This window comes from Uranotaenia lowii, chromosome 1 (assembly GCF_029784155.1).
Source record: "Uranotaenia lowii strain MFRU-FL chromosome 1, ASM2978415v1, whole genome shotgun sequence".
In the NCBI taxonomy this organism is placed as follows: Eukaryota; Metazoa; Arthropoda; class Insecta; order Diptera; family Culicidae; genus Uranotaenia; species Uranotaenia lowii.
The window spans coordinates 97473868-97618046 of record NC_073691.1 but is presented as its reverse complement, the minus strand read 5'-3'; the positions used below and the strand labels follow the sequence as shown (position 1 = coordinate 97618046).

The window sequence follows — 144179 nt, the reverse complement described above, 5'->3', positions numbered from 1 at the left end:
GAGTCCAAAAAACAGCACGGATTTCCCACCCCGATGCGTTGTTGTTCGACGGTCCACCGGAAGTTTCCATTGCAAGACCAGTCTTAAGGCAGTACAATTAGGTATGATAAGTTCTAAATAGATTAAATTTGAAGTAAGTTACTCATTTTTTTCTGAGTTTCAAATTGGATTTTTCATGTCGTTGATAATTTTCTTCGACGATGCTCTCTTGATATCATATTAAAAACGATAACCTTTTACTTACGTGCTTGGACCTTGATTTTGTGTTTGAGTCCTGTTTGATTCCTTCTACAGTTTCAGCCAAACGCAAGATATCGAACCCAATTTTTTTTATTAAAACTGCAGTCTAGTAGTGAAATGATTCGTATGGCTTAAAAAACAATAAGCTATTGTCTTGTTCCGCTCTAGAATTCCAAAAAATAAATAAATTTCGAAAGCAATTCAAAAGGTAAATATGTACATCCTCACCATCGAAACTTTGCTTACAGTATTTCAAATGTTTTACCAACTTGAGAGACCTGAGGACTCAATTTCCCTTATATATAAATTTGAAATAGATAAAAAAAATTACATTAACTGTTGCCACACTGTAAACGAATATTATTTTATTTTATTTTTATTCACGGGTGGAGCTAAAGTAAGATAATTTAGTTTTCAGGTAGCATCATTGGAATGTATTTGTTGAAAGCTACTTTTTTTGTAATTAAAAAAAAATAGAAACCTATTATTGATGTGAACAAGTTAGTGAAAATAAAACCTTTAAAATATCGGTATGGGATATGATAGATTTTTAAGAACATTGAAAACTTCTCGTAAAGTGTGCTTTAATTCGTTTATTGAATTTAATAATAATTTAAATTTTCCTTACAACTGATCTAGATCTACAGCTAATACAAGCAAAGGCCTTAAATCAACATACCTGAATAACTTATATCTCTGGTCTTAACTTTTTACTGTCAAACCTTAACATGGTCAATCCATAGAGCTCATTTCTCCCTTGTATATTAACCAACTAAGTAATCAAATGGTCGTGATAGACTAAGATTAAGTTGTCTAGTACATTTTATTTTTACGAAAGTAATCATTTTTCAAATAAGGTCATGTGAGAACTTGAGTATGAAACAGTTCAGTAAAAATTTGTTTTTATGGTGCACTTGAAGCATTTTTTTAGGTTTTATTTTTGACACTTTACCAGCATTATGACATTCGTGTCAAATGTAGCTGTTCGATGCACACTGAGAAAATCGTGCACGAATAAAGTGGCGCTATCTGGTCCTGGGAAAGCGAAGCAGCCCAGTGAATTTTCATTGTTTTTACACTGGGGCATGCTGTCAGACCAAAGGCGTTAGCAGCAGTGGGCTGCGAGGAAAACGAAAAAGATTAATTTCCGCTCTTTTCATCAGGCCCACTATAAAAGGCCCTGTAGGAAAACGCGTGGTCTCTTTTTCCGACGGTGGCGGCCGAGGAGTAAACAAAAAAAAACCGACCTAGCAGAGCAGTGTGATTGGCGAAAATTTAAAAGTTGAAATATTGTGAAAGTTTATAAATGTAAAATAGCTGTAAAATTAGGAATAAAAATAGTTAATAAATAAATGTAGTGCTGTAAATAAAGGTGTGAAAGTAAATAGTAAAAATAGTGGAAATATACTTACCGGTGCTGAAAAGAAACACTTACCTGTTTACCTACCTGAAAAAAGAAAGAAGAAATCTACGAACCTGGAAAAGAAATTAAAAGGAGAGAAACCCAACGGCGAGAATTCAAGGTACTTCCGTTCATGGTCCTTCGAACCGGATGCCCGTCGAACTCCGAGCGTCCGGAACTAATCTACATCCTGGAAGGTACCCTATTCATCTCGACGTTGGTGGAGTGAGCTGCAATCAAATTTTCATAATACAAGGCATTGAAATTGCCTCGAGAAGGTAATTAATATTCCAACCACCTCTATTTTGCTACGTTTTGTGCTCCGCTGGGAATTTATCTTGCAGATTAATACACGTGCATGATGGCTACGGAACGGCGTATCAAGTCGCTTAAAATGCGACTTCGAAGCATAGAGACGTCGTTCAATTTAATCAAGGTCTTCGTGGAAAACTTCGACGAAGAAACGCAGTCGAATGAAGTTCCTGTTCGGCTGGAGAACCTGGCCGTGTTGTGGGCGGACTTCGGCAAAACGCAAGCCGAACTTGAAGCCGCTGATGTCGACGACAATGCGGTGATGGAACATCAGCTGAAGCAGCGGGCCCAGTTCGAGACGGACTACTACCGCGTGAAGGGTTTTTTGCTGTCCGTTAATAAAAGTACATCGCCCAGCTCCCACTCTTGTCACTCCAGTGCGCATTTCCCTACTTCTTCGCAAATTCGGCTCCCAGATGTAAAACTTCCTGTTTTTAATGGCGCTCTCGAAAATTGGTTGAATTTTCATGACTTATTTATTTCGTTGGTGCATTCGTCGACTGAATTGTCTAATATTCAGAAATTTTATTATTTGCGTTCGTCATTAGCGGGGGATGCGTTAAAGCTGGTACAAACGATTGCGATTAGCGCCAATAATTACCCAGTTGCGTGGAACTTGCTGATAGATCACTTCCAAAATCCTGCACGTTTGAAACAAGCCTATGTCGACTCCCTTTTTGAGTTTGCTCCGTTGAAAAAGGAATCTGCAAGTGATCTTCATTCTCTGGTGGAACGATTCGAAGCTAATGTCCGCATCTTGAAGCAGCTGGGTGAGAGAACCGAGTTTTGGGACGTGTTGCTGATTCGTATGCTCAGTATTCGTCTTGACCCCACTACACGAAGGGATTGGGAAGAATTTTCGTCAACTCATGAGGCAGCTACCTTCCCAGATCTGGTCAGCTTTCTTCAGCGGAGGGTCACCGTTTTACAGAGTGTGAGCAACGTTCACCTGGACACTTCCTCGTCTTCGGCACCCAAAAAACCGGTTCATCGATCAGCAATCATCAGCAATGGAGCCACTCAATTCTCACCTCGCCAATGTTTCGCCTGCTCTGAACACCATCCACTTTATCTATGCCAGACGTTCGCCAAGATGACCATCGAAGATAAAGACAAACTAGTGCGCCGTCAACAACTCTGTCGGAACTGCCTACGGAAGGGACATCAATCGAGAAGTTGTCAATCGAAAAACTGCTGTCGAAAATGCCGAGGGCGCCACCATAGTCAACTCTGCAGCACAAGTACCAGCCAGGGTGAATCCAGCAAGCCGAGACCCGAGGGGAATACGTCGAGGGATTCTAACCCTACCAGCCAAGAAGTGTCATCATTGTCTGCAGCAGTCGGGAAACTTCCCAAGAAGGGTCACCCTAACAAGGTGCTTCTAGCAACGGCCGTGATCAAACTGACGGATGATTACGGCAATACTCACTTCGCCAGAGCGCTCCTCGACTCGGGAAGCGAATGCAACTTCATCACCGAGTCATTTGCGCAAAAACTCAAAGTTCGTCGCACCAAAGTTCACCTGTCAATCTCCGGAATTGGTCAGTCATCCACTCAATCTCGCTCCAAGCTTCGCACCACCATTCACTCTCGAGTTACCGGATTTTCGACCATCGTAGAGCTCCTCGTACTGCCAAAACTCACTCTAAGTTTGCCATCTGCCACTTTAGACATTTCTAGTTGGAAACTTCCGAAAGAAATTCAGCTCGCAGATCCAAACTTTTACCAAAGCAACCCTATCGACATCGTCCTTGGTGCAGAAATATTCTTCGATCTTTTCAAACCGCCTGGCAGAATTCCACTTGGAGATTCACTGCCTGTTCTTGTGAATTCTGTTCTGGGATGGGTTGTTTCTGGGAAAGTTACCAACTCTACTGCTACCAGCTCCGTTATCGCCAATCTTGCAACCGTCGCAGATATTTATCGCCTCATGCAACGATTCTGGATCATCGAAGAGGCAGATTCAGCTCCCTGTATGTCGGTGGAAGAAGCAGCCTGCGAGAAGCACTTTTCGCAGAACGTTCAACGCACCCCAGAAGGTCGATACATCGTTCGATTGCCGTTCAAGGAACCTGTTTCCAGCGTAGGCGACAATCGCAGCATAGCACAACGTCGATTCCGGATGGTCGAGTCTCGTTTGCAACGAGACACCAATCTACAGGCTCAGTATCACGACTTCATGGCCGAATACGTCACCTTAGGGCACATGCAGCGAGTAGACACTTCTACTCCACCTACCCAGCAGTATTACCTTCCTCATCATGCGGTGATTCGTGAAGATAGCTCGACTACCAAGGTGCGAGTCGTCTTCGATGCTTCGTGCAAGTCAGGATCTGGCAAATCGCTCAACGACGTGCTCATGGTCGGGGCAGTCATCCAAGACGACCTTCGTTCAATCATCCTGAGAACCAGAATCAATCCCGTTTTGCTTATCGCTGACATCCAAAAAATGTACCGTCAAATCCTGGTCGACGAACGAGACACTCCTCTCCAGCGGATTCTTTGGCGAAGTTCGCCGAACGAGCCTGTCAGCACGTTTGAACTGAAAACAGTAACCTACGGCACAGCTAGTGCACCATTCCTGGCCACCAGAACCCTACAACAACTGGCAGACGACGAAAAAGCGGATTTCCCTTTGGGCGCGGCGATTCTAAAGAGAGATGTGTACGTAGACGACCTGGTTACCAGCGGAAGGACTCCTGAAGAACTGGCGGAAGTGCGGAATCAACTTGACCAATTGTGCCGACGAGGAGGTTTTGAATTCCGGAAGTTTGCGTCGAACATCGAATCCGTTCTTGATGGCATTCCTTCCGAACGACGTGCGCTTCAATCATCAGTCGAGCTCGCAGCTGATCAGACCATCAAAACCTTGGGGTTGCACTGGGAACCAGCTTCGGATCACTTCCGGTTCCAAATTCGGTTACCTGAACACTCTCGAGACGTGGTTCTCTCCAAAAGGTTGGCCCTCTCACAAATCGCTCAGCTATTTGACCCGTTGGGATTGGTAGGCCCTGTCATCGTTACTGCGAAAATGTTTATGCAGACTCTGTGGAGTCTGAACTCCGACGACGGCAAGCCATGGGGATGGGATCAACCACTACCACCATCTCTGACCACGTATTGGCAAAATTACTATGCGCAATTACCTGTCCTCGATCAGCTTCGAATTCCAAGATGCGTCGTGCTTCCCGAGTTTGAATCCATCCAGCTACACCTGTTTTCTGACGCTTCAGAAAACGCCTACGGGGCCTGTGCCTACTTTCGTTCAAAGGACTCATCAGGTTGTATTTCCGTCGGCCTTCTCACGGCCAAATCCAAAGTCGCTCCTTTGAAAAAACGCAGCATTCCCAGGCTTGAACTTTGTGGGGCTCTCGAGGCAGCCCAATTGTACCAAAAAATCTCCTCAACCTTCGGAAGGAAGTTCGAAACCTTCTTCTGGGTCGACTCAACCACGGTACTCGCCTGGCTGAAGGCGACTCCCTCAGTTTGGACAACTTTCGTGGCCAATCGGGTTTCAAAAATCCAGCTTGCAACAGTCGGCGCTTCCTGGAATCACGTAGCTGGTCAAGAAAACCCTGCTGACCATCTGTCTCGAGGAATTGACGCCAAAACGCTGATCTCCTGCAAACTGTGGTGGAATGGACCAAATTGGCTTCGATCCGACGATTTTTTGCAGCTGACGTCGCCATCAAGCACCTCCTACGAGACCCATCTAGAGTTCCGCACATCTAAACCGGTCGGCCTAACAGCCTCAGCAGACAGTTCCTTCATCGATACCTTTGTTGGCCGATTCTCCAAGTATCAAACCATGTTGCGCGTCACAGCATTCTGCCTCAGGTTGTCACGCAAGTCTCGAAGCGCAGAAGCCAGAAAAAGATCGTTCCTCTCAGCGACGGAAATTCGCGATGCCGAAAATGCCCTCATACGACTTGTGCAAGCTCAAGAATTCTCCGAGCACGTAGCAGCTCTTCAAGCATCGAAGCCAGCTCCAATCAGGTCCCAACTACGATGGTTTACTCCGTTCCTAGATGCAGATCGCCTGATGCGTGTTGGAGGACGAATCGACAAATCAGCTCTAAATTACGACGCCAAGCACCAAATTCTTCTTCCGTACAATCATCGATTCTCCGCCCTGCTGGTGGAGTGCTTACACGAAAGGCATTTGCACGCAGCACCTCAATTGCTGCTTGGAATCCTTCGATTGCGGTACTGGATCACAGGGGCCAGAAAGCTGGCCAAAACGATTGTTCATCGCTGCATAATTTGCGTCCGAGCTCGCCCTAAATTGGTTGAACAATTCATGGCAGAGCTACCAAAGGAACGCGTAATTGCCGCCCGACCCTTTTCGGTTTCCGGTGTCGATTATTGGGGCCCGATCCTGCTCAAACCTCCTCATCGTCGATCAGCCCCAATCAAGGCATTTGTAGCGGTGTTCGTCTGCTTCACCACGAAGGCTGTCCATATCGAACTTGTTTTCGACTTGACGACAGCCAAATTCATCCAGGCTCTTCGTCGCTTCGTGTCTCGCCGAGGGCCACCATCAGACATCTACAGCGACAACGGGAGAAACTTTCTTGGTGCCAGCAATGAATTGCGCAAACTTCTGCGCTCGTCCGACCACGCACAAGGAGTTGCTTCCGAATGCTCCGATTCCAACATCAGGTGGCATTTTAATCCGCCACGCGCATCTCATTTCGGCGGATTATGGGAATCCGCAATAAATTCCGCCCAAAAACATTTCCTTCGAGTCGTCCGTGATCGTCCGTTGGCCTACGACGATATGGACACATTATTGTGTCAGATTGAGTGCTGCCTCAATTCTCGCCCGCTTACTCCACTGAGCGACGATCCGACTGATTTCGAGCCGCTTACTCCAGGGCATTTTTTGGTGGGTACGTCCTTGAAATCCGTCCCAGATGAAAACTACAACGACATCCCATCGAATTATCTTCGGAAGTGGCAGCAAACCCAAAAGCTGCTGCAGGATATCTGGCGTCGATGGCATCTGGAATATTTGTCATCATTAGTACAAAGATCAAAGTGGTTCAACTCACCTGTGACACTAAAGGAGAACCAGCTCGTCCTTCTCAAAGAGGATGGGATTCCACCAATTCGCTGGCCAACAGCCAGAATTTCAAAATTGCATCCAGGGACTGATGGCATCACAAGAGTTGTTACTTTGCAGACCCCGAAAGGCTCTTGTACCCGTCCGGTGGCGAAAGTTTGTCTTTTGCCCATTGCATCATCGGCGGAGGAAATTAAAAAACCGCTCGCCGCTGACCAATAAGCAGCAGACAAAATTTGCTGCACTTCGACACCTGCAATCATCCACCGTTCCTGCTCAAATCATCATATCAACACTGTCACTTCACATCGGCGCTGAATTTGTTTCCTGTTGCCGATTGCATCACCACCGGAGGATCAAAAAACACTACCGGCGTTGACCAATCAGCGACAGAAGCAAATTGTCATCACACGGCCAAACGACACAAAACAATTCCGGCGGGTTCACTTTTCTTGAAGCATTCAAGGCACTGTTAATTTTGGATCAGGTGAGTTCCTGTCCAATGCTTTCTAGTCACTCGAAGGGGTCTACCTGGTCTATTTTCCAGAGCGCTTTCCAACCTGCGGTAAACAAACAAACATATCATGCAGCCACGTCCCGGTCGAATGTCCCGAATCCTTCGTTCATTACTTTCAAGGCCTTATTCTGCTTGGATCAGGTGAGTCCCTGTCCAAGGCTCCTAATTTTGTTTGAAAGTGCTACCGGGTCTTATGTTTACAGGCACTTTCCGATCCTTCGAGAAAACAAACAGCAGCCAAGCTCCTAACAGGTTCCGACGAAATGGTGCAGGTCAACCGTTTTGAGAATTTTCAAGGCCCAATTTCACCTGGGCCAGGTGAGTCTCTGTCCAAAAGACCTATTTTCCCTAGGAAGTTCTACCGGGTCTTATAATTCCAGGCAAAACGGATCAAAACACGACACCAACCGACGAAAAGAACACTTTGCGACCGACGAGACGAAATTTTCGAGGAGCCGGCTCAAAGGTAAACAACTTTCACACGCTACGAAGGAAAAGATCATCGGTGCCCGAGTTTTTAACCAATTGGATGCTGTCAGAAATGGGTATTTCTGAAGGGGCCAGTATGTTCGATGCACACTGAGAAAATCGTGCACGAATAAAGTGGCGCTATCTGGTCCTGGGAAAGCGAAGCAGCCCAGTGAATTTTCATTGTTTTTACACTGGGGCATGCTGTCAGACCAAAGGCGTTAGCAGCAGTGGGCTGCGAGGAAAACGAAAAAGATTAATTTCCGCTCTTTTCATCAGGCCCACTATAAAAGGCCCTGTAGGAAAACGCGTGGTCTCTTTTTCCGACGGTGGCGGCCGAGGAGTAAACAAAAAAAAACCGACCTAGCAGAGCAGTGTGATTGGCGAAAATTTAAAAGTTGAAATATTGTGAAAGTTTATAAATGTAAAATAGCTGTAAAATTAGGAATAAAAATAGTTAATAAATAAATGTAGTGCTGTAAATAAAGGTGTGAAAGTAAATAGTAAAAATAGTGGAAATATACTTACCGGTGCTGAAAAGAAACACTTACCTGTTTACCTACCTGAAAAAAGAAAGAAGAAATCTACGAACCTGGAAAAGAAATTAAAAGGAGAGAAACCCAACGGCGAGAATTCAAGGTACTTCCGTTCAGTAGCATTTTTGAAGTTTGAATTTATATATATCGATAATAAAAAAAAAAGTATCATCTGAGGAATCCTTCTGTTATTTGAACATCGGACATACTTCAAGAAAAAAAATTATATTTCCAACGCATTTTTTTAAAAAAAGGATTTTCTTTTAATGCTCCATTTTCAGAAAATTGTGCACATAATTACCTGTTAGAAACCATTGAGTGAGTGAGGTAGCAATACACTAACGACGATTTGTTTTCGTTTTAATCGGGTCAAGTGCAAAACTGAGCGAGTGAAGCGAACAAATGAATATTAGAAACATATGTACCACGAGCCCTTTTATTATCTTCGTCTTCATAGACAATTGATTTAAATCATACATGCAATTTAAGTTTTTTTCATGTATGTATGTCAGAATATAAAAATTAAATGCAATTAATAATTGTTTCCAAGCTCAGTTTTTCATTAAGGTGGTATTAATGTCGAGAATAAACCTATCATATCAAATTTATCGTGGCATTAGTCACTAGTCACCGATCCACTGTTTGTTGAAATGTTGAAATTGAAATGCTAAAAAGGTATTTTAAACGTAGCGTGAATATTATTGTTTTTAATTTCTTCAAACGATTTTCCCAATTTATTAAATGAAGTTTATTTTTTATTTAATCAGGTTTTCTGACACAGAATAAGTGCCCATATTGAAGGTAAGCTACACACTTAATCTTTTCTCCTGTGGTCGGAACGATTTTTTCCTGTATTTTCAACAGCTGAAATTACAGGACAAATCTCGGGACAGAAAAAATGCTCAGGAAAACAACTGTCAAATTGACCTGTAGCTTCGCATCCGTGTTTTCCTGTAATTTGCAGGACTGTTTAAATTTTCCTGTGAGTTCGAAAAGACTTTCTCCCGAGATTTTCAATGAATTTAGGTTTCCTTTCCCCCATTTTTTATTTTTAAAATTAATCCTAATGCACTTTTAGAAAAAAATCGAACACAATTGCTTGACAATAATATTGAGATTTATTTTCAAATGTTTAAACACATATTTTTCCTTTTTTAAGTTTTATTTACCTATGTGGACACATATTCATAACCGCAACACAACACACCTGTAAATAAAACAAACTTATTAATCTATTTATCAAAACGCCGGATAGCACTTATGCTTACCAAAGCGCCGTGCGAGCCTGGCATGTTATGCATTGCGTTCCGGGGTGATGGCCTAAGATCTCACACGGGGGGAAGCATCTTGCGTCCGAATCAGCCTAATTCTCCAAAACTGATTTTATGAACTTCGCTGGAACATGCACGTTTTTCACAACTACAGTTTGTAATTTCGGCCGAATGATCTGCGCGAGTATCAACCACCAAGCAATCACAAAACACAGTAAATGAATTAGAAAATGGCGAGTTGAAGTGTTTCGCTGTAAAAAACGATGACCGAAAAAAAAACACGAATGTGAAAACACAACTGTCATTTCCGCAACGTCCCGTGACAGAGGGGATTTCTTTCCTGTATTCGATCGACTTCCTGAACACTCGAAGGAGAGTCCCTTCGAATTTCAGGATCAAGAGACTGTCACGAGATTTGGTTGGCTATTTCCCCGTGGCCCAAGAAAACTCTTGTTTTTTGACAGTTCAAGTGTCATTTTGAGCTGTTTTCCTGTAATTCAGTTAAGCTTGGTCCCGAGCGGAATAATTGCAATCTTAGTGTGTACGATGGGGTCCTCTTTAAGATATTCATTAGCTGCTGATGCGGAGCGGAAGTCGTCGAGCTCAAATTTAGCCGGTAAGTTACGATTGTTTTTACTAATTTGCTCTTTTCGAGAAGTCGAACTAATATTTGTTAACCTTTTTGTTTCCAACATAGGTATGACGGAATATTCTTCAGTAGGCCTGCCTCTGATGCAGTACTCGATGGATTTCTCACTCCTTGTGGACAAATGCTGTTGGAATTTTCCTCTGTACGTTTCTTTATGCCACCATCCATCTTCTGAATTTCGGAAAACAAAATCGACTACATGCAGGATGCGAATATCAACGCTAATTTCTAGAAACGCGTCGTACCAATTTATAGTTTGCAATGGATTAGACTTCAGGTGAGAATTGAGTTTGTATAAATTGAGATTAAATATTCACAAATCACCTTGCCTTTTTAGTAACGAAAATTGCTGTTGAGACAGCCACCATCATCGCAAATTAATTGAACGGAAGTTATCCAGCTAGACATTACGACGAAGATAGTTTGAAAGTGATGACTAAAGGTGAATAATTTAAGCTTCGAAACCGAACAAATCGTTAAATTGATCATCTTTTAAATTGATTTTTTTGTTAATATTAAAATTCTAAATTTAGCTTGGAAATTTATAGAGAAAGTACTGAGTATTCACAAAATAATTAGCAATTTTTTCTAAGATAAAAAAGTAGCAAAAATGCTAACTAAAAGTTTTTTTTTAAATGTGAACTATCAGATTGATTATAAGGGATATTTATAAACAGTGGAATTTTTTTTAATAATGAAAAATAAGAACTATAGAACCTAACAAGATCTGCTCAAACTTTTCTTAGATAGATTCGTCACCTCAAGCAGTTATGTGGTTAAATGCACTGATTTGTTTTTATCTATAGCCAAATAAAACAATAAAAATTAAAAAATGTTGTTTTTAAGAAAGAAAGAAAAACGGATTAATTTTATTATAACTTGGGTAATTCTAATGGAATTTTTATTTAAGCTTAAATTTTAGCAAACATTAGGTAGAAACTACAACCCTGTACAATGTACACGGCTATAAATTACAGTCCTGTAATTTCAAACCATGCTGTAAAAAATTGTGCACTTGAAAATTATTGGCACGTAATTTTTTTTCGACCTGTAAAATTGTAGGGAATGTCCTGCTCCTTTTTGTTACAGGATATTTGCTGTAATATTACAGAAAATAATTTTTGCTGTGTATGCTTTAAAATGTACCAGTTTTAATCATCGATAATTGATGAAGTAACAACCCAGATAACCAGAAATCGTAATCGATGATCAAGGAGAAATTGAGGAAAAATTGAGAAAGAGGAAAAGGGTGAGATGTATAAGTGCATGAGCACAGCCTACCCCTTGATGTAGTATCATAGGGTGAAACCAAGGGGCACATCTGGCACACGAAGCCCAAGGTGGTTTTAGTGGGACGAACCCACACACGGCAGCAAACACCCGGCTGTTATGGTTTGAAGTCAAATTTCCATCTTGTAAAAAAAAAAAAAAAAAAAAAAAACCAGAAATCGTAAAGCAGTGTTCATTGCAAGGCCGTGCGAACGGAGGGGGGTTTTAGGGGTTTAACCCCCCCCCCCCCCCCATGGAGATTTTTTCAATTCAAATTTTCAGAACAAAAAATGAATTTACCGGGAAATCAGTTGATCCCAAAAGGTGTTTAAAAATAATTGTTAACAAGCATGTCAGAAAATTGGTTCGACTCCGGCGGAATTTAGTCTTAAATCACTCTTTATCTCTTCTTTATTTTACGACTGTATATGACGTTCACTTATCTAATCAATTGTAGATTTCGATTTGCAATTTAGTTATCCTTTTGTATTGAAACACAAAACTTGATACACAAAATTCATTCAAAATTCATTCAAAGAATACAAATTCTAAGTATCACAAGTCGGTGACCATGTGACAGGTGTTGAACACTCACGATAGTCAACAGATTTAGTCAAATAAAAACAAAAACCTAGTATCGATGACTTTATAACACATCACTTTGATTCTTAAAAAAGGGTTAAAGTCATCTCAAATGTTATGCTGCACCCAAAATTCAGCCTCTGTGCCAATGGCGTGTAGTCAATTACATAGCATCATTGGTACAAGAAGATAACGCGATCGGTGCTGATTCGATTTGCTCCCACCGGCATTAATCTCCCAAGTTAACCGAATTGCGTATGTCTGAAAGAAACAAAATAAAAACGCTTTCACGTCCCTCCCTATCGCATCACAAGACGAAGAAGGATGGAAATAAATACCGGCCAACACCTCCACTTCCATCTGTACCGTTGAGCCGTCAACACGTACGCCGGAGCATCGTATCGTTGCTGTGTACCTGCAGGAACATTTTTACATTATTTATTTTTTCCTTACCTGTATTTCAATCAGCACTTTTCAGTGCTAAAATTATTTTCATTTTCTTTTATTCATATTTTCTCTTTTCTTTCCAGCATGGGGAAGTCATCGGCCGGGTCAAGGGCCGGAAGAAAACGGATTGCCGAACCTAATTCAGGTCCATCGCCCAAAAAAGTTGAAATTTCCAATTCATTCGATGTCCTTCATAACATCGGTGATGAGGAAATATTCATATTTAATTCTGATAAGAGTACTAAGAAACCTTCTTCTTCTTATACTCTTAAAAACGAAAAGATTCCACCAATAACGGTCACGATTCCTGACTTCAATGCCTTTCGAAAAGAAATCGTCACTTCCGTCAAGGATGTGAAGATTTCTTTTCAGATCGGTCGAAGGGGAACTGCTCGTATATTGGCGGAATCTTTTAATGATTTTCAAAAGGTTTTAAATTATTTGAATAATAAAAAACACCAATTTTTTACGTACGACACTAGAAGTGATCGTCCATTTAAAGTTGTACTTCGTGGTCTCACTGGCGATCAGACACCGGATGAGATCACAGCTGAAATAAGTTCTTTGTTAGGTTTTTCTCCAATTCAAGTAATTCAAATGAGGAAAAGAACCAACACGAATAATACCAGTAGTGTTGGTTTTGCTCCTGAACTTTATTTGATCCATTTTAAAAAGGATCAGGTTAATAATTTAAAAATTCTGGAAAAGGCTCGTCTTATGTTTCATTGTCGAGTAAAATTTGAACCTTTTCGTAAATCTACTACCAATTTTTTACAAAATATTACGCAATGTCGTCGTTGTCAAGCTTTTTGTCACGGCACTAAAAATTGTAGAATGAATGCCAGATGCATGTTTTGCGGCTCATTCGATCATGAAAAATCTAAATGCCTTTTTGGTGGTGATAAGCCAAAAACAGATTTTTTTAAGTGTGCGAATTGCGCAGGTAATCATTCCTCGAATTCTCTAGACTGTCCCATCAGGGCAAAAATTATTGCTTCTAGGAAAAATCCCAAAGTTTCCAGAAAAGTTTCTTCTCCTCCTTCCTCTTTTTCGTCTTCACACGTCGGGCCGGCAAACAACCTGCCTGCTCGCGGTCAGCCTCGGCCTACATTGGAATCACGGCTGGGTAATACCCGAAGTGATTTTAATGTTACCTGTGCTGAATCTGCGCCCCAGACTCGTTGTTTATCGTTCTCAGAGGTGGTTGAAAATGGGATTCCCTCTTCAGGTTTAACTAATAAAAATGGGAAAAAACCAAGTCTCAACGTTCATGCGAAGGCTTGGGAAAATCCCCGAAATTCAAATACTTGTTCTTCTCCTTCATTTTCTGATCCTAACAATTTTGTTGATTTGGGTGAGATTACTGAGGAAAAATTAAAATTTTTGCATCAAAATTTAATGGAAATGATGCAACTTATGTTGAAAGCAAATTCAATGTTTGAAGCTTTTCAAACTTCTTTTAATTATGCTAACAAAATTATTATGACTTTACGATTCCCTCATGGATCCAAATAGATGTTTAAATATTATGAATTGGAACGCTAGATCTTTGCTGGCTAACCAAGATGAATTCTTTTTATTTTTGAAAACTCAAAACATACATATTGCTGCCATCACTGAAACTTTTTTAAAGCCAGACAATAACTTGAAAAGCAATGCTTTCTTTAAAATTTTACGGAATGATCGACTTGAGCGACAAGGTGGGGGTGTAGCTATTGTCATCAATAGTCGTCTCAAATTTAGACTTCTTCCTTCTTTCAATACAAAAGTCTTAGAAACAATTGGAATTGAATTAGAAACTTCTATGGGGAAAATTATAATTGTTGCCGCATACTTGCCTTTTCAATGCAGCGGTGAACAGAAAAATTTTTTGAAGGGAGATTTACAAAAACTCACCAGAAATAAATCTAATTTTTTTATTATTGGTGACTTTAATGCAAAACACCGATCTTGGAATAATATTTCATCAAATTCAAATGGGAATATTTTGTTTAATGACTGCTCTGCAGGTTATTATACTGTTGAATATCCTAATGGGCATACTTGTTTTTCTTCAATTAGAAATCCCTCCACAATTGATTTGGTTCTAACGGATTTAGGCGAGCATTGTAGTCAATTAGTTACTCATGCGGACCTCGATTCAGACCACCTTCCAGTAACTTTCTCTTTATCCCAAAGTCCCATTGAAAACCCTTTAAAATCAACTTTTAATTTTCAAAAGGCTAACTGGGAGCGATATATGAATTTTATTGAACGTAATTTAGATGTAAACGTTCCACTGAATTCAATAGAAGATATTGATTTGGCTATAGAAAATTTGACAACTTCAATAGTCAATGCTAAAGCCGCTTCAATACCTAAAGTTAAACATAAGTTTAATCAACCTTTAATTGATGATGATCTTCAGTTTTTGATACGACTGAAAAACATTCGTCGACGCCAATATCAACGTACTAGGGATCCTTATTTAAAATTTATTTATTGCGACCTTCAAAAAGAGATCAAACGTCGTTTAAATTTCATTCGTAATGAAAATTTTGCTAAAGCAGTAGAGGACATAAAACCCTACTCAAAGCCATTTTGGAAATTAACTAAAATTCTGAAAAAGCCCCAGAAGCCAATTCCTACTTTGAAAGATGGGGATAAACTTCTTTTAACTAATTCAGAAAAAGCTCAAAAATTAGCCCAACAATTTGAGTCTGCTAATGATTTTAATTTAAACGTTGTTAGTCCTATTGACGCTCAAATTTCCCTAGAATTTGATGATATTCTTTCAAAGCAAAATGTGTTTGAAAGTTCTTGTGAGACAAATATTGATGAACTTAAATTGATTTTCAAAAAATTTAAAAATATGAAAGCTCCGGGGGAAGATGGGATTTTCTATATTCTTATTAAAAAGTTGCCTGAAAGCACTTTAAATTTTTTAGTTAAAATCTTCAATAAATGTTTTCACTTGGCTTATTTTCCCAATAAATGGAAAAATGCCAAAGTAACTCCAATTTTGAAACCTGGAAAAAGTGCTTCAGAGCCATCAAGCTATCGACCAATTAGTTTGCTTCCTTCTTTAAGTAAACTATTTGAGAGAGTTATTTTGAATAGAATGATGATTCACATTAATCAGAATTCTATTTTCCCTGATGAACAATTTGGTTTCCGTCATGGACATTCTACTACACATCAACTTTTGAGTGTAACTAATATGATTAACGCTAGCAAATCTGAAGGTTATTCAACTGGTGTTGCTCTTCTTGATATTGAAAAAGCTTTTGACAGTGTTTGGCACAAAGGTTTAGTAGCTAAATTAGCTCGATTTGATTTTCCTGTATATCTCACCAAAATTATTCAAAATTATTTGACTAGCCGAACCTTACAAGTAAGCTATCAAAATTCATGCTCTGAAAGGACTCCCATTAGAGCTGGGGTCCCTCAGGGCAGTATACTTGGGCCAATTTTATACAATATTTTTACTTCTGATCTTCCTGATGTACCAGAAGGAAAAGGTAGAAGATTATTTGCTGATGATACTTTGCTTTCAGCCAAAGGTCGAAATTTACGGGTGGTACGCAGTAGATTGCAACAAAATTTAAATTCCTTTTTGAATTACTTGAAAATGTGGAAAATTTCTCCTAACGCTTCCAAAACTCAACTTATTTTATTTCCCCATAAGCCAAGAGCAAATTTTTTAAAACCTAATGAAAATCATTCCATAACTTTTAATGGGGTTTCATTAGAATGGTCTGATCACGTGAAGTACTTGGGACTCACACTTGATCGGAATCTTACTTTTAAAAATCACATTGAAGATATTCAATCAAAATGTAATAAATACACTAAATCTCTTTATTCTCTCATCAACAGGAAATCCAGGTTGTGTCTGAGAAACAAGATGTTAATCTACAAACAGGTCTTTCGACCAGCGATAATGTATGCAGTTCCGATTTGGTCTAGCTGCTGCGCGACGAGGAAGAAAGCCATCCAGAGGATTCAGAACAAGGTTCTGAAAATGATTTTGCGGCTTCCACCTTGGCACAGCACCGAAGATCTTCATCGGATTGCAGGCATAGAATCGATCGAAGAGATGGCCAACAAAATCATCTCAAACTTCAGAGGCAAATCGATGCAGTCTTCCATCGCAGAGATTCGTTCTCTTTACAATTAAGTTAGTTTATAGGATTTAGGATTAAGTTTATACATCTTTTTTTTTTTTTGCTTAACAGGATATTCTCCTTTAAATCAAATTATTTATTGCTAAAGCAAATTTAAATCAAATAAACAATGTTTAAAATTAACTGTATCAAAGAGTTGAACTGATCATAATTGATCTGAACACTTTAATTTAACTTTAATAATGTAACTTAAATGTAATGATTAAAAGACTAATAAAGACATATTAAAAAAAAAAAAAAAAAAAAAAAAAAAAAAACGGCCAACACCAGGCAGCCAGCGAACCAAGCACTGTGCATGTGAATGTAGCAAAAGCAACAACAAAAACATCCTTCTAATTCAATCCCTTCTTCTTCTTCTTCTTCTTCTTCTTCTTCTTCTTCTTCTTCTTCGTTTTAATTTATTTTGGCCAGAGAATGGAACTCTATAACACCACTTTTCATTCAATCCCTTCAATCCACCGGCAAACAACCACGGCCGAGCTGTGCGTGTGTATGCAGTCAAAGCAACAACAAAAAAAAAACATTCCTTCAATTCAAATCGCCGGCAAACAACCCACTTCCCGGCAATGTTATACAAACCGTTTGGAGCACATCTCTCAGATTTCCCCTTAAATTTCCCCTTTTTTGACAGATTTAAGCTTTTTTCTTCAGATTTGAGCTTTCATCTCCTATGCTCTCAAGGCAAAAAAAGTTTAAATCTGAGGAAAAAAAGCTTAAAAACGAGATTCACCAACACTTAGTTAAAAGATGTTGGTCACACGATACATAGACAAATCCTGTATCGTTGCCGGGACCTGAAACAACCACGGCTAAGCTGTGCGTGTGTATGTAGCAAAAGCAACAAGAATATATTCCTTCAATTCACCGGCAAACAAGCACCGGCCAAGCTGCCCGGCTTTAGCAGCTGTGTATATGTAGCGTGTGTATGTAATAGCAGGCAGTAAGCAAAGCACAGTTCTCATTCAATGGGTTTCCCGTTTCCTCCACTCCCGTTCCCTTTCCCGTTTCCATCACAAGACAAATGAATACCTTGAAAGGAGGCCAAACGCCGGGAAGCCACTGTCGTGCGTTTCTTTTGTGATTGATCGGTGGCAGAATGCCTATGACAAATATCCCTCTTCCTGCATGAAGCTCAAATAGTACACTGGTTAAGATGTCGGTCTGGCAAAACCATTTGGTTAGTGATTTGAGTTCGATTCTACCTACGGGCGCTGTGGTTTATATTTTTATTTTCTTGTTTCTGGGATGAATTATCCAATAGGAACGAAATCCCATAAAATGTTTTTCTTGTTTTGCTTGAATGTAGTGATCATGCATCATTTTAGTTGGGAGCCGAGTCCTTATGCCAGTTACGGTTTTTCAAACATATCATCTTCGGCACAGTGCACATTTCAGCGCATTATCGGCACAGAGATGTGCTAAATAGGCATTGGATTTTTGCAACCTCTTCTATGGGTGTGGTAGGGTGATTTGCCAATCGTTGTCCCCTAACCCATCGTTGCACAGCATGACTTAAATTGTCAATGTTTCAACTTTTTTTTTTTTTTTTTGTTTCGATTATAGTCGTTTTACCATAATTATGGCATTCGCGACTTTATCAACGTTGCAGTTGGCGGATCGTTATTGAAAAACTCATCCGGTACAACTGTGTTCGATTTTTACTCTTGGGCTCGAACTCGCGGACATCGGCTCAGGAGACAACAGACTTGCCAACTGAGCTATATCACAAGCCCAGTGTGTTTCAACTGTTTTTCAACTTTTCCTCAAAAATAATACTGAATCGTGTAATTCAGAATGTTTTCTGATGATATGAGGCTTTTGTGATATTTTCTGCTGGTAAGTGTGTATTTTACGACAGTTTTAATTTTTACTGTTTTTTTCGCGCGATTTTTGTGCTAATTGTTAACAAAAACCTTAACATTCCTTATACGGCAAATAAGGTTTTACGCCAGAACAAAACATCTTTCGTATCAGTTTTCTATACGAAACGTTAGTTGGACAATTTTAACACCATTATTTTGAAAAAAAATTATAATCCATACTTAACCAGAAAATATGTTGGATCGTGCAACAATTGGTCCGCTCAATCTCCTCCTGCCCCATTGTTGTGCATAATTCCGCTGCAAAATTTGTTTGAAAATTTCAAATTTATTAATTCGTTTGCCTCCAATAACTTTGTTTGGTTGTTTTTACAGCTAAAAAAAGCATTAAAAGTTTTAGAAGCGATTGATTAAGTCCTGAATTATAACAACGTGTTTTTTTAATTAGTAAGGAGGCTTGTACGGAAAAATCAAAATTTTCATTCAAAATCCATCAGAGACGTACTGAAAGTTCAAAAAACATAATTTTGTATTTTTAAAATATTTCTTGGTTCTTGCAATACATTGCATGTGAACAAAAACTAAACCTAACTTGTACCCCAGAGATGATATTCGTTGTCATAAAAAAAACTCAAATTAGGTAAATATTTTTTAATTTTAGTGTTTTGACAGCTAACTTGAAAGCTGGTTAACCAGATGAAAATAAAAATCGCATTATACTGCTTTGCACAGCCAATAAGTGTGATGATTTAAAACTTTCGCAAAAACATGTCATGAAATTATTGAAAGCTTCTGAAAGCAAATCCTGCAATTTTACAATACTTTTCAATGGATTACGATTTTTTATTTCGAAATGGTTATAATTTTTTTCATGAAATACTTTGCTTCTTCTCATACTGGCAAACAATTAATCTTAAGAATGGGCAAAATCAATAACTTAAAACCAAATTCATTTCAAACTTATTTGAATTTCTTGTATATGTGAAAATTTCTTCTTGCATACAAATTGTCATACAAAATTGAACACGTTCATTGACTACATGCAACTAAAATAACTCGAATTGTCTATTGATATGACATGTTTTTTTTTAATTTTCCACTCAGAATTTTCACATTTTATGCACTCAATGTTGATTTTTAATAATTAATTCAATAATTGAAAGACACTTTATATATCCAAAAATTTATTTTTTCTACCGTAAAATCTTAAAAATAAAGTGTTGAAAATATTAAATTCGTTCAAAAAATTTATGTATGTATGAAGGTCGGGCAATTTGCATTGTCTGAAAAGTGTCAAAGTCAACTCAACTGCATTGGCTTTGAGAAACTACTTTTTTATCAGATTTATTTTGAAATCCTTTATCCCGACCACTCAACATTTTATGCAAAGAATCTAAAAGCTGTTCTGAAAAAATCTGTTTCTCTAATTTCGTGACGAAAGATTTAAAAGAATTTTATTCCATGTCAACAACGATCCCCTTGATATTGCTATTAATATTGTCAGAATATTGTACAGGAGGAAAACTACGACCCTTAATCCCAAAAAAGTAGAAGTCGAAGGTTGGAAGACCCGAAATATTACCTATCTGACGTGCAATTTTCTCAGGAATTCGAATCTGCCGTCGAGTTGCCGTAACTGGAGACATCTATGTGAAGCTTTATTTGGCCCTTATCATCCAGAAAATTAAACAGTCATAGTTTTGTGAAACTTAATTTGATCCAAAACAGTTTTTCAGCCGGAAAACTCTTGGGAAGCATTTCTATGTGATGTGATTGTTTCCTGAAAATTGATGAAATGCTACAGAGGTTACATTAATTACAAATGAACTCACTTATATGAAAAAGATATTTAAATCAATTAACTTTTCGAAAAAAAAAATCTTATACGAAATTGTATATCATGAGCATAAATCAGTCAAACGATCTGAAACTTTGGGCATGGTTGTGTCCATTTTAAAGTTTTAAATTGAGATTCATTATGTAAAAATCGATCGACTTTCAAGTGAGTTCTAAAACATTTGTTTTATAAAATCGCATCTTCTTCATAGGGATAAAAGGGGGCAAAACAGATCACGTTCTCTAATCTTTTCACTTGTTAATAGCCACTTAAAAATTAAGCATTAAATACCTTTCAGTTCATTCTATGGGATTTGAAAGACATAAAACTTTATGTTGGTAGAAAAAAGCTCAAAACTGGGTAAATTAAGTTAAATAACACTCCACTCAAATGGCTTCGGGTAAATTAAGAGGTGGATTTGAGTTTCTGAGAAAACTTCACGTGTGATAAATGCTATTCCAGACACTCAAACCGGCGACTTTGGACATTGGACGGTTTATATGGAAGACCCCCCTCCCCCTCCCCCCCCTTAGAAGGGGCCGTCTAAAAATAAGATTGCATTTGAACTAGAAGTTCTCAAAATAAGCTTTCGTAACAAATATCAGCCTATTCGACCTCATGGTAACTGATTTTTTAAATGTGCAACCATTGGAAAAAATCGGACAACATTATGCACGACACAAAATTTGCCTGTGCAACTATTGGGCACAGACAAGCTGTTTTAAATGATTTTTTAAATTTTTATGTCACTTTTTTCAAACTTTTGAACTTTTGGATCTTGTTGACCAATCCTGTATGAGTGCATCGACAAAAAAAATTTAGTGAATTTGGTTGTAATGACTAAAATACAGCATAAACACCAAAATCATGTGCTTAGCTGTGCAACGATTGGCAAATCACCCTATGAAAAATTTCTCAAGAAACAAATTTCAGCCTCAATTGTATTTTCTGTTTCTCATTCTTCTGAATCCATAACTCCATATTCAAAATAGTTTTTTATGAATTACTCAAGGCCTCAAATTTCACATTTTCCCAGATGCAAAGAATTTAAAAGCTGTTTTTGATTAATTTGGGTCCCTTGAATCCAAAAATGCAATTAGGTTTATGTCAAACAGCTTTGGTTTTTAAAATCACTTTTGAAAATTATTAAAATTATAACATTTAAGAAATTTCTTTTTTAACAAAACTTCAAAACATAAAAAAGAAAGTTTTCAAATCAGTTATCAAGTTTCCACAAGATCGCAAGTAATTTTCGTTTCGGCGGAAAAAGATTTAGCAGTCTCCTACTTGTTCACTTTACTTCATTTATACTATTTATTAAATATTTAACCACTTTTATCTTAAAACCTGGAAAAATCCGGGCATTTTATTTCTAAATTGTCGTCTAAAATCCGGACAATATCCGAGAAAATTTTGTCAAAACCTACTTGTCGAAAATCAAGAAAGCAAAAACAATTATTTTTTTTAACTTCATTAATCAGCAGATTTTGATTCGTATTTAAGGTTTTCAAAAAACCTTTCATTTGTATATTTATGTAACTTACTCAGTTTTTTTTCATAATTTTCACATAAATTTAATTAATTTAATGCAAAACTTTTTTAATTTTTTAAAAATAATTTTAATATGTTTCTTAGTGTTTTTTTAATTCTGAATTGTTGTGTTATGAAGAATAGAAAAACGTAGTTCTACCTTTTGAAACTTTTTCAGCCTGACAACTGGAAGAATTTGAATATAAAAAATGATTTTATAACTTATTTTGATCACTGGAACCCTTGAAATAATATAGATATTTTTATTTGTTCCAAATTATATTCAATCATCAAGTAGGTATATTTTTTGAATAAATTCTTTCGAATAAATGTTTTGAATAGATAAGCTCAAAATGGTTTTTTCCTTAATCATGATTTTGCAATTCAAATCGTGAATAAATATTTCTTAAAGTTCAAAATAATACAAGGAAATTTTTAAATCAAGCCTTGAGTTGAAAATGAAGAAAACGGAATGTTGATTAAGACGAATTATTATCGTTTTGCTGAATAAATTCAAATCATGATTATTTTTTTTACCGGGTCTGAAATTTATCTTTGAATTCGGATTTAGATTCTTTTGAAATCTGAGTGATTTTTTTTTTAAATTGTATTTCTATGATTCTTTTGTCCGAAGCATTAAATTCTGGTTTTAAATCAAAATTTCAAATCGCATTCGTTTTCTGTGTTTTCGGAAAAATTGAAGTTAAATTTGTAAACTTGACTTCTTAGTATTTATTTTCAAGCAAATGTCTAGTTCAGGATAAGGAACATCATTTTGAATATATTAATGATGACTTAGCTGAAAAAGGAATGATACTTAACCTTGAAAAACTGGATTCTGAATTTTGAATTTTGAAACCCCCCCCCCCCCCCCCCCCCATGAGCGGGTCCTTCGCACGGGCCTGGTTCATTGTATATTGTATAAGCATACAATAACATACAACATACATGTTGTAGCTAAACCAAATTATATTTTATCGTTTATGGTTTGTATAGTTTATTATATACGATAACATTTTGTTAATCGTATAGAAACATCAATAAAGTTGATTTGAATCGCAGTAGAATTGTGTAAAGATCAATATTTAATCCCACTGTACAATTAAACAATCTTTCATGCTTGCGATCTATGATGACATATTATTTCCATGAAAGGTCGTACAGTAATTGTGAGAAAATCTTATACTGGAATTTAAACAATCTTTTCATACATGTCATTCAAAGTCGCTTATTGAGATTAACTTAATCGGTAAATAATTGTTAATAATGCAATTCCTATGCTAAGCAATATCGTAATCATCTTATGTCAACAATTGCAAAAATTGGAAATCCTTGGCGAATTTTAATGCAAAAATGAAGGCAGTTTTAATTAAGAAAAAAAATTATAAAAATGAAAAAAAGTAGCACATACAGTCGGCGTTTGCAAAAACACAGGCGACGCTTAAAAAAATCAGGTTCCGTGATAAACGAATCCAGATACTCAGAAATCGTAAAGTAGTGTTCATGGTAGACTGTATAAGCATCCAGTTTAGATTGGAATTGTATAAACATCATGTTGTAGCTAAACCAAGTTATATTTTATCATTTATGGTTTGTATAGTTCATTATATACGATAATATTTTGTTAATCGTTTAGAAAGATCACTAAAGTTGTTTTGAATTGCAGTAGAATTGTGTAAAACTCAATATTATATCCCACTGTACAATTGAGCAATCTTTCATGCTTGCGGTCGATGACATATTATTTCCATGAAATGTCGTACAGTAATTGTAAGAACATCGTATTATGGAATTTAAACAATCTGCAGATTGTCGAATGGTTTAACAGTACAGTAAATAGCTAGCAAATATCGCACAGCGCATCGTCTATGAGATAGGTTAAAGTTGCATATCAAGAAACGGCATCTATAGGTAGATTTGGAGTCCGAAATGATGCAGTCAGTGGTATTTTATACGATCAACTGATTTTTAAACGGAACTCTCAACTGTACATGAACAAATTGGCTTGTTTGTATCAATATGAAATGGCGCCGAGGAAGTATTGAAGGACACAGATCGGAACGTTGTGAGTTCGAAACTGAGCGAAAAGGGACACTTAAAGTTGTGTATGGTTCATTTTTTTTCGCAGTAAACATTCAATTCTATTGTACGAATATTAGTAAAATCGTAATAAGGGAAAAATATAATTGCTTTGGGATACAGTAACAATAAGTTGTATTAAATGGTGAAAAAAGTTGTACAAACCTCAGGCTACCTGCTAAAGGAAATTGTAATTCATTTGTAAGACAGGCAATGGAAAGTTGTAAGTTGTCCAATCCTAAGAGTTTATGCAAAGTAAAGTTGCTATCAAATTGTTGAAAACGCAATACAAAGTTTTATATTATCAAGGTGAGCAAAATTTGGTCCGTATATTGCCTCCACTTTGGTACGTACAGGCTCATATAGAATATTCTATACAACTTTTTCAGATTGTACAAAAGTGTGTACCGTCAACTGGGGCAACATGCAACACTTTTCAACTTCAATGGCTTCTAAAATCCTAATACCCACAGATAACCATACCTCTTGTACATCAAAAGTTTTAAGGTTGATGGGACATTTAATTGACGTTGTCCGAAAAATTATTGGTTGTACCAGTTATTTTTAAAGTTACAAAACCATGTGATTTTAACCCTACTAATAAAAAGGGTTTAGTTGCAACAACCTTTGTTTTTCATGATAAATTAAATGAAAAAGTTTGAAAATATATAGCTGTTGATACATTTGTGATGCCATAACGAATGAAGCGCCAATTGCATTTTAGTTTTGTTCGAAGTAAATTTTTACATTTTTCTGTCAAAAATGTTTATATGGAAAAGTGTAAATTTTCTGCATACATTTAGGGGTAAAAAATATTACAAATTATTCTATTAGCCTAATTCGCGAAAAAAATCTTATGATGGATGAAATTTTAATGTCAACAAACGCATAATGCAAAACAATCATATTCCAGCGTATGGAAACGAGATTTATGATGTTTAGTTCTGATTGGCATTTTGTTGCATTTTGCCGTAGACAGGTAACTGAATTATAAAAATATTTATTTAAAAAAACTTGGCGATTGTTTGAAAAATATTTCTACACTAACAGTGTTGGTATAGGATAATAAAAGCAATACAGATTTGTAGGTGATATCATTAAGCCAATCCGTCAGACTGGGTAAAGTTTTTTACGGAAACGAAAAATGTAAAAAATTGTACATCTATTGCTCGACTTTTTTAATTTTTTTCTGAGAACCAAAAACGAATAAAAACCCTTTCACGAAGTTAAAAACTATGTCATCATCATTTTGTTGTCATTCAATGGTAACTTTATTACAGTATATTGAAATAAAAATTTAATGAGTGTTGTGGTATACAAATGTTGCATCTAACCCTGCTTTTACATGATGCCCCGTTTGACGGTACCGTAAACTGGGGGAACTTTGATCAGTGGGGTAACTTTGATCAACATGAATTTTTTGCAGATATTCATCATTAACTAAGTATAAAGTTATAATATCTGAAAACTGTTTACTATGTTTGAAAGCCTATGAATTGAGTTACAAATAAGATAAATTTCGTAATTATTAGGAGATTTTTAATGTTACTTAAAATATAATTTTAAAATCTTAAAATATTTGGTTTTTTGAAGGCTCACAAACAAACATCTCTCCTGACCCAATTTAAGCATTTAGGAGCAAATGGGTTGTTTAATGTGAAATTTCAACTTTTTTTCTTGGTCAAGGTTTAGTTTAAGTGTTATTTTCATGGTCATTTGATGACAATTTTTGGATGTTGAAAAAACGCGGTCATTTTCCATGAAAAAGCTCGGATAGAAAAAATGGCTAAAAACCCTATCAAATGGTTCAATTTGAAGAAAACAAGAAATTTGGAACAGTGCGAGGACTTAGGGAATTGCATGAAGGTAAAATTTCATTTTTTTTTTGAGGCCAAAACATATTGAAAAATGTTTATAATTTTTGCCCCTAAATATATGCAGCAACATTGTCCATCTTTTGAGTATACTTGTTTTTGAAAGAAAACGTTGAAAAATTCTATTGAGCCCAAACAAAAAATTACTGTTATCGATGTTTTGAGCTTTCTTTGCTAAATGGCATCAAAACAATAAATTTGAAGATGTTGAGATACGTAAAAACGTTAGTGATCAAAGTTACCCCGAAACTCGAAGTCTGGTTTTGTATCAAACATTTAATTATTACCACCAATGTCGTTTGAATTAACTGCAATCAATGATTATGTCTAATTCTCCTCACCTCAGTAAGTGTTTTAAAGCTTTTAGGTGTTACTAAAAAGCAACTCCTTCCAAAATATTCAAAAATGAATGAAAAAAATGATCAAAGTTCCCCCAGTTTACGGTACATCTCAGAAACAACTGAAATATACAGACCAAAATGTTCACTGGGAAATCAACGGTAACAGAAAAAAAAATCTAATTCTGAATATGTTTATTATGCTCATTTAATTCACTTAAGTAATAATATACCAAAGATGATGATGCATGATCTGAAAGGTTTAATTGTACAGTTTATAAAACTTTGGAAAGATTCATTACAAGTATTTCTGACATTAATGAATAAAGTGTAAAAAAAATTAATACATTTAACAAAATTTGTTCAAACCTGCAAAACATTTAGATTTATGCTTTAAAATTATTGTATAACGATACCCGGCTGTTATGTTTTGAAGTCAAATTTCCATTTTTAAAAAAACACATAAAATCGATACAATTTCGTGGTAGCTGGGCAACATGTTGGGACCACCCTAAATCCAGGTTAAGAAAATTTTGTTAGTCTTCGGACGTGAAATGAACACTAATACCACAAAATGTAACAATTTATACGAAATGTAACGAATATTTTGAAGTCTACTGAGTATAAAAGAATGCAAAATATCTCTTCGGAGTAGAAAAAGATTGTAAACTCTACGGAGTATAACCGGATGCGCTGGTCATATAAGCTCAGTAACTGGACCATTGCAGGAGCTAGTCGATAACGATAAGGCAGTTCAGAGTCGTGCTAAAAATAGCATAGGCGAGTAGAAATATCAGAAGAAACAGAAACAGGTTAAGAAAGTGTAGTGCTTCCAGTATTTTGGCTGCCAGATAACACCTAACGATGATACCAAGAAAGACATCGAAACCAGGATCAGATTTGCGTTTGCGAGCCTCCGAAACATGTGTGTGCTCAAGACAGATTTCTCTACGATCTAAAATCCGAATCTTCAACTCAAACGTCAAATCCGTATTGCTGTACGGGTGCGAAACTTGGTGCACATATGCGATGACGATGCGGAAACTGCCAGTCTTTGTGAATCGCTGCCTACGGAACATCATCCGCGCTTGGTGGCCTGGCAACTGGATCTCAAACGTGGAACTACATCGCCAGTGTGATCAAAAGACGCTAGAAATCGAGATACGGGAACGTAAGTGGAGATGGATTTGGCACACGCAGATGGGCATCGAAGAAGAGGCAGGCTCAGAAGCTCTCGGCGGCGTAGTCTAGTCGCTGAAATCCGCACAATTGACGAAAACCTTGGTTGGAAACGAGTAAAGACGCTGGCTCCGGATTCCCAGCAGTGATGATCTCAGACTTATGCGTCGGTCAATCAGCGCTGGACCCTTAGGTAGGTAGGTAATTCAATGGGAATTTTTCTCAAACTATCTCTTAAGTGAACAAAATCTGCAAAAATGAGAATTTTTCCAAGATTTTTTTTAGGTTAATTTGTTATATCTGAAGTTTTTTTTATAATTTCTGGTGCAGAAATTCTTAAATGATTTTTTCTCCATTTAAATCAAACCTAAAGGCGAAACACTGAGCAAAGAAATCTCAATGAAGAAAACTGTAGTACGGAGCTCATAAAAGGCAATTCCTGGGCGAAAAACAGAAGAAAATCTTCGCACTACCGAAATCAAATAAGCATTATGAGAATTGATTTCGGTCGTAAAAGTGGTATTTTATCGATGGCACAGATTATGGCTTATTGCCTTCCTTCTTTGGCAATTCCGAAGCTTCGCTTTCCGCTTTCGATTCCTCGCAGTCTTCACTTTCGTCAATAAAGTTGTGCCTCCCTTTTTTCTTTCTTGCACCAGATGGATTTTGGCCGGAACCGGAAGATTTGCTATGGGAAGGCGTAGGTATTTGCCAATAGAAGTTGAGAAATGTTTGTGGGAATCCTTCCAGCAGTGGGCAATGACTTATTAATGAAGTCGGATTATATTGGTTGCAGTAGAATCGATTCTAGAAACGTATCCAAAGCATTACTTTTTTTCGCACCGGATGATGATGTTTTCAACGCCTGTGTTTTTCTTTTATTCATTCCGGAATCTGTAACGTCTTGCTGCGACCAGGGCACAGGCACAAAAAAGGGGCATCAATCATGACGTTGTTTTTCGTAGCCGACATCAGAACGACAGAGAACAAAAATGCAGATCTCGGCATCTGTTTGTGTTTTTCCATTTCACTTTCGGCCTCCAATAGGTCGAGTTAAAAGATCATTAATTAAAAACAAATTGGACATACTAATTAAATTTTATCTCTTCTTCCACATTCACGCATTACAATAAGGCAACATGAAAATGAAAGTATTTCCTCATTTGTCGCCGGTAACAGACACTGGTGGTGGAAAGTGGAAATATCGGTGAAAATGCTTTTCCTCACGAGGAGACGCGACATAAGATGGTTTAACGCTCGACTGATTGCGAGATGAAGTGACACGCCGCTATCATAAATATAATTTAGCGGCAGTAGGAGCATCACACATCAGAACGACAGCCGGGGGGTGCACCGATTTTGAACATTGTTTTCTTCTATTGAACTCTTTATTTCACTTTTTTTGTTTTAATCTTTTCTAGTTTTCGTTTTTTTTCTCTTATAATATGTTTAATATTTTTTGTTTTTGTCATTTTATGTTTATTTATTTTGTTTCATGAAATTTATTAGTTTTCAGAATTATAACACCTGACTCTGTTTGAAGCAACAAATTCATTAAATTGTTGTTCTACTGTTTAACCCCTTGTCTCGAAAACATTCGTCTTCAACAACACACGGATGAAAAGTCTTGACTGCTGGCTGCTTCAGGACTCGACCGCTTAGATCAACCAATTGGAACAGAAAAAAGACAAATACCGCTAAGGCGTGAAGTGTAACGACTTAATGAGAGCATGCTGGCACATTCATAAATACATTCATGCATCTTGTGACAGCTTGTTCGAGCAATAGAGATCTTCACGTTGCAGTTTTTGAAAATATTTAATTTGATATTTTAAAAACATTTGGAAACAAAAAAATAGAATGAATTTAAATAAAAAGTTTTCATTATGTTGAAATGAGTGAATTTAGTTTCCTATTTAAATCAAAATAATATCGAAGCACCCTATTATGTTTTCAGACTGACGCGCGTCAGTGAAAAATTCAACAAAAAAAAATCACCTCAAGAAATCTGACTGAACGATGATTGGGTTTAGAACTGTCACATTCTTTGTCCGCCAATAAATAAAGTCTAATTTAATTTTTCTTCACTCTTTAGCATTAAATTAAAGAAACCCACTAATTGAGTTCAGTTTTGGAGTTAAATCGCTGTGGGTGGCCAAAAGATTTGGCGGAGCTACTTTTTCATGCTTAAAAAAATTGTAAAATAGAAAACAAAACATTGTCTTGTAAACAGGAATCATATTTAACCAACATATATGCAATTTTATTCAATTTGGATGGATTTCAACTTCTGAAAGTAACATGAATGCATAAAATGTACATAACGATCGAACTTAAAAATCGACCATATATGTACATTTTGTAGATTTGTCCCAAAAAACTGACCTGTGCAAAAATTTAGCTCAATCGGACTTGATTCAGGGGTGCCTCAAAGGGCTCAACGTTAAGATGTTTTACCCTAAAAATGATCAAAGGGGTGCCAATGAAATAGAAAAAATCGAAACTTTGATACCCAATGACCAAGAAATGTCTTTAACGTTGAGATCTGCTGTTATCTCGAAATAAATTTTTATCTTTTTGTCATTTTTATTAGTAACTAGCTGACCCGGTAAACTTCGTTTTACCTTTAAATCGTAATAAATGTTCTATTTCTTTGTTCGCAAATCGTTTTTTTGAAAATCGTACAAAATAGTACGGCTTGTGTCCCATTTAAAGTTGATTTAGTGTGGGAACTCCCCTTAAAAAAAAGTGAGATTCTTGAAACTATTATACAAACCATTTCTTCATTCCGACCGACCGTTTATACGTGATGGTGTTACAAAGAAAACGCCTCCATTTTTATATATAAGATTTTTATTCCAAATTGAATTCGTATTGCATTTTGTCTTTAGTTTTTAAATTATTTTCGGGCCCCTTATGCAAAATTTACTGGATTCCTCTAGTGAAAAAATATGTTAAAAATGCTTATAAAAAAAATTCAAATGCTAAACATGCCGTTTGTAGCGATTTGTGATCTATTTTAAAGGGTGACTCTAAAACGTTCCAAATTAACCCACCAGAATGTCGATTTTGGACAAAATAATATTTTTTTCGAGATAACAAGAAACTTTCTCACTAAACAGGACATCACTTTTCACCGATAAGGCCGATGAGTAAAGAATCAAACATAAATAAAGGTGAGAAATCTCTTCATAAGATTAAAGATTCAGATTTCAGATTTCAGATTCAGATTTCAGATTCAGATTTCAGATTCAGATTTCAGATTCAGATTTCAGATTCAGATTTCAGATTCAGATTTCAGATTCAGATTTCAGATTCAGATTTCAGATTCAGATTTCAGATTCAGATTTCAGATTTCAGATTCAGATTTCAGATTCAGATTTCAGATTCAGATTTCAGATTCAGATTTCAGATTCAGATTTCAGATTCAGATTTCAGATTCAGATTTCAGATTCAGATTTCAGATTCAGATTTCAGATTCAGATTTCAGATTCAGATTTCAGATTCAGATTTCAGATTCAGATTTCAGATTCAGATTTCAGATTCAGATTTCAGATTCAGATTTCAGATTCAGATTTCAGATTCAGATTTCAGATTCAGATTTCAGATTCAGATTTCAGATTCAGATTTCAGATTCAGATTTCAGATTCAGATTTCAGATTCAGATTTCAGATTCAGATTTCAGATTCAGATTTCAGATTCAGATTTCAGATTCAGATTTCAGATTCAGATTTCAGATTCAGATTTCAGATTCAGATTTCAGATTCAGATTTCAGATTCAGATTTCAGATTCAGATTTCAGATTCAGATTTCAGATTCAGATTTCAGATTCAGATTTCAGATTCAGATTTCAGATTCAGATTTCAGATTCAGATTTCAGATTCAGATTTCAGATTCAGATTTCAGATTCAGATTTCAGATTCAGATTTCAGATTCAGATTTCAGATTCAGATTTCAGATTCAGATTTCAGATTCAGATTTCAGATTCAGATTTCAGATTCAGATTTCAGATTCAGATTTCAGATTCAGATTTCAGATTCAGATTTCAGATTCAGATTTCAGATTCAGATTTCAGATTCAGATTTCAGATTCAGATTTCAGATTCAGATTTCAGATTCAGATTTCAGATTCAGATTTCAGATTCAGATTTCAGATTCAGATTTCAGATTCAGATTTCAGATTCAGATTTCAGATTCAGATTTCAGATTCAGATTTCAGATTCAGATTTCAGATTCAGATTTCAGATTCAGATTTCAGATTCAGATTTCAGATTCAGATTTCAGATTCAGATTTCAGATTCAGATTTCAGATTCAGATTTCAGATTCAGATTTCAGATTCAGATTTCAGATTCAGATTTCATATTCAGATTTCAGATTCAGATTTCAGATTCAGATTTCAGATTCAGATTTCAGATTCAGATTTCAGATTCAGATTTCAGATTCATATTTCAGATTCAGATTTCAGATTCAGATTTCAGATTCAGATTTCAGATTCAGATTTCAGATTCAGATTTCAGATTCAGATTTCAGATTCAGATTTCAGATTCAGATTTCAAATTCAGATTTCAGATTCAGATTTCAGATTCAGATTTCAGATTCAGATTTCAGATTCAGATTTCAGATTCAGATTTCAGATTCAGATTTCAGATTCAGATTTCAGATTCAGATTTCAGATTCAGATTTCAGATTCAGATTTCAGATTCAGATTTCAGATTTCAGATTCAGATTTCAGATTCAGATTTCAGATTCAGATTTCAGATTCAGATTTCAGATTCAGATTTCAGATTCAGATTTCAGATTCAGATTTCAGATTCAGATTTCTGATTGAGATTTATGAATCAGATTTCAGATTCAGATTTCTGACCAGAGATTATAGGGAAATTATTATTATTTCTTAGTTTTTTTGAGTGCTGTTATTCAAATGTCCGAAGTCAAATGATTATCTTTTATGTTTTTTTTTTTGTTGAAAAATCTTTCTTTTGACAAACTTTTTTAATAAAATCAAAACACATTACCATAAAACTTGAATCTTCCACAGATTACTTAGATCGCCTACTAGATCTTTAAACGTTTATCGTACGATGTCGTGGAAAGCCGAAAGTACCTACATTTTCTAGATTTCCATATATTTTCCAGACCCGTTAGTGAAAATAACATCATTCTCATACACATACGTGTGCTCACAGACATATGCTCACACACATCTGTATTCCAAGTTTCATATGGACATTTACCGAGAGCAATTTGGCCGAGATTCAAATTACGATAAATGCATAAGGATATTAAAATATAATAGGATATTCTCAGGATAAGAGCGCTGCACACTGAATATAGGACCTACATACGTATAACTCTCTATATAGCGACTGTTAGTGGGGGTTCCCAGGCAACTTCCATATGGTGTCATCCGGCAGTTTTCAGCAGCATCCAAGAGTGGATCGTTTGGCACTCGTACGGCTGATTTAGTTGTACGAGGGAACAACATTTTCTAAATAATGATACCCTTTTTGGCATTTTGGGCGGATTTTGCCGACGGGCGAAGGCTCAGCGCATATTTGGCATAGTTATTATGGCTTTTATATACGTAAACGACCGCCTGATGTCGCCAGGTTGGGACACGGTTCAGACCAGGGGCTCAGCGTGCAAATTTGAGATATTTTTATTGCTGTGTTGGGTAGCAAATTGACTTCATTTTGAAGAGCAAAATTGGGATAAAAAGATAAAGGAATTGAGAGTGTACGTGGGTGTGACAAATTCAAGCGATTTAAAATATGTCATAGAGATTAAGAAGTATGAGATGTTGGATCGAGATTTCTGGGAAGGCTCAACAAGCTTTCCTTTAATTCGGTAGCAGTGTGCAAAAAAGTTCCTTCTAGCCTACAAAATCCTACATGCATTGTTGATTCTAAATGAATGAAAACCAACCTATTCATACATGTGAAGGTATACCTATAGATGCGAGAAAAGGGCCAGCATTGAAATAATTCGGTAAGAAGATTTCCGATCTCTAACCTCATTTTGGAGAGGTCAGGAAGGTTGTGTGCCTAAATTATTAGATTGTTTTTGGAAAATGGTTCAATTTTGTGGCTATAGGGGAGATAAGAGCATAATTGCCACCTTAAGGAGGGCGCTTATTTCCCCATAGAAAACAGAGTTACACAATTGTTTCGTGTTTAAATACTAAATAATTAATTTCTTTACTGACTGAAACTTGAAAAAGTAGATAAAAACATTTAAAATGCATTTCAAATGTTTGTGCCAAAAGCTGTAGCTCTATAATTCAGTTGACTTCATCGAGTTGAATTCGCTGCTATATTCTACGCTAAAAAATAATTTTTTTGCTAAAAAATAAACGAACATCGGTAAATTAAGAATCGATTTACCGATGTTCGTTTATTTTTTACCGAAAAAAATACCGAACAGTTTAACGATTTACACATGTTAGGATTTCGGTAAAAAAAATTACCGAACTCGGTAATTTTCGTTAACTGTGTAGTTGGTTCTATTTAAATATTTCTGTAAAGATGATAAAGAGGTTTCTTTTTTGCTGAAAAACTAAAACTCTAGAGTTTGTTTTGATTAGGTCGTATGAGCCACATTGCGTGTTCCGAGAAAATTGCTGTTGAAATTTTTAATCACATTTTTAATTCTAGTATTTTGAATAACACTAAGAGCTGTCTGGAAAACTGCTATGTGAGGTGGAAAAAGTTGGAGAACATGCTCGTGTATTCGATTTGGACATTCATTTAGTTATATTAAGTAAAAATGTACTTAGGACATTTTGCATTACCTATTTGGCGCTAACTTCGTTATGTAGATGAACATTAGTTTCAATTAAAATTTGATTGAATTATTCTCAATCTTTGCAATTTCCATCGAAAAAATGGAAAACTGATATTAAATTTATAAGTATGAAGAGGTTTTACCTGAAAATTCCCGCTCAGTGATTACCAGAATCGGTGCTGCAAGGGATAGTCCATCAAGATTGTTGGTAGTCGACTTAACATTGCTGGCTTGCTGTTATTCCGATGATCGTTCCAGGAGATTGGAAACGTAGGTATTCAAATATCCGCTAATTGTTTTGGCTGCCTCTATAGAATATGAGACTGAAATTCAGCGATTGCAGCATAAATTAACATGAATTGAACTAACCTAGTAACATTTTGAAGCCCTCTATTGTACCAAGATAGTTAAAACTACCATTCATCACGATTTCCGATTGATATTTTCACTTTCGTACACTACCTGAAGAATTTTTCGGAAAAAATGCAAAACGTTATTACCGAGACCGTATTACTAGCCTAACACTCAAGATTCTGGCTTACGTTATTCGTTAGTGACGATCAAGCTCACAAAAGATGTTGACAGTATCTCTCGGAATGAAAGATCAATTTTCAGAACACAACAAATAATAAATAAGGGATATGCAAGTAGAATGATTTCTTATGTTCAATCGTGAACGCCAAAGATCTAATTTACCTTATTCAGCAATGACTGCTTTCTGCTCGAATCTTGAAGACTCAGCTCTTCGATGTGATGGCTTCGCATGCGTTACCTCCACCTCCTCGGGATACTCGATTGCTCTATCCTGCAGTTATATTCCAATTGGAAAAGCAGAGTGCATCACTCTACTCACGCATCAGCGCCGAACCAAAACAAAGTGACTTCCTACCCACACCAGCTGCGAGTTAGCAATCTTGAGTATATTTGTTGCACTTGCACTCTTACTCGGTATTGTAGCTCACGAGATGCTTGCTGACAGTGTGAAGTCAGGTTTTCCACACACACTTCTTCCACAGCTTTGCCACGAATACCTCCGTCGTGCACACTTCCCCAAGGTATCACTACACCCTATATTCCGGCTGATCGTGAGAGCTCACGCACACGAATAATGCTTTTCTTGCCACGAGCAAATGCTTTCTCAACACCACCTATCTTCCCTTTTACCTCCCGAATGCTACTCTTTCGTAGCTAAGCACTAATTGGCTTCTTTCGACAATTGAACTGGATCAACACAACCGAATCGCACATACGCGCGGCGCACTTTGTATCGCACTCGACTGGCCAGGAGACGTTACCGCGAACGAGGAATAACAGACCGCAACTGATGCTCACCCGCGAACGATCGAATCTCGGAATACTGGTGTGCGAGATAGATCGTTGATGATTTGTTTACAGCGGTACATAAAAACCCTAAACATGGATAGTGTATGAGTATTGCATAATGTTGAATGCATTACGGTTTTGGTTACCTCTTCGAGGGCTTTCGTCGTTCCTATGATTATTCCTTCCAACTGCACAGATCTGATTTTGGGTTGCGATCCAATAGGGTGATTCACAGTGCTGAAGGTGATTCTTATCTGTGATGAAATTTGCGTTCGCAGCTTAAGGAATTATGTATTGTTTGACCGGACGTGTTACCTGGTTTTGTTGCAACGAATAGATGAACCTTGGAATATGGAGATCGTTGTATTGCACAGCTCCTCGCACGCAATTCTATAATTATTTACAGTGATCTTTAGTTGCAGGATTTTGTTTGAGCATCATAATTTTACCTGATTGACAAATCAGTTGTCATGCATGCCCGCGAATATTCCAAAGTGTTGTTACTTTGCCGATTCGTTCTTAAATATGCAATTCTTTGATTAAATCAATGACATATTTGATAACACACCAACTTACGATTGATCCGTTTTACTTCAATCGGCCAGCCGTTGTTAGGTGGAGTAAACTCTTCCAATATTTCGCTATTGCTACTTTTAATAGTCGATAATCACGTTCTGCTATTTAGACTATCCTGAGCGATGATATGCGGAAGTTATTCTTCTTCATCGTAATAGTTTCCAGTTTGTCAATGTCAAATCTGTCAGATTTCAAGATTGTTTCTTGTAGTTTTGCAGCACATGTCACGTCTAATTTTCAAATTTAGACGATCTTATTTGAATTCGTTGTTTCCATTTTGCGAGTATGATAATTCAGGGTTAACCAGTAATACAACTCCCATTTATTCCGGAAAGAAATTTTTGTGATTGTAAACGCAATCACAAAAATTTCGTAAGCGCTGCAGTATCCTTATGATTAAGCTTAATTTTTATTCTGATTGATTCGGTAAAATGTCCATTTGTGGATTCCGAAAGAAATTTCAAAGATTATAATATCTGCAAGATTTCGAAATATTATGATTGTTAGTTCATACTATGTACTGTACTATGTACTGATTCGACAAAATCACCTTTGAAGGACCTCGAATTCAGTTCATGACGAGATTGCGTGGCTCAATTAAACTTCATAATTTTTCTTACTCTCACTGTAATTTTGTGACATAATCGTAAGTTTTGTTGTGCTGAGTGCGTAGCTATCATATTTCAGCTAAGCATTATTGATTTTCGTATATCGTATTCTATTTAGATATAGGCGATTTATTGTTTTAACTTGCTACCCTTATTTGATCGGTTTGATTTTCTGTGTTCTATTGGTGTGTCTGTTTAGTGAAAAACGAAACTTGTAAGCGAAGATGAAAGAATGAACTGAGTGAGTTTAGGCTGCCGGTAATGAATTTTGGTTTGAATAAAACGGTATTGATCTTCGGATATTGGCTAAGATTTCTTTTCAGAAATTATTTAATCGTCTTTGATGTCTTTCAAACGATAAATTCCCGTTTTGGACGATTTTATATCCTCAAGGAGGTAGTTATTTGTTCCCTGCTTCTGACGTACGATGCTTGGTATGAACTTCGGCCCGAGTTTCTTAGTGCGATGATCTGCTGCCGAAGATTGTTCGAACGAACGCCGCCAGACAATATCTCCCTCTTTGAACTCTCGGGTTCTCGCTCTTAAGTCGTAGCGTTTTTTGCTATCTTCATGCGCTTTACTGATGCGTGCTAGCACAAATTGTTGAATGTTGTTCGTCACTTTGATTCTTGCTTCGTGTGCTATAGTTGAGTCATCTGAAACGTTCATGGTGGCAATGGGATAAGCGTCTGTAAATAGTATATGGTCCCGACCAAAGTTGCAGAAGTGCGGACTGCAGCCTAGTGTGTCCTGCTTAGTGGTGTTGATTGCACACACGATTTGCTGGATGTGGAGATCCCAGTCTCGTTGATCAACGTCGAGCAAGGATCTGATACATGTTACGAGTGTGCGATTTGTTCTTTCCGCTGCGTTACACATCGGGGTATAAAATGCAGTACGCATGTGAATTACATTATATCTTTTAAGAAAAGATTGAAATACATGGGATAGAAACTGTGATCCTGAATCTGATACGATGATTCTAGGTGTTGAGAATCTTAAGAATACGTAACCTTCTAAGAAAGAGACCATTTGTTGCGCATTTGCCGTGCGGAAGGGCTCAACTATTACGAATTTTGTAATCCAATCTATCACCACTAAAAGTACTGTATTTCCTTTTCTGGACCTGGTCATCGGACCCACCCAATCCACGGAAATAAGTTCCCACGGAAGTTTTGCAGGTTTGGAGTTACCCAACGTTGGAGTTAAGGATGTGTTCGGGGCCTTAGAGGCCTTACAGATTTCGCACGTACGGATATGCTTCTTGATGTCTATTGACATGTTTGGCCAATAATATTCTCTTTGGATCCTGTGTAACGTTCGCTCATATCCTAAATGTGCTGCCGTTGGAATATCATGGAAACGTCGAATAATTTCTCCCCTGTCCGAACTAGGAATAACTCTTTTCCAACGATGAGTTCTGCCACCAGTCTCCTCACGAATGGAACAGTTTTTGTAAAGATTTTCGTTCAGAATTCTGAAGTCTGGGAAGTTGTCTCCATCTGCAGCCACCTTTTCCTTCAGTTCATTGTACCATGCATCTGTTGTGGCAGTTGTGACGGCGTTCACCATCTCTATCCTGCTTAAACAGTCTGGCACGACGTTTGCGCTGCCCTTTCGATAGCGGATATCAAATGAATAAGCGTTTAGTCTCAAAATCCATCTTGCCAATAAAGGAGTGGGGTTTTTCATCGTCTTTAAGTATAATAAACTTGAATGGTCGCAATAAACTGTGAAATGTGATCCTTCAAGGTATCCACGAAATTTTTCTATGGCTTTAATTACAGCAAGACATTCTCTTTGGGTCACCGAATATTTTCTTTCTGCTGGGGTTAATTTTTGTGAGTAGTAGGATATGACACATTCTCCGTTTTCTGTATCCTGTGTGAGAACTGCACCTAACGCGACGTCACTGGCGTCACAGGCTATGGAAAAAGGTTTTGCGTAATTTGGTGTTGCGAGTACTGGTGCGGAAGTAAGTTGACTTTTTAATGATTGGAATGCTTGTTCACATCCCTCAGACCATTTGAACTTGACTCTAGCTCTCGTTAATTCAGTGAGAGGCGTTGCCGTCTTGGAAAAATCTTTTATGAAGCGCCTGTACCACCCACACATTCCTATGAAGCGTTGAATTTCTTTCTTTGATGACGGAGTTGGAAATTTGCTGATTGCTTCTACCTTTGTTTCGTCTACATGCCATCCTTTTTCGTCAAGTATGTAGCCTAAATAGTTCAGACTTTTTCTGCAGAATATGGATTTCTCGGAGTTTATTGTCAGGTTTGCTCTTTCCAAACGTCTGGCTATTTCTTCGAGTAGCGTGAGGTGTTCGTTAAATGTTTCCGTAGCTAAGATAAGATCGTCAAGGTAGACGAATACCTTGGGTTCCAAGTCAATGAATAAGTAATTCATGACGCGTGATAGAGCTTGGCTAGCCGTGGATAATCCAAAAGGTACCACGCAGAACTGGTAATGTCCACGTTGTGGGATAGTGAATGCCGTTTTCTGTTTGGATGTCGATTCCAGCGGTATTTGCCAGAACGCTGATTCTAAATCTATGGAAGACAAATATTTTGAGCCACTTAAATTATTCATTATTGTGGCGATGTGGGGAATGGGGTACGCTTCCTGCACAATAACTGCATTGAGCTTTCGCGCGTCCAGGCAGAGCCTCATCGTTCCATCTTTTTTCTTCACTGCTACTGTAGCGTTGTTCCATGGACAACACATGGCCTCCTCGATTACTCCTAATTTCAGCATTCGATCCACTTCCTTATTGAGATCGTCCAGCACGAACTTGGACATTGGGTAGTATTTTTGCTTAAACGCAGGTGCGGATCCTGTATCAATCCGATGTTGATATAAGTTTGTTCTGCCTAATTGTCCTTTGTTTTGTGATGTAGGAAACTTCGATACAATGGTGTATAATTTCTCCTTTTCAATGCTCGTAAGAGATTCTATGATCGATGCATTACTACCCGTAGTGTTCACACCGCAAACTACAGCCTTGACGCCAAACGCGTTCCAAAAATCCATACCTAAGATTAAAGATGACGGCATGGATTCGATGAATAAGATGGGCATGGTGTGTGATCTCTGATTGTAAGTAATGGGAACGTAAGCGAAAAAGGAAACCGGATGTGTAGAGTTATCCACCGTTCGGATTTCTCCTTTCACTGGATGTTTTTGGAGACCGTGTGAATCAGCTATTTTGGTCAGTTCTCCTCCTATCAAGGTGCACGTTGCACCGCTATCTAATAATCCCTTGCGCTCTTGCCCTAATATTGAAATTTGAGCATAAGGACGATTATCCGCATTTGAAAGATCAATTACAATTGATTCAACCTTCTCGAAGAACGGAGCACTAGATATGTAAGGGACTGAATAGGTATTGGGAGTGCCCTCCTCCCTTATTGAGAGGCCTCCCTTTTTTCCTTTCCCGAAAACAGATTGGGAGAGTCCGGTGTTAACTGTCTCCATCTTGCCAGGCAACTTTGACAACTTCGTGTTGTGCATCCCTTTTTCCCACACGTGAAGCAGAAAAGAAATGTTTTGGAGTTTGGGCACATCAAGTATGTGTGTCCGGGGCTATCACATTGCCAGCAAACTATGGGACCAGGAAATGATTTCGTTTTCTGAGCTTCTTGACGGTTTGGATGTTCTGAAGATCTTGGATTTCGGATTGGTGCTGTAGAATGTAGATGCATTGCGTTAACGTCTTCAACACCGATGTATGGTTGTTCCATATCTCCCGACATGGGCGACTCCAGTTGCGTTAACTCTTCTTCTCTAGCGTAATCCTCTGCTGCCACTGTCTGCGTGTTATCCAAACAATCTGCCGTGACCATGTTGATTTGTTGACGGTTGATGTTTGGTCGGAAAGATGATTGAGGAAAAGGATTAGATCCCGTTTGTCTAGTGTTAGAGGTCGTTAATGGTCTGGTCCATGTTGGTCGTTGAAAATTAGCGGTTCGGTTTTTAAGAGCATATGAACGAGACACCTCGAAATCCTTGCAAACCTTCACCAGCTCACTTACCGTATTTACTTGAGAGGCTGCTGCGATGGGGACGAAGTCTATGTTCAGATGGGATTTCATAATGAACATCTTTTCCGACTCCAACATAGGAGGTTCTACAATTTCGAAAATCGCTAGAACATCTCTAGAAAATGAAGTGAATGTTTCGTTGGTACCTTGGAAGCGGAGGTAGAGGTCTTGTTTCAAAATTTCTGAGAAGTTAGGAGGAAGAAATTCCTTTTTTATTTCTATTTTGAAATGATCCCAATTTCGAAACGTGCCAAATGCTCTGGTATACCATTGTTGGGCTGGCCCTCTTAATAGGTGCTTAACCGATCGTAGTAAAGATGTTTCATCTATACCTTCTGTCCATGCGTAAACTTTTACCTCGTTAAGAAACTCTCCTAGTTTTCGGATGTCATTTTCCCCTCCGTACTCAATCTTCCACTTATGTACCGGCTGAGAAAACTTTTGAAAGTAGCGACTTTCTTCCAATGCATTGCCCTGTTGGATGTCGGAACTTATATTTGTAGGCCACGGTGCTTGTCTGAAATCTCTTGGAGCTTGTTGATTACGTTGATGGTTCGATGTACTCGCTTGTTGCTGCATTAACTGTTCCAGATTTTGCCGCCTTCCTCTTTCCTCCAAAAAGCTGTGTTGTAACTGTTCATACTGTTCTTTCAAGTGTACGAACTGCTGGATTTGAATTTGCTGTTGATGTAAAAGACTTTGTATTTGGTGTTGCCATGATTGTTCCATGCCATGATCTGCTTGTTGAAACGAACTTGGTATGTTTCGGGGTTCTGCCGGAGATGTCAAACCTTGACGTTGCTGTAGTTGCTCCTGTGCTTGTTCTCGATGACGTTGTTCCCATAGCTGTCGCTCCCATTGCTGTTCATCCTGCTGTCGCTGGGGTAATTGTTCTGGCTGAAGTTCTTGCTGATATCGTTGTTGTTCCTGCTGTATATTCTGATGAATGTTTCGCTGCTCAATTTGCTGTTGATCTCGCTATTGTTGTTCATCTCGCTGTTGCTGACCAAGAAGAATTTGATGTTGCACGTTGTCTTTAATACTGGACTGAAGGTTTGTATTTTTCAACCGCTCCATAGTTTCTATTTCTGAGGGGACGTTTTCCTGGCAAACAGGAACTGGTTGAGCACTTGTAGCAAATTTTTTGAGGAAATCTGTAATTTTGTTCAAAGCTAACTCCAATTTGGCCATTGTTTTGGTAGCGTTAGATGTGATAAGCTTGTCTTTGATCAGAGCCAATCGAAAGCGATAATGCAACAACCTTGACTTGCATTTGATCAACGTGTCTGTTGATTCCTGGCGTATCGCTGCATCAACTGCGCTCAAAATCGGAGAAATTCTTGCCTGGCATTGATATATGTTATCAACATCAGTCATCACCTGGGAGGAGGAAAACCGGGGGTTTTCCGGAAATTATTTCCTTTTCCACTGCCGCTTGTAGTGCTACGATCCTTGCATTCCTGTCTTGTACCTTGTTGTCCTTTATTCCTCTCAGGTTGAGCTCGAAGACGAGTTCTTCGTCTTCTAAATGTCTAAAATCCATATTTCAACACTTCTGCACTTTGAGAAAACACAATTGACAGACCGTTGACTCGTAAATAACAAAGCAGGTTGTTTTGTTGGCCGCCAATATTACCGAGACCGTATTACTAGCCTAACACTCAAGATTCTGGCTTACGTTATTCGTTAGTGACGATCAAGCTCACAAAAGATGTTGACAGTATCTCTCGGAATGAAAGATCAATTTTCAGAACACAACAAATAATAAATAAGGGATATGCAAGTAGAATGATTTCTTATGTTCAATCGTGAACGCCAAAGATCTGATTTACCTTATTCAGCAATGACTGCTTTCTGCTCGAATCTTGAAGACTCAGCTCTTCGATGTGATGGCTTCGCATGCGTTACCTCCACCTCCTCGGGATACTCGATTGCTCTATCCTGCAGTTATATTCCAATTGGAAAAGCAGAGTGCATCACTCTACTCACGCATCAGCGCCGAACCAAAACAAAGTGACTTCCTACCCACACCAGCTGCGAGTTAGCAATCTTGAGTATATTTGTTGCACTTGCACTCTTACTCGGTATTGTAGCTCACGAGATGCTTGCTGACAGTGTGAAGTCAGGTTTTCCACACACACTTCTTCCACAGCTTTGCCACGAATACCTCCGTCGTGCACACTTCCCCAAGGTATCACTACACCCTATATTCCGGCTGATCGTGAGAGCTCACGCACACGAATAATGCTTTTCTTGCCACGAGCAAATGCTTTCTCAACACCACCTATCTTCCCTTTTACCTCCCGAATGCTACTCTTTCGTAGCTAAGCACTAATTGGCTTCTTTCGACAATTGAACTGGATCAACACAACCGAATCGCACATACGCGCGGCGCACTTTGTATCGCACTCGACTGGCCAGGAGACGTTACCGCGAACGAGGAATAACAGACCGCAACTGATGCTCACCCGCGAACGATCGAATCTCGGAATACTGGTGTGCGAGATAGATCGTTGATGATTTGTTTACAGCGGTACATAAAAACCCTAAACATGGATAGTGTATGAGTATTGCATAATGTTGAATGCATTACGGTTTTGGTTACCTCTTCGAGGGCTTTCGTCGTTCCTATGATTATTCCTTCCAACTGCACAGATCTGATTTTGGGTTGCGATCCAATAGGGTGATTCACAGTGTTGAAGGTGATTCTTATCTGTGATGAAATTTGCGTTCGCAGCTTAAGGAATTATGTATTGTTTGACCGGACGTGTTACCTGGTTTTGTTGCAACGAATAGATGAACCTTGGAATATGGAGATCGTTGTATTGCACAGCTCCTCGCACGCAATTCTATAATTATTTACAGTGATCTTTAGTTGCAGGATTTTGTTTGAGCATCATAATTTTACCTGATTGACAAATCAGTTGTCATGCATGCCCGCGAATATTCCAAAGTGTTGTTACTTTGCCGATTCGTTCTTAAATATGCAATTCTTTGATTAAATCAATGACATATTTGATAACACACCAACTTACGATTGATCCGTTTTACTTCAATCGGCCAGCCGTTGTTAGGTGGAGTAAACTCTTCCAATATTTCGCTATTGCTACTTTTAATAGTCGATAATCACGTTCTGCTATTTAGACTATCCTGAGCGATGATATGCGGAAGTTATTCTTCTTCATCGTAATAGTTTCCAGTTTGTCAATGTCAAATCTGTCAGATTTCAAGATTGTTTCTTGTAGTTTTGCAGCACATGTCACGTCTAATTTTCAAATTTAGACGATCTTATTTGAATTCGTTGTTTCCATTTTGCGAGTATGATAATTCAGGGTTAACCAGTAATAACGTCGCTTCAACCATTACGCCGTACTGTTGTTTTGCGACTTTTTGCGTGCATGGCAATTTAGCGCGAAGCAAATAGTCGTAAAACCGAATTACACGTCTTACACGTTCGAATTACACGTTCTAAAATTTATTTATAGATCAAATGAAACCGATTTTTTTACCTAACGTAGAATAAATGTTTTTCTATTGTTTGCAATGAATAACTCAATTTTGCTTATGTTGGTTCATACGACCTAATCAAAACAAACTCTAGAACTATAGAAATTACTAAACTGTTTCTCGTGAAAATTTAATTGAAAAAATTGCATATTTCCTTATAAAAGAGGGGTACCCAGTTCGTCCAGCCCCGCGTGCTCTCCCTTATTTTGCTCATGCCAACTTGTCCAATCGGGGGTGAAAAATCGTGTTTCAATGAACCCTTGCATACCCTTGAATTTGATTGTTATAATGTTTTTTTGAATTGTAGAAACCCACGATTGGGCAATTCGCATATTGACGATCGCTGGTTGTACTAGCAATCGCTAGTGTAGAGTGTAGCTATTTAAGGACCCTACCGAAGTAGTGAATATAGAATTAACACTTGAAAGACCACCCCAGTTAAAATGACTGGTTTCATAACCCTTTCACATTTCACAACCCTGTAACTAAAACAAGATGTATTTTTTTTTTTTGCTTTCTTTTAGTTTTATTCGCAATCTTCATTCAAAACAATAATCCCTAGTGGATTTATGGTAAGCAGAAGTGTGTCATTCGTTATAAAATTATTGATTTTCGAAGCGAAGTCATGAAGATTTGTGCAAAAAGTTCTCGGATTGACCGCTGTGTGGTGATCCAAGCACTTGACTAGTCTGTTTTTTTTGCTCAGCTTTAATCAAATTTTCTGTCACAATTTGCCAAAATTTCTTCAAATTTTGTGAAAGTTATGTTAGATCAAATACATGTCATTCGAGTATTTTGAGTAATTTTACGTTATAAATATCATTTATAGAAACTAGTATGAGTTAAATAGTGATGAATTTTGTATTCATTTATTCATATTTGAAGACAGAGGATATGAAACTAAATACATAGTTTAAATGATATTTCGCCGTAGTAAATTATATACAGTGAAATAGTTCTCAACTTGCTTTAGAATACAAAATATTTTTGAGTGAGATGTTAAGAAACGAGAATATTATAAATCAGTTTAAATATCACTTGATAGATACCGATATGAACAGTACCAAAAAAATAATACTTAAAAAATTGTTTTTGAAAGGAAAGTTTGTTTGTATACTTTGTGGTGGATGATTGTGACCAGGGGTTCTTGTTCAGTCCTGAATATGATTTGCTTTCAAATCAGATGCATATGATAGGTATTTCCAATGGAAAAACTTTTTAGGAGAAACAAATCAACATATGAATTTAACAATATTGATTCGATTCGAAAATCTGCATCTGACATTTGAATCTAAAATTATTCTGAACCTTCGGAAATTTCAATGGTTTGACTGATTTTTCGGATACATTTCGAACTTCGGGAAAAATTTCGTTTTACAAAAAAATGGCTTCCATTAAACGACATCCTGTTACTATTCCGATCAGTTGTGTTTATCTACAGAGAAAAAAAAAGTTGAATATTTTTTTTAGCTTGGGAGGATAAAGTCAAAAACAAATTGGTTGAGGAAAGTTGAGAAGTTTGATACCAATATACGAATGAATGACAAATTTTTCAATTAACCCTAATCCGCTCTTGAGTGCCAAAATTACACTATTGGAAACACACGTATGAAATGAGAAAAATTCTTCGGGGACACTCAACAGATTTAAGAAATCTTTAATTTTCCACCTTTCCTTTTGTATTGATGCACCCTGAAAACTTCCTAAACAGACCTTGAGAGTCAATTTGACACTTGCTAAAAATTGTTCTTGTTTCTCGACCGATTTGTAATTTTGTAATTTTTAGTTTTAGAAATCTGGTAATGTTTTTCAGACAATATTCAGCTACAACACTTCAGTTTTCCGTTATTTAAAGTCTAAGAAAAAAAGCCAAAAACATGCTTCGGAAAAATGACTGAATATCAGTTAAGGGCTTCAAAAAAATTTCACTTAGTGTCACAACAAAGCTGAAGTTAAACTCTATATGTTGAACACAAGGATATTTTTTTGGGAATTTTTGTAAGATCATGACCACAAAACATGTAAAAAAGTGGTGTAAAAACTGCACTTTTCAATCAATGAACCATCAAAATTGCTTAGGTAGCATCAGATAAATTTTGAAACGAGGATTGGAAATTTGACGTTATTTGGAAGATTTTCACAAAACGTGATTTTCAAAATACAAAACACAGAATTTTTGAAGAATTTGTTAAAGTAGCTGTTTTTTGAACTTTTTGTCAGTTTGTGATTTCTCAAATTTTCTTCACGCAAGATTTCCGCAATAAATTGAAAACATTTCTGGAGCAGTAAGAGTTAAACAATTTGAATATATGTATTTTATCAAAAATAATTCCTAACTCCATTCAGAATCGCTTATTTCAAACCCTGTTTTATCATCGCGCTACCTATAACAAATGGCAACCATTATAATCTACATTGGATTCGATATCTGAATCCTGTTGAACTTTTGCGTCAAAACATCACAACCAGACTTCAAAAACGTTCTTCTCAAGTGACTTCTCTCTGCTAGCCCTCGCCTGTCTTCTTTTATCAACTCAGAGTTTCACACTTCTAGCGCTTTATCCGAACCACTAAGCGATGTTTTCAAAATTGCTCGTAAAACTTTCGCACAGCATCATTAAGTGAAAAGAATCCAACCACATCCGAAGGGAAGTTCGTTGGCCATGCACGTTGATCTAACCAGGATTGAGCGGGGTAACATCGGCCGGTAGCAGAAGTAGTCGTCCCTCAAGCTATAAACGAATTGGAAAGTAAATATCGCAAATTGGTCTCCACGCACACACCATTCCAAACAGTCTCGTTGTCCCGTTGCCAGAGTTGTCATGCTTTGCCGATTCCATTGGTCCACTTGCACTCACACAGTCTGACGTGATTCTAATTAATGTTCCCCTCGTTACGATTGGCCTAACTTTGGTGGGCGGTCCTTAAAGCAATTACCATTATCCCCTCCACATCCTGTTGAATACTTTTAGTCGCACTAACACCGACACGAATATGAACTCTTCTTCGTACAACACATGCTCTTAGGCCATTCTCCTCGTGTAGCACTCGCAGTTGGCTTTGATTCATACAACACAAAACAAGCTATCTACATGATGGCCGAGTAGAAGAGAGCAATTTTCCGAATGAGTGCGTTCAATGCCTGCCCCTGCACCGCTCGCTCGCTTTCTTCGTTCGATTCTTCAACAGCACCAGTTCAAAACAGGCTTCTGGCTCCGTTTAGCATTGTTAGATTGGCGGGCGGGTGTCATACGGAGCATATCATCAACGTGTGCACACACTTCTCCGCATCGAGGTTATGTAGCAGTTTGTAATTTTCTGCCTTTTTACACTTATCCTCACGTTCTGAAAAACGAACCATAGCCCAACGTCCGACCGACCGCAATGTGTCAAATTAGTGGAAAGAGAATTAATCATTCATACTGGAGGTTGTGTTTTATTGAGGCTATAATTAGGTAATTTCGATCATCGTTTATCGCAGCTTACGGACCCAGGAGCGTTTGTTGTGTCGGGACAGGACGAGAGAAAGAGCATCAGAATTGAATGCTCGAAATTGTCACTATCTCAACAAGGGCACAGTTTCAAAATTACACGTACTTTGTTACATATTTATATTTTTACAGTAAGATGCATAATTGATCCGAAAAATATGATTGAGTAAGATTTCCCTTGTCAGATACAAGTAAACAAAAGACTTGCATATGTTTGTACTTATCCAAAATCTGACATAATAAACGACTCAATAAAGATTTTGCTTACGTGCAACTGTAACTGTAAAACGTTTTGTTCGTTATATGTTGCTTACATTCTTGCTTACAAACATGCAGGTTGTTCAATGAAATATTAGTTTCCTGTAGACAATGTCCAGTCCACTTTGCATGAATACAGTCACTCACAGATTTGAAAAAAAACTGATTAAAGTACTTTGTATGTCGAAACTTCGGTAAAAAAAAACTTAAGATTTCGGCTATTCTCGTTTCGTGCCTGAAACCGTCAAATTTTCAAGATGATGGAAACAAGAACGAATCAATCGATCATGTGCGCGCTCGGCTAAAATCTCGAGTCGATAAGTGGTGATAGAGAAACAAGAGAGATCAATGGGAGGCGTGGTGTTTCTTGATTTTAAGATAGCATTTGAAACTATTGATCGGTTGATTTTAATGGATGTGCTGGTAAGAATTGGTATCGATGGTACTGTTCTTAACTGGTTTAGGAACTATTTGGAGAACAGAATGCAAAGAACAAAGTATAGATCATCTTATTCACGATATAGAGAAAATAACTTAGGTGTCCCCCAAGCAAGTGTGTTGGGTCCCTTGTTATTCATCTTGTTCATCAATGACATGAAAAAATGATTACAATACGGTCGTCTCAAATTATTTGCGGATGAATCAGTCTCCTACTGCAGCGGTAATGATTCAGAACTCGTTATACAAGAAGATAACGCTGATTTAAAAAATATTGCAATTACAAAAAAAGTAAGTTGTGTCTGAATCGTACTAAAACCGACTGGATGATTATTGGAAATCGCAAAGCTGAAGCTGGTCCAATTTGTTTATCTATGAATGTGCAATCGAAAGAGTACGCCAAGTTACTTAGGAGTGCAAATAGATGAAAAGCTGAATTTCGTAGCTCATATTGACTACAATATCAAGAGGATTGCCATGAAGTATGGAGTACTTTGTCGGATAAGCAGATATTTGACTTCTCTATTAAATTATTTACGTAAAATCTATTATTATGCCACACTTTGACTATTGCGCTACCATATTGCTTCATACATCTGATACACAATCGAAAAGACTGCAGAGAGTACAAAACAAGATAATGCGAATATTTAGTTATACGATGCAATCGATACACTCTAAGTGCTCTTATGCTTATGGTTGACAGTTAAGCAGAGGATTGCGTGCAATAGTTTAATTTTCACATACACAATGAAGAAAGGAATATTACCATCTTATTTATTGGACGGTCTGCAGTATGGAATCGATAGACACAGATACAAAACAAGAAGGCTGAATATTTTAGATTAGCAAACAAGAACAAAGAGATGACCAAACGTTCTGTTTTCTGATTTTTTTTCTGAGAGCCACATGTTCTCAGCATTTTTATACTGATAAAAATGCTTATTCGGCACAAAGCCACCTATCAACCTATTCGCGCGCGAAGTGTTCGCGGCTTATTTACACTCATACCTATACCTGTTCTATTTCCTAACCTTAATCTTAATCTTTATCTTTATTGGAGGGGAAAAAGCCCATATGAAAAAGTTTGAATCCGTCTCATATGCGCGTAATAACCCTCATCTTTTGCATCAACAGATTACAATTTAAATCTAAATGATACATCGAGTACTTAAATTTATCACACAATACACGATATATTACACAATATATTACACGACTCGCTACATTCTCTTCGTTAAAACAACCGAAATAAAAATAACCGTCATTTTCTGAGATTTCTCCAATTGAATGTTAGAGGCCTTAATGATCCGAGCAAATTAGATTTTATCAAAATATTTTTGGAGCAATTCCCTGCATCTATTGATGTCCTAGTACTTGGGGAGACTTGGCTGAAAGAAGATAGAAAATATTTAGCAGCTGTGAATGGATATCATACCTTTCTATCCTGTCGTCCTAATTCAAGTAGCGGTGGACTAGCAGTTCTTATAAAAGAATCGCTCGTAGTAACTGAGATTGAAAACTTACATGATGATGGATTCCACTATGTACATTTGCGTCTTGAAACGGGTGGCCCGCCAATTGAAGTGCATGCAGTTTACCGACCTCCTTCTCAAAATCCGCAGCTCTATTTTGAAAAACTTGATGCCGTTCTTGCCTCTTTAAAGCCTAATTCCCATTTTTTGATGCTAGGCGATGTCAACATCCCAGTAAATAAATCTAGCTGTCCCGTAGTCGAACAATATTTAGATATTCTGAGATGTTATGGGTGCCAAGTGTCCAACACATATGTAACCCGTCCAGCAAGTTGCAACATCCTTGATCACGTTGTATGCTCAGATTCGATCTTAGATCAAACCTTAAATGAAACCGTTCCAATCGATGTGAGTGACCACAGTCTGGTGTTGACCACGATCAATTTAAATAAACCTAGAGTTTATCGAAAGTTGGAAAAAGTGATTGTACAACATGAAAAGATCAACGAAGCCTTCCGAGTTGAATTTCATAACATACATGCGAACAGTCCCACAGAAAAGTTAGAGAAGCTCAGCATACTGTATAGCCATCTGAAAGACCGATATTCTAGAACAGTTTCAGCAGAGGTCAAAATCAAAGGTTACTGCCCGTGGATGTCACTTGATGTATGGAACTTGATTCGAATCAAAGAAAAGGCCACCCTGCAAACGATGAATTAAAGGATATCTTGTTACAAGTTTCAAAACAACTTAAACATGCCAAAACTGAGGCGAAGAAAAGCTATTATCATAAACTTTTTCAAAAATCATCCCAGAAAGAAACGTGGAAAAGTTTAAACAACTTAATAGGAGCACACAATGCGGAAAAGGAGAAAATCAAGATAGAGTTGAATGGAGCCGTTACGGAGGAAGGAAAAGTAGTTGCCAATGTTTTCAACCAATATTTTACTAGTATTGGAACTCAGCTTGCGGCCACTATTCCTAGAAACATTCATGCTCCTGAACAACACTATATCGATAATAGTGGCAGTATTTACCTTCGACCAACAACTGAACAAGAAGTCATCATCAAAATAAACAAACTCGATGCTTCGAAAAGCCCAGGTCCGGATGGAATTCCAGCGCATTTCGTCAAAGCAAACCATCTTATTTTGGCACCATTGATAAGCGACACTTTTAATCACTGTACTCAGATCGGAGAGTTTCCTGAATTTCTCAAAATAGCGCGGGTAATACCAATATACAAAGCGGGGAAAAAAACGGATTGTAGCAATTACCGACCGATATCCATACCACAGACAAACAGACAGGACACTTAGAAGAAAAATCGTATGATTTTTCGCAAAGGTATGGCATTGCCTTCTGGTGTCGGTATTGCCTACCAACTAGAAAGAATTTCATAAAACGATCCAGGATGCCTATGACATCGTGATGCCACAAATGTGTAAGTAAATAAACAAATATTTATTTTCGCTGGGCTTTTTGCTTCAGTTATCGAAATTCAGTTCAGAAGATCAAATACAAAGTAATAAATATCAATATTTGCAATAGTTTTGTGGAAGTCCAGAAGCTGTTGTGAAAATCGTCCATACTCAACTTAATAAACAACAATTCTACCTGGCGAAACACCCAGAGCCTCTGGATTTCGGAAGGAAACTATCTTCTAATTTCGTCAGTTTATCCTTATTAATGTATCATTTGTTGCAGGTAATTTATAAATTTACGTGGACCTCACTGATGTAAAAAAACAAACAATCAAGCGAACACCAAGAGGACTCATAGGAAATTAAACCAGCACAAGCGTTTCATCTCGTGGACTTAAACCATACGTTGTACCTCGAAAGGCTCATTTGTGTTTTACGATTCCGCCATCCCTACTGATCAGTTGCCGAAAACCAATTCCATGTTATTCACCGTTGAGTTGTTGTCTCGATACCTACATAGCATATCCTTGTGAGCTAGGATTTTTTTTAGAGAATGGAAAAAAAAAGATGTAGGACACATAATTTTTCGTTGTTTCTTTTATTATATTCCATTCCAAGTTTTCATTTTATTTCTGGAAACTTTTGCACATAGAATAAACTTAAATTGGGATTTGCGGAGGAGGGAGGGGGGTTTCTTCAGAGTCTATACAGTAAATATTTGCTTCCTCACTGAATCTTGAAACTAAAATTTTCCACTAACGGCGTGTTCGTAAACTGATTTGTTTGGGTGATGCATCGATTTGTTTGGTAGATGTCAAATCACCTTCCAATGCTTTTGCATACAGTTTGTTTAATTTACGAACGCAAGCATCGATAGAAAAAATCACTTCGATAGAACAAATCAGTTTACGAACACGCCGTAAAACAAGGATAATTTTTCGATGCATTGGTAATGTTCAAAAAGCACTATAGTTTCAATAGATACAGAGGGTTTGTTTGTTTGTTGTTGAATTGAAGGAGCTTGAGTTTATCACTACAGGATCTGGTAGTAGGAATAGATAAGTTGTAACGTTTTAAGGTTGCAAAAAGAAAGGTTCAATCAGCTAAACAAGGCTTAAAAAAAACTGTTGGCTTAAGCGCCAAACCCTTTTGAAAGATTTGCCAACACTTCGTTAAGATGCCCGGCGGCTAGCGGGAAGTCGTGGATCCGCAGCTGATTAATAACACTAGTTCAGCTTGAATTTGACACCCTTTAATTACAATTTTGGGATAGTGTTTCACAAATTCGTTACTTTGGCCAATAAAAAAAAACCCCACCGCGTGAGCGCTCACGGTAACAACCGGATCGTCAGGATTGGCTGCCGTCGGCTGAACCGGACTCGAAAAACTCCTTCAAATCAGAGCAATGCAAAAAGGCCACTGGTGTTCTGAAGAGAACCAACGGCTGATTTAAGTTTCGCACATCTCAAATTATTGGTTTCGGACTTACGTGGCCTTTTTCGTAAACCTGCTCCGGCTGGCGAGAGCGATCAAAGCTCCTATCTGGACCTCTTTCGCTTATCCAGATGGTGGCAATGAAAATTGCCGTTTCCGCGTGTAGCGGGCTAAGTGGGTGGAATGGGTTCAACACCCTGATCGCTCCCACGCTCCTCGATCCCGTGCCTCGTGCTGGACCCAGCGCCTTGGGTGGCGAACGGCCTCCGAACGTCCCACACGACGATTACCGGGAACTGCACGGCAAACAACGATGGTCGAAGTGGCAGAAGTGGTGGCACAAAATAGCAGCAGTACACTCACTTTTCGGTCTGACTAACGACCGCACGGGAGAAGGCCCAAAAACTATATGAAGCCGGCCGGCGGCGTCTCCGCCTTTTTTATAGCTTCGCACCTCTTGGAGTTTTCAGCTGACGCTCGGGTATTTTGTTGCTGACGCTCCGGGTTTTTCGCTCGGGGTGTTTTCGCTAGTGTGTTTAGTGTGTTTTGGAATGTGATTTTGGATGAGGGTGCCTAACCAAAGCGGAACTGCAGATTGGAATGCTACACTACCGTCTTTCCCAACTTAAAAAAATTAAATTGTTGGCTTCAAAGCTTAAAAGAATTTAATTTTTTTAGACTTTAATACTACTTTAGTAAACTAATGGAATGCTCCGCCGGGAGACTTGAATAAACAAACCAAAATATGTGCTCCAATTAAAATGATCAGAGACTTTTGTTTAGGAACCAACTGTTGTAATGAACCGCTTTATTCAGCGCATTACTAATTTAATCCCGACCCGATCGCGATTGATTAATTCAATTTGCTTTTTTTTCCAATAAAAAAAAGACTTTTAAATATGAATGGTGCTCCACTTTAAAGTAAAGACTTTTCTCATAAAGGCCTAATGTCTTGAACGGAAAAATTCCCAAGAAATTTTCCTTGCATGTCAGCAAGGTCATAAGTGTTACTACCGGTTTTACGGATTACGCGACATTGAACGAATAAAGGAGCAAGCTTAGCACAAAAATTGTCCGCAGCTTTTGACAAAACAAAGTTTCTTTTCCAAACTATGTCTCCAACTTGAAAATTTGACAAATTTTTGCTTCGAGTATTATAATAATGAGATTGACGTTCGTATGCTTTCTTCAACTCTCCGGAAACAATTGATTTGATTTTCTCAAACGTTTGGAATCTTTCCTCTAATTCCGACTTTTCTAGCAGATTTTCGTCGATTTCCGCGCGTTGATACAATTTGCCACATCGGACGTGGTTTCTACCGAAGACGACAAAATAGGGCGAAAGCTTAGTTGATTCGTGAACACTAGTGTTAATAGCGTACTCAATTTTAGCAATATCTTTATCCCAATCTTTGTGGGATGCATCTTCCCCTAAATAAGAACGAATGGATGACATAATAACCTTATTGACCCGTTCAGCGGGGTTGTTTTGTGGGTGGTAAGCAGAATTTCGAAAATGGTTAATTCCAAAGTCCTCAAGAAATTTCTTGAAATGATTACTCGTAAATTGACTTCCGTTGTCTGAGATGACAGTCTGAGGAACCCCAAATTTGAGAAAAATATCTTTTTCCAAAAACTGACACATCTTAACAGTGTCGGCACTCCTCATAGGCAATAGAAAGACAAATTTTGAATACCAATCAGATACCACAAATAAAACTGTATTACCAGACTTCGATCGAGGCAAAACCCCAATGAAATCCATCGAAATTATTTGAAATGGAAAATTTGCTACCTTAGCAGCACCCATCTTCGCCCTGGTATTAGAACTCACGGGTTTACTAGCTTTACAAACATCACAATCATTTACATATTCTTTAATTTCTTGTCGCATATTTTTCCAGAAGTAATTCTCAACTATCCGATTAACAGTTTTGGTAACGCCCAAATGAGCAGCTTCATCATGGTTCTGCCTCAAAATTTCCATTTTTTCCTCAGGAGGAACCACTAATTTCCAATTATGCAGAAGACCACGATTGCATTTTTCATAACGGAAAAGTTGACCATCTCGTATCTGATATTCTCGTGACTGAGTGGGATCTTCTTGAATCAGTTTAAAAAGTTCATTGTACCAAGTTTCGTATTTATCTTTTACCGTAACAGCCATAACGCAATTTATTGCCCTGGAAAGAGCATCTGGAACAATATTATGGATGCCTTTCCGATGAACAATGTCGAAGTCAAAACCCTGCAATTTCAGAGACCATCTTCCTAAGCGCCCAGAGTTATCCCGCAAATTCATTAACCACTTTAACGATTCATGATCAGTAATGACAGTGAAGCGAACTCCATCAATATAAAGTCGAAACTTCTGAATTGCCACCAAAACAGCAAAACATTCGCGTTCCGTGCTACTGTACTTTCTTTCTACTGACGTCAACTTTTGGCTCATATATGCGATGACCTTTTCGCCCTCTTCATGTTTTTGCCACAGAACGGCACCAATTCCAACGTCAGAGGCATCGCATTGAACATAAAAGGGTAAATCATAATTTGGACACGATAACAGAGGTTTTGAACAAAGTGCGTTTTTCAAATTTAAAAATGCCAAATTGGCCGAATCAGTCCATTGAAACTTTCGCGCAGGCTGTTTGAGTAACTCGGTAATAGGAGAGATAATTGTCGAAAAGTCCTGAATAAATCGGCGGTACCAATTTACCAACCCAATCAACCGACGGACTTCTTTAACACTGGAAGGGGGAGGGAAATCAACAATCGCTTTGATTTTTTCAGGATCAGTTCTAATGCCGTCTTTATCAATCACGTATCCTAAATATTTCACGGAAGGAGCACAAAATTCAGATTTATTAATGTTTATTGATAAATTTGCCCTTTTGAGTCGATTTGCTATTTCTCGAAGAATTTCTAGATGATGTTCGAAAGTGTCTGTCGTAACGACAACATCATCCAGGTAAACAAATGCATACGGCTCGAGATCCACCCCCAACACTAGTTGCATGCATCTAGACAACGTTTGACTTGCATTATGCAAACCAAAAGGCATTACAACAAATTCGTACAATCCTCTGCCAGGTACAGTAAAAGCAGTTTTCTCTCGAGACGTTTTTTCTAACGGAATTTGCCAAAAGGCATCTTTAAGATCAATTTTGGAAATGAATTTTGTTCCTTTAAATCGGCCCAGAATTCCCGAAATGTGAGGTAATGGATAAGCATCCTTTTTAGTAACTTGATTTAATTTTCTCGAGTCAAGACACAAACGAGTTCTGCCATCAGGCTTTTTAACGGCAACTAACGGATTGGACCAAGGACTGACCGATGGTTGGATCACATCCAGGCTCAACATTCGGTCTAACTCTTTGTCAATTTCCTTTTGCACATAAGGCGAAACTGGATGAAATCTTTGTTTAATTGGTGCACTATTACCGGTATCAATAACATGTTCACAAACACTTGTTCTTGTAAGTTTTCCTTCCACGTAAGGTAAAAATTCTGAAATGGCAATGTTAATTAAAGATCGCTGATGTTCGGCACAAGGATCAGCTTCCGCATGTATCTTCTCCGAATCGATAGTTGATTTTTCAAAATTTTGCAAAGCTATGCTGTTAACTGTTCTTGGCGAAATCGAAAAGCAGTGCCAAAAATCAATCCCAAGTATGAGTGGATTAGAAACATTTTCAGATAAAACAGTCAAGATAATTTTAGTTTTTCCATCAAAAGTGTACGGAATGTATGCACAATGGGTGATCTGATGATCAGTGCCGTCGGCGGTAGAAATAGAAGAATTTATATTAATTAAGGTGATTTCTAATTGCTTAGCCAGATCGTAGCAGCCTGCTCCGAGAATGGAGATCGAAGCACCTGAATCTAGCAAACCGATAATTTTCTTTCCACTAATTTCAATTTCAGCATAAGGTCTGTTATCTTGAGGGAGATAAACAATTTCGAAAACTTTAGACGAATTGGTTAAAATTTGTATCGCGGAACTAACACTTTCCCTCACTGTCTTAGCTCCGACTGTCTGTTTCCCCGACAATTCGAACAAGTTTGTACAGTCGCGCCATGTAATCCGCAGCGATGGCAAAAAACAGTCTTCGGACTCGGACAAGCTTTCCAAATATGACCGGAGGAACGGCAATTAAAACATCTTCCAATCATACTGTTTGTTGTTGCACACCGCATTGGGTTTGGTCCCGTTGGTGGTAGAAAAGAATTAGTCGAAATTTGCGAACTTTGCTGGGTGGAACCAGATTGAGATTTTACATCACACTGTGCTGGGCGAGAACTAAATTCAGCACGATCAGGTCTGCTTTGTTTGAAAGAACAATTACACTGCACTGGCTGCTGTGAAGAGCTGAAAGGAATGTTCGCACTCACAGAATTTGCAGGAACTGAAGAAAAATTATCATTATTCATTGCACCAAGATTTGAACTTGATCCAGCGATCAAATGCGCTGAACTTTCATCAAAGTCCGTGTTCACTTCATTTACTTTCACTCTTGAAAACCCGAAACGACCTTGCAGAGACGGTTCTGCCAATGGATATTGATTCATTTTGCGACGTTTTAATATTTCGCGACTTCGTTCTAGGCTTGTACAAAAATTTGCTAAGTCACCGACGGTAATTATCAAACTTTCTTGAATACGACTCAGATAAAATTCATCAAGATTTCGAATCAAATAATCCAGTTTTTCATCATCACGTTTAGGTTTCGACAACTTCTTGAAAAGCAATTCCATGCAAGCATGGTAAATGCCAAAACTTTCACCGGGTTGCTGCAAGCGATTCTGCAACTGTCTTTCGATCAGAAAATCGTTATCTGGTTTAGTAAATTGCCGCAAAAAATCCGCCCGTAATGCATGCCAAGTCACGAACCGAGTACGAAACGCGCGATACCAAATTAGAGGATTTCCACCGAGTAATTCACCGAAATTTTCAATTAGTTCACCATAAGTAACACTGTACAAATTAGTTTTCCGTTCGACACTTTCCAAGAAATCTGAAACACTAAGATTACCGTTTTCATCATCAAATTTCAAGCCCCACTTAGTAAGTGGAACGTAGCGACTATTTCTAAAAGGAAAAGGGGTGGAGACACCTTGAATGATATCAGTATCATTAAAGCTCATCTCATTAATCAATTCATCAATTGTTCGATTATTTTGCTCCATTTCGAAACGATATAAAAATTCAATCAATCACAAAAATTGGCTCTCATATAAAAATCCCGGATCACCAGGTAATTAAAGTTTTACAAAAAAATAAGCCCCACGTTGGGCGCCAATGTAACGTTTTAAGGTTGCAAAAAGAAAGGTTCAATCAGCTAAACAAGGCTTAAAAAAAACTGTTGGCTTAAGCGCCAAACCCTTTTGAAAGATTTGCCAACACTTCGTTAAGATGCCCGGCGGCTAGCGGGAAGTCGTGGATCCGCAGCTGATTAATAACACTAGTTCAGCTTGAATTTGACACCCTTTAATTACAATTTTGGGATAGTGTTTCACAAATTCGTTACTTTGGCCAATAAAAAAAAACCCCACCGCGTGAGCGCTCACGGTAACAACCGGATCGTCAGGATTGGCTGCCGTCGGCTGAACCGGACTCGAAAAACTCCTTCAAATCAGAGCAATGCAAAAAGGCCACTGGTGTTCTGAAGAGAACCAACGGCTGATTTAAGTTTCGCACATCTCAAATTATTGGTTTCGGACTTACGTGGCCTTTTTCGTAAACCTGCTCCGGCTGGCGAGAGCGATCAAAGCTCCTATCTGGACCTCTTTCGCTTATCCAGATGGTGGCAATGAAAATTGCCGTTTCCGCGTGTAGCGGGCTAAGTGGGTGGAATGGGTTCAACACCCTGATCGCTCCCACGCTCCTCGATCCCGTGCCTCGTGCTGGACCCAGCGCCTTGGGTGGCGAACGGCCTCCGAACGTCCCACACGACGATTACCGGGAACTGCACGGCAAACAACGATGGTCGAAGTGGCAGAAGTGGTGGCACAAAATAGCAGCAGTACACTCACTTTTCGGTCTGACTAACGACCGCACGGGAGAAGGCCCAAAAACTATATGAAGCCGGCCGGCGGCGTCTCCGCCTTTTTTATAGCTTCGCACCTCTTGGAGTTTTCAGCTGACGCTCGGGTATTTTGTTGCTGACGCTCCGGGTTTTTCGCTCGGGGTGTTTTCGCTAGTGTGTTTAGTGTGTTTTGGAATGTGATTTTGGATGAGGGTGCCTAACCAAAGCGGAACTGCAGATTGGAATGCTACAAAGTCCACCTAAGGATTTTTCCGCTTTTTCCGGAGCATCGCAAAGCATGAAGTATTAAATATTCAGATTCTAGAAACAAATATTTTTGTAATCAATATGATGCTTCTAAAGAAATGTAATGCAAATACTTACGTTTTTCGGCCAAAGAATTAAGTGGAATCGAGCAATGGCTTCATGCATCGCACTATATCGATTACTTTTCACATGGAGTTTGTTTCTGAAAATTCTGGTTGTCAGAAAAATAATAAACAAACTGCTACGGCTACCATGATGGAAAATGAGAATCTCTTAAAAGTGGAGTGGCTCAATCTGGTGGCGACATTGCCTAGCTTCCTGGCCAAGCTGTTCAGTTTTGCGAAGAATGAAAACGGAGTGTCCCGTCTGTTTGTCTGTGTCCATACTATCGGTTTTTAGTAAGATTATAGAGCAGCTGATAGCAGACCGGGTCTTGCACTTCTTGAAGCACCATAATATACTATACAGCCATCAATACGGTTTTCGCGAAGGGTCAAGTACTCTGACAGCAGCAACTGAGCTAGTAGACGCTATTCACAATGCCCTGGATAACCGCAACCTTATGGGAGTGCTATTCTTGGACCTGAAAAAAGCTTTCGACACGATTGACCATGCTATTCTGCTTCGAAAGCTGAATTATTTTGGAATCAGAGGTAACGCATTGTCTCTATTTGCTAGTTATCTTGCTAACAGAAAGCAGTATTTCCAAATCAATCAGTCAACTAGTGACTTTGGAAACCTGCCTGTTGGAGTCCCCCAAGGCAGTAACCTTGGACCACTTCTGTTTATCCTCTATGTGAACGATTTGCACCAGCTACGATTACATGGTAAACCCAGATTGTTCGCAGATGATACATCGTTGTCTTACGAGCACCACGACATCGGAGTAATTATCTCTCAAATGTCAAGCGACTTGGTAAAACTGAAAGCATACTTTGATGCGAACCTTCTTTCGCTCAACCTAGAAAAGACCAAATATGTCATCTTTAGTTCAGCTCATCGGCGCACCACCAACCACTGTCAGCTCGAACTCGGCACAACGGTGATTGAGCGAGTCAGAACTTTTAAATACTTGGGCCTTAATTTTGATGAACACATAAGATGGGACAAACATATAGATTGTCTCAGGAAGGATCTGGGCACCATACACAGCATAATTTGGAAAATTTCGTGGTTTATTCCCACCAAGCAACTAACAAGCCTGTATCATGCATTTGTGCAATCGAAATTGCAATACATGGTCTCCATTTGGGGAGCTGCAAGGAAAACGGACGTTAAACCACTTCAAGCTATGCAGAATCGATGCCTCAAAGCTGTGTACAAACGACCCAGACTTTTCTCCACGTACAACTTATTCCACCAATCCGCGCCATCAGTATTACCAATAGCCGCACTAAGGGAACTCCAAAGTGTTATCCAAATCCACAATATGCTACACAACCCAGTTTTCCACCACAACCAACAAATCCACCAGATGAACCACAGATTTCCCACACGAACGAGGGAAAATCTGACACTACGAAGAGCAAACACCGAAAAAATGAAAAAGTCACCTGAATACTTCAGCAAATCAAAATTTAACACGCTTCCGGCATACTTAAAAATCATACCCAACAAAGTAGATTTCAAACGCCAAGTAAAAGTCCACCTCAAAACCAACTTAGCAAATTATTTAGTATGACCTACAAATAAAACAAACTGAATCGTGAACGAACCTATTAGCAAACCAGTTCGTAAAAGCCCCCTTAACAGAGAGCAATCTCACTGGGGGTTTTGAAGAAGTCAAATTCCTCACTCTGAATATACCTACCACTAATCCCCACAATACGACTGTTCTCTATATTCCTTCTCTGCCAGCCACCGCCGCCACATAACTGCCCACCACAAAACCACCCGCCACCAAACCGCCACCACGAAACTGCCATCCACAATATCGCCGCAAATAATAAATCAAATAATGCAATAGTGTTAAAAAGAAGAAATGTCAAACTTGAAAATTGTCATATTGTTTTGAAAAAAATCAGAAAAAATCAATAAATATGTGAGGAGGTTTTATGCCTTTGGGAGAATGGTTTTTGGAAATAAACCAACTCCCAGGGGCTTTTCCCTGCTCAATTTAAAAAAAAAAAAAATACAATTAATACAATTTTCTCTTAAAACTATAATTATGAATGAGCTCTACGGAATTTACATTTGAGTGTGTTTCGGGAGATATGAAAATCAAATTCTGATGAAACGCTGTTGAACGTTCGGATTGTTCTTATGAGAGGTGCATTTTGACCATAATTAGTAGAAGCATGCGGAACAACTAAGTAAGATTGAGAGCGAAGGTTTCTGGGCCTACTGTTAAAATTTACAAGTTCTAAAATTTGGGGACAGTCGATATGACCCAGTTTTATGTCAGATATAAAAGATGCATCAGACACAGCTCGACGGGAAGACAGTGTTTGTAGACCAATAAGATTGCATCTGTTTTCGTATGGTAGATTGCGGAAAGCGAAGCGTATGAATTTTCGTTGAATCTTTTCGATACGATCGATTGAGTTGTTGTAACGAGGATTCCACACTACCGAGCAGTACTCTAAGTTAGATCGAACTAGTGCACAGAATAGAACTTTAAGGCATTGAATGTCTCTGAAATGCTTGGTTATTCTAAAAAGAAAACCGAGACATCTTGAAGCTTTAGTAACAATGTATGAGATATGGTCTTTGAATGAAAGTTGTTGGTCGAACATGACACCTAGATCTCCAACTACGCTGACACGTGTAAGAGGTGTTTCTTGAATGTGGTAGTCGTAGAAAAATGTTGAGTGCTTCCTTGTAAATGATATGATTGAACATTTTGTAGTATTTAGGACCATACGGTTCTCGCGACACCAATTCGAAAAGGCGTTCAATTGAAGTTGTAAAAACTCTGCATCTTTGGGGGTACGAATGGTAAAGTAGAGTTTAAAATCGTCAGCGTAGGAAATATGCATACATCTCAGTGCGAGGATTACGTTGTTCAGGTACAATAAAAATATGAAGGGCCCTAAGTGAGATCCTTGAGGGACACCGGATGTTTCGCGGAAAGGTTTGGAGGTACATATGGTCTTAAATTTTAACTGACATGCTTCGACTTGAAAGGTAGGTTTCGAGCCACCTGAGAATAGTCCCACAGATGCCTAGGCGAGAGAATTTAGCAATAGCTAAATCGGTATAGATAGCATCGACTTGGTGGCGTGCTTGGAGCGCATTAAAAATGTATGTAGAATAAACTACTTAATTGGAGCAAGTGGATCTCTTTGGCATGAAGCCGTGTTGAGGGTCGGATATATATGACGAGCAGTTGTGGGTCAAGTATTCGAGAACAACGAGTTCAAACAATTTAGACGCTGCGCAAAGGGCAGCGATTCCGCGGTAGTTTGAAACGTCAGGCTTGTTTGCTTTCTTGTGGACGGGGAATACATACGATTCCTTCCAAAGTCGGGGAACACGCCACTACAGAGTGAAAGCTGAAAAATGTGGGCTAAGGCAGGCGACATCATTGTTGAGCTTTTTTTTTAAGTATTATTGATGGAATACCGTCCGGGCCTGGGTTAGTCGAACATTTAATTCTGGAACAAGCGAATTCAACAGCAGCACGAGTGATTAGCGGATGAGGTGCGATCGTATCACGAAGTGGCACATTAGATAGAGCCACAGAAATTTCAGCTCTATTTAGGGTTTCATCGGTGAAGACATTTTTGAAGTGGTTACGAAACAAGTTGCATATTTCTGGAGTGGTGCAACCTACGTTGTCTGATGCGAACATGGTATTAGGTAGACCATATTCATCGCGCTGTTTGATGACATGACTCCAGAATTTCTTTGGATTAGTTTTCAAATGGTTTTGAACTCTTGATTGGTATGCTGAAAACAGTGTTTTGTTCAGTTGTTTGTATTTACCACTGAGGAAGCGATATCGACTTTTCTTATACTGGTTCCTGTGTTTAGTGAGTTTTTTCAAAGCAGCACGTTTCGCGGTCTTAAGTTTTTTGAGAGCCGTGTTGGACCACGGCGGATTGTTCGGCGGTTTCAAAGTTTTCAAAGGAACACACTGGTTTATGGCGTGCGAAATGATATTGGAAAAAGATCGAGTGGCTGAGTTCACGTCTTGTTTGTCGAGAATATCGCTCCAGGCGATTGTCGATAAGAAACCAGTTATTGATTCGAAGTCAGCTTTCCGGAAATCATATTTAGCTAGGAAGCACTAGGTTGTGTGTATAGATAAATATTCTGTTTGAAGGAAATGAGCAGAGGAGGGTGGTGTTGGCACTGTTTCACCAGAGCATCAGGTGCTTCAAGCACTTGTAAATTTGAAGGAAGAAATTCAGAGCTGACGAAGCATAAGTCGAGCATTCGACCATTAGCGTTAAGTACATTATTCCGTTGGGTGAGATCAGCCGTACTATACGCATCAAGGATTAGTGAAGAGCTGATAGATGTACTGGAATTAAGGGAATCAGGGTACAAGTCCCCTGATGATGCTAGTGTCCATTTGATTCCAGGCAAATTGAAGTCTCCGATAATGAAGAGTTTGTCCTTGGGTTTCATGCGTTCAGTGATCCACTGGAGGGAGCTTAGATGTGAATTGAGTAAGCTTAAGTCGCTGGTACGATCGGGCGGAATATATAATACGCAAACGTAGAGAGCGAACTCATTCAGGGTTATGGAAACCTAAATTTGTTCTGCTGAGTCAGATCCAGGGGGGTTAATCTGTATAGATTTAAAAATGGACCGCACCGCTAGAAGTACACCTCCCCCGTGCGCCTTGTTGCTGTTAGCTGCATTGCGATCGCATCTGAAGGTGGAGTAAGTTGATCCGAAGATTTGTGACGAGAGTGTGTTGGTGTTGAGCCAAGTTTCGGTGAACGCTATGAGGTCGTAGCACTCATCGGCACAGGCAAAAAAGTAATTGCTTATCAGTTGATTGATACCACCCACGTTTTGGTAGTACATGAGAAATTGACAGATCTGTGTATTGAGAGAACTCCGAGGGAAACTCATTACTGCTGGACCCGTGCTGTAGGTTCAATTGTTGTACTGACGGCGGTTGGAATTGTGCTTTTGCAGGTTGGAGGTAATATGGTATTGGGTGGGGTGGCATAATCCGAGGAGTGTTCTGTTGACGGAAGACAAATTGTCTGTTGGCGAGAGGTGTCTTCATGCGAGTATATTGCTTGCGAAGGTCCACTAAAAAAGGTTTTACGTTGATTCCGGTTGGTCAAAAGGAGGGGATGCAGATAGTTTGTTCCAAGTTTCTAGGAACGCGTATTTTGAAAGAAACGAAAGAAAGCGGTCTATTGGATCGATTGTGGTTTCTAACTAATTTGCAGCACTCGATAAAGGAACGATCAATTCTTGCTTGTTCACTGATGTATGCGGTAACATTTTCTTCGGTTTCGTTGGGGTTTAATGGGCTAATATAATACCAGTTGTCAATATCCTGATTGGCTACTCTGAGAGTTGTGACATTTGCTATTTGCCTTTGGGTATTTAAATTCTCGGGGTTGTTATAAAAAGTACGAGGTGTCACAAACTGATAAGTTGGCTGAACATTATTCAATGAGTAGGGTGCTAACAGTGGAGGTAGTGCGGGGGAGCGGGGCAATAAAATCCACGTTCATGATCTGCGGCTGCTAAGCGGAAGATTAAAGTGGAGAGAGGGGCTTCCAAACCATTTTTATTGCAAAATTCGAAAACAATTCGAGCAAATGGAACCAAATTGACTTCGGATGATATTTGGTTATGGGAAAAGGTTCTATGATTGTTTGAAACTCCTTCCGATTTTCATTGGAAGGATAGAAGACATATTCAAATCTTAGTTCATAGAGTTAAATTTTTGTTGGTATGTGTATCATTTGGCAAAAAAAAATTAACTTAACTCACTGATAAACTGATGTACAAGCTCGAACAAAAAATCGTCAGAAACTTGTGTAAAATTTCCAGTGTTCTCTTTTAAAGAAACCGTTAAAAAGTGTCCAAAAACAGTGCCATCTATTGCTTGGTTTGTAACTTTTGAACGGCGCAATAGATGGCACTGTTTCTAAATATCTTTTTTGAAAGAAAGAATTTTTCGAGAGGGCGTAATGGTGTTTGAACTCATTAATAAATAAATTTAAATACAATTAGATGAATTGCTCTATATAATTAGATGAACTACGAATAAATTTCAGCTGAGAAAAATAGCATCAAAATAATGTTGTCACTAGAGAGACTGACGAAATGACAGATAAACAAGCTTGAATTATAAAATTCCAGAAACGTATTCAAAATTTCAAAAGTTATCATTTAAGCAAGCCGAATCAACTTTTGAAGTACCTAATTCATGGAAGAGCGCAACTTAATATGATCTCAAAAATTAATAAATTAACATCATAGAAAAATGGGCGACTTCAATATATTCACAACAAGGTAAATTCATCTAGTTCATTTTATCTTGATTCTTTTTACTATAGAGGCTAACTAACAACTTTGAACAAGCCAGACGAACCAGTTGTTTTATCCAGTTGAGCTTAAAATTAATAATCCAACGAAGAAATACAGATTCTAGGCTTCTCTGAGCGGGCATTTAAACGCAATATTTCTGTTTATATTAAGTGCTTCATGGTAGTTTGAAGCTATTCGAAAAACAACTTCAAGCGTCAAATTTTGATAACGCTAATCAGAAATGTGTAACGAATCTTCAACATCAATTTGCTCGAAACTCGTCAAATAGATACGACCTTTTCATAATTGACTAAAACTTTGTTATTTTTTTTTTGTTTACATTTCATTTTCTTCTTGACAGTTCTCTCTGGTGTCCTAGGAGGCATCTGGTGGCTCGATCAAAAAACATTAAATTGATTCAAAACGGTCGTCGGGACTTTTACTCTTCAAGGCTTAGCTTGTACATCAGTTCATCAGTGCTTAAATCTGTATCAAAAGCATTGATGAATTTGAAACAAAAGTCAGAGAAAATCTTGTATATTCTATAATTTTACAATATTTGACTCATAAACTCATAAACATTATTTGCATTCATCGCTTATTTAAGCATCGCGATGAACTCAGAAAATAATAAAACGATTAAAATTCGACATTTGCACGAGAAATAGAGTTGTTCTCTTTCACACGTTCTATAAATGTGGAATTTGTATTGAAAATTAACAAACATTGGATTTTTTTTCTCGAGTCTAAAAAATAACCTATTTCCCATAAAAAAATTTGTTTATTTCTTAGTCTTTGGATGAGGAATTACCATACAGACAAATTTCTTAAAAACTAGGTTATTCTACTTATGTCTAGTTTAAATTTACGTTTACATACATTAATATCAAACACCCAGCAAACATTGTTGTAGGTATATTTCTTAACAAACTTTGCTATACGTTTCATATACATTATAAAATCATCTTATATAACTCGAAAAAACAGCATTTACGTACTAAAGTGGAGGCAATATACAAACATATTTTTAACTTGTGGCTTAAGCGATAAGAGTTGTAAAAATTGGACGATATACAACACCTTTTACCGTACATCCTGACAGTATGCGAGAGAGCGCAAGTTTTGCTCTCAATGCATGCAAACCGTTGCCAGCGACAATATTTGCTGCTTCTCTCATTGGACAGTTTAACCAAATGGACCCTCTGATTTTTAGAAATCTGGTTGCACTGCTAATCGCAGAGAGAACAACAAGGTTGTTTTCTCACTTGAATCCCGCACGCACGGGAGACATATTTGCAAACATGGCGCAAATTTTGTCATATCCGAGTCGGTAGACTTTAACTAACCATTTTTACGATCATTTACTTGGTTTGGTAGGAATTACGATTCGCATTAACATTGTTAACGAGTTGAGCTGACATTTCTAATGCGATGTTATGTTTGCTGGGCAGATGGTACACTACATTGAAACGTTCACAGCATTTGTCGATTGGGTAGTTTCGACCATACGCAGTACGGTGGTAAGGTATCCAGAGAAACTGGCGTTGTCGGAGCGTCCTCGTGGATACGTATAAATTGACACGCTGGAGTATGTAAGAGCAGTCCACACGATGAGTCAGGGTGTCAAAAATAAAAGTTTGCTGAAGTTCGGTACGACGTTTTTCAAGCGTGGCCAGATTTACAAGGGCGCATCTTTGTTCGTAAGACGGAAGACGAAGCAGTTCATTCCAGGGAAGGCGCCGTAAAGCATACCTTATAAAACTACGTTGAACTCGTTCAAGGCGATAGCTCTGTGTGCTCTGAAAAGGATATCTGTGCAGCGTATTCCATAATGCTTCGTACTGATGCGCAGTAAACAGCTTTCAAAGTATAGATGTCGTCAAACTCCTCGGTATTTCGACGCAGAAATCCTAATGCAGAAAAACCTTTTGCGGAAGAAATTGCAATATGTTCAGCAAATGTGAGCCTGTTATCAATCTTCACTCCGAGATCTAAAATGGACTTCACGTTTTCAAGATAACTTTCAGATAGGCGGTAGTCAAATTTGACGATGTTTCGTGAGCGAGTAAAATTTACTACCTTGCATTTTTTTGCATTAGCCTGCATCCCGTTCAAGCGGCACCAGCTTTCAAGCCTAGCGATATCAGCTTGCAGTGCCATACAATCTATATTACTATGAATCCTCCTAAAAAGCTTCAAATCGTCAGCATACAGGAGCTTGTCGGAGTGGAGTTTTTCACATAGATCATTTACAAATGTAATGAAAAGTAGCGGTCCGAGGTGGCTTCCTTGAGGTACTCCTGACGGGGTTTCGAATATACTAGATCGTGACCCATTTATTTTCGTGAAAGCGCAGCGATTTATGAGATACGACTTGATCCACTCGAGTGACCAAGTTGGAAAACCAAGTCGGTCCAACTTTCTGATAAGTAAATCGTGCGGGACTCGATCGAAAGCTTTAGCAAAATCGATATAAATCGAGTCCACTTGACAACCTTTTTCCAGGCTATTACTGATTGAGCTTACGTAGCACATTAAGTTGCTAACAGTCGACCTCTTCTTCACAAAGCCATGCTGTGATTCGGATATGAACGGTTTAACGGCGTCGTACAGTCTTTCTTGCATCAAAGCTTCGTATACTTTGGAAATAGAATTCAGAATTGAGATGGGACGGTAATTTTCGACTTTGTGCGCATTTCCCGATTTGTATATTGGAGAAATAGCAGCGATTTTCCACGCGCTAGGGAACGATCGTTCATTAAGTGACCGATTTAGAACACTGCAAATCGGACCAGCTAGGGATGCAGCACAATATTTTAAAATCGATGGCGGTATGCAGTCAGGACCTAAACCTTTAGTTGGATCAACAGCGGACAACTTTTCGTAAACATCTTGTTCAGAGAAGCGCGGTAAGGGCAAATTAATGTCATAGGAAGGCAAAGAGTCTAGGTAGCTGTTGTCTTGGCATACATCAGCAGAGCAATACACACTTCGGAAAATAATAATTTCACAATCAAATATTTGGTATTTGAACTAAACAATGCCGTCATAAAATAGTTTTTCGGTTTGCCCCAATCCGAGATACAACAACAGTTTAAAAAGTACAAGTTTTTGCTAAATCATCCCTAATAACTAACGAACGCCTCCAGATACAAGTTTACGTTTTGAGAAAAAAATTGTTGTTATTTCTTCAAAAATGCTTAAAAGACATTTTTATTGTATAAATTCAGTCACAAAAGTTAGAGCTAGAATAATCTTCGACACACCCTAATACTCAGAAACTCATAAATTGCTTACGAAACGTCATATATCTATATGCAGTGTCTTAGAAAAAGTTGTTTCAAAAACTATAAGCTACAACTTTGTAGAAGACATTGGCTCTATCTGTTCACTGTGATCAGTTTTTATATGTAAACTAGCTGACCCGGTGTGCTTTGCTACACCTTTCAAAACCAAATGATATTTTCAGAAATTATTGAAATTTTTATTGTTTTGTTGGCATTATTTTATATCAAATTATGACATAATTCATTAGCAACCGCTATAAAATGAGAGCTGCAGCTGAAGTTTCGAATTGCAAAACAAAGATAACTTAAACTTATATTCAGCATCATGATCTTTAAATTTTTGTTCAAGATCTGAGAATTTTAATCTGTTTCCTTAAGCTTAGCCATAAAAGGGAGGTTCTCAAATTATTCGTACGCAGACAATTTACTTCATAAAATATGGTTGTATTTGCTTGATATGTTCTGGATTAATGCTAAAAAACTGAAAGGAGATCTATAACAATCGTAGAAACATATCTCGTAGCCAAGTACCTTTTCATGCCTTTTCATACCTTTTCATAACATAAATTGAGAACTTATGCTAACAAAATTGTATCTGGCTCACCTCCCTCCTCCTATGTACCTACTCACTGAAAGGAGGATGGTGAGTCAGATAATCATAGAATCGTATCAAAATGATTTTCCATGTTAAGTTTTGTCCATTTCTCGGATTTTGTAAAAAAAAAAGTTAAATGTAAGCTTTCCTCTTCCCTTCCTATATTCCCAATTCTATCCTCCTACTGCAAAAAAAGAATTGATTCACATAGAAAAAAATCTCTCGCTGAAATACCATCCCATGCCACATTTGTTTTTTTTTGCGTAGTAAACTCTTGAGTTATGCATAAGCTTGAAATGAAGTACCATCCCCCCTTCCGTTATCCCCATTGAATGGTGGTGTGAGAACTTAATGTTTATTAAAGTATTTTTCGTACTCAAACACTTTTTGATGCCAAATTTTCTTTCATTTGCTCGATCAATTCTCGAGTTTTGCAAAAAATTTGTATGGAAGCCCCCCTTTCTCCCTTAAAATCTTTCCGCTGAAAAAAAAAATGGGGCTTAAATTTATAATAGAAACATTTCTCGCATCCAAATACCCTCACATGCCAAATATGATACCATTAGCTTGATCAGCTCTCCAGTTATACTGAAAATTGTAAGGGAGACCTCTACTTCCCCTTTTCATCAAACTTTTTGAAGGAGTGAGGGATACCAAAAATTCATAAAAGCATTTCTCGAACCCAAATTTCATTCTATTACAAATTTGGTTCAATTTGTTGTTGTAGTTCTCGAGTTATGCAGTAAAAATTGTATGTAACTCCCCGCTTCTTTCCTTTCTCCCCGCTGGAAGAAGGAAGGGGTCTCAAACAGTCATTAGAACATGTCACGTTCCCTACACGTCCATGCAAAGTTTGGTTCCATTTCCTTAATTAGTTTTTGAGTTACGTAAAAATTTATAAAAGAGGCCCCCTCCCCCCTTTATATCTCCCTTCTGGAAAAAAGGACGGGTCTCAAATAATCATAGAAATATTTTTTGTATCAAAATACCCTCCCATGCCAAATTTGGTTCCATTTGCTTTATTAGTTTTTGAGTTATGTAAAAAATGGTAAAAAATGCCCCTCCCCTTTTCTACTGGAAAGAGGGAGGGGTCTCAAATAATCATGGAGATATTTTTCGTATCCAAATACCTTCCCATGCCAAATTTGGTTCCAATAACTTGATTAGTTTTAGAGTTATATGAAAAATTGTAATGTAGCCCCCCTCCCCCTTCCTTTTACCCCACTGAAAGGAGGGAGGGGTACCTTATATTCCTAGAAATATTTCTCGTTCCTAAATACCACTCCACGCCAAATTGGATACCATTTGCTTGATTGGTTCTCGAGTTATGCAAAAAATTGTCTTTTGTTTGGGAGGCCCCTCCCTCCCTTCATGAGAGAGGGAGGGGTCTCAAACCAAAATAGGAACCTTCCCCTGCCTCCAATACCCCCATCTGCCAAGTTTCACGCAAATCGGTTCAGTAGTTTTCGAGTCTATAGGGAACAGACAGACAGACAGACAGACAGACAGACAGACAGACAGACAGACAGACAGAAATTCATTTTTATATATATAGATCATGGAAAATGGCACGCCCTAATGTTTGATTTGAGATTATTGAAGCACATGGTTTGAAGAGCATTTTTTCTGAACACATCATTTGTCATCTCTTACAGTATCTTCGTAATTAATTTTGTCACGAAAAAATTTCCGTCCTGGACCACTGTACAATGTCTTAGATTTTTTATAAAGTTTGGCACACTTTTTGATAAGGTACAAATTTGCCTGTATCTAAATACTCTTTCCGAGGTCGGACATCGTCCTGTAGATGTTATATGTGTATTAAAACTTCTTACGTTTACAAAGAAAACACTAAAATGAGTAAGATTTTATCACTCTGAGATTCTGACAATGACAACATTTACATTGTTCTTCTGTCTTACTTCTGTCTTTTTTTCATTTTTGTCATATTTTAAATTTTGTCTGATGGTCATTTATTTTAAATTATATAAGTTTTGTATATTTTTCGAATAATAAAATATTCCGAATGCTTGTCGTTTATGTCACTTATGTCATTTTTGAGATTCCTGTAAGTTATGTTAGCTTAATCCTTTTTTAATTTGTTCAGAGCAATGAAATCTTAAAGTGCTATCTTTTTTTCATTTATTTTATTTTCGTATTTTTCTTATTCATAAAACCACGCTGGCAAAACTTTTGAGCGTAATCTTAAACGCTTAATTTAAAGCCATCGAATTTTCAAAAAAAAAAATAGATCTGGTCGCAACAGTTGATTTTTTGCCAGTTTTTTATTGTTCGAAATTATACTAGATCTCACATCTCATTCTGAGACATCGTTCTACGATTTGCCCCTACATTTTTGCAAGCGATCTAGTTATAGATGGCTAATATTCAGCTTAGTAAACACGCTTTAGTAAAAGAGCTAAATCGATATTTTCTTCTGAATAAAGGTTTTTTTTTTAACGAACTTAAACACATAAAGGATCTCCATAAAACATGGTGTTTTCTCGATGAGACTTGTAAGCGTCAGATAACACTTCCATCGAGGTTGTAGTGATTTGTCGCGGGTAATTGTAGTTTTTAAATATCGCAGTGAGGGAAAATGATGGGTGATGGTTTTCCCCGAATAATGTAGCCTTCAAAGCCGACGACAGCGCCACAAGCCACCAGTATGCAGCCACGAAGCTTCAGCACCTGACAACCAGAGGGCCATCTATGGTAGCCCGCGCTGCTTGGTAACCATCCCGATCGGTAGCGACGCCCGACGAGTTCACGAAGGCGAACGATCGTGTCCGCCACAATGGGAGAGCAACGACCTATACTCGCGGTTCAAGGCCGGACAAAGGCGGCTTCCTGGGGCTGGCTCACTTCGATTAGTACTACGAAACTGTGAAGTACAAAGTGCACGACACATCCAGCACACAAAACCCATATCTAAGTGATAAAAGCCAGACACCAGGTAAGCCAGGAGACGCCGAACCGCCATTTTGTTCCTTTCCGGAACACTAACGCCTGATTCATCAACAGGACCCCTAAGTTTTGGCCAAAAGAAACCATTTGGCGGGACAGAAGCCAACCTTTGTCCCTGATCCCTGGTCCCTGAATCGGCCTTGGTAGTTAGTCCCGGTCGTCACGGATAGCAGTTATCCGCCGGACGGTCCCACGTCGAAGGGGGTTGTCGATTCCGCAATACGAACCCTTCGGAACGACCAACCAGCTCTCCAACCCGCTAATTCGTCCTCACCGTAGAGATTCACGGAAGGAAAATCCCGGTTGCCGGCCGGAATTGGACCGACAGAGTTGTTGGTCAGCAGTATCGTCATCATCGCCGTAGATCCGCCAGTTTCAACAGCGACAACCAGGGCTTGGCCCTTAAAGGTACCGTATATTTCTAGTCATTACTAGTTTGCGCATTGCAATTGTCAAATAAAGGTAGAGAAGTGCATAATTGGGGTTTTCCTGATCTTAGAGTTCGAACTCCCTGCGATTTCTTTTGGTAAGCGAGCCGCCCTGAGGCCTAATAAAGGGAGTCCCTGTAACGCCGGTGGGGTGGTAGGTTTTAATACTTACAGACTCCATTAACTTATCACTAATTAACTTATCATCATCAGCAATTTACGCATTTCATCAATACTTCAAGTAAACGAAACTAAAAAATTCTCATTCATTCCAAGTCGTCAATATTGATAAAGGCGAGAAAAGAGAAAAAAACGGCATTGGCGCCATGTTTATTGCAATTAGAAATTATCTCAGCACTTAAATATCACATTCTTGCAATTACATAAAAGGAAAAAATGGTCGAAGTTTGAGTGCCAATTTATCTGTGGGTGGCAATCTCGGTGCCGGGAGACTGGTCCAATCTTATTCTCTTTATTGCTCAGCTAATTAGGGATGTTGATTCGTTATTCCTGAACTGAACTTAATAAGGAAACAGGGAAGCCCCATTTCTCCTCATGATTGCCTCCTACCCAAACAATTCAGCAGCTGGCGTACGCACTGACATCAATTCAAAAAGAAAATAAGACGAAAAAAGTCATTCGATGTGCTTGCTGGTTCAAACGACAAGGCGACAGTGCTCGGTGAAAAAGAAAAATCGTTAATTTTAACGAACCGTTTTGCTTTCTTCATTGGCTCTTCAGAATAAATAAGAGACGACGGCGACGATGACGGTCGTCATATTTCGCCCCGAATCGTTTATAACGAGCACTGGAGGAGTCTTGGGTTGATCCGGGGACAGACGGCAAGAAGCAAAATGTCGTCTCCAAAAATATACACCCCACAAACTCACAAAGCAAAATGTTGGGAAAAAGTCAATGGGAAATGGTAGTGGCGAAGAGGAGTGAGAAAATCAAGGGAAAGCTTTTAAATTGAGTAGCGGGTAAATAGAGCAAATTGCTCTTCAATTCCTCCAAAGATGATGTGGTTGGCGGTGAGCGGCTACAAAACATGGTACACTGTCACTGTGACTCATTGCTTTGGCAAACGACTTATGGACGAAGAGGGGAGAGAAAATTTGTGGGTGGAAGAAAGCAAGAAGGCAGCCCCAAGCGGGGAAAATAATCTCTTAAGAGAAGCGTATATATTTTAATTACTTATCGTACTTAATTTGATGTAGACATTTTACTCTGCACACGAAAAGCACAGATGAAAAGCAACAGGGTTTGAGGTACCCAAAGAAGGTATATCATCGTAGTAAGCCAGCAACATAGCAATTTACTATGTTGACTCAAGTGAGCTTGAAGTGGTTCTTAATAGCTTCACTCTTTATCCAGTTAGCCATGATCGAAGCACTCGACTGAACAAGTATGAGTCTTTTGGACTGTGTGTGTTTGTGATTACGAAGGAAAAGAGGAGAAATCATGGGCGTGGTCTCGTTGGTAAAGAATCTAGTTAGAATTTCCACGCTGAGCGGACGTTTCAATGTAGTGGTAGCGCTTTGCAAGGAAAGGGATCAACGTAAAGTTGCAGGAAGCATTTTCCTGATTTCCACGCGGTGATTTGGATATGAGAGTTGGTGGAAACTGTTAGTCGATGTTCGGTTATCGTCGCAGCCTATCGCGTACGGTTTGTGTCTTGCGTGACGGATAAAACTCGTTCCGAGAACAATACTACGTGTTTATTGAAGCAGTTCGTGATTGAAAATTGTTTGGCACGAAAAGTGTACCTAAGTGCAACGAGGTGTGAAGGATTCGATCATTAAAATTCAAGTGTAGTAATAGAAACTTCGGGTTTAATGAAGCATATTTAACGTTCACAACGGATTAAGTGACATATGGAAAACAGTGGATAATCGTGAACATTGTCATATCTCCAAGTGGATACTATGGTTATGATGCAATCACCGAAATCCGATTCCGGTCAGCCGGAAAGCCCGTCTCTTTCGCAACCCAATTCACCACCCCCAATCAATTCTGAGGCAGGTCAAATCATTCATGAGAAACTGCACTTGCCGAAAACAACAACAAGTCCGTCGGATCTCTCAGTTCCGCCGGCTCGATCGTGCTCTTCTCCACTGACAGACGGATTACTGATCAGATTCCAAGATTATCAATCCGAAGAAATTAGAAATAAGTTTCCAGCTATACGTCCAATCAACGGCGATCATATCATATATGCCAAAAGTGACCGTGATCTTTTAGAACCTAGTGCCAAATTCTCGATAGAAAGACTAAAACAGCTAGCTGATCATAACATTAGTTCCCGTCTGAGCCCTTCTGAACTGTCTGACAAATCTCCTTCGGGAAAATATTCCATCGATCACAGTGTTCGTTACGTGATACCGCCAAATCAACAATCACCGGTTACGCAATCTTTGCCTCAACCCGCCCAACCGGTTCCTGTGATACCGTCGCCGGCGGTCCTGGCCAACTTGCAAAGTATGGGTCAGCATCATCCAGCGCTGATTGCCGTTGGTGGGGCTAATCCGCATCTGCCTCATCAACCCCATCATCCCGCACCGCATCCATTCACCGTAAAATATCCACCCGGCAGTGTTTCGCCGACGGATTTAGAGATCGAGCGGTTTAAAATAGCCCGATCCATCAGCAATGGTAAGGAGCTGTCGGATTTCGGGTTCAGGATACAGTTGGGAGGACTTTCAACCAACTACGCCCGAAGTGATACCAGTGAAGAGCTGATAGTGGATGGAAACGAGGATAGTTCGCAGGACGCTGCCTCGGTAAGTTTTGTATATTGATATAAAAACAGTTTGATTCTTTGTGTTAAAAATCAATTGGTTACCTACTTTGGCCGACGGTATACATATGATATATGTATATCAATAAGTACAAAATCTCGAAGGAAGATGCAAGATAATAAGATTTCAGGTGAACTAAGAAGCCACTATTTCAGTGTAAAATAATATTTAATAAAGCAATTCTGCTGTCAGCAATTTCTTTCCACTTCCACCATTTAAATTGATATCCAGAGATTTGTGTGACCTTTTGAGATGGAAGCAATCCAGCGACGGAAACTTGAAGTATTGAAAATTTTACATTAGGGAAAGGTAGGTTTACAGAATATTCTAATGATTTAAGTTCAGCTATTTTCATGTGCCCATTAATTTCCGAAACTCATATTGCAAATTTATCGTTGCAATAGATATCACTCTAGTAAGGCTTTAGGTTAACCTCGTTAAATGCTTCGAAAAGAGGTTATAGGAAATTATATTAACTTTAAAATGACAACTTTCATAATGTGATAACAAAACAAAAATATCAAAGTCGATCAAAGTCGTTTACATTTTCGACAAATTCCTTGAATAGACAACTCCTTAATAATTGCATTTTTTTTTCGCTAGCTGAGTTTAGCTTGATTAACTACTCACACAACCAGAAATGTATGATTATAAAAAAATGTATTCATTAAATGTTCAAAATTAAATTATGATATCAATCACATCGAGTTCCACGATCGCTGGTGTGGCTCAGTAGAATTCTTCATCACCAATGGTTGCTACTTCGTGATTGATCGAGGCCACCAATTTTTTTCAGAAGTCAAATGAATAAAGCTTGGGATTAGCAGCTCATTCACAATGCACAAAATTTGAGCTTTTTCTTCGAAAGTGAATAACGGCGCCAGCCACGTCCTAGTAGTCAATGGATAGATTGGAAAAAAGATGAAGGGATGAAAGATCAATTTTGTACTTAAGGACCGAGGTTACCTCTGCATCCTAGCAAAATATTTTTTTTCGGGAGTGGGGTTAACACTTTTGACAAGTGTTACAGTGAAACATCAATTTTTTTTATGTTAATAGTTTTCCTATTAAACAGTATATTTTGAAGAAAAAAACGCTATCAGTCTTGAAGCTAAATTTGTATAATGAAGCCTTTAGTACCCAAACAGAGAACTTTCGTCGATGGTTAAATCTTTGAATTTGCTCAAGAGTCTAGTACAGCGGAAATGTCCAAGTTTCAAAGAGCCGCAATCCATTTTATCCTTACTACAAATAATGGTGATCGCTAAGATACATTGCATCCTGATGTTAACTCAGTTTTATTATCCTGGCGATTCACCATTGTGACCTGATAAAATTTAGCATTTTGAACTTTGGTGAAATTATTTCCTAACGCCTATTCCCAGATAAAAAATAGACTTTCGATGTGTTCTGATGAAATATTAAAAAGAAGCATTGAAAATTTTATTTCATAAAAATGCAAACAACAAGATGTAAATTAATATAAAAAAAACTATACGAGGGTTTGTCACTATAATATTTTCTTCAAATTCTTCAAATAAGCCTTAAAATTTATTTTTATTTATTTATTTATTTTTTGGTTTCGAACATATTTTGAACAATTTTTTTCCGGGCCTTAGAATAAATATACCAATAAATTTTAATTAAAAAATGCTCATTTTACGGATTGAAAAAAAAAGTCAAAATTTGACAAATTTTAACAATCGGTCGCGAGATGTGGTCTATAAAATGTGGTTATAAAATTTCTTTTAAATTTGTTTCATTACAAGCATTCCGATTCAGCTCTCTAGTTCTCATTATGATTTCCGATAAAATTTAAAAAAAATGTTTCAAAATTTATATTTTTCGATAACGAAAACAGTTTAAATTCTCAATTCTGTTCAAAATCGTAACCCTGCCTAGTTGTTTCTTCTCCATACTAATGAAATCTTAAAATTAATGTCTAAACCTCTGAGTCTCAAATTTATCATGGATTCAGATTGATCCTTCTGTCATAGTTTCAATGAATTGTAATCACAAATTCATATTTTAAATTTTTACGCAAATAGTAATTTGGAAATTAATCTATTTGATTTTTTCAAACAGATATTTTAATTTGTTGAATGAATTCTCAGTTTTCACTTGCAAATTTGTAATGTTAAACATTATAGTAGTTTGTTGGCGGTTCCCTGGCCGAAAATGTTGAACAATTTCAATTATATAAGTGAATTATTTATTCTTATTTTTCAATATATCAAAACTAAACGATCTCAAATATTTCAAACAGTTAAAACATATTTTTAAAATACTTTAAATTTTTGACAGTATGGCTGTACTTCAGTGTATTTTGGATTTTTGGAACTGTCAAGAATAGATTAAACCGATGATGTAGAAATATGCTGGGATCCAATGAAAGTTTTGATAACTATCTCGGATCTTTCGTAACAATAATAAATTTTACATAATAATAGGCATCTAACTTTGTCTTTGCTTCGCAGTATTTCATTTTTCGATGAACCGATTTTTTAAACTAAAATTTTAGATTTTTGACGTTATTTTGATCATCACTTCACAGAACAAACCAAAACCAAAATTCTGATAGACTGAAGACTTAGAAATCAAAATCAACTATTAGAACAACCATGCATGACGTTTTAAAATAATTGCAGAATTAGGAATAAGGATTAGAATTTTAAAAAAATGTAAAAGTTGTTAGAAGATATATTAAAGTTTATGGAAGAAAATGCTTCTTTACCAAATAAAGTTTCTCCTTCTAATAAATACCTAAAAATATTCGTATTAAACATGAAATTCTAAAATTAGACCAGCACTCAGCTCCCGGTTTTCAAAAATATTTTCAAACTTGAAAATTTTGTTCACTTGAACTCTTGTTCAAAATTAGAACGAAGAACTTGCTTTTTTTATGGATTTCAAAAGGAACATTGAAAGATAGAATTCAATATTCAATGCAATTCAATGCAATGCAATTCAATGCACAAAACAATTATTATCAGTATTCAAAGCATTATTAAAATCATCATCTGATATTCGTATACTATCAGAACGATGGTAAAGCAAATTTATTTTTAAAATAGTCAATTTAAGAAAAACTTAACAGTGAGGACTTTATTTGACGATTAAAAAATGCTCGGTTTTAATTCGATTAAATCAGAAAATCAAACGTTAACGTTAACTGATTTCTAAATCTCAACTTGGTTGCAAACTGACAAGATGCTGTTAATTTGTTCTATAGTAGTTTTTTGGTTTCTTTTTTAATCCTGGGAAATATTATCTGAACTGAAGGAACTTATGTTGCGTCCGTTTACTCTACAAAATTTCGAACATTTTCAAAATTTTCACACATTGAGCTAAAGAGCTGCATGCGGCTCGCGAGCCGCAGGTTGCCGACCTATGGTCTAGTAGATTAAGCTTATTTGATTTGAGCTTAGAATAAGTTTCTTTGGGGTGCCGTCAATTTAAAAAAATTAAATCAAATTTTCAAAGGCAATGGGCGATGGGCGCGCTCGCAGTCCCGGTATACGATTTCTCGTGTGTTAAACAGAGAGAGAAATAGCCTTCACTCCAATTTCACTCCGATTAGCTGTCATTCTTATGGAAATCTGTGTAAGAGTAAAAGGCTTTATTCTTTTTAGCAGGCCCAATACCAATTGTAAGAGACAAAACTTTTCCCTGACCAGGTATATACACGGATGCCGGAATGCCTGTAAGTGAACTAACCCACCTGATTGAATCATTCTTCCAAAATATACCTACATAATTACACGCAATATACTCACTCCATAACAGTTCATACGAAGCCATGGGGTCCGGGTATGGTTACGCGCTGCATTGGAGATTAGTCTAGCTTAATAATCTGAAAAATGCACGTAAACACATATTTAGGCAGAAACTGCGATGAATCCGTGCACCCATGGTGAATAACCAAAAAAAAAAAATTAAAAAAAACCTTAAAATTCAGGTTTGGAAAACATAGACAAACTTATCAAATGATTTGGTAGATTTTATCGTCCTGTACACAAATCTTTTGTCAAATTTGGATTACCTCAATTAGTTAGGGTGATATGGAGTTTTAAAATGTGTCGATTTAAAGTGGAATCAATCGTTGGTAACTGATTTACTATCAAACCTGCATTTAAAAAAAAATCAGATTCTGATTTAGTTAAGAATTTAATTACAGAATTATATTTTGATGATGATGATGATGATGATGATGATGATGATAAAATAGTAAAACTCGATAGCTTTTTTACTAGAAATACTTTTGACATTGCAGCAGAAGGATTAAAAAAAATACTTGATTTCATATTTCTAATTTGTTGAAACCTATAAAACGACTAGGTTTATACTTTAAAATTATTTATAATTCAATTTGGTTGAAAACTTCTTTAAAAATTCGTTAAATGAGCAAAACTAAACAAACAGAGAGTTTCAAAAACTTTTTTCGCAGAACTCATAACTACTTCAAGACTTTAGGAAAGTTGATAATTCATTTAAATCTTTAATTTTAAAATGTTATGTTTCTTTTTTAAAATATTGTCTTTATAAGCGGTTTTTTTTAAAAATTTAACCTTTTTTTGAAAGTTATTTCAATAACAAAACGGGATAGATAAATTTCATATTTACATTCAGGGCACCCAAATTAGTTCAAATTACGTTTTGAATTCGCTGCAACTCGAAAAAAATGTAAATTTTGTTACCACGTGTAATTTATCGAAACCTTTTAAAATATGATGTTGAGCATTTAGAGGAACAAGAAACACAAAAAATAGTTGATACTGAAATTGGTTTCTTGAAGGATATTTCATACCAGCATAACATTTGTATGTATGTATGTATTTAATTTTTTTTCTTGTACAAATGAGTAGTTTTTCCTTTCAAATATGAGGCCAATCAGGTCAAGTTTTAGAAATCTCAAAATTCAGGTTAATCAAATGTACCAATATAAGTTTAAGCGTAAGCTTGATTTTGGGAAAATCTATAAACTTTCGTAATCACAAATTGAACACTTGAATGGCAGAGTGTTAAATTATACGTTCAACTGCAAACGGTTGATTTGTTATTTCACTTTAATACTTTTCTATCTTCAAATATCCGATATACCATGCGCTCAAAGTACGACTTAATTTTTCAACTTGATAACTACAATGAGGAATTGCTAATCCAGAAGAAAAAACTTTCAAAGTTTTAACCATAAAATTTCAATGAAAACATTATAACATCACGAGATTGAGAAAACATCTCTATGACATCGTTAAAAATTGTGAAGACACCGTTTTTATCGGACGAGTAATATAAGAGGTAATTTGACTATTCCACTTTTAGGTAGAATAATATAAAAAAGTAATTACATTGAATAGTTCATCAGCTATGCTCCAGATTTTAGAATACTAGGAAGATCTAAGAGTTTAGATCTCTAATCTTGGCGCAATATCATGAAGTTCGTTATCTTTTTTTTGTTTTTGTTTCTCTATACTTTCAACCAATATCTCTCAATAGATATAATTACATGTGATCACAGTAGGCCGAGTATTAACAAATTCTTGAAAAAAAATGATGTTTTTGTAAAAACTCCACAAAAAGTTTGGTTGCCACAGTTTGCTACGGTTGTGACTGTATTCAAAATTTAGGGGAATTCAGAAGCTTTCCAATGAATGCAGTCTTGTACTGTACAAAGCTGCGTAAACTGACTTTTTAGCAAAAAAACTGAAAAAAATTGACGCGCGTGTGAATCTTGCTAGATAAACGGTGGAGAATGCTAAGAAACGGTCGTCCATAAATGAATCTTAGTAATGCAATACAATTAAGCATGCTTGTTTTTTTTTTCTTTATGAAAATGTTCATATTTATAATTTTAAATTGCTGAATAAAAAATTCGTTATCACACAAGATGATTGATTTACAAACTCCTAGTAAAATAAAAACTAGAGAATTCTGAACAATAGCTAATTAACAGGTTCTATTAACTTCGTTTCTGTTTGTGAATATAAACGAAATAGGTACCCAGCGTATGAGAAACAAAAACAAAATTAATTTCAATAACACGCTTTCTGTTTTTTTATTTACAATGCTCCGAACGCCAAACGTGTTCTTAATTAAAGGGTGATACGGTCAAAATTTGGTCAAGGTAAAATGTGTAAATCGGTGAAATCGTTTATTTAAAAAATCAAATAAAATTTCTTTTTCAAGTTTAATTAGTATAAAATTCAGGAAAAATATTCAGTTAGGCTTCCGCTTTTCCAAATCCGAATTGCCGGGCCTTACGCTTAACCCCTGCCATCAGATTTTGTACAGCCACTTTGTCCACCTTCTTCGCCGCAGAAAGCCAGTTTGCCTTGAACTGCGGCTCGTCCTTAGCAGTTTTTTGGTCTTCTTTAGGTTCCGCTTGACAATAGCTCAGTATTTCTCAATTGGGCGGAGCTCTGGCTTGTTGGGAGGGTTATTGTCCTTGGGAACCACCTGCACGTTGTAGGCGGCGTACCACTCCATGGCATTTTTACCGTAACGGCAAGATGCCAAATCCGGCCAAAACAGTACGGAACAACGCAGACGTTTATTCAAACACTCTTTCACGTAAATTTCTTGATTGACAGTCCCGGAAGCTATGAAAATGCTGCTTTTCAAGCCACAGGTACAGATGGCTTGCCAAACCAGATATTTCTTCGAGAACTTTGACAGTTTCATGTGCTTGAAAATATTTGCTACCTTTCCCCTTCCTTTTGGCTGTATAAAACTCCAGTCCAAGAAGCTGCTTGTAGTCGCTTTGACGTAGGTTTCGTCGTCCATTACCACGCAGTCAAACTTCGTCAGCGTCGTCGTGTACAGCCTCCGGGATCGCTCTTTAGCCGTCGTATTTTGTTTATCATCGCGATTTGGCGTCACTACCTTCTTGTAAGTCGATAGTTTGGCTCGTTTTTTGGTTCGGTTGCACGGTTGTAGACGATACACCCAGCTTATTTGCGGCATCTCGGAGAAAGAGGTTAGGGTTTCGCTTGAAACTACCGGCAACTCTCTTTGTCGTCTCAGCGGCTTCCGGTTTTCGATTTCCCCCCGATCCAAACTTCCTGGCTGTCGACAAACGTTCCCCAAACACTTAAATTACATTTGTAACGGTTGATTTGGCAACTTTTAGCGATTTTGCCAGCTTTGCGTGCGAGTAGCTCGGATTTTCGCGATGCGCGAGCAAAATTTTGATACGCTGCTCTTCTTCGTTGGACGGCATTTTGACAACTGAAGAGCAAATTCCAAAATCAAAATAAGAGCAACATTCTACACCGTATCATCCTTTAGTTTCTTTTATCCTCAAGTAACTCAATAAGAAGTTTGAGTCTACGAACGAAATTGCGAGTGATGAATAACCTAGATTTTAGAATAGCATACCCTGTTAAATAAGCATATTTCTTTCCTTTCGTTAAGAATAAGAATTGTTTGAGTTTCGGTTGCCTCAAAAGTTTCAATGACTTTCGTTGGGGTTTAGAAAAATTGAAAATTTTTTACATCAAATAATAAATTCCATTCAATGTTGAGCTTTCAACACCCAAGGTGCAACCCAATTGAAATGTTTATAAGTTGTTTTTCATTATGTTTGACGAATTTTATTGTCCTCTTGAACTAAAAAACCACATTCACGAGGCAACCAGTCTGGTGAATATTACGATTATTTTGATTTGTAATTCGTTTGTAATTGTTTATAACGTTACTTTTATTATTATTCTAAAATAGCGAAATTGCTTAAAATCAAGGGGTGGTCCCTCTAAACTTAAATTAGTGTTAAAATATTTTCCTTAGTTTTATGTCAAATTCTGTACGGTTATCTAACCAAAGATGAACTCAATAAATAACTTAGTAATATTTTTTCAACAGGAAAAACACCCTGTAATCAAAGATCAAATAATTCTATTAAAACAAATATTTAAAAAAGATAAAACGGGTAAAATGGGGCAAAAAATGCTTCAAATTGGGTTCTTGCTTTATGAACAACCCCAAGTCAAATATTGGGATCAAAGGAAATTGGAAAAATCGAAATTTTTATTTTTATTTTTCGATTTATGACACAAAATTGTTTCCACGATAACTCCAGATTTCGATTATGCATTTTAAGTCATTTGGCATCAACATTGAAATTTAGATTTTTCAATTTCCTTTGGTCACTCCTTTGGTGATTTTTTAGGGTAAAAAAATCGAAACTTTGAGCGCTTCGAGGCACCCCTAAAACAAGTCCAATTGAGCTGGCATTTTGCACAGGTCAGTTTTTTGGGCCAATCTACAAAACGTATATGATCGGTTTTGAAAATTCGATCATGGAGTTTTTCCCATACATCCATTGCCACCAACCATCCCACTGTACGGTATAAATATCGGAAATTAGCTATTCAAGTGAGCTATTGTTTTTTTTTCGAATATTTCGAATGTTATTAACGGCTACATTCTTTTCTTCTTTGATTTTTCATGTTTTTTTTTTGTTTTCTAAAAAAAACTTCACATTTAAAAATTTATCAAAAAGATAATGTTAGCAGAAGAAAAAAAAATCTTCCCACTTTGAAACAATAAAAACGAATAAAATTATTGTTATATTTTTCTTTTATTCCAGGGTTGTCCGGTGGATTTAACCCGATCGATGGACAGTGGAAGTGCAAAATCTTTAGCGGATAGTGACAAAGAAACCACTCCCAAACGGTTAGCCTTTTCGGTGGAGAATATACTCGATCCCCATAAATTCACCGGGAAGCATCAGCTGACGAATAACAACAACAGTAGCAGCATAAACAATAACCATAATGGAACCAATAATCAGAACGGCCCGAACAATTCGACAAATAATAACAAATTCTGGAGTGGATTCGATAGGGATGACAAACTGGATGATGACCAAAGCGATTCAGGATCCGGTAAGTAATCACCGGCCTTTTTTAAATCCTCTTGACCGAACACGGCTCAGCACGGCTCAACGAAACCATCCTATGACTTATCGAGGTCGACAGTAGAAAACAAATCTTCCGAATTTTGCGTTCCCCTGATGATCCAATGCAAACATCAAATGCCAAGAGGATTTCCGAAAACGACATTTAAATGCACCTATATTACACGCACTTGAAAAATAGTTTTTCGAGTGCACTTTTTCATTCGCCGACTTTCGATGGTCGAGTTTCGTACGATGCAGAATCACGCGGGCACTTCGTCGTTCGTCGGTACAAAAAAAATCTTCTGCATTGCCTACTACGTCGCAGTCACATCGTGCTGCACAGTTCAAGCTCCGTGCAATCGGCAAGCAAACCCTGGCAACCTGGCAACGAAGCATTATCTGGTATTTGCAAAATACTTCATCCCTTCTAAGCTTGCTTTGATGCCATCATCGTTCCACTACTGCTGCCAACTGCCGATATGCACCTACCTACAAGAGCCAATAGCCAACCGGAAGTAGCAAATTGATTGCAGCAACGGTCTATCAACGCATCGCAGCAGGCAGTTGGCATGTGCAGCCAGAGTGTATCGACAGCGTAAAAAATAACCGGCCAATGCAAGATTGTTCTGCATTGGAGAGAGAGAGAGAGAGAGAGAGAGAGAGAGAGGAAAAAATGCAACGACGATGGCGGCAAAGTGACTGTGCTTTTTTTCGACTCTTCCTAAACTTCAAATTCAGTGAATGTTGAATTGCAAATTGCTGCCTTTTTCCAAAATGCTGTTAGCATTTGTGGCCCAAATCTTTAGATTGAAGTTTCAATATTTTCAACGCTTTTGAAGAGCGGAATTAACTCAAAACTATACTTTCAATCATCAAAGTTTTCAAATGAATTGATAAGTTTGGTGAAATCCAAAATACATTAACCGTAACTCGGTATGAAAATTTAAGAAATAAGAGTTTTTTTTAAAGCGCATGCTGCTTTTAACGCTGCATTATTTTTCTTGCTGTTCTAGGGTCAAAACAAATCAACTTTGATGGTGAACCTATATTGTAAAAGTTGTTAAATTCCAGTTGGTCTTTTGAGTGAGTACCAGCTTATCAAAAACCTCATTTTTTAGCGAAACGTATATGCAATAAGCCGGTTATTTTTGCACCGCAATTTGCCAAATTTACCGATCGATTATACTGATCGTTATCAACAAGACAACGCAGTCTATTCCAAGCTCAAAAAAGTAAAAATTGATTCGACTGCAACTGAAATCACCGTCCACACAAATAGATAGAGCAATAGATATCGCTAAACGGGGCGAATCATGTTAGTTTTTTTCGTTTTTTTTTTTCAAAAGTGAATTTGCACCAAAACTACGGCCAGACACAATTTGCGCTTATTTGCCAAATCCCATTTGCACATCCATTTGGCGTTTTTTGCTAGTCTCTGGTTATTTCGCGAAAGGCTGCCGAAAACTTTTAATGGACCAGTCCGCCTACAGCATTTGCTGAAGTAAGAAAAAATCATACTGGAAATTTGGAGCCTTTGCGGTATTGCTCCGATATGGTGGTGGATTGGAAGAAAAAAAAACCATCTCGCCCTCCTCAGTAGTAGATGGTCTCTCGATTAAAAAGTGAAATTTACATAAAGTGAATTGATTTCCCACTCATACTCCCATCAAATGGGGCAGTTTCGAAATGACGATAAAAAAATGGATGTTCCACTCCTTTCATGTTTATTATATCTCATACTGCCTTCCAAAAATTTATTTTTTCAATGGAAGGTTGTGACTGATGTTTTTAATTAAAATATCGACTGGTGGCTGTATGTGTAAAAGAGGTGAAACAAAAATTTAAATTCCCTGTATGGAGAATTCCCAGCTTCCAGCACTCTATTACGACGGTCGCCACACGCTTGGATAGTCACCCGCCAGCTCAAACATTTAAACGAATCGACAAAATAGGATTGCAGTCTTCCGTTCTTTTTGGAATGCCGTTGCTGTCTATTTCGATAAAAGTGTATAAACCATATGTATGCTAAGGGTAGAAATGCAAAAGAAATTTGGTAATTGAAAAATTATCGATCTAGACGAGCTTCAAGGAGGAGCTCTCCACCAGAAATGAAACCATCTGCCGAATTGGCACGTGAACTTTTACAACTGATTGAATGGAAGCGCTTAAATCTCTTTCCCGGTTTCAGATGCTTGGAACTCGTACGATCCTTTTGACTTCGTTCCGTTTTACAAACAAGCTATATCTTTCTTAATTCTACAATCAAAATAATTTAAAAGTGTATTTTGCCGTCAACGAGATTTAGATCATAGGAGACAGTGGCAGATTTGAATAAAATTTCTCATTATTACGTCAGACAGAGGAAAATTTACACGTGTTTTTTTATTGTACTAATAAATCGAGGAGTTTTTTTTTTGTAAAAAACTTCTTCTCCTATCACGGTTCGATATTCGAACTTACCCCCAGCGGAGACCTCCGGAAGCGACAGATTACTGGGCCAGTAGAGTCCGAGGTTTAATAGTGTATTTGAAAGAATCAGCTCATAATTGGACTGTCTCTAACTTACTTATTTCCTTCGTTTTATTTTTAAATTCAGTTTTCATTTAAATCATATAATTACTTATGGTTTACATAATTATTGGGTGCCCACAATGAAATTGCGTTGAATTTCACCAAAAAAAATTGATTCGCAGAATTCGAGTTTTCATCCGATTACCATCAGATTTTCAGGGATTGAAAAATAACTATTAAACTTACCATTTCACTCGTATTTCATTTACAGTCCATACGCAAATGCCCGCACCTTGGCCTCAACTCCGGCCATAAGATTCTGCACAACCTGTGAATCAACCGTTTTTTGCATGTAAACCCATACTTTCTTGAGTTTCACGACTGCCTTTTCTACCTCAGGTCGTTTAAGAAAGTGCTGCATCATAATCGTCCAGTACTTCTCGATGGGGCGGAGCTTCGGAGTGTAGGGAGGGTTGAACATTTTCGGCACGGAATTGACCTCATTGTCCGCATACCACTTCAGCACGTCCTTGGAGTAGTGGCATGAGGCCAAATCCTTTAGGAGAGGAAGCAGCCGCTTCTGGAGGCAATCTTTCATGCACACCTGTCCGTTCATCGTGTCCTGGTTCACGAAAGGTGGACTCCGCTTTCCGCACGTGGAGATGGCTGGCCAAACAAGGAATTTATTCGTAAATTTGGACATTTTCTGAGTGCGGACATGCTCCGAAACGCTGAATTTATCCTTGGCAGTGAAAAACAGGTTGCCGGGGATCTGTTTGAAGTCTGCCTTCACAGATGTTCCGTCGTCCATGATGCAGCATTCAACCTTCGCCAGCATGTTGAGGTACAACTTCCTGGCACGGGTTTTGGCGAACTTATTTTGCTTCTCTTCGCGATTAGGGGCCTTTTGTACCTTGAACGTTCGAAGCCCAGCTTTAGTTTTGGCCATCTGGACAAAACTTCGGCTTAGGTGCAGCTTCTTAGCCACATCCCAAACGGAGGCGTTCGGGTTTCGGTTGAAGGTCCCAACTACGCAGATGTGATTTTTGGTGTTTTTCCTTCACTTCTGGGCTTCCGATCGGTGGTCAATCGTTCCTCGAACCGCTTAATTACTCGCGACACCGTGGAACTCACGATTCCCAACATTTTAGCGATGGGACGATTAGGGAGATCCTTGTTCTCGTGATGAATGCGCAAAATTTTGTCACGCACGAGCTGTAATTTCGACTCAATTTCCGCGAGTTTTGACCACAGGACTTTAAAACTTGCAGGATGTGAACTAAATCCACCCAAATTTTCATTTAATTCTACCAAACCCTTATTACATTTTACATATATTACATATATTATCGCTTTCATTGATAATTGGATTTCGTGCAATGTTTTGCAGCCGTAGTTATCTGTGCAAAGGTTGACTGAAAAGCAGTTAGCGTGTAGAACTCCGACAGATTTTACATTGATTTGACAGGTAGCGCGAATGTACGAGTCCGCATAAATGTTGTGCTTGCTGCATAGCTTCGAGTTGATATTATTTTTTCGTAGAAATATGTTTTAAAACCAATTCTTCAACCTTTTCATTCAAAATTAAGTGTGGCACACTTCAATTTGTAAAATTTTAAGAAAAAACAGATTGTAAAGGCTGCCACTCTTCCAGAAATCATCTGTAGATTTATTTAAAACTAGCTGACCCGGTGTGCTTTGCTACACCTTTCAAAATCAAGTGATATTTTCAAAAATTATTCAAATTTTTATTGTTTTACTAGCTGACCCGGTTTGCTTTGCTACACCTTTCAAAATTAAGTGATATTTTCAAAAATTATTCAAATTTTTATTGTTTTATTGGCATTATTTTGATCAAATTATAACATAATTTATAAGCAACCGCTATAAAACGAGAGCTGCTGATGGAGTTTCGAATTGCAACACAAAGATAACTTAAACAAATATTCTGAATCTTGCTCTATATTTGTGTTAAAGATCTGATAATTTTAATCTGTCTGAAGGGTCTCAAATTAATCGTGCGCAAACAATCTAACTTATACAACACGGTTATTTTTTCTAGATATGTTCTGGATTTATGCTGAAAAACTGATAAGAGAGCCCCTCCCCTGTCCTTACTTCACCCCATGCTGAATGGAGGTCGTGATTTTTAATAATCATACCTAATTTTTTCGTTCCCAAAAATCCTCTTATATCAAAGATAGTTCCATTGGTTGATAAGTTTTTAAGCTTTATAACAAAATTTATATGGAGCCTCCTCCTTTCTTTCCCTCTCTACACTGTAAGGCGTAAGGATCTATAACAATCGTAGAAACATATCTCGTAACGAAGTACATTTCCATGTTACTTTTTTCCCATTTGTTGGCTTCGTTAGCATAAATTGAGAACTACCTACTCACTGAAAGGAGGATGGTGTGTCGGATAATCATAGAATCATACCAAAATGCTTTTCCATGTTAAGGTTTGTCCATTTCTCGGATTTTGTAAAAAAAAAGTTAAATGTAAGCCTCCTCTTCCTTTCCTATATTCCCAATTCTTTCATCCTACGGCAAGAATGGAATTGTTTCACATAGAAGAAGTATTTTTCGTACTCAAATACTTGTTGATGCCAAATTTGGTTTCATTTGCTCGATAAATTCTCGAGTTATGCAAAAAAATATATGGAAACTCCCCTTTCCCTCTTTATATCTTTCCGCTTAAAAAAGATGGGGCTTCAATTTATGATAGAAACATTTCCCGTATCCAAATACCCTCATAAGCCAAATATGGTTCAATTTGCTCGACCAACTCTCCAGTTATACTGAAAATTGTAAGGGAGACCTTTCCTCTCCCTTTTCATCCACCTCTTTGAAGGAGTGAGGGATACCAAATATTCATAGAAGCATTTCTCGTACCCAAATATCGTTCCACGCCAAATTTGGTTCCGTTTGCTGTTGTAGTTCTTGAGTTATGCTGTAAAAATTGTATGAAACTCCCCTCCCTCTTTCCTTTCTCCCCGCTGGAAGAAGGAAGGGGTCTTAAACAATCATTAAAACATGTCACGTTCCCAAATACCCGCCCATGCCAAGTTTGGTTCCATTTGCTTAATTACTTTCTTAGTTACGTTGAAAACTATAAAAGAGGCCCCTCCCCCCCTTATATCTCCCTACTGGAAAGAGGGAGGGGTCTCAAATAATCATAGAAATATTTTTCGTATCCAAATACCCTCCCATGCCAAACTTGGTTCCATTTGCTTTATTAGTTTTCGAACTATATAAAAAAATATGAAAGAGGCCCCTCCCCCTTTCAACTGGAAAGAGGGAGGGGTCTCAAATAATCATTGAAATATTTTTCGTATCCAAATACCTTCCCATACCAAATTTGAATCCAATATCTTGATTAGTTCTCGAGTTATATGAAAAATTGTTAGGTAGCCCCCCTCCGCCCTTCCTATCACGCCACTGAAAGGAGGGAGGGGTACCAAATATTCATAGAAATATTCCTCGTTCCCAAATACCCCCCCATGCCAAATATGATACCATTAGCTTGATGGGTTCTCGAGTTATGCAAAAAATTGTCTTTTGTTTGGAAGGCCCCTCCCTCCCTTCATTAGAGAGGGAGGGGTCTCAAACCACAATAGGAACCTTCCCCTGCCTCCAATACCCCCACCTGCCAAGTTTCACGCAAATCGGTTCAGTAGTTTCCGAGTCTATAGGGAACAGACAGACAGACAGACAGACAGAAATTCATTTTTATATATATATAGATTTGTCATGAGATTATCATAGAATTTTATTTGTCTTTTATCCAAATTTTCTCCCAATCAAAAAAAGACCGATTTTTTTTCATCTGGTCGAAAAACTAGGTAAAAATTTGAACATATAATCTAGTTTTGCGAATTGTGGCTTAAAGAGTTCGTTATTCTCGATAAAAATTTGAACAGAGATAGAACATTCTTCAACAGTGGCACTTCGATTTCTGTTTAATTTTCTTTCTAGGTTTCTAGGTTCAATACCTGGTACCAGTTCAATAATTAGTACTTTTAACCTTTAACTAATGTGTATAACCTGAAAATGGCGATAAGAATTATTTTACGGTGATAAACTTTCTAACGACTCAATGTGACTTAAAGCGCACATTCAAATCACCATAATCATCATTCTACATTTTATACTGAATAACTGAGATTTTTGAAATACCAAGTTTGTTCAAATTAATCAAAAAATTATAAAACTTGAGTTAAGGAATCGGTTTATTAATAGATGATCTAGAACGAAGCAAAGCCAAAACGTGTTGTAATTTTTATAGTATTATTCTGAGTGCAAGAAAATCATCGATTTTATCACCTTGATCTTGCACAAAGCACTCATAAATACAACAAATGACACTTTCCAATTGTTCAATAGAGCAGCCTGATCATTAACTTGAACATTAAAAACAAATTACCTTTTCCCTATTGCTTCGTGATGAATGGTACCACTTGAAAACAGGCACCTAGCAGATGTTCGAGCAGAATTTCTTTGTTAACATGTGTCTACTGGATGTTCCAAAGAAATTTCAATAAAAAACAGTTGAAAATTTTGGTACTTGGCACTTAATCTGTTAAAGCCAGAATAAAACAACCATGTTCATCGAAACTCATTTTCATACTCACAAAATCGTCGAGCACCTTTTTAACATTCAACCCCTTCTCTTCAATTATCGTACCATAAAACTCGCGTTGTTTGCACTTTATCATTGTTGTTACAGACGTGGCAAATCTCTTTCACTATTGCTACCAGTTTATCTCCCCTGTAATTCACGTAGCATTCGCGCGCACCCACAAACCATCATTTTTCATCATCTCGTCAACCATCCCCAGCATCAGTGCGCCCATCGCCATCATTCACGCCCCTCATGCTGCTACCACGAATGACATCCACCCCAATTTTCCTCTGTGCCACTGAAAGAAAAAATCAATGCATGCTGCTTACTTCACTTGAACCCCCAAGGCCCCCCTGTTTTTACAAAGCTAGATGTTTTGACGCGAGCGACAACTGTGTTGGTTGCTATGATTGCATATCAAAACAACATTTCACATTCTCGAATGTATGTATTTAGCACAAAAACATGCTCAACTTTAGTGGTTTAAGATTTTCATTGATTCAAATCGAAACACTTTGAAATGAAGAACGAACAATTCAAAGTAATCACAAAATGAGCTACCTTTCCGAAACTGAGTCATAGTTACTCTGTCATTTTAACTAAAACCTTGGGATATAAAAAAAATACTGAGTAAATTCTTGCACAATCATTGGTACGTTTGGCCTTTAATTTTTATGGCGATGACATCATTTAAAATAAGAGATAGGTATGAGAGCTAATTAAGGACAACCCAATTCTATTAAGGCTGAAATTTTAAAACATTTTTTATATCTAGGAAAGAAGGAGGGCAGCTCAAAACAAAGTCAGAGTGGAACTTTTCTAATGGGTTTCTCCCACTGATCTTGATTTGATTAATTCAAAAATGTGTGATACAGATGATAAATACAGAAGCAGTAAATTTGTATGAATTTAACAAAATGTTTTCATCAATTGTCATTGTTGATATTTTTCCTCAGGGTTTATTGATTGCACAAAAAGGACCCGAATTAAAAATTCCACGACTTGGATTATAGCCCGGAAACAAGGTCAACCTGAAATCGAACCAATTAATTATTGCCTTTTGCATCGCATTAAATTCACGATACATTTGTTTCGAATTGCGTGAATGATGCAGGGTACATATGTACAAATTTAAGTACCCGAATGGTATATGAGCGAGCACATACGAAATTAATTATAGGCAATTATAATAAAACCCCACGCTAATTACTGCACTAAATATTATTCAATATTTTATTTATAAATGATGCTTTTAAAATATTTAACCGGTGGAATGGGATCGTATTTTAAAAATCTGTGCCAAATTGCCGTACACACACCATTCGAGTTCAATTTCCGAGAACGGCGATTTAGGTCGGCATTAAGTGCACAATTACGAGCATATGTGGTTGGGGATAAATAGTCCGCCATACCTGCCCAGTAGGACTACACGACTCCGGCTCGAGTGTGCGATTTTATGGTTTCGTGCCAATCGAAAACGCATACATCTACGAGTGGGTAATTACAGACAGACCACACGGTCGTAATTCATTTTAATTTGCCTCCCTGGCGGCCTCATTTGACACCTCGTGGTCGCCGAGGTGCTTAATGTGGTATGGTGGTGGCAATGCCATTTCCAACCATTTTGAAACGCAGCGTAATGAAACAGCCATTTATGCATAATTGCACATTCACACAAAATGGGCCGGGCAAATGAAATGAATTCGGCGATAATTTTCACGGTATTAACTCATTTCGAGTTATTAGTGAAACCACCAATAAAATTATGCTGACAGGCCGAAAAGTGAACACATTCAATCTATTTTTAAGAGAAAATAATTATCTAGATAAAAGGCAACAAAATTTGGTTCAACTTACACTCAATGCAGATATAATAAGTTGGTGCTCCTCAAGGTGTTGTCTTAGGATAAGTTTTGTTGATTCTATATATAAATGATTTGTTTATAATACGGTCACCTCAAATTGTTTGTAGACTCCTTACAGCTCGTAATGTAAAAATTAAATATTGATTTGGATTCCATGACTAAGTACTTGAGGTTAAATTCTTAAGAGTTAGCTTGATTTATTTGAAACTTTGTTAAAAAAATGATTTTTTTTATTTTTTAATAAAGTAACAGTGCTTTTTTCCATTTGGCGCATTTTCCTAGAATATTTATTAAATCTTTGTAAGGGATTCCAATTACGAGATAAATATGGCTAAGAGATCAAGCCTCCTCATTGTCCCCTGTTGATTAACCCACTCGAAGAAGAAATTATTCATTATCCATATACTAAAACAAATTTGTGGAAAAAACCTTGAATTTGAATAAAAAATAAACTTAACTTAAAGATTGTAAAAAAGAACGTTTGTCGAAAGCAACTGCACACTTAGCTAAAAGGTTACCGATTTTTTTTCAATGTTAGTTCCTTAGCAAGCGCGATCTTTGAAAAAAGTCCACTTTCAAAAGATTTGATTTTAAATAAATTCTGGGTCCAAAAATTTTCATAAAATTGATATATTTTATATTTTTAAAATTTTGTTTGAGTTAAATTCTACACGGTAAAAATGAAAAATGAACCAAATTTGTATCAAAGTGTAAAACAAGCAAGCTTTTTCCAAAAAAATTTTTTTTTTGTCCAAAAATGTTGTATTCAACTGACCACACTTTTTCACATGTCATCAATTACATTATTGATCGTCATGTTCCGAAACGTTTGGTGAACGAAAATTCAAGAGCTCCCTGGATCACCAAAGAATTACGCCAGATGAAAACTTTAAAATGCAAAGCCTTCCGCTATTATAATAGGCACAAAACACAAGACGCTAAAGACCATTATCGTAAACTTAATTCTGCGTATAAAAAAGCTAGCGGCCGATGCTATAGGAACTATCTGACGCGACTGCAACAAAACTTCAAGAATAGTCCTAAATCGTTCTGGAAAAATGCAAAGATCAGCGGAGAGAATTTGGACTTCCAACCAACATGTTCTTGGAGGGCGAAACTGCAATTTCGGATCTCGGTATATGTAATCTGCTCGCTAAAAAATTCTCTAGTGTTTTTACCACTGGTTTAATCTCTGCCGATCAAATAGCTAACGCTGTTCGAAACGTTCCTTCCCTAAACGCATCTTTAAACATGATTGCAATTGAAGAGGAAACTATTTTAAAGGCGACTGCAAAAATGAAAAACTCTCTTTCCTCGGGACCGGACGGAATACCTGCCACATTTCTGAAACGCTTTATGCCCCATTTATTGTTTCCAATTAAACGAATATTTCAAGCTTCGCTGGACAGAGCCGTTAACCCTTCGCTGTGGAAGGATGCTTATATGTTTCCTGTTCACAAAAAAGGTGACAAAGTGAATATAAATAACTACAGAGGAATATCTGCCTTATGCGCAATTGCAAAATTATTCGAACTGGTAATTCTGGACCCCATTTTCTCATTCTGCAAGGAGTATTTTTCCAATGACCAACATGGGTTTATGCTCAAGCGTTCAACTAATACGAACTTAATGAACTTTACATCCTATGTGCAAGAAAGTTTTACAGCGGGTATCCAAACCGACGCAATCTACACAGATTTGTCTGCCGCGTTTGACAAAGTTAATCATGAACTTGCTATTGCAAAACTCGAACGTCTTGGAATCTGTGGTTGCCTATTGAATTGGTTCCGTAGCTACCTGATCGGAAGAAAACTGACCGTTCGAACTAAGGATTCGTATTCCAGACAATTCCCTGCTACTTCCGGGGTTCCACAAGGGAGCCATCTAGGACCGATTGTGTTCCTTATTTATTTTAATGACGCTCTTCTACTGCTCGACGGACCCAAACTCGCCTATGCTGATGATCTGAAATTGTTCAACGTAATCAAAGGCCCCGAAGACACTGCTGCACTACAAAGGCAATTCGACCTTTTCGCTACCTGGTGCAACAACAATTGCCTGGCGTTGAACCGCAATAAATGTTCCGTCATAACATTTTCGCGCAAAAGGCATCCCATTTCCGCCGATTATTTCCTTTCGGACCACTTTATTGCCCGTGTGAACCACATCAAAGATTTAGGTGTGATTCTTGATCAAAAACTTGACTTCAAGACACATACAAACTATATAGTGGATAAAGCTTCTCGATGCTTAGGCTTTATTTTCCGCGTGACGAAGGACTTCAGAGACGTATACTGCTTGAAAAGCCTCTACTGCAGCCTCGTTCGCTCCATCCTGGAATATGCATCGGCAGTTTGGAGCCCTTTCTACCAGAATGGCGCTGATCGGATCGAGGCTCTACAACGACGGTTTATGCGATATGCTCTACGACATTTGAACTGGTCTGACCCGTTCCACCTTCCAAGCTACGAGAACCGCTGCAACCTCATTAGCCTAGACACGCTACAAGCCCGTCGAGCTGTCACACGGGCCTTGTTTGTCTCCGATATCCTGACATCGAAAATTGACTGCCCTTCGCTATTGGAATCAATCAACATTAGTGTCAGACCTCAAGGACTACGGAACCGGAATTTACAGCTCTACACTCCCCTTCGTCAAAACAACTACGGGGCAAATAGTGCATTGATCGGCGTGATCAAGACTTTCAACCGTTACTCTGAACATTTTGATTTCGGTACATCGAGGGATTCCTTTAGAAGAAAAATTTTAATAGCGTTTAGGTCAAGGTAGTTTGTGTAAACTTTTTTTTTATAATTTTAATTATTTTGTTTTGTATCCATTTAATCATTGGGATCAACATGTGATCCATTGATTTGCTACCAAATAAACAAATAAACAATAAACAAATAAAGACCAAAATGTGTACCAAGCGTAAAATATTTGTGATACCAATGCCATCAAAAGTTGCGAATTTTTATGCACTTAAATGTTGCTGAACAAAACATGTAGTTTGTATCATTGTGTGAAGAGCTATTTACGGTTTAATCCTTAATAAAAATCACAAATTAGGATATTTTTTATTTAATTTATCAAATTTGTCATAATAAGTACCTACTTTAAAATCAAAATACTTGCAAAAAAGACTTGGATGGTTTAAGAAAGTCATCAGAAGGCCTTATGCCAAATTTGAGCGGAATCGGACAACAGGAAGGGATTGCACTGAATCTCAAGTGTGAAAGGAATTGTGAGACATAGTGTCACACATTGCATTACCCCTTTGACTTATATCAATTCAAAGAGATTTTCAGATCTTTGAATTGAATTGACTTAGTCTAGATTCAGATATATATATATTTATCCAAATGATATATGCAGACCAAGAAAAACGTCCAATTCTAAGACTATGGTTTTCGAAAGAAGCTTCGCAGACCACAAAAAGTTGGTCGCGGGCCACATGTGGCCCGCGGGCCTTGGTTTGGCCACCCATGGCCTAGAGGATAGCGTTCAAGTCTTCTAAGCCAGCGGTCATGAGATCGAATCTCGGTCACGGCATACATAGAACTCTTTCTGTGGGCTGATGATTTTAAAATTTTACATACAATCCCTTTCACACTTGAGATTCAGTACAACCCCTTCCTGTTGTCCGATTCCGCTCAAATTTGGCATATGGCCTTCTTATGACTTCCTTAAACCATCCAAGTCTTTTTTTTTTTTGCAAGTATTTTGTTTTAAAGTAGCTATTTAGTAAGACAAATTTGATAAGTTAAATAAAAAATATCCTAATTTGTGATTTTTTTGAGGATTAAACCGTAAATAGCTCTTCACACAATGATACAAACTACATGTTTTGTTCAGCAACATTTAAGTGCATAAAAATTCGCAACTTTTGATGGCATTGGTATCAAAAATATTTTACGCTTGGTACACATTTTGGTCAGTTGAATACAACATTTTTGGAGCAAAAAATTTTTATTCTTGGAAATAGCTTGCTTGTTTTACATTTTTATACAAATTTGGTTCATTTTTCATTTTTTAGGTGTAGAATTTAACTCAAACAAAATTTAAAAAACATAAAATATATCAATTTTATGAAAATTTTTGGACCCAGAATTTATTTAAAATCAAATCTTTTGAAAGTGGACTTTATTCAAAGATCGTGCTTGCGGAACCTCTAAACATGATTTTTTTAGTCGGCCCCATACAAAAGTTTGTTCTGCACATCCTAATCTACCTTTGGAGGCCCTCAGATTCCCAGAAGTTATGCAATTTTGGGACACCCTAATGTACAGGCTTTCCCTTGAACATACGCCCATATCTTAAAGTCTGGGAGATTCATAAACGAAAACAAAAACTCAAACATATAGGACCTCAGTGAAACTTCATGTTTCTTTGAAGACGTCTAATTAACATAACCCTAAGTAGTATATCTTTCAAGATCTTAAAAATGTTAAAATCATCAGCCCACAGAAAGGGTTCTTTGTATGCCGTGACCGAGATTCGATCTCATGACCGCTGGCTCAGAAGCCTCGAACGCTATTCTGTAGGCCATGGGTGGCCAAACCAAGGCCCGCGGGCCACATGTGGCCCGCGACCAACTTTTTGTGGTCCGCGAAGCTTTTTTCGAAAACCATAGTACTAGAATTGGACGTTTTTCTTGGTCTGCATATATCATTTGGATAAATATATATGTATCTGAATCTACACTAAGTCAATTCAATTTAAAGATCTGAAAATTTCTTTGAATTGATATAAGTCAAAGGGGTAAGAGAGTATTAAAACTAATTTCGAGAAAACAATTTGTTGTGTTTGACCATTTTCCATTAATTTTTCGAACATTTGCAATTTTCTTTCGAACGTAAAAAGTATGCGAATATAATTTTCACACTTAAACCCCTTTAGCGCTGAGGGCATCATATAATTTTACAAAAAAGGTTACTGTCACTGAATAAAAAAACCATTACAATCACAAATTTTCAATTGTCATAATTTTACGGTAAATATTTGGCACATTTTCTGTAAATTTCATCACACATTCACAGATACCGGATCATATCAACATCACAATAAAAATTGTACTTTTACAACAATTTCAACTATTTGTAACTAGAATTCTATTCCTACAACTTGTTTCATCCATCAAATTTTAATAACTTTTGTAAATTAATTATGTAAAATATCAAAAGCTTGCTCTGTAAATTTTTCCTATTTCTTATTTTTTGCTAAGCATTAACAGAAAAGGATATATTTATGAACCTTAAACAAAATCCAAATATATTTTAGTTGGCCACGTGCTCTGTATTTCTGTTCATCAATAATGGAAAACTGGGCAGAATTTACAGTTGAGTAGCAGAGTTCAACTAGAACCGGTTTGGTACTGATGAACCTCTCAGAAGAATGAATTTTTCGGCAAAACTTTTACATAAAAAAGTTCAATGATTATAAAACAATCAAATTCTTCTTCATTCTGTTTTTAGAAGGCATTCTCAATACACTTGTCAAATCGAGATACTGGAAAATTTGAAAAGAGTTGGATTGAGTTGAGGTGTAAAAAGCTTGTGAACGTTACTTTTTTTCAACAATTCAATTCTACGTTTTTTTTTTTTTAATTTATCTATCAAATTTTTCTAAGGAGAACGGTGAACTTGAAAACATTGGCAAATGGCGGTCAATTACAATCTTCGAAGACCCAAAAATTGACTTAATGTTCATTGAAATCACGCGATTTGTTTATCTGTTCTGGGTTGGATTACCCGAGGAGGTTTTAAATTCCTTGAAAAGATTGACGGACATAAGCTGGGAGGGATAAATCAATTCGTATGGCGTAATAATTTTACTATTTTATAAATGGCACAAAATTGTTAAAGTATTCAAAAAACAAAAATGATTTATTAAGACAAGTCGATGTGCCTAGAAAAATGTTTTTACAGCGTTTTCAAACATCTATTATTATTTTTTTTTTAGACTCGAATGCCACAAAGTGGTAATGTGTCATTAATAAATAAACCAAAAAAAATTTTTTTTTACAATCCAGAACAATTTGTTGTTTTGGCCCGCCAGCCAATCTCATTTATGAAATTTGGCCCGCCTGTTGAAAATGTTGGCCACTCATGCTCTAGGCCAAGGCAGAGTAGGCGATGTCTTGTGCGAGTCGCTCGAGTTATTTTTCGTCCGCGAATGTTTTATTTAAAGGCGGTTTGAATATTTGTTTATGCCGAGTGTTGCACTGGTGCACCACTAGGTGCTGTCAAACTGTGTGTACATTTGGACAGTGTTGCACTGGTTTTGACCTGGTGTTGCACTGCCATTAGGCGGTAGTGCCCCGGAAATCTTGTCAGTGTTGCGAGAGAGCGTGTGAGTGAATGAGGTAGCAATACACTGGCGACGATTTGTGTTTGTTCTTATCGGGTACGGTGAAACACTGAACGAGGGGTATAAGATAAAACGATCGAATATCAGGGGACTGGAATTCATCAAAAAAAAATCCTCAAAAGTAGTAAATTAAAACCTAAACAGATTGCTAAAAATTTTCGCATTTTTGGCAAGACTTTTTCATCAATGTGAACCCGACATTTTCTTCACAACGCTTTAAGCACGAAACCGCCTTGGGTATTGGAATCCCGAAGATAATTAAATTCAAATTAAAATTCAGAAAAGGTGTTCTCACAGTCAATATTCACTACCACGAAAACCACCATCCTAAACAAGCTTTTTCCTTCGCTTGTACAGTTGAATTTGTTCCGGAAAACAAGACAGTTTTGGAAGTGGGAAGGGTCTTAAGCCAAAACGGTGCAGTGCAAATTTCTCTCATCCGTGTAATTAATTTAATGATTGCGTGAATCACGGGATGTGTCTCGCACTCTCACAAATTGTGTCATTCGCAACGATTCGAACATTCACTGGAAAGGTGCCTGGTGGGGTTGGTGAAGATAAGGGCAGGCTAGGGACCAAAAAACGGGGTGGTTCTGCTTGGAGGGGTTTAGTGGGAGAAGCAATGCCGGCCGAATTAATGGGATGAAGTCGAAGCAAACGAACCGAGTGCCTTTCGACTAAATTCTACAACAAATTGTTAGGATCTGGCTTGTTGAGTTCCTGTCTACAAACCAAAATGGCACTAATTCGATTAAGCCTTTAACATTTTCAACCTATTTGAAAAGGTTTTCGTCCTTTTTTTAATGACTTCAGCACTCCCTCCTATACCCAAGATATTCACGCCAACATCAATGGAGAAGATTATCAGAAATGTTTATGCTTTGTCGAGAACGATTCGAATGCTTGAAGTTGAACGCTTCTTAAAGGTAAATGCTTTTAAGAGCCTGTTTAAATGTGAGTGGTGTCGATTTCCATGTACCATGGAAGATCATCTGCGACGGTGGAGGACTGAAACGCGAAGCAGGAAGGATTGGTTTGATGATTAAGACGAAGTTAGATGCTAACCTGCGGGTCCGAGACCGACCGAGCCCGCTGGTTCAGTAATAACAAGGTCTCGATCGACGGCGACGAGTTGGAGATAGTCGAAGACTTTGTCAATCTAGGCTCACTGGTGACCGCAGACAATGACACCAGCTGTGAGATCCGGAGGCAAATGATCAGCGGAAGTCGTACCTAAGTACTATGGACTCCACAAGCATCTGGGGTCGAAAAGACTTAGCCCTCGCACAAAAAGCAACCTGTACAGGAGGCTGGTTAGACCGGTTGTTCTCTACGGGCACAAGACATGGATATTTCTCGAGGAAGACCTGCGTACACTCGGAGTATTCGAGCGACGAGTGTTAATAACTATCTTTGGCGCAACATGTTTTCGCTGCAAATCCGGTTGGTACCAGACGAGCTGAGGCGCAGCGAGCGAGGTGGTTAAAATAAGTGGAGTGTGATCTGGCGAATGTGGGGTCTCCGAGAAATTGGAGAACGGTTACCATGGATCGAATGAATTTAAGGAATTATGTTCGTCAAGTTATGTCGTGAGACGGAATACTATGAAAAAAAAAATAGTATTTGATGGTGACTGACAATCTATCGTTGGGATTATCACTTCAAGTTGAGAAAGGTTTTGCAACTATTTTAAACGGCAGCCGTTTTCTGAAAAAATAATAGATACAGGCTTGACTTTCAAAAGAGTAGATATATTGGTCTAGGTATACATATTAGAAACAAGTTCCATGGCTCAACAACACTTTTACTGAACAGTACAGTTCGAAATTAGCAGATACCTCTACTACATGGTTCATTTGATTCGATTAGCCCAAAAATCCCCAACCCTTTATTTAGGTTCTGCCTAACATCATCTGCTGATGTGGTAGGTACTTTAAATAGGCCCTTCGAAATGGCCTGACGCAATTGAGTCTGCATACTCGGTACCTTTGAAGGCCCCAAAATCCTGAAAACGATTACAAAACAGGTCCGCTTGTAGGGTGATGAATATTGCAACAGTTAGGCTGTACCCAGTTGCTTTTGCTCTTCGTATCCAGAAAACTAACCGACGACGACGACGACGACCCGGTACGATATTCCCCATTGCATTGTGGCAGAACACAAAATCGGATTTCATCGGTTTGAATGTATTTGCAGTGTGCATTTGCATAAATACAGCAACCAACCAAAGCGTTGGGATTGGGACGACTCCGTTGCGGCGAAGCGCTATAAGAGGGTTCAATTGCAGTTTATGACCCGGTTCTCCGGAATTAGACCAAACGAAGACCACCAACAGACAACGGTTTCAGGGATAAGAGAATTAATAATTGAATAATTGATTATTCTGACGGATTATGGATCTGTGCGCATTCGGAAGCATGACAACTGTATCTCGTTATGACATTTTCCTTTTGTTGTATACTCGCTAGTTTGCTTCATACAGCCGGTTGACCCGAAGCATCCGAAGTTGTAATTAAATAAATGGGCCTCTTTCACTTGAATTGGTTAACCGATTTAAGTTTTGCGACAGATTAGGTCTTGAATTTCTAATGGACGGTCCGGCATGTCTCTCAATAGCCAAAACAGTTTGGAAAATCCCCAGCTGGTCATCTTCTCTGATTGTGGCTTTATTATTCACAAAATTGGTGTCCAATTTGCGGCAAGCTTGAGTTTTGTTCTCGGCTTTCATTTCCTTCCTCTTGAATGGCACTTCTGTAGGAGAGACGGTAAACTTCACAAGGGAGCACGAACAAAGCATGATACCTATCGTCGTCGTCGGCGGGTTAATTGCCTTTCAAGGGGTGGGTGGAGCGAACCGGAGGAAAGCCACCCGGCACAAACTTTGTCATTTACAATAAGTGTGTAGCAGCATGATAATTTTGCAACATAAACACCACACCACCAGAAAAAGCCTTTTGGAGAAAACGCACGCCAACTTTCTTCGCCGTTTTTGCTATCAGGATACTCCGTTATCGATCCCTAAGGACGGTTCTCGTACTGTTTTGTATACGATATTAATTCACCCTTCAGTACGGCCGGCAGCATGTGTTGCCTAACCGCAAAGAAATTTCCTCGACACTGAATCCACTAGCTAGCTGGAAACTGCTGAAAGTTAGATCGTCATAAGCGGGACAATGTTTCTATGTAGATGTGTCAACGTTGGAGGGGAAAAACTGCCCCATCCAGATCCGTCGATTGTGGTAGCACTTCTCTAGCAGAACATCAGGCTACTCACACACCATCAAACAACAAAGTGAGCGTTGCCTCCATAGCATAAATACTGTTGTTGAAGAGGGATCCAATTATATCCACCCCGCCTACTTTGCGCTTCTCTCGAGCGCTTGTGTATATACCAACCAACCGTTCGATTCAATGGTGCACTTCAACTTAACCTAGGGAAAAGTCGAGGCTTGCCATAGAGACAGCGGCGTGTCTGTGACGTTGCGTTGTGTTAGTGCAGAAAGGAAAACTGGAGAAGAACTGCTTGATAGTAGCGTAAAAAAAACCGTCCCACGAGAGAAAGTGTGATCGCTGTTGTAATTTCGAAATTTAAATTTTTGTTTGTTCATTTCTCCCCGGTTCTTTCACGTTTATGACTATCTTGTCCTGCTGGGAGGGGGCACGGCGTTCAGGACGGGCAGCAGATCTGGCTGGGACCATTTAGCCGAGCGTAGAGCTCTAAAACTGGAAGTTTATGGTTTCGCAACATCATCCTCGGCTGGGGTAACCATCTCACTCAGTAGAAGCGTGTTAATTAATCGAAATTTTATAATTATCATCCCCTTTTAGAGTGGGTTCATTTCGTAAACGGGTAATCTCAGCAGGCGGGGAGCTTGACGTCGTGGCAGCTCATTGTGGTTGGGTTGGAAATTTTCATTTAAACGCCATCCTACTCCTGTGCTTCCCGTCGGGACGAAAATTGGCTGCTAGTGATATGATAATAAGTTTAGTTTTCACACAAAACACGTGGTGATGATAAATTTATAGTTTAATTACTGCTCTGTACTTTTTGGTGCAAAATTCGGCGGCTACTACGTGATACATCTCAGCTACTTATGATAAAATTAGAAGCTGTCAATGTGAAAGAGTTTTATCTTTGCCATTTTTTAACAACCATATTTTAATTTTTCTACTTCTTTGGAGGGTTATGATTGTGTCAGTCGTCGTTGAATTCCCTTTACTAACGTTTCAATGAGATGAGGTGGACTGTTTGAAGTTGTATAACATTGCTCAGGATAGCCCCTGATGGCATGGATCGATAGCATCAGATATTTCGAAATTAAATAATAACACACTCATCCACAAAACATTACATCGATTTAGTGGACTGTATATAACGACTTAGAAATAATTACAATTTAAGATAGGACTTCTGACACCGTAAATGTAAACGTACTATTGGCCATTCTGGCCCGTGGCCTCCGATGAATCCTACTTGCTCCGATGATGGTAGGCTGGGAAAAGAGGCCGAGCCTAGGGTAGAATGTTGGTCGAATCTTCGGAAAATCCTCTTCGTTGTCGAGGAAAAGCCGTTGATTCTGGGGCGCATCACAGCCGTTAATGCGCACAGCATCGCCATGTTTCTACTGGGTCATTTTCTTCATTAAATGTTCATTGTTAATTTGTCAATTGAATCACAATATATGTTTACTCAAAACTACCAGTTGATTATTTTTCTCAACAATCGAAATTTAACAACTTGTTGAAGTTAACCCTTATTTTTAGAAAGCAGAAGGGTATTATTTTCCTTCTTTCTTAGAACACAACGCATATTTCCAGATTTTTAAGGTTTTTTATGGGGATTTTCAATTTCTTTTCACAAGATGCTTCTATGGCACATTTCAGCATGACATGGCGACTTTTTGACAGGTTTTTTCATAAATTTTCAATTTTCTAGTGTTCTGTCTTCATGTCACGTTTTTTTTGTTTCGATTATAGTTGTTTTACCATCTTTATGGCATTATTGAAAAACTTATCCAGTACAACTGTGTTCGATGTTTACTCTTGGGCTCGAATTCGCGGACATCGGCTCAGGGGACAACAGACTTGCCAAGTGAGCTATTTCACAAGCCCACGTTACGTTTTTGTTGTGCAGCAACAATATGGAAAACAGGAAATTTGCTAAACAATAAATCTTTTGTTTCTTTGTATAAAGTGATAAAGAACATTATAAATATGTTTGAATGAAAATTTTCATGCGTTGTACTGATAAAATCAAATTTTACTGAAAGTACATGGAGCGAGAGAATAAACAATAAAACTCTTGTATTTCAAAATGCTAACACACTTGTTTCTGTGTGTATACATGTACATATGTATTAATGCATTTATATTCATTAGTGTATGTATGCATGTATGTGTATGTTTTTATACATGTACAGTATCGTTCATAATTGTATAGAAATTGGAAGCACGCGCACTTTCACTTCGACTTTGAACTTCCATAACTTTTTACTCTAATGATATTTTTTGATCAAATTTTTTGCGTTAGATAGATCAACTATCACACTATTATACCACAAAATTTGAGCTTTCTGGAGTTTGTGTGGCCTGAGATACAGTAATTCTACGAAAATCGGACTTTTTGAACTTTTCTCATTCAAACTGCAATATCTGAGAAACTAAGCTACATTTTGTATTGAAATTTTGCAGAGTGATTGTTGAAACATAAAGCTAGCATGTCTGAAGTTTTCAAAAAGTTCTATCGATGAGATCAAAAATTACGTGAGGTGCAATATTTCAGGCATGAACCTAGAAATGCGATTTCTATAGAATTATGGACGAATGTTTCCATAGGAAAATCATATTTTCTGTTTATCAACCAGTAAATCTATTTCCACCAAAAAATAAAAAAAAATATCGTGAGATTCTGATTTCAAAACACAAATGAATCATTTATTCCATTTTTTCTTTTCTTCATTGCTTTTGCCAGACACTTTTTGTCTGATTGTTTGATGGAAACGATATTGTTCTCATGAATCGTCCAAAATTCTATAGAAATCGCATTTCTAGGTTCATGCCTGAAATATTGCACCTCACGTAACTTTTGATCTCACCGATAGAACTTTTTGAAAACTTCAGACATGCTAGCTTTATGTTTCAACAATCACTCTGCAAAATTTCAATAAAAAATGTAGCTTAGTTTCTGAGATATTGCAGTTTGAATGAGAAAAGTCCAAAAAGTCCGATTTTCGTAGAATTACTGTATCTCAGGCCACACAAACTCCAGAAAGCTCAAATTTTGTGGTATAATAGTGTGATAGTTGATCTATCTAACGCAAAAAATTTGATCAAAAAATATCATCAGAGTAAAAAGTTCTGGCAGGTCAAAGTCGAAGTGAAAGTGCGCGTGCTTCCAATTTCTATACAATTATGAACGGTACTGTATGTGTGTATGTATGCGTGCATGTTTTTTTTTTTGGTTATCCAGGAGGTAAATTCGAAGAAGGAATTTTACGAATCGGTTCTAAGACACGTCGAGTACCGTGTCTCCCCAGAACTCATCTTTGTCCGTGATTCCACTCCTTATATAGGTACTCATCCATATATACATACGCCCTAAACTCCATATGGGGCCTCAGACCATTTCCCAAACCGAAAACTGCCCTAAGACTTCGGAAGGGAGTCTAATTCACGCATACGCGCTATTCATGCAACACTCGCTTAAAAGTTCCCCAGCTAACATGAAATCGTAATAGAAATGATAATCCAAATCGAATGTTAAGACACTTTCAATATCTAACCATCGTAAACAAGTTGAGCAGTGATTGAATTTTGCTGAGCATGAATTGATCAACCTTCTCTCGCTCACTGCTTTACTCGGAAGCAAAGGTTGCTTTGAGGCAGCGAAAACGACAAAACCGATGATGCATACGCTCTCAATATGACCCGCCTTCAAGAAGCAGTATACATTCGAGTCAGCGAATCCAAAAAAACAAACGAATGGCTCTCACTCATCTCCTGTTACAACCAGCGTTGCCACATTTAAATCTGTATTTTCGAGGCAAAAAATCTTTTTAATCTGTATAAAATCTCAAAAATCTGTTTTAAAATCTGTATTCAAAATTTTGATTCCGGATACTAACATTGCACTATGGCGAACTTTTTTATAATGCGTGGCGCTCTAATCTAGTTGCCCTCTTCATTATTGCGAACTGCGACATTTGTGCGATCTTTCAAATCAGTGTTAATCCTGTGATTTTGCTACATACAATCCGCTTTTTGGTTTGTTTGTACAAATGAATGCGACTTCGAAACATTGCACGAAATCCAATTTCCAGTACAACGAACAAAATACGTATCCGTAACCGCTACATGTAAAAAATAAGGTCACGCCAACTTTAAAGTGGATATGTTTCGTAAAATGCAACGATCTTAGTCCATCCGGGGTTTAACAATCAGATGGGATTTGAAATTGTGTCAAATGTCTCTGATCAGTTTCTGTATTTAGTTGTAATAGCTGTATACTGCATGAAAAATATTCACAGCAGCTGAAGTAACTCAATGATATTTAACAGGTGCCATTAAAAGTTACATTTCGTGTAATGCAATGTCTGATCTTGGTATATGATTTTCGAACACAGGTTTGAAAACTGTTTTCTAACCCTTGCATTGATGCAGTTCCGAACTATAAATCTGAAAGATTTTTCTCATTTGTGAGTATGACAATTGATGGCTTGAACTTAATCATCAAAGGAGATTATTCTAGATTAACTCAAAGCATAATCAAAATATCACAGAAATTTTTTCATTTGCTGAAAATCTGTATAAAATCTGTATACATTTCCAATTATCTGTAATCTGTATATACAGATTCTTGGTTTGTAATTTAAAAAAAATCTGTATGTTCACTGAAAAATCTGTATATGTGGTAACGCTGGTTACAACCTTGAGGGAACCGAATTCAAAAGGCAGAGCAAACCCGAGTCTCCTCGTTTGTGCTAGGATCGAATGCGTGAGGTTTTCCTGCTATTGCTATTATTGCACAGCAACCGCACGCAGGCAGCTAGTTTTTTCGTTTCTTTTTCCTCCCCTCTCTTTGCACAATACGTTGCGGGCCTGTGCAATGCAATAAGTTCGGTTGTTTTTGTTGTTGCCTCAACCTTTGCGGTGAGATTGAAGATGTTCTCATTAACGACAGCTATCGGCTGGAGTTATTCAAATTCAAGAACGTAAATGAGTATGTGTGCCTCGCCTTCTTCATGCATCATGTAGCAACCGAACGTTGAGAGAGTTCGTTCGGGGCAGCAAACGAATAGTGTCTCTCAGAGCAGATCCTCCTCATGGGGGGAGGTTTGAATGAATGTATATGTATCGTCTTCCGTATAGCTATGCGAGGCCTCAAAGTGTGTATTTTGAATGCCTCTGATGAGAAAATTGGTGAGGATTTCAATCACTGGTATTGAGTGATTTTCTATCATTCATTTACGACATGCTTTGCCCAAAAATAGTTGAGTCGAATAGCAGTTTAGTCAATTCGTAAATAAATACAGTACCGTTCATAATTGTATAGAAATTGGAAGCAAGCGCACTGTCACTTCGACTTTGAACTTCCATAACTTTTTACTTTGATGATATTCTTTGATCAATTTTTTTGCGTTAGATAGATCAACTATCACACTATTATAAAACAAAATTTGAGCTTTTTGGAGTCTGTGTGGCCTGAGAAACAGTAATTCTACGAAAATCTAACTTTTTGGACTTTGCTCATTCAAACTGCAATATCTCTGAAACTACGCGACATTTTCTATTGAAATTTTGCAGAGCGATTGTTGAAATATGAAGCAAGCATGTCTGAAGTTTTCGAAAAGTTCTATCGATGAGATCAAAAGTCAGCTGTGAAATCAGTTTGTTGGGGCACATTACAGGTGGTGCGCTACCGCTTTTGTTTTTCGCCATAACTATCCTGTAGGCATCACCCAATGCTCGGTCATTGGCATCAAGACAAAGTTCCCTTAAACATGCCTTTTTACTTTTTTTAATTGCCTTGCATAGGTTTCTTTTCGCATTTCTGAAAAGCGACCTGCGCTCATCTCTCTCCGCTTGAGTTCGTGCGCTCTGCATGTTTCGCCTAGCGCGTAGGGAGCTGGCACGCAAATTCGCGAATGCATCAGTCCATCAAAAAACTGGTGGATGTGGGTTTTTACGATTAGCTCTCCTCGTCACTGCTGCGTCAGAAGCACGTCTGAGTAGGGGAAAAGTTCATATAACGCCCCATGTGGCTAATACGCGCCGTCCTTGTTTTGAAAAATCTGATACATTTTAAGCCTGCAAAGTATTACCAATTTCTTTTAAATGCTGTGATTGGTCATGGCAAGCATGAATTTTTCCTTAAAATGCCCCTGTGTCGTGATAATTTCACAATTGAGGTTTTTCTTCAATTCGATCTAAATTTTAAAACACTTTCAATAAGGTGTAACCAAGCAGATAAAAACGAATAAGACAATATTTTCTGACACATCGATAGAGGAGAATCTAAACTATGATTTTATGCTAAAAAATCATACTGAACTCGCTAAGGTATGCTTTTTATGGGTATGTTCTATCACGGCCCATGCGCTCGTTATAACGCGCCAATTGTAGTAGGCTGAAAATAGCATTAATTTTTTAAAAAGGCCGATTTTCATTGAAAATGAACAAAAAGTTTAAAACCATATTTTGAGCGTTAATTCAGCCCAAAAAATATATTTTTCGTTTTGTTTTTTAATTTTGATTAGTCCATTTTGATTTTCTTTTCAGTCAAAGTGTCTGTAAGTATTGGTGTGTTTTCGGTCTTCGGCTGCTTTCGGGTGTGTTCGGCTGCTAGGCGCGTATTGAATACACAGCAGCGCGTATTTGCAACACAATTTTGTTCTGTGGCTTTGAATATGGTTTTTAAAAATCAAGTTTTTTAAGCAACTATAGCAATTTGAGTAATAAAAAATTATACGCATTTGTAGAAAACACTTTTCTTCAACGATTTCACCCATTTTTGACACAATTTGAACGTGGAATACAAAGAAAATCAGCGAGAATAGGGCATGTTCCCCTAGTACTATTATTATTTCGCTCCCTTTTTTCATATTTTTGGTTCTCAACGCCAATTGCTTCATCCAAAAAAGTAAACTTATGCTTGATTTATCCGTTGAAGAATTTAAAATAAATTGTAGAATAAATTTTGACGGTTTTCAATAATTCATATTTTAACCAGCAAATACATAGTGGTACTATTCTTGAATCACTCACTGTAATTAAAAAGAAATCGACCGGTGTTGAGAAAAAGGTTTGGTTAAAAAGGCAGTTTTCTGATGTTTAAAGTCGGTCACTCTATTATCTAATGAACTGAGTTTTAGATTTTAAGCAACTGGATCTTAAAAGAGTTGAGCTATTCGAAAACTTGTTTTGGCAGTTGCTCTTGAAAAGTATCGAGCAACGTTTGTCTTAACTTTGAATAAGGGTTCATGTGACAGCAGTTTAATTTTAGATTTAAAATTTAAAATGAAAATAAACCAACTGCTGTAGATTTCTGCTGGTTTTGAAATAACCAATTATTTGAATTCATTATTAAAACTAATAAATACCGTCGTTTAGATGCTATCAATATAAGATTGACAAAACCATTCATCATGAATGTGACACAAAGTTCAATTAAAACGGGCAGGTTAACTAACGCACAACCCGATGTAGCAAAAGTTTTCGGCATACTGCATTTCCATTCCAACCTTCGCCGACTCCCGTGGGATCTTAGAAATTCTAGCTTTGAAAAGTAATGTGTCGCTTATTAACGTTAAAAGTGTTCTCTCCCTCTGTTGGACAAATCTTTTGAGGTTTTCTCCCTTTCGGATTTGCAGGGGTGTACGGCTTGTCACTGCCGAGCGAAGAAAAGATAAATGATTGTCCGGCCGGCAGTACGTTTGTCACATTTGTTCGTCGTTAAACGCTTGCTTTGATGGCCGTGTGTACGTTTGTAGGTACCTTCTCCGTGTGATACAACAAACATGTTCCCCACGCAATCACAGCAGGCTTGCAGAGGTAAAAAGGGGCCGGGTGAGAGTGCTCATTGAAATCGAATTGAATTAATTTGCGAGTTGTAACATGGAGTAACATACAACAGAAAACGATACGGGGGTTGATTTGTGGACATTGGTGCGGCCCTAGCAGCCAAAGTGTCACGTGATTGTTTTCGGGTTTTGGTTTGAGCTTAACGAATCGGCACCAGAATAATCCCTTGGGGATTGCCATCCTTTCCTTTAGGAATCATTTGCGCTAATTGAAAATCAGTTGGTATCAATTATTTCCCATGGATTTACAGAACCGATGGGATAGGGTCCCGTATAACCATAGCATTTTTTTAACTGGAATGGAGGCATTTCCACTTATCATACATTGGTATACCTAGTTTAGTGTTTCGTTTATCGTTGTCTGACATTGTTCTACCTTTTTGCAACGAATCCATTTGGACTACCTTTTTATGTCCAAATGGATTCAAAAGAAATTGGCGTTCGAACTCACTATACTGCTGAACTATTTTTGGCTCTTTAAAAATAGAAATTGCAGCGGGGTAATTTCAAAATTTATGACACTGTTCTTTAAATTTTCCAAACAGAAAATATTCTAGGATCATCAGGAAAGGGTTTGATTAGTTTGCCAAACATTATGTCCCAATGATAAACACTGGTTTACAAATGCCATCCACAAGGTCAAGTGACAAACAAATCATGGTACAATGCCTTCGAATAAATTTTTGTCAACACATACAGCTCTAATTAATTAGCTGTAATTAATGGGCAGAAAACCAACCTAATTAGTCGACGTGCATGGGTGGTCCCGCAAGATGCGCCTGTTCAGTGATGTGTGATCATAAGCTTCACTCGATATCGCGCGACTCTTCTTCTCCCGGCTATTATTGGATGCTGCAGAGGCGACCCTAGTTAATCATGATGAAACTTTCTGACGCCTTCGGAACGAATCCACCATAGGTAGGCCTACATGAATCGTGCTGGAAAGACCGGAGGCTACAAACAAGTATCATTTCACGGTCAGTTACACATACCGATAATTACGTCGATGTAAATTAATTAGACTATCAACACTTGGCCAGTAAAACAAAAACACTCACCGCTCCGAGGCCGCTCGGTATCGGTTCACAATATGCGACCGACTGACGCCGCCTTCATTTCAACAAGGGATGGCGGCGCTTCCGGGATGTACCTTGTACCTAGATGGTTAGTCGGCAGTTGACGCGGCCATTAGCGTGAACCACAATAGCCACCCGGTTCTGTAAGACTCGGTGCGTAGCATCGTCCTGAAAAACATTGACGGGTTGATTAGATTGGCTTGTTGTTTTCTATTCCAATTGTCAGTCTAGAGAAATATTCTAACAATAACAAAAATACAGAAACAAAAAAATATGTTCAATAAAATCTACTAACATTTTTTGCTTATGCTTATGATACATATACAGTCAGATCTTGTCAGCATCCCGGTGAGTAGTAAAAGTAGGGGGAAGTGTCCCTATATGCGCATATTAGGTAATATGCGCATACAGCCGATTGACGATATGGCTGGAGATTCATCATATCTAATTAGTGCAGTTTGTGGGTAACACGCTTTTAACACATGGCATAAAAAAAATTAAATTATTATATAAAGTCGAAAAAATTTAAAAATTCAAACAAGATTTTTGTCAGTTTTGTTATAATATATTGAACTTTAATTATTGTGCATACAGATTCTGTGAACAAAAATTTTAGTGGTTTTTCTTTCTTATTCATCTGGAAATCGGAAATTCAACAAATCGAAGCTTTTGGCAAAGTTGTAAATGATAAGATATTGGAATAACAGACAGGTTCTGAATGCCCATATCAAGGCAGGTTAAATGCCTATATCAAGAAAAATAGATTAGTCTTATAAATTTTTTACTTTCTATCATTTAAACATGAAATCTACGCTCAAATCACTATCTTACAGCGAAAAAAGAAGAACTTCCTACTGATCCGATAAAAATACAATATGAACAAAATATTACCCTGAAATATGGCCATATGGCATACTTAACTATGTTTCATGCAAAAGAACTAGTGATGTAAAAAATTTAACCAAAATTTCGGCCTTGACGTATGCTTAACATCCGTTTCTACCATTTTCAATTAAATAATATCAAAATATTGCAAGTGGTAATGAAATATAGCTAAAAACATAAATATGCGCATTTAGCCCGCCAGTTTCTGAAATCGGCTATTTTGACTTCTTTTATTATAAAATTATTTTCACAAAAACTGTAAGAGATTTTAACAGAAAAATTTCACTAACGTATATAAAACAGATGTCCGCTCATGTGCATATAGTTTTCAGACTCCTATCTTTTAGAGTATAGGAGAAAATGAGTGCTTTCCTTAATATGCGCATATAGCCTTCCTCTCCCCTACATTTAATACTCATCTTAACTCGGCACTGTGCAGCATTGGACGCATAGACAACTGGAACTAAGGGAGGAAGAAACGTGGACAACAGTACCATACGTTCTATGATTTAATAATTTCTTCGTTTGGAGCACAAATGCTAGAAAGTAGTGTGCTCCTAGACTCCGATCTCCGATAAATATTTTTTATGTGGGTGAAAATGGGGTTATTTTACAAAGCAATTCCAAATTTCAGAACATATTAATTTTTCATTTCTTTGCTCCCCATCCCTGGTCATCGTCTATGGATATAGCGCCATTGCTCGCTATTGGAAAGAAAATTTTAAAAGGAAGAAAGTTATTGTAACATCCATGCAATCTTTGGAGCTTTAGCCTTTTCGAAGATTTCATGGTAAATATACAAGAATTAATTAGACAAACTTTTGTACTAACGAGTAACGTAACCAAAAATTTCTTTGAAAGCTCACTTCCTGTGCAGACTGGCCAAGCCTGCCGCAGCGACGCCGTCAGTCCACTTTACTGCCCCAGCCGGGGAAACTACGCAATGTCCCGCTTGGCTCGCTTTCCCGCTCACACTCGCTCACTGACTGACTGGCCCGCGTACACGCTCGTGTCGGATGATCAAGTCTCGGTTCTATACATACACTCAGCACTCCGACAAGTTTTCACACACGCGCACGTGGGTCTCAAAGAAATGATAAAAATGAAATAGAAATAGAAAATAGACTTTAAAAACTTTAAAAAATTAAACCTTTTTTTAATCTGAGTTACTCAAATGTATTGAAAATACTATATCGTTGACAAAGCCTCCAGAAGCCTGGGTCTTCTTTTTCGCATGACGAAGGACTTTAAGGACATCTACTGCCTGAAGAGTCTTTACTGCAGTCTGGTTCGATCGATCCTCGAATATGCCTCTGCGGTTTGGTGCCCATATTATCAAAACGGCTCTGATCGCATCGAAGCCATCCAACGACGTTTTTTGAGGTATGCCCTTCGACACTTAAACTGGCAAGACCCTTTTCGACTTCCCAGCTACGAAAGCCGCTGCCGCCTGATCGACATCGACACGCTGCAAGCCCGCAGGACCGCCACTCGTGCTTCTTTCGTCGCTGATCTGCTTTCATCAAGAATCGACTCTCCTGCACTTTTGAAAGTTCTTCCACTTAGCGTCCGACCACGTTGTTTGAGGAATCGGGATCTTCAGCTCTTCGTTCCTGTTAGACTAAACAATTACGGGGCCAACTCTGCAATAATTGGCGTCATCAAGACTTTTAACCGCTTCTCAGAACATTTTGATTTTGACGTTTCGAAGGTTTTATTCCGAAGAAGAATTCTTAGTGTTCTAAGTTCAGTGTAGATTTGTATCCGTTGTTAGTTTTTAATTTTAAAATATCATTTGGATCAATATTTGATCTGTTGATTTAATAATAAATAAATTTGGAGATTTCCTTGAGAAATTTCCAGAAAACATTCATTCTGGAACGAAATCATTGAATAATCTTTGTGCCCTGATAGCCGTCTATCGATTCAACAGCGTCTAAGGTAAATAAATGATGCTCAAAGTCTTTACTTCGCCGAGGGCGACTGTTTCTCCCCTGACGATCACTTTCAACGATTGACACAATCTATTCAACCACTAAAATATTTGAAAAAATAGTCTTTTCTCCGACGGAGTGAAAATAAAACGCGTCCGTTGCCAAAGAATCATGGCCTCCACTTCCTCACTTTTCTTCCAGTCACTTGTTTTCAAACCATAATAGTTATCCCGAAACAACTTTACATATAAATGAAACCCGAAATTGTTTCCGACATTGAACTTTTTTAGTTAAAAAAAGTAGGATGAAATAGAAAAAAACCCTCTTCACATCTCTTCATAAATTAAAAAAACGGTATTTCAGAATCTTTAAATTTTGAAGGTTCCAGAAAATTCTCAGGTAGCAACTCCAGGATTGATAAAGGATAAATGATTGAGAAGGATAATGGAACGAACTCACCAATTGTTGAAGTAGATAGCAAGTGTGTTTCCTTAGTAGCGAATCATTCAACCTGCTGGAGGTGGATGAGAATCGGGTCACTATGCATTATCCGTTAATTCAAGAGAAAATAACAATTTTACAATAAGAATCTACTTAAACTTCAAGAGTTTAATTCTCACCGCGACGGAAAAAAATAAACATTCTATACCAACAAACCATTGCCTACTTGTCCAGTCAAATCTTCTAACATTTTTTACCAAGAAATTGTAGTTCTAGATATATGAGATTTAAAAAAAATCTAATAATTCCTAGATTCCAGGCAAATGTGTTTCATGGAAAATCATATTTTTTTAATATTTTTTTTTTGAAACCCGAAGGAAGTCTAGTAAATTCGTTCCAGTGACAAGATGGACCTTTCACTACCAAACAATATGCTCGATGTTATAGCAACCTTGCCAGCAATATCAAGACGATAAAGTTCCGCGTCTAAAGAATAACGATTGGACATGAATACGAATTAAAAACCCGGCTCAGGTTTAATGTTTGACATATTAAACGGGGGTTTGAGGCTTACCATTCTCGTCCCATTTGCGCTGCCAGTTGACAAAAGTTGCTTCGAACCCAAAAGTAAATTTTTTATAACGAGATCTCGACAAAGTTTGTTCAGCAGAATATTTCCTTCAATGAATATATAAATTGGCACAAAACCCATTATCAGGCTCGGTTTCTCAGAAGAGACAAGGGACAGGGATTTTTCAGAACAAAAAATTAAATTAAACGTTACTTAAATTTTTTGCAAAAATCATGAATCAGTTTTGAACCAAAACAAAGCTTTAAGGACACCAGGGTTTGAGAAATTCAAAAAATGACCCCAAATCGACTCAGACATGGTCTTCATCTTATTGGACAACAACATTCTCGGGTTCACCGAATCCACGGAAGCGCCTGATTCTTCAAAATGCCCATGTAGACTTCAGTATAAACTTTTACTCCGGCTTTCATGAAAACAGGAGATATCTTCAATCCATTCGAAGCAACCACTCCAAATACCATGACTCTGGTGGCATGTTTGGTAGTAAACTTGGTTTTCACATTCTTCGGAACATCCTTTGCCTTCAGAGATGGACTATACCGATCCGTACATGAATTCTACACCGGATCAATAAAATAAAGTTTCTCTTATGAGAACACGACGATCAGCTGCTTCTTCTTCAATTTAGATAGCCTTTAACGATGCATTTAAGTCATCTTTGACCAATCGTTATATGGAAGAATTCGAGATATTCGCTTCCTTAGCCAACCTCCGGATTGAACTAACAGGATTCCATTTCACTTTCATCTCGACCAATTATATCACTTATAAAGAGCGTGCAGAATGTGGCCTTCTACTCTCCGACTTCCAAGGACATGGTCCGATTCACGCGATAAACAGTCGCTAGATGGGCGAGAAGCAAACTAGTCCCTATCTCTTTTGTGTAGGCATCTTGCCGATATACCGTGAACAGTGTACAGTACTACTGCAATTTTTAAGTCAATTGAATTAAAAAAATAAGAGCTATTACACATACATTTTTTTCAAAAGTCGTTAAATACAACCCAAAAAAGACTGCTAAAAAATTTTTATGGTTCGTACTGTAGAAGTTATACAAAAGTGAACTTAAAAATGAACCCTGATAAAAACCATCATAAACTGATAAAAAAACGAACTTATCACAGAGCGTGTTTTAAGTTCGAAATTCTAAATAATTTTGCTGCAGGCTTTCATAATGTTGGACTTTATATTTATCGATTAGTTGCTGTACACAAGTTTTCCATAGAAAATAAAAGTAATCATAAAATGTTAAGAATGTGTTGATTGCGTTAACAAATCCGTTCAAAGCATATCCAACAAAAATTAACATCGCGACATTTCTATGCGAAACGCTCATCATCCAGCCATACAAGACAAGAAAACATCTTCAACAACAACATCTCAATTTCAAAATACCAACAACAAATCACCGGAGGCATAAATTCCAAAGACCCGTGGCAAAGAAAAGTAGGCGACGACGACGCCTTTCGCTTTCGAAACCGGAAGGAAATGCTCATAACTTTGTCAACAGTTTCGTGTCTTGTTTTGTCCCATTAACCCTTTCCCTCTTTCGTCCCGCCAAACAATAATCACTTCAGGCTTACTTCGATGAGAATGTTGTTTGCACGTTACCACTTGGTCGTTACCACATCGCACGGCATCCAAAGTTGCTCCTCTCTAACTCTAATGTTTGGCTGGGCTAGAAGAATTGATATGTTTGCTCAATGATAATAAACTACAGTAGGCAGCCACTTGGGGAGTCTACTACACATCGTAGATTTGAAGGGAAAATTTACGGCACTTTTCCGATGAACTCCATTGATGTCGCGTCTCTATTCAGGGGACATGAAGACAACAATCCACGCGAATACGCGCGAAAATGATAACGACGACGGCGATGAAATCGTAAAATAATTGCCATAAATAATAATCTTTTCAAAGCTGGCGTAGCAAACGACAAGGTTCGGAACTCTGGTAGGTTTTGCTGCCGTTCGGTTCGGTGTATCCGCGTCGCGACTCACCCAACAGACGGCAGACGATGACGACGACGGAACACAGGGGCCTTATTATGAACTTACCGACCAAACCCAACAAATGATGGTAGGACAATTATTGTCGCACGCTGAGCCGTACAGATGATGCCGATGAGCTGCCACGCGCTGTTGAAGCGTGAAATTAATTAATGATCTGTTTACTGATTTTTCTTTTCCGTTCTTTTCGTTGCCCGCTTTTGGAACGCTGGAAATGCTACCGTGGAACATGAACACACATACACAACAGTCAAGGACCTGGACGATATGGATCAGGGTGACGAGATGGGCGATGACACCATGGGCAGCGATATGGATGACCACGATGCGAGTGAAACTGACTCGAAAAAGGACGGAACGAGCAGTAGATCCGGCGATGGAAAATCTTCACAGGGGAATAGCTCGAAACCACGAAGGTAGGTGGCGTTTAATTCGGTATAATCAAATTTTTCAAACAATTGGTACAAATTTGATTGATAAAATTGAAGAGGTTGTATTCTAGGCACGAACACAAAATTCGTTGAATTACGATACGACTGCCTATTTTTCGTCGTCTTTTAAGAACATTATGCGACACATTCCTGTTGCATAACTAAAGGCGAATAAAATATACATAAAAGCGGAGATGCAAGTTCTGTAGTTAAGATGAAATGATACAGATTCAGATTTCAGATTCAGATTTCAGGTTCAGATTTCAGATTCAGATTTCAGATTCAGATTTCAGATTCAGATTTCAGATTCAGATTTCAGATTCAGATTTCAGATTCAGATTTCAGATTCAGATTTCAGATTCAGATTTCAGATTCAGATTTCAGATTCAGATTTCAGATTCAGATTTCAGATTCAGATTTCAGATTCAGATTTCAGATTCAGATTTCAGATTCAGATTTCAGATTCAGATTTCAGATTCAGATTTCAGATTCAGATTTCAGATTCAGATTCCAGATTCAGATTTCAGATTCAGATTTCAGATTCAGATTTCAGATTCAGATTTCAGATTCAGATTTCAGATTCAGATTTCAGATTCAGATTTCAGATTCAGATTTCAGATTCAGATTTCAGATTCAGATTTCAGATTCAGATTTCAGATTCAGATTTCAGATTCAGATTTCAGATTCAGATTTCAGATTCAGATTTCAGATTCAGATTTCAGATTCAGATTTCAGATTCAGATTTCAGATTCAGATTTCAGATTCAGATTTCAGATTCAGATTTCAGATTCAGATTTCAGATTCAGATTTCAGATTCAGATTTCAGATTCAGATTTCAGATTCAGATTTCAGATTCAGATTTCAGATTCAGATTTCAGATTCAGATTTCAGATTCAGATTTCAGATTCAGATTTCAGATTCAGATTTCAGATTCAGATTTCAGATTCAGATTTCAGATTCAGATTTCAGATTCAGATTTCAGATTCAGATTTCAGATTCAGATTTCAGATTCAGATTTCAGATTCAGATTTCAGATTCAGATTTCAGATTCAGATTTCAGATTCAGATTTCAGATTCAGATTTCAGATTCAGATTTCAGATTCAGATTTCAGATTCAGATTTCAGATTCAGATTCCAGATTCAGATTTCAGATTCAGATTTCAGATTCAGATTCCAGATTCAGATTTCAGATTCAGATTTCAGATTCAGATTTCAGATTCAGATTTCAGATTCAGATTTCAGATTCAGATTTCAGATTCAGATTTCAGATTCAGATTTCAGATTCAGATTTCAGATTCAGATTTCAGATTCAGATTTCAGATTCAGATTTCAGATTCAGATTTCAGATTCAGATTTCAGATTCAGATTTCAGATTCAGATTTCAGATTCAGATTTCAGATTCAGATTTCAGATTCAGATTTCAGATTCAGATTTCAGATTTAGATTCAGATTTCAGTTTCAGATGTCTAGCCTAGATTACTCGTAAAATCCCATATTTATCATTTTTTAGATTAAAGAAAAATTGAAATTAAAATTTGTTTTTTTTTAACAACCATGATATTTATAATAATAATGATTTTTTGTTTTTTTTTTCCAGAGCCCGGACGGCCTTCACGTATGAGCAGTTGGTTTCACTAGAGAATAAATTCAAAACTACCCGATACTTATCGGTTTGCGAGAGACTGAACCTAGCGCTAAGTTTAAGCCTTACCGAAACACAGGTTTGTCGTAATAACAACTACTAAGTCTAATCGAAGCGCCCTAATGCTCTGTCTGTGTTTCACCAACAGGTCAAGATCTGGTTTCAAAACCGTCGAACCAAGTGGAAGAAACAAAACCCCGGCATGGATGTCAACAGTCCAACGGTTCCGCCCCCGAGTGGTGGCTCTTTCGGACCTGGCTCGTACGCCAGCAGCCTTCTGTATCCGCATGCCGTTCCTTATCCCCCGTATGGTCCGTACTTTCATCCCCTCGGTGGTCATCATTTAGGGCATTCACATTCGTAAAGAATCGGAAACAGTGCTTCTACTGCGAAACTTAGTTTTTGTTATCTCCATTAGCAAGGAACGGTCGGGTTGTGCAAGAAATTTGCGATATTCAGGCTTTTATCAGTCTAAAAAATGAAATCAAAATTACCAAATCAGTACTAAGAAATTTAAGGTGAAGCATTCTTATGTATAAAGTAGACGCTAGTTAAAATATCAGTTAAATAAGTAGATAAAATTAGTAAGAGGTATTTGAGCAAGTAGGTAAGTATCAGTGATATTGCAATCACGCGAATGTATTATATGTAAATATGCAGAATATTGATACCGGAAACATGAAACTTCTGGCTGATATACGAAAATAAAAGATTCGATAATTCAAATAATTTGATTAATTTTGTAGATATATCACAAACTTTTAGTATAAATATCACAAACTAAACTATACCCAACAGAGACTGATGTTTAAAATTGAGGTTCACTACAAAGTTTTTCAAATTCGGGTGGACATTATACACTTTTTTCCATATCAATTCAATAAACTTTTATTATAATCCTTTTGGCTGAAATTTGAATTTGATCTAAAAAAGGCATGCTCGGGCTCACATTAAATATTAATCAAAATGAGTCGTTCCATTTTTCGAAACTCTAGAAGTTTTGTATTCATCATTACAAGAAATATGTCCCATGTTTGGCCTTGTAAGCTTTGTAAGTTTTGTTATTAAAACTTCAATTGAGATTATTTTCTGCTTTTCATAGTATTGAAAAATTATAGTTGTGAGGTTTGTATTAAGAGAAATTTTAAATGATTTACCTTGTATGTTGTCCTATCTCGAAAAACATAAGTTTTAAGAAGATTGAATAAATTTGGCCTTATATTTTTTTGATCTACAATTGATAAAAATGTTTTTTTATCTTTCCTATCCTCCATCTTTTCCATCTGGCATCACAAATCGTCCAGTCATGTTCCCAAGCCCCTGTGTTTATGCAATTTTTTTTTTCAAATTGTCAACTATCAAGTGAATATCATCCAAACTCAATTATAAGAAAAGCATTCAAAATTGCAACAATGGTTAAAATCGGTCATTATTTAACGAAACGGCATGCATTTCACATTGAGTGTTCTGGTCGGACATTTAGTCGCCTCATTAAAACAGTTGAATATCACCCTTAAAAAAGTTAGCCAATTTTTGAAGCCTAATAACTTTTTTATCTTAACTTTTATTGAAATGCAACCTTCGGATGAAATATTTACCATAGTTTAGGCTTTAAGAAATCGGTCGAAGGAGACAACAGTTATTGACGAAAAACTGGTTTTTCTTGTTCCTCTCGAACAAAATGTCTCAAAATCCCATACGAACTTCAGGCTCGTTGAGCGACCCCTTCCCGTGGTCCAATTTGGCCCAAATTTGGCATGAGATCTTGTACTAGGCCCAGGATCAATTTTAGCCTGCAGCGTATAACTTTAAAAGTCGGGTCATTTGGGGCAGTCTAATGCAGGCTAACTAATTCAGCGGACCATCATATCTAACAAATTTTTGCAAACATTGAGAAATGAGCTGTTCATTTGACAAGCTTGGAAATAAAGATAGAGCACTCAGAACTCTTTCTAAACATCTTAGCGTTTTCAGAAGAACCTGAAAACAATTGATTGAATCAATAAGCATTTTTCATAACCATAATAAAACAGTTATAAAACTAGCTGCATATTAAATGCAACCATAATAAAACTTTCAAATGCTAGTTGGTTAAATCTTTGTTCCTGAGGCATTCAAGGGTCCTGTCTAAAAGGTGATACGGTCAAAGTTTGGTCAAGGGAAAACGCGTGTAAATCGGTGAAATCGTTTATTTAAAAAATCAAATAAAATTTATTTTTCAAGTTTAATTAGTATAAAATTCAGTAAAAATATTCAGTTAGGCTTCCGCTTTTGAAATTCCACGCTCAACCCCTGTCATCAGATTTTGTACAGCCACCTTGTCCACCTTCTTCACCGCAGAAAGCCAGTTTGCCTTGAACTGCTGCTCGTCCTCAGCAGTTTTTTTGGTATTCTTTAAGTTCCGCTTGGCAATAGCCCAGTATTTCTCAATTGGGCGGAGCTCTGGCGTGTTGGGAGGGTTCTTTTCCTTGGGAACTACCTGCACGTTGTTGGCGGCGTACCACTCCATGGCCTTTCTACCGTAATAACACGATGCCAAATCCGGCCAAAACAGTACGGAACAACCGTGTTTCTTCAGGAAAGGCAGCAGACGTTTATTCAAACACTCTTTCACGTAAATTTCTTGGTTGACAGCCCCGGAAGCTATGAAAATGCTGCTTTTCAAGCCACAGGTACAGATGGCTTGCCAAACCATATATTTCTTCGCGAACATTGACAGTTTCATGTGCTTGAAAATATTTGCTACCTTTCCCCTTCCTTTTGGCTGTATAAAACTCCTGTCCAAGAAGCTGCTTGTAGTCGCTTTGACGTAGGTTTCGTCGTCCATTACCACGCAGTCAAACTTCGTCAGCATCGTCGTGTACAGCCTCCGGGATCGCTCTTTAGCCGTCGTATTTTGTTTATCATCGCGATTTGGAGTCACTACCTTCTTGTAAGTCGATAGTCAGGCTCGTTTTTTGGCTCGATGCACGGTTGTAGACCCAGCTTATTTGCGGCATCTCGGAGAGAGAGGTTAGGGTTTCGCTTGAAACTACCGGCCACTCTCTTTATCGTCTCAGCGGCTTCCGGTTTTCGATTTCCCCCCGATCCAAACTTCCTGGCTGTCGACAAACGTTCCCCAAACACTTTAATTACATTTGTAACGGTTGATTTGGCAATTTTGACCGTATCACCCTTTAGTGGCAGATAAGTCAGTGTATTATATACGATAATACGAGTGAAGTAAGAGCAGCATACTATCTGCAAAATTTAGATCTGGCGACAAAAAAAAAGGTCACGGCCTACGAAGATCGCTATCCAGACTTTTCCAGACATTTTTCGAAAATCTTCCAACTTTTATGCAAAACAGTTAGCAACTCAGCCCACAATATGGGTATTACTTTAAAGCGATCAATTTTTATTTTATTTTTTTAAATAGACAATCGAAGTTCGAAAAAATGGTGGGTTTTCCCTACTCAAATTTGCAAAACTTTAAAATTAGTTCAAAGTCTTCCATGAAAATTATCAAGTGCATTTTAAGATCCTTATTACGATAAAGTTATAAAAAATCAAACGTTTATACAAACCACAGTTATTTATTGGCATTTTATTATATCGAGTTAACAATCATCAATTGATGTAAATTGTTCTACATAAGAATTGAATATGGTAAACCGGTTGGATACAAATCATGACAATCAGTTGAACACTCAATAACTACCAGCTAGACCTTTTAAAAGCTGATTTTTTCTTCGTTTATGCACGTTTTAGCTTCAAGATGACATTGCATTCCCCAGCTAACATGAAATCGTAATAGAAATGATAATCCAAATCGAATATTAAGACGTTTTCAATGACCATCGTAAACAAGCTGGTATTGAATGATTTTATATCATTCATTTACGACAAGCTTTGCCCAAAAAACGTTGAATCGGAGAGCAGTTTAGTCAATTCGTAAATATGTCTCCAAAAAGTTGAGAATATGCTAAATCGTCATTTACGATTTAAGTGAACTGATTTACGATAAATGGGCGGTCCTTCAATTGACACTCCATCCGGTCTCCTACTTTGACCGGTTCGTAAAAAAGAAAATCTCATAGAGCTATAGCGTGGATCATATCAACTGATGAGTTGGCATCGTGGTAAGATATCGGACAACTAACTCGGGGGACTGGAGTTCAAATCTCGGTCGAGGTTTTTTTTTTTGTTTATTTTGCTTTTTGTGGGAAAATCGAATCGTTGGAATCTTGTCATTGTAGATATATCGCCTCCACTTTTGTAGCTATATGCTATTTTGGTAACTTTAATACAATCTTTTCATCTGGTATATTTTTTTGAATAATTCTGTTGTTCCTGTGTTATAACTTCATAAATGTTTGCTGGGTCATTATTAAAATGAGAAAAAAAAAACATAATTCAATCTTCAAAGGATCAAAAAATGCCAGAACATAATGAAACAGAGATCTTACAACTCAATTTAAATGAAATTGGAATTCATTTTAGTTCTAAAACGTGTTTTTCTGTGCAATTTCTGCCATTCGCTTATGAATTTTCGATACGTTCGTTTTTGTGACATCACAAAAAAAATCCGATATGGCTCTCGACACTACCTTATTTAAATATTCCTTACTTTCTGACGCCATCTTGAAATCAAAGATGGCGGCTTCCACTGAACTTTATATAGTAAAGCTTGGCAGTATTGTGTGAAACGGCTTAACTAGAAGAACCAGACCCTGTTTGTTTTTGGCAACACTCCCGAACATTTTGTGTTGTCAAATTCGAATGTTGCCTAAATTGAACGACTTTTTTCTCATCTTTTTATTCACTTAGTACTGCATTAAAACTACTATTTTTAATTTTAGTCAATTTTTAGTATTTTTTTACCATGTTTCTGATGCATTCAACATTTTTCTTGTTTTGTTTATAGTTTTTGTTTTATTTGCCATATTTGCTATTTATGTTATGGGGATTTTTTTTTATTATCTGACAATTTGCGCCGGGGGTCTTCAGATTTTCCCCAAAATTGAAAATTTGGTTTATTTTTGCGACTTAAAAACACATGTATTTTTTCAGATTTCTAACATTTTTATTTTTTGAGTTAGCTTCGGTTAGATTTTTTTGTAATTAAAAAATAACCATTTTTCAAAGCTACATAACTCTGTTGTTTCTCAACGGAAATTATAAAATAGCACATCAAAATGCATTGAAATTTTATCAGCTTTCCAAATAAAATAGTTGAAAAAAATTGAATAATGACCTTCAACATGAAAAGTTGTAAATAAACTTAAAATGGCGTCTAAAAGTACCGTCTGCACCACCGAATATTTTGCAAAAAATACCATTGTATAGCTCGATTCATGATGCAACTTTCATCTGAAGACACCAAAGTGGGCCATTAACACCTTGAAGAGTTATGAAAGAAATAATGACAATAAATCTCTTTTTTTGCATCGAGAACAAACAATGGTCGAACAACTGCACTCGCATATGGAGATAGCAAGCACTTCTAACAACATGGAAACAAAAGAACTTACCAAAGCAGGTAAAAACACTGCAGAAAAAATGACTTTAAATTTTAACCAAAATTCTTAGTATCGTATTTTTAATGTGATATAACTAATAATGGGAATGTTGCTTTTACAACCTGGTCATATACTATATAACTTATTAACTTTTCGATCAAAGATCATTGTGAAACATAATCAATGCCAATAGTAGAAGGTTCAGTCCCTGTGTTTGGAATCACAAAAATGTGATTAAAAAATGAAATATAGACGTGCTTTACATAGTTTTTATATCGGGAGCTAAGCACTGGACACCAAAATTCTTTCCCATTGATCAATAAAGTATGAGAAAGTGGCACAAATGTTGTAGAAATAATCGAAGAGCTGAGTATGGCCAGCTCAGGCTGTAAAATGATGAAAATATGATACTTACACCGTATTCGTTTTCTACATTCGTCCAGTTTTAAGGTTTACCATACTAGAACAAACATAATTCGTTGTCAGTGTTTTGCTACCTCGATCGCTCACACACGAATCTTCAGTGTTCCACCGTCCATTTTAATCAAATCTGGGGAATTTCGGATGCAAAACTTAGCGCATAAACTTCTAAAAATGACAGTAAAATGTGCATAACTCGTTGTGACCTGGTGCAAAACTGGGTATAACTAAACGAATACGTTATTAGATTTTTGGATATAACATGAAGTCAGTTAAGCTGCAACAATCTACCGCCCCTTCTTTTATAACAGTCCCATTTACAAAAATAAGCAGGTTTTTCTGTTTTGGAATATATTTTTAAATTGTGACCACCACTTTCAGCATAAAAGAAAATCGTTTCTAGGTTGTCATAATTAATCGTTAGACCTGAAATTTTCGAAATTGGGTTATTGGTAAGGTCGAGAGCACCATTTTTATTCATTATGTGACTGTTAATCGACAATATTTGAAACCTTTTTCAAATCTACTAGCATAACAGTCCCATACAGAATATATTTTTCTCGCCAAGCTACTATCTAAGACTTGAATTTGATCATTTTTGAACTTCTAAATGCAATTGTCAGAAAAAGAAACATACTTTTGGAAAAATATCGTGATTTGCACATTGTAAGTTGAATCTTTTTACGATTTTTGATTGCATCCGATAGTTTTTCGCTCAGGAAGTCATTCCTAAGAAAGGCAGACCAGCCTTCGAAAACTAGTGTGCATCATTCGACATCAAGTGAGTTAAAAAAATGTTTGAATGATTCAAAGCAATAAACCAAAGACTATTTCGCCGAAAGAAGCATTGAAAAGTAACCAAATCCGTGGTATTTCACATATGGGACTGTTATTCAGGTATATTTCATATAAAAATATAGCGAATTGATTTTTTTTTCGAAATTTCTAGAACAAAACCTCTTTTTTTAGTGTTTTATTTTGAAGCCCTATGTTGACCTAAAATGACGAAAATTCATATGGGACTGTTATGCAATTAGGAGCAGTCTGAAAAGGACGAAAAAATAGTGTTTTTTACCTGCTTTGATGAGTTCTTTTGTTTCCATGTTGTTAGAAGTGCTTGCTATCTCCATATGTAAGTGCAGTTGTTCGACCATTGTTTGTTTTCGATGCAAAAAAAGAGATTTATTGTCATTATTTCTTTCATAACTCTTCAAGGTGTTAATGGCCCACTTTGGTGTCTTCAGATGAAAGTTGCATCATGAATTGAGCTATACAATGGTATTTTTTGCAAAATATTCGGTGGTGCAGACGGTACATTTAGACGCCATTTTAAGTTTATTTACAACTTTTCATGTTCAAGGTCATTATTTAATTTTTGTCAACTATTTTATTTGGAAAGTTGATAAAATTTCAATGCATTTTGATGTGCTATTTTATAATTTCCGTTAAGAAACAACAGAGTTATGTAGCTTTGAAAAATGGTTATTTTTTAATTACAAAAAAATCTAACCGAAGTTAACTCGAAAAATAAAAATGTTAGAAATCTGAAAAAATACATGTGTTTTTAAGTCGCAAAAATGAACCAAATTTTCAATTTTGGGGAATATCTAAAGACCCCCGGCGCAAACCCGTCAGATAATAAAAAAAAATCCCCTTATGTATTGGTCCTATTATAGCGAAAACTATACGGTCATATTTTTTCTGTAAACCGTTCGATTTTGGCATGTTGCCTACTACATGTTGAATGTAGTGGTCTTGGATGGCGTCAAGCAACAATTTCTTTCCTACTAATTGGGTCCTTTTACTACTCATATTGTAGTGATATTCACACAGCGGTAATTTGAAGTTTTCAAGGATTTTTATAAATTTTTTTTAAATTTTAACTCAAAACCAACACACATAACTGATCAAAAATTTGTGAAAATGGGAATACCTTTTCAAATATGTGCAATTTAACATGAGCGTGTCCTGTTTTGACATCTTGATCGAGAACTGTCACTTAGTTTTATGGCGGTTTAATAATCTAGCACTGAGTGCTATTATCAAACATGCCAAAGAAAGCTTCAAACTTCTAAGTTTGTGTTCAATTGTAGGTTTTTTAGCATTCATTATTCTTTCAAAACAACTAAAATAGTGTATCTAATAAAAGCTTTTTTTGCGTTTTCAAAACTATCTGAAAACAAACGGAAACAAGAATATAAGCATTTTGCATGACTAACAAAACCGTCATAAAACTAGCTGCACAAAAAATGAGCTGCACAATAAAACCATAATAAAACTTCCTAATGCTAGATGGCTTAATCTGTGTTACTTGGGATGGCAACTTCAAGATGGCCAATAGCCACAGCCCGTGGTGTAGAGGATAACCTTAAAGTCTTCTAAGCCAACGGGCATGAGATCGAATCCCGGTCACGGCATACAAAGTACACTTTCTGTGGGTTGGGGAGTTAAGTGAAAAAGGAATCTCTCCGAGGAAACATCAATTTTCATTGAGATGCTATGTGTGTTTGTGTTCGTTTAAAAAAAATAGATGGAAGATTAATGATGAATGCATTTTGATAAATGAGGGTTTAGTAAACTGACGATATTTTAGAATACAAATTAAGGAAATTCGAAACACTGATGTCGCTCACAAGATTCGAGCAATTACTGATTTGTGTTTTTGTTTTTTTTACATTTACTTTTTCACTTTCATTCTTTTTAAAACTATTAGGAAATTTATGATGGTATTTTGTTCAATCAATAACATATTATCACATCTGAACATATAAACGCAAGCGAAACGGAGTTCGTTAGGGATCAGCTAGAATAATGTATTTCCAAACAAAAGATATTATGCTCTGGCTTCAAGAATCAGAACAAAATATTAACAGCAATTCGCCATTTTGCTCTCCACATCTGTGATGAGGTTTCCGTTATCCACTTGACTGTCATTTTAACAGATATACATGTAAATATTCAGTTGGGTCATCCAATTCATAACTTGATATAAATAGAAAGTCTCCATTCATTTTAGAACAACAACTTCATCCCCGAAAACCGAGCAATAGATGTTTGTATTGTTATTTTAGCCATACAGAATAATCCATTCAATTTTCGATTATAGCTCAGGCCGATAAATGGCTGCAGAATCTCAACCGCAAGCACGAGGGATTTGGCTCTGTATGGTGAACCAATTAAATTTTCTATTTGCATTCTTCTAATAGCACCATTTCAGCATAATTAACACAAAAGTTCGCCGTCGAAATTGAACCAAGCTTCCCTGGCCTGGCGCACTCGTTTGTTCGTCGTCGTCGTACTTACCTACTGGTAGGCCACACGAAACAAGATGGCCAATCACACACCGGTCGAAAAACGTTGGCATCGTGCTGCATACCTTCTGGCTGAATACAAGATAGGCTTGTGTAGTCGGTACATACGTTGTACAAGAACAACGTAAATTGAACAGCTTAATGAATAAACTTCGGCAGTCGCACAGACTCTAATTGGGATGAAAATGTACAATCAACCCGACCAGTCAGCAAGTGGCCATCATCCTCATCATCATCATCCGATCCGATCCGATCCGATGGACCTCCTTCGGGAAAAGCCTGAAAGCCGTGGTTCCAGAGCTTTATACAAACAACTGCTGCATGCATAGAGGTAAACCAGGCGTAACTCATACGGAAAATCATTATTTTACAGAGTTCATTAGAAAGTTGGCCACAGTCGCTGCGTGGTTACGCAGACAGCTTCTGGCCATCATACCCACTCTGTTTGAAGAAGTGAACAATGTTTGCTACATAGTGTGCGTACCGCTTGCTTGCCTGCCTGGCTGAATGCAGAATCCTAGAAGGCGGCACCATAATGATTAACTACTATTGCAATCTCAATAGCCGAGATTATTCGGACCATATCGAAAGGCCTCTTGGTTGCTGGGTAATACAGTGAATCTTCTTAAATAACAATTATGAGAATATAACAGTTTATATTCAAATAAGCTTTTAAAATGAACTAATGATTTTTTTTGGTTTTCTTCCTTCTGTTAAGTTTTCTATCTTATTTTCATCACTCTAAAAAAATTAACAATTTTTTGGAATATGACTCATAAGGAAAGGGTATGTAGAATGTTGCTTCTATGAGGATTTTGACTAAATATTACACAGCCCAAAAGTGTTGCGATATAACACTAAAAACGTACACATAACTTGAGTTGCAAAAGATCTCTAATATTACACTCCTTTGATGTGAAAAAAATCGATGTATAAAAATACATTGCATGCATGTATCGAGTAGACAAATTCGAGCTTCGATAATGATGCTTGTTTAGGGGAAGAACTAGCATCACTTGCTGAGTTACCACCCAACATAAGTTCTCCTCTCGCGATCTACTACTTTTACCAGTAGCTCAGTAGCAACAATACGATCGTTTTTCTATTGTAGTCATATTCACCACTAACCCTTAGTATCGTGCAATATACTGGGGAAGCGATAGTACACTATCGACTACGATCGCGCGCGTTTGCCAGCCATTGTGCACCGACCAAGAATTGCTAATAAACTTGTGCACCTAGAAAGTGTTTCAATAAAGTCGGTCGGTTTTATCATTTTAAGTCGCGTAGTGTTTCTAAATTGTGTCCGAAGGAACCGTCCCCACTTTCCGGTCAAATCCGGGTACATAATTTGGTCCTTCGAGCCGGATGACTGACCGGTGGACTTTTCAAAGTGTGGGACCAAAACGGACAATAGTGATCAAAGTTCAGTGACCTTCTAAACTGAACAAAGGGCATTGACCTCTTTGTGAAGACGCCTTATATTGACTTGGCGGGCTACTATTAGTGTCGGTGCACCATCGCGATCAACATCGCCATCGCGAATTCTAGCGCGCAACGTGGTATCGATCCTGACCAACGTAAAGTTTCTGGGAATTAGAAGTTGCTGTTTTTAGAGGCGAAACGAGTGCTGATCATCGCTTATCCAACGGACGGTTGGACGATCGGTCGACGGTTGGCAGCAACGAAGGCTGCCTCAAAGGTCATCGGTCAACTTCTGGAATAATCAATGCATGCAGAGAAACAATCGAGGTCGTAAGAAACGGATTCAGGTATTGCATGTTGGTCTGTGGTGTCGTCATGCATGAGACGTGCACCGAGTATGAAAAGTGGGTTTAAATGAACAAAATTAAAATCCGAGCTGTAATAAATTTTGGAATTTTTGATCAAATTTTCGCCAATTTATTGGTAAACTACAACACTCCCTGGGTTTTTTCCGCTGATTGACGATTGGTCTTTAGTTCTGCTGGTTTTGTTGGTTTTGTTGTTTTTTTTTTCTTGGTCGATTTCCCCTCGCTGTAGTCAACCATTTTTTTGCACTTGTCATATGTGGAACGGCGCGTCAATACGTGGATTTCGGAGGCAAAATGTGAAAAGTGAATTTCTAAAAAGTGAACTTTGAAATTTATAGTGATTCGAAACAGTACTTTGCTACAATGCATTTTGAATTGAACCTATGAAAGTTTTTTTTTCTCTGAAACTTTCGCATTGTGTAAAGTATTGAAACTGAAAAAAAAAAATCTGTATCAATAAAAAAAAACTTGAACTATCAGTGCTAATTTATAAACTATTTAAGTGTTGAAGTACTGTTTGATAAAATTGTTTTGTGATTCTGTGGTCGGAGAGTGCAACGATTCAAAATGACCAGCGAACTGAAGGATCTAAAGAAGCAGGAGAGGCAGATCAAGTCTACTTTCGACGGTGTGAGGAAGTTTTTGGACCAGTTTAAGGCAGAAAAACATGCAGCTCAAATTGCCACCCGACTGGAAATGCTCGAAACAGCCATGAAAAAGTTCTACACTGTGCAACGGAAATTGGAAATCGTGCTGGAAGAGGAAGATGAGGAAACCAAAGAATCCCCCGAGCAGCGCTGCGAACGTCAACAGAAACGCGACGATGCCAGTGCTGTGTTGACCTGCTTTTTCGAAGACACCTATTGTGAACTTAAGGCAAGTTTGAAAGCACTTCTTCCTCTGGAACCTGATGTCACACCACCTCAACCCACAACCCTTCCCAGCAACCTCCCGGGAACCAATTCTCGTGTGAAGCTGCCTGAGATCCGACTTCCTAGCTTCGGAGGCCTCACTCGTGAGTGGGTTACCTTTCGGGATACTTTTCGGAGCTTGATCCATTTGAACGATCAACTATCTACTATGGACAAGTTTACGTATCTCCGATCTTCGCTAACTGGGGACGCCTTTCAGGAAATTGCTTCGGTGGATGTAACAGCGGCGAATTATTCTGTAGCGTGGGACTTACTTCAAAAACGCTACGAGAATAAAAAATTAATAGTGAAGGCCCACCTCGATGCCTTATTCAGCATTGAACCTATTAAACGGGAAGGTTTTGATGCCTTGAGTCAGTTGATTAGCGAATTCGATCGCAATCTACTACAGCTTGCGAAGATTGGGGAGGAAACTGACAATTGGAGTACTATATTGGCCTATATGGTGTGCTCACGACTAGATTCCAGTACTTTGCAACTTTGGGAAGCTCATCATGCATCGAAAGAAGTCCCTACCTATGATGATCTGATGGACTTTCTTCGGCAACAGTGCGCAGTTTTGCAATCTATTGCACCAGCTAAATCGAATTTGAATGAACCCAAACATCCAAGATTTTCGGTCAGCCACACAACAGTCAGATCTTCAAATCGTTGTCCTTTCTACGGTGGTGAGCCACACTCAGCATTTATGTGCCAGAAATTCCTGAAGCTGAAACTTTCTGAGCGGCATGAGATGGTGAAACGACATGGACTCTGCTTCAATTGTTTTTCATCGGCGCACATGCTTCGAGCCTGCACCCGTGGGAACTGCCGTCAGTGCCAACACAAGCACCACACCCTGCTGCATCCAGTGAGAGTGAACAGTGCGCCAGTTCCGTACAATCCACAAGTGCCGAATCGACCATCAAATCCCATCAATCAACAACAACAACAACAACAACAACCACAACCACATGCTCAGAACACGACCACACCTACCCACCAGCGAAGTTCACATTCAAGCTCGTACCCAGTAACACTGCAAAGAAACCCACTACACACCACAGACCCTTCCATCGATACACATGCTTTACCTGTTAACACCTACACCTCACTTCATCAAGTTCTTCTTTCCACCGCCTTGGTGCGCGTTACCGATTGCCATGGGAATTTCCTTTTGGCTAGAGCACTTCTAGACTCGTGCTCGGAATATTGTTTTATTACCACGAACCTTTATCAAAAATTGAATCTTGTTGAAGCTTCTAGCTTCCTGACTGTTGCTGGCATTGGTGGTTCGGTGGTTCAGTCCAACAAACTAGTCAAAGCTACTATTCTGCCGAGAGATCATTGTATTTCGTCTTACGTGGAGATGATTGATCTTCATGTCCTTCCGAAGCTCACTTCTACGCTTCCGACTCAAGCAGTTAGCCTGAATCAGCTGAAAATTCCGGCAGATCTTACTTTGGCAGATCCAGAGTTCCACCAGCCAGGACCGATAGACCTCATCATTGGAGCGGAGCACTACTACGATTTGATTGAGGATAGCCGTAGAAAACTGAACGAGAACGGCCCGACGATGCAGAAAACTGTCTTCGGTTGGGTTATTTCTGGCCGAGTACCCGATAGCACCTCAGTTGGTCCACAATCTGCTGCCTATCCATGCGCGAATGTTGAGCTATGAGAGATAGTAACAAGATTTTGGGAATTGGAATCCTGCTTTTCCAAAAGCTTGTTGTCTGTGGAGGAATCTGCTTGCGAGAAGTTCTACGACGAAACGACCTACCGAGATGCAGATCAACGCTACGTAGTCTCATTGCCTAAGAAAAGCTACCTCATCGACAAACTCGGAGACTCCAGAGCCACAGCACTTCGAAGGCTCGAAGGTCTTGAACGACGTTTAGCGAGAGATTCAGCGTTGAAGCAGCAGTATTTTGAGTTCATCCAAGAATACATCGACATGGGCCACATGATCGAGGTCAAGGAGGAGTCGAATCAGCTGGCATACTACATGCCACATCATCCTGTTCAGAAACCCGACAGCACCACCACCAAGTTGAGGGTAGTCTTCGATGCTTCTTGTCGAACAACTTCGGGGGTTTCGCTCAACGAGGCACTTATGGTTGGCCCAGTAGTGCAGGACGACCTGCTATCTATCGTTCTTCGGTTCCGGTTTCGCAAAATCGCAATTGTGGCAGATATTGCGAAAATGTATCGCATGGTGCGCATGAATCCAGCTGATCAATCGCTTCAGCACATCCTGTGGAGATTCTCACCAGAAGAACCTGTGAAGTCGTACCAGATGACAACGGTCACTTACGGAACTGCGTCAGCGCCATACTTGGCAACCAAATCCCTCCAACGTTTGGCCCAGGACGGTGAGAGCAGCTATCCAGCAGCAGCAGCAGTGATCAAGAAGGATGTTTATGTCGACGATCTGATGACAGGAACTGATGACCCAGAAGAAGGTGCCCAGCTGGTATCAGCTGTCAACACTTTGACCAACTCTGCAGGATTCATTCTTCGGAAATACTGTTCGAACAGTCCTGAAATATTATCGAAAATCTCTCCAGAGCTGCGAGATGAAAGGACAACACTTGAGCTTGATTCGTCGACAGCGACAGTGAAGACGTTAGGATTACTCTGGGAACCATCATCGGACAGCTTCAAATTCGCAGTTCCAGTCTGGAATTCTGATGCTTGCGTCACGAAAAGATCCGTTCTATCCGACATCGCTCGTGTTTTTGACCCTTTGGGATTAATTGGACCAGTAGTTGTTCAGGCAAAAATATTTTTGCAACAAATTTGGAAGCATAAGTCTGATTGGGATGATCCGCTTCCAGACGATATGAAGATTTTCTGGAGTACCGCCGCAATTTGATTGCTTTAGAATCGTTTTCTGTGCCCAGGTGGACGGGCTATCTCAACAACTTGACCAGTGTAGAGCTCCACGGTTTCTGCGACGCTTCAGAAGCCGCATATGGAGCATGTATCTACCTTCGCTGTACATCAGATAAAGGGTCAATCACAGTTCGGCTCGTCACAGCAAAATCTAAGGTAGCACCCTTAGAAGATTTGGCTCGCAGGAAGAAAAAGCAATCGATTCCCAGATTAGAATTATCATCTGCCCTTCTATTGGCCCATTTGTACGACAAGCTGAGGCAAAGTATTCCATTCACGATCTCTGCGTATTTCTGGACCGACTCCATGATTGTCAAGTACTGGCTCGCTTCACTTCCATCCAGATGGCAATCATTCGTGGGCAACAGAGTGTCGGAAATACAACACATCACCAAAGGCGGAATTTGGAATCACATCTCAGGGACAGAGAATCCGGCAGACATCATCTCCAGGGGCATGAGTCCGGCGCAGCTGCAATACCAATCACTGTGGTTGGAGGGCCCCAGCTGGTTGAAATTCGATAGATCCGCCTGGCCAACAATCGTTGAACACCCATCAGAAATCGACAACTCCCTGCTCGAAGAAAAACCAGCAGCAGCTTTGCCAGTTCAAGCGCATCCACCAAGTTTTATATTCGAATTGCATTCCTCGTTGCCACGTCTTGTTCGAATTGTTGCTCTGCTGCAAAGATTCATCTACAACTCAAAGAAGCGGAATCGTGATACCAAACGCATCGGCCAAGTATCATTGGAAGAAGTTGAAGAAGCCTTGCAAGTATTTGTTAAAATATCCCAATGTGAGACGTTTCCCGAGGAGCTGAAAGCTTTGCGCACGAACCACGACATTAGAACATCATCCCCCCTTTCTTCGTTGAATCCTGTGCTCGTGGATGGAATAATGCGCGTCGGTGGCCGGCTGCGCCACGCTGCTATTTCGGAAGACAGGCGACATCCGTTCATTCTACACCCGAAACATCCTCTGACCAAAACCATCATGCGTCACTATCACCTGAAGAATTTTCATGCGGGGCAGCAGCTGTTGGTATCGACAGTTCGCGAGCGATTTTGGCCAATTCACATCGACAGTTTGGCTCGCAAGGTGATATTTGAATGCGTGTCATGCTTCCGGAACAAACCCAAGGTGCAGCAACAATTGATGGCAGATCTTCCTCCAGAACGGGTGAATCCGGACTTCGTTTTCAACAAGGTTGGTGTTGATTTGTGTGGTCCCTTCTACATCAAATATCCAGTTCGGAAAACAGCTCCAATTAAATGCTTTATAGCCATTTACGTTTGCCTGGTGACCAAGGCGGTCCACATGGAAATTGTCGCTGATCTGTCCACCCAATCCTTCCTCGCATCATTCAAGCGCTTCACTGCTATTCGGGGCACTCCCAAATTAGTAATGTGCGACAACGCCAAGAACTTCGTCGGCGCTGATCGCGAGCTTCGAGAGTTGAAACAACTCTTCGTTGACCAACAATTCCAACGCACCGTAATCACCGAAGCCGAGGTAGATGGCGTTGACTTCAAATTCATCCCTCCCCGTTCTCCCAACTTCGGAGGCCTATGGGAGGCGGCCGTCAAGTCATTTAAGCGGCATTTTCGTAGAACCATCGGCAACAATCCTCTTACGTACGATGAGCTTCACACCGTAGTCCACCAAATCTCTGCCATCTTGAACTCTCGGCCTCTAACTCCACTTAGCAACGATCCCGACGACTACCAAGCACTTACTCCGGGACATTTCCTAGTCGGCCGACCCATTACTGCATTCCCAGAGCCTGATCTTCAAGACCTTCCACTAAACAGACTGTCTCTGTGGCAAGAAAAGGAAATGTTCGTGCAGCGGATCTGGCAAAGGTGGTCTACAGAATATTTGTCCAATCTACACAACCGTACTAAGTGGACCAAGAAGCGCAACAACATACAAGTCGGAACAATGGTGCTGATTATGGAGGAAAATATGCCAAAACAAAGTTGGTGCCTAGGCCGTGTTATCAACTGCATTCCGGGTCCAGACGGACACGTCCGGGTAGTGCTGGTGAAGACTAAGGATACCACTCTCAAACGGGGAATTTCGAAGATCTCCGTCCTGCCAATACGGGACAACTTCGACGAACTACCATCGCAGGAGCACTAGGTGCTTTCATCGAGGCGCTGCGGCGTCGTGGAGGTTCCCACTTGGGGCCTCCGCTTTCAGTTACGTATTTTTTTTATATAACATTGCAAAAAACTTAAGGAATGTTCATCCCCCAGAGTCACCCCCTCCTCGTTCCGGGTCCCGGAACGGTCATCACACGGTCTTCATCGCAGTCACAATCGCCTTTTCGTCAATCGCAGTGGGTTCAGGTCTCAGCATGTAGCTCCCCGGTGTTTGGTCCATGTCAACGATACTTTTGTGCCGTCTCGGAGCATCCGCTCTCCCCAAGAACATACTCCGTCCATTTCTACATCATCCACAGCAACATGGGAACGAAACTACACAGCAATCACCGGCTCATCCGAGGGATGGTACCACCGCTCGGCATCTGCAACAAGATCGACAGGTCATCGAGGGTCTGATCAACTTTTCGAAGGCCAGCGTCGTCGCAGTAGCAGCACGATAATTGTTAGAGGTAGTCAGGGTCCATATTTCCATTCCACCACGATTCCAGTGGTCGTCATCGGTGCTGGAGGCACCCAACGGAGGCCAGGAGGCCTCCGTTCCAGGCAAGTTATGTTAGTGTTCATAAATTCAAGTGAAAAAGCACCCTCTCATATGTTTCAGCGCGCATCACATCCGTTGGGCCACGTGGGCACACGTGGCAGAGGTCGATTCCGAGACGTATCCATCCAGGTCCAGGCAAGCAGGTCGAGGTCCGCCAGCAGGTCATCCTTGGCATCCAATATCACACCTTCTTGAAGGCATTCCGAACCAGAACCAGGCATCCAAACATCAACCAGCCGGAAAATCCACATCGTCAAGTTTTCCATGGGAAGGCTCATCCATTCATCTACATCGCCACCGAAAAGTTCTACCTAGGTTAAACAGCAGAATAGAAGTTCAAACACACCGATCAGCGTTCATCAACCAGGTCGTTGAATTGAAACGCAAGGAAGTTTTCCGATTATAATTTGTAATGTTAGCTATAGTTAAAATTCGTGAGCATATCTAGTTCGAACAAATTGTAAAATTGTAGTAGCACTAATTCTTAATTGAAATCCTTATGATTTCAATGGTGGCCGGCATGTTTAGGGGAAGAACTAGCATCACTTGCTGAGTTACCACCCAACATAAGTTCTCCTCTCGCGATCTACTACTTTTCCCAGTAGCTCAGTAGCAACAATACGATCGTTTTTCTATTGTAGTCATATTCACCACTAACCCTCAGTATCGTGCAATATACTGGGGAAGCGATAGTACACTATCGACTACGATCGCGCGCGTTTGCCAGCCATTGTGCACCGACCAAGAATTGCTAATAAACTTGTGCACCTAGAAAGTGTTTCAATAAAGTCGGTCGTTTTTATCATTTTAAGTCGCGTAGTGTTTCTAAATTGTGTCCGAAGGAACCGTCCCCACTTTCCGGTCAAATCCGGGTACAATGCTATTTTAATGTGGTTAGACGTTTCGATATTCGCTTTACTCTCTTAAAAACTTGATTATTGGTTCTGTTTATTTTTTGCATTTGAGTGTCAAATTCTGGACCCTGATTTCAGGATCAGGATAGCAAATGAGAATAAAATAGAGCAATCATTCAAACTGTTAGTATGCAGTCTATTTGAAATTATAATGAATATTTACACCTGTATTCTCAGGTCTATAGTGCCCTTATCCTGAGTGAGATCTTTACTTTGTAGGAATTTGTACCTTACTCTTGCGTGGAGTCACTAGTCCTTTTAGAAGAAATGATCTCGTGCTAAACGAATCCAGCGGCGCCCATTATGATGGATCCTTTGTAATCCAATAGATTCATTTCACTCGATTCACTAGAATTATTTATCACGGACTTTGCTATGAAAGATTGGTAAGAATACTTCCTTCCGGTAGTTAGAATTTAACAGCCATTATGCTTTCTTCCATGTATGAACTTATAAGTTCGTTCCTTAAGTGATATTCGAACTTTTGGTTGCTTGGGCGGATATATTTTTTTCTATAAGAGTGAGTTGAAAATCCACCACCACCATATGTTGATAAACATATCGAAGAAATATGTATATGTACTCACCTTAATATCCGGATGATTTAAAATCTGTCTTCATTTCCATAAGCTAATCGGCGTCTCTGGGCAATATTGACCAGCAATGAAAAATGATAAACAAAACCTTGTTCAATGTTTTTGCTAGGTTTTCACGAAAAGATTGATACCACTCACCAGAAAAACAAATCCTCCTGAGTCTCGCGATCCTTCTCCAACTTTCCGATGTGTATAACAAAACAAATGTCAATTTACATTAACATTGGCTACTTGATGGAATATTACATTGCTGTTTGTGATATTACACTTAGAGCAAGTTCACTGGTGTTGGGAAAAAGTGGTAGAAATTTTGACACTTTGAAAATTTTACCATGCAAAAATGTTTTCAAGATCATTAGGCTATGTATTTTTTAACAGCAGAAAAAAACAGCACTGTTTCTATTTCAGCCGTATGTGATGGAAATATTGCTATTTTTGCATCATAGCATGCGAAACTACAACACGTGTTATAAAAAAACTTGAAGGCCACAGATCTTGTAAATGTTTTTGCATGGCAAAATTTTCAAAATGTGCTACACCCAAAATTCAGCCTCTGTGCCAATGGCGTGTAGTCAATTACATAGCATCATTGGTACAAGAAGATAACGCGACCGGTGCTGATTCGATTTGCTCCCACTGGCATTAATCTCCCAAGTTAACCGAATTGCGTATGTCTGAAAGAAACAAAATAAAAACGTTTGTACGTCCCTCCCTATCGCATCACTAGACGAAGAAGGATAGAAATAAATACCGGCCAACACCAGGCAGCCAGCGAACCGAGCACTGTGCGTGTGAATGTAGCAAAAGCAACAACAAAAATATCCTTCTAATTCAATCCACTGGCACCGGCAAACCACGGCCAAGCTGTGCGTGTGTATGCAGTAAAAGCAACAAAAAAAAACATTCCTTCAATTTACCGGCAAACAACCACGCACCGGCCAAGCTGCCCGGCTTTAGCAGCTGTGTATATGTAGCGTGTGTATGTAATAGCAGGCGGTAAGCAAAGCACAGTTCTCATTCAATGGGTTTCCCGTTCCTTCACACCCGTTCCCTTTCCCGTTTCCATAACAAAACAAGCTGCCCGGCTTTGGCAGCTGTGTATATGTAGCGTGTGTATGTAATAGCAGGCAGTAAGCAAAGCACAGTTCTCATTCAATGGGTTTCCCGTTCCTTCACTCCCGTTCCCTTTCCCGTTTCCATCGAAAGACAAAGGAATGCATTGAAAGAAGGCCAAACGCCGGGAAGCCGCCGTTGTGCGTTTTTTTCGATTGATCGGTGACAGAAAGCCTATGACAAATATCCCTCGTGCTGTATGAAGCTTGAATAGTACACTGGTTAAAATGCCGGTCTGGCAAGACGCTATGATTGGTAATTTGAGTTCGATTCTCACTACGGCGCTGTGGTTTTAATTTTAATTTTTTTTGTTTCTGGGATGAATTATCCAATAGGAATAGGTTTTTCTTGTTTCGCTTGAATGTATTGGTCATCATTTTGGTTGGGAGCCGAGTCCTTATGCCAGTTACGGTTTTTCAAACATACCGTTTTCGGCACAGTGCACATTTCAGCGCATTATCGGCACAGAGATATGCTAAATAGGCATTGGATTTTTGCAACCTCTTCTATGGGTGTAAAGGCGAAAAAAATTCCACCACTTTTCCCAACACCAGTTGGGAAAAATTGGTAGAAATTTTAACCCTTTTAGCACATTGTGATAATTTTACCGTGAAAAAACATTTTCAAGATCTGCGGCCTTAAAGTTTTTTTACAACACGTGTTCACGGCAAAAACAAGATTTCGGAAGCTGTCGTAATTGATGTGCAATGTCGTAGTTGACAAAGTTTGATTGCGTGGCAGTGGACTACGAAACCTACGCCAAGGCAGACTTCAGACAGCTTCCTGAACAAAAGTATTATACAGCAACCGGAAGGAAAAGGTGGCAGACATTTTCAAGCATATTAAACTATCAAAGTTTGCCAAGATGTATCTCGTTTGGAAAGCTATCTGTACCTGGAGTGGTATGCCGCTAAAAACATTCAGGTTGTGCCCAAGAATAAGAACTCTCCCAACTCACCAGAACTTCGCACAATCGAAAATTATTGGGCGATAGTTGAGCAGAACCATAAAAAGACCAAAAAAAACTGTTAAAAACAACAAACAGTTCACAGCAAACTGACAATCTGTGGCGAAGAAATTGGATAAAGTGACTGTACAAAATCTGGTGGCAGGCGTCAAACGAAAGGCTCGCCAATTCGTATTAGGTCAAGCGGAATCTTAACTGAGTATTTTTTCTGTCTTTTATACAAATTGAACTTCAAAAAGGAGGAAACCTCGATTTTTTAACAAACAAATACTCAATTTACACGCAATTTAGTTTGACCACTTTTTGATCCGAACACCCTTTAGTAAGAATGATTACCAGTTACTAAAACCCTCCCACATTGATTTTAATGATCCTTGCGACCAGCTCTTTTATTTGACGTTTCGCCCGATTTTTGGAAAATTTACTATTTCATAGTTATTAGTGCAGATAACTATTCCTGTATACTAGAACTCTTCAACATTGATTTTAATAATCCTTGCGAAAAGCCCTTTCATTCAACGTTTCGATCGAGTTTTTGGAAAATTTTATAGTTACTATTTAGTGGGGGTGGTCGTTTAGCGTTATGGCTGACGTGTCTGGCTAAGAAGCCAGAAGTCCAGGGATCGAATCCCATCACCTTAAATTAGTAAGTCTTCAAAAGTAAAATGAACACAAATGTAACGAAAAGAAACAATGAAACAAAGAAAACGGAAAAGGAAACTCTACGGAGTATAAAAATATCGAATAGACGAACCAGTCAAAGGCAGAAAGTCTCTATAAGAAATACAATTAAAATAAATAAAAAAAATCACGAGCTCCTCGAACAAAACGCGTGAAATAACTTACCATCGAAGATTTTTTTTAATATTTGATATTTAAGCATTTTTTTGTAAAATTTTTGTAATTTTTGTAATTTCTGTAATTTTTGTAATTTTTGTAATTTTTGTAATTTTTGTAATTTTTGTAATTTTTGTGATTTTTGTACATTTTGGAATTTTTGTTACTTTTGTAATTTTGAAATTTTCGTAATTTTTGTGATTTTTGTAATTTATGAATTTTTTGAAATTTTTGTAATTTTTGAATTTTTTGAAATTTTTGTAATTTTTGTAATTTTTGTAAATTTTTTTTTTATAATTTTTGTATTTTTTGTAATTTTTGTAATTTTTGTTATTTTGATAATTTCGGTAATTTTGGCGATTTTGGTAATTTTTGTGATTTTTGTAATTATTGTAATTTTTTAATTTTTGTAATTTTTGTAATTTTTGTAATTTTTTTTATTTTTGTAATTTTTGTGATTTTTGTGATTTTTGTTATTTTTTGTAATTTTTTGTAATTTTTGTATTTTTTTTTTAATTTTTGTAATTTTTGTAATTTTTGTAATTTTTGTAATTTTTGTAATTTTTGTAATTTTTGTAATTATTGTAATTTTTGTAATTTTTGTAATTTTTGTAATTTTTGTAATTTTTGTAATTTTTGTAATTTTTGTAATTTTTGTAATTTTTGTAATTTTTGTAATTTTTGTAATTTTTGTAATTTTTGTAATTTTTGTAATTTTTGTAATTTTTGTAATTTTTGTAGTTTTTGTAATTTTTGTAATTTTTGTAATTTTTGTAATTTTTGTAATTTTTGTAATTTTTGTAATTTTTGTAATTTTTGTAATTTTTGTAATTTTTGTAATTTTTGTAATTTTTGTAATTTTTGTAATTTTTGTAATTTTTGTAAATTTTGTAATTTTTGTAATTTTTGTAATTTTTGCAATTTTTGTAATTTTGGTAATTTTTGTAATTTTTGTAATTTTTGTAATTTTTGTAATTTTTGTAATTTTTGTAATTTTTGTAATTTTTGTAATTTTTGTAATTTTTGTAATTTTTGTAATTTTTGTAATTTTTGTAATTTTTGTAATTTTTGTAATTTTTGTAATTTTTGTAATTTTTGTAATTTTTGCAATTTTTGTAATTTTTGTAATTTTTGTAATTTTTGTAATTTTTGTAATTTTTGTAATTTTTGTAATTTTTGTATTTTTTGTAATTTTTGTAATTTTTTAATTTTTGTAATTTTTGTAATTTTTGTATTTTTGTAATTTTTGTAATTTTTGTAATTTTTGTAATTTTTGTGATTTTTGTAATTTTTGTAATTTTTGTAATTTTTGTAATTTTTGTAATTTTTGTAATTTTTGTAATTTTTGTAATTTTTGTAATTTTTGTAATTTTTGTAATTTTTGAAATTTTTGCAACTTTTGTAATTTTTGTGATTTTTGTAATTTTTGTAATTTTTGTAATTTTTATAATTTTTTAATTTTTGTTATTTTTGTAATTTTTGTAATTTTTGTAATTAATGTAATTTTTGTAATATCTGTAATTTTTGTAATTTTTGAAATTTTTGTAATTTTTGTAATTTTTGTAATTTTAGTTATTTTTGTAATTTTTGTATTTTTTGTAATTTTTGTAATTTTTGTAATTTTTGTAATTTTTGTAATTTTTGTAGTTTTTGTATTTTTTGTAATTTTTGTAATTTTTGTAATTTGTGTTATTTTGTAATTTTTGTATTTTTGGTAATTTTTGTAATTTTTGTAATTTTTGTAATTTTTTTAATTTTTGTAATTTTTGTAATTTTTGTAATTTTTGTAATTTTCGTAATTTTTGTAATTTTTGTAATTTTTGTAATTTTTGTAATTTTTGTATTTTTTGTAATTTTTGTAATTTTTGTAATTTTTGTAATTTTTGTAATTTTTGTAATTTTTGGAATTTTTGTAATTTTTGTAATTTTTGGAATTTTTGTAATTTTTGTAATTTTTGTAATTTTTGTAAATTTTGTAATTTTTGTAATTTTTGTAATTTTTGGAATTTTTGTAATTTTTGTAATTTTTGTAATTTTTTTAATTTTTGTAATTTTTGTAATTTTTGTAATTTTTGTAATTTTTGTAATTTTT

General features: G+C 37.7%; 3 protein-coding genes and 1 long non-coding RNA gene across 4 annotated transcripts; all 4 read left to right on the top strand.

The window, feature by feature from the left end:
- The first annotated feature begins 2003 nt into the window (after positions 1-2003).
- Positions 2004-7241, top strand: LOC129737660 (uncharacterized). Its single transcript, XM_055728820.1, has one exon. It carries the CDS (start codon positions 2004-2006, stop codon positions 7239-7241), a length of 5238 nt encoding a protein of 1745 aa, XP_055584795.1.
- A 3112-nt stretch (positions 7242-10353) lies between these two features.
- Positions 10354-11115, top strand: LOC129740159 (uncharacterized). The gene is made up of 3 exons (XR_008736127.1): positions 10354-10427; positions 10509-10737; positions 10798-11115. It is a non-coding gene; the product is annotated as an uncharacterized LOC129740159 (long non-coding RNA).
- Positions 11116-74507: 63392 nt separating this feature from the next.
- Positions 74508-120803, top strand: LOC129754899 (homeobox protein slou). Its single transcript, XM_055751165.1, has 5 exons — positions 74508-75744; positions 84350-84647; positions 118295-118460; positions 120073-120196; positions 120266-120803. The coding sequence occupies exons 1-5, from the start codon at positions 74890-74892 to the stop codon at positions 120479-120481; spliced, it is 1659 nt and encodes a 552-aa protein (XP_055607140.1). The 5' UTR covers positions 74508-74889; the 3' UTR covers positions 120482-120803.
- Positions 120804-131709: 10906 nt separating this feature from the next.
- On the top strand, positions 131710-137093 carry LOC129737659 (uncharacterized). Its single transcript, XM_055728819.1, has 3 exons — positions 131710-133686; positions 133798-134681; positions 134894-137093. The coding sequence occupies exons 1-3, from the start codon at positions 131710-131712 to the stop codon at positions 137091-137093; spliced, it is 5061 nt and encodes a 1686-aa protein (XP_055584794.1).
- The last annotated feature ends 7086 nt before the right edge of the window (positions 137094-144179 follow it).

Bases quoted from the DNA above. Each gene is read 5' to 3' on its own strand.
- LOC129737660 (XM_055728820.1), top strand. From the start codon at position 2,004: ATGGCTACGGAACGGCGTATCAAGTCGCTTAAAATGCGACTTCGAAGC.
- LOC129754899 (XM_055751165.1), top strand. From the start codon at position 74,890: ATGGTTATGATGCAATCACCGAAATCCGATTCCGGTCAGCCGGAAAGC. The intron at 84,648-118,294 runs GTAAGTAATCAC...CATACACAACAG, and splicing joins CCAAAGCGATTCAGGATCCG to TCAAGGACCTGGACGATATG. The intron at 118,461-120,072 runs GTAGGTGGCGTT...TTTTTTTTCCAG, and splicing joins AATAGCTCGAAACCACGAAG to AGCCCGGACGGCCTTCACGT.
- LOC129737659 (XM_055728819.1), top strand. From the start codon at position 131,710: ATGACCAGCGAACTGAAGGATCTAAAGAAGCAGGAGAGGCAGATCAAG. The intron at 133,687-133,797 runs GTTGGTCCACAA...TTGTCTGTGGAG, and splicing joins GAGTACCCGATAGCACCTCA to GAATCTGCTTGCGAGAAGTT. The intron at 134,682-134,893 runs GTTAGGATTACT...ATCCGCTTCCAG, and splicing joins TCGACAGCGACAGTGAAGAC to ACGATATGAAGATTTTCTGG.